The following is a 142,681-nucleotide window of genomic DNA, read 5'->3' on the forward strand; positions in this document are numbered from 1 at the left end:
AAGGGATTTTGGAAGGAGCCTCAATGAGATTTGAACTGGGTGACATGAAGAGAGAATTTGCCCCTATGGCTTTTTGGGAAGATTTTCAAAGACACATGTGGCAGTCAGGCTCCCAGACACTTTAAAGTATTTAGGTGCCTAACTCCCCTAGAAATCAATGGGAAGTAGCCACTCACATACCTTTGGGGATGTGGGCCACAGCTCCTACTGAATGTCCATGGGAATTGTGTCTATAAATTCCATCCCCCACTTAGTTCCTGCAGTGGGTCATTCCTTCACATGTTACCTAGATATTTATTGTCCCTCCACAGATGAAATATGCAGAAGAATCAAGAAAGGGGAACCTCACTGTGGTGACTGAATTCATTTTACAGGGATTGTCCAACCACCGCGAGCTGGAAGTGCCTCTGTTCTCCATCTATCTGTTAATTTACACCATTACCCTGACTGGGAACATCCTTCTCATCACAATCACCATGGACCCAGCCCTTCACAACCCCATGTATTTCTTTCTCCGGGTCTTGTCCTTCCTGGAGATCTGTTACACTTCAGTCACTGTCCCCAAGATGCTGGTGAACTTCCTCTCAGAGGACAAGAGCATTTCCTACATGGGCTGTGTTGTACAAATGTATTTCCTGCTCTTTCTTGGGGCCTCCGAGTGCTTCCTTCTGGCCGCCATGGCGTATGATCGCTATGTGGCCATATGCAACCCACTGAGGTACAGGCTCATCATGAACAGGATGGTGTGCCTTTCATTGGCGGTTCTCTCATGGTTCAGTGGGAATGTGGTGTCCCTAGTACAGACAGTCTGGGTTTTCACCTTGCCATTTTGTGGCTCCAATAAGATAAACTATTTTTTCTGCGATATTCCCCCATTGATTAAGCTTTCTTGCATTGACACCTCTCAGTATGAAATGCAGTTGTTTTCAGCTTCTATATTGGTCATCTTCACTCCATTTATTCTCATCCTTGTGTCCTACATCTTTATTATCTCCACCATCTTAAAGATGGCATCGGCTGAAGGCAGACACAAAGCCTTCTCCACCTGCTCCTCACACCTCATTGTGGTGACCTTGTATTATGGGTGCAGCAGTCTGATCTATTTAAGACCCAACTCCATTAACTTACCAGACAGCAACAAAGTGCTATCTCTGATATACACAACTGTCACCCCGACCTTGAACCCTTTTATCTACAGCCTGAGGAACAAGGAGGTAAAAGAGGCTCTGAGGAGAACATTGGGGGACATGGTGAAGAGAAAAATATTTTCTCATAGAAAGTAATTTGGGTACACATCTTTTTTCTGATGTCAGTTATACAACTGTGCAAATCTGGACTAGCTCCTTTGAAGTCAATGGCATTCAATGCTATGGTTGAACTAGTGTCCAAAAACTGCAAAAAAGAAACACATAAAATGTTAATGTTCTATCCAATTTTTATATGCATTGAAATTAGAAATTTTGGCCAAAAAGCATCATCAAAGTTTCAGAAATAATAATCATCTCCATAGCTGATTGAAACACCGAAAAAAATCACAAAAAATCATTTGCATTTAATATAAATCGGCTTTCATTATTTTCATTTCAACTCAAAATTGCAATGAAGAATGTTGTTGAAATATCTAATTTTGGAAAATAATGTCCTCTATGTAAAATCATTGTATTGGAGACCACATGGGTATATGATTGTCTTCTAGATATGAGTATTTATTGAGGAGATCTTGCATGGGAAGGGGATATGGATAGCATCACTTCTAGGTTCATTGCACCATTAAGGTTAATGTTGACCAAATGCAATTAATTTAATCATGAATGTTTGGTAGACTGTGGAATTTTTATCCACAGACCCTTTGGCCAACTCCTCAGTCTCTCAATCCTATTAGGGAATCATAGAATCATAGAATATCAGGGTTGGAAAGGACCTCAGGAGGTCATCGAGTCCAACCCCCTGCTCAAGCAGGACCAACCCCAACTAAATCATCCCATCAAGGGCTTTGTCAAGCCTGACCTTAAAAACCTCTAAGGAAGGAGATTCCACCACCTCCCTAGGTAACCCATTCCAGTGCTTCACCACCCTCCCAGTGAAATAGTGTTTCCTAATATCCAACCTAGACCACCCCCACTGCAACTTGAGACCATTGCTTCTTGTTCCGTCATCTGCCACCACTGAGAACAGCCGAGCTCCATCCTCTTTGGAACCCCCCATCAGGTAGTTGAAAGCAGCTATCAAATCCCCCCCTCATTCCTCTCTTCTGCAGACTAAATAATCCCAGTCCCCTCAGCCTCTCCTCATAAGTCATGTGCTCCACCTCCTAATCATTTTTTTGCCCTCCGTTGAACTCTTTCCAATTTTTCCACATTCTTCTTGTAGTGTGGGGCCCAAAACTGGACACAGAACTCCAGATGAGGCCTCACCAATGCCAAACAGAGGGGAACAATCACGTCCCTCGATCTGCTGACAATGTTCCTACTTATACAGCCCAAAATGCCATTAGCCGTCTTGGCAACAAGGACACACAGTTCACTCATATCCAGCTTCTCATCCACTGTATCCCCTAGGCCCTTTTCTGCAGAACTGCTGCCTAGCCATTTGGTCCCTAGTCTGTAGAAGTGCATGGGATTCTTCCATCCTAAGTGGAGGACTCTGTACTTGTCCTTAGTTGAACCTGATCAGATTTCTTTTGGCCCAATACTATAATTTGTCTAGGTCCCTCTGTACGCTCCAGCATATCTACCACTCCTTCCAGTTTAGTGTCATCTGCAAACTTGCTGAAGGTGTAATCCACACCATCCTTCAGATCATTAATGAAGATATTGAACAAAACTGGCCCCAGGACCGACCCTTGGGGCACTCTGCTTGATACCTGCTGCCAACTAGATATGGAGCCCAACACTACCTGTTGAGCCCAACAATCTAGCCAGCTTTCTAGCCATCTTACAGTCTATTCATCCAATCCATACTTTTTTAACTTGCTAGCAAGTATACTGTGGGAGACTGTATCAAAAGCTTTGCTAAAGTCAAGGAATAACACCTCCAAACTTTCCCCTCATCCACAGAGCCAGTTATTTTGTCATAGAAAAGCAATTAGGTTAGTCAGGCATGACTTTCCCTTGGTTAATCCATGCTGATTATTCCTGATCACTTTCCTCTCCTCTAAGTGCTTCAGAATAGATTGAGATTTGCTCCATGATTTTTCCAGGAACTGAGGTGAGGCTGACTGACCTGTCATTCCCCAGGTCCTCCTTCTTTTTTTAATGATGGGCACTACATTAGCTTTTTTCCAGTCATCTGGGACCTCCCCTGATCGCCATGAGTTTTCAAAGATAATGGCCAATGGCTCTGCAGTCACATCCAGCAACTCTTTTAGCACCCTTGGATGCAGCACATCCAGACCCATGGACTTGTGCTCATCCAGCTTTTCTAAACAGTCTTGAACCACTTCTTTCTCCACAGAGGGCTGGTCACCTCCTTCCCATACCGTGCTGCCCAGTGCAGTAGTCTGGGAGCTGACCTTGTTTGTGAAGACAGAGGCAAAAAAAGCATTGAGTATATTAGCTTTTTCCACATCCTCTGTCACTAGGCTGCCTTCCCCATTCAGTAAGGGGCCCACACTTTCCTTGACCATCTTGTTGCTAACATACCTGAAGAAACCCTTCTTGTTACTCTTAACATCTCTTCCGAGCTGCAACTCCAAGTGTGATTTAGCCTTCCTGATCTCACTCCTGCATGCCTGAGCAATATTTTTATACTCCTCCCTGGACATTTGTCCAATCTTCCACTTCTTGTATGCTTCTTTTTTGTGATTAAGATCAGCAAGGATTTCCCTGTTAAGCCAAGCTGGTTACCTGCCATATTTACTATTCTTTTTACACATTGGGATGGTTTATTCCTACAACCACAATAAGGATTATTTAAAATACAGCCAGCTCTCCTGGACTCCTTTCCCCTTCATGTTATTCTCCCAGGGGATTCTGCCCATCAGTTTCCTGAGAGAGCCAAAGTCTGCTTTTCTGAAGTCCAGGGTCCGTATTCTGCTGCTCTCCTTTCTTCCTTGTGTCATGATCCTGAACTCAACCATCTCATGGTCACTGCCTCCCAGGTTCTCATTCACTTTTGCTTCCCCTACGAATTCTTCCCTGTTCGTGAGCATCAGCTCAACAAGAGTTTTGCCCCTACTTGGTTCCTCCAGCACTTGCTCCAAGAAATTGTCCCTCACACAATCCAAAAACTTTCTGGATTGTCTGTGCACTGCTGTATTGCTCTCTCAGGAGGTATCGGGGTGAATGAAGTCCCCCATGAGAACTAGGGCCTGTGATCTAGTAACATGACATCACCTTTGTTGCTCACACTTCTAAACTTAATGCAGATACTCTCTGGTTTTTTCTGCAGTTTCATACCAGAGCTCTGAGCAGTCATACTGCACTCTTATATACAATGCAACTCCCCTACCTATCCTCCCTGAACAGTTTATATCCATCCATGACAGTACTCTAGTCATGTGAGCTATCCCAACAAGTCTCTGTTAGTCCAATCACATCATAATTCCTTGACTGTACCAGGACTTCCAGTTCTCACTGCTTGTTTCCCAGGCTTCTTGCATTGTGTATAGGCACTTAAGATAACCCGCTGATCGTCCTGCTTTCACAGTATGAGGCAGGAGTCCTCCCCTCTTGCACATTCCTGCTCATGCTTCCTACTGGTATCCCAATTACCTCAGGGCTTTGGTCTTCTTCTCCCAGTGAACCTAATTTAAAGCCCTCCTCACTAGGTTAGCCAGCCTGCTTGTGAAGATGCTCTTCCCTCTCTTCATTAGGTGAATCCCGTCTCTGCCTAGCAGTCCTTTTTCTTGAAACATCATCCCATTCTTTGGTTAAAGAATCCAAAGCCTTCTTTCTGACACCACCTGCATAGCCATTCATTGACTTCCATGATTCAATGGTCTCTATCAGGGCCTTTTCCTTCCACAGGGAAGATGGACGAGAGCACCACTTGCTCCTCAGACTCCTTTATCCTTCTTCCGAGATCCATATAGTCTTCAGTGATCTACTCAAGGTCATTCTTGGCAGTATCATTGGTGCCCACATGGAGAAGCAGGAAGGGGTAGCGATCCGAGGGCTTGATGAGTCTCGTCAGTCTCTCCTTCACATCATGAATCCTAGCTCCTGGCAAGCAGCACATTTCTTGGTTTTCCGGTCGGGAAGGAACCAAAGCCCAATGAAGTCAATGGAGAGACTTCCATTGAAGTCAGTGAGCTTTGGACAATGTCCAAATTCTTAAAGGGTGAAACTCACGACTGTTAAGAAGATCAATACACGACCTGTGAACTACTTGACTCCCAGTTAAAGCCTCAAAATACGGCTGATGTGTTGTGTAGGCCTAATGCTGGCACTCTAGGGAGGGTAATATTTCACCCCAAATGATGCATTCTGAACCTATCACAGAGAGCTTGGTGTAGAACACGTGGCTTACAAACAACTCTTTGATTATCACTGCATATGGGTCATGTTTAACTGACATGATGCAGATCAGTAGTGGGCGGAGCATGACTGAAGTGAACACTTGACCTGTTTTGTGAATGGATAGAGGCTCCCAGTTCTTTTTGGTGACAATGTGAAAACTCTTGATATTGAGTAGAGCTGGTGGGAAAATCAGGATTTTTCCTGTGAAAAATGTAATGGGAAATATCCCCATTAGAAAGATTGCTGTCTGGAAATTCCAATTTTCCTAAAAGAAATTTTGAAAACATAGGAAAGTATTATGGGAAAATATTGTTTTTTACATACTTTCTTACTGTTTCCAAACTATTTCCACCTAACACTGAATATTGTTAAGTGTTGAAAGCATTTTCATCAAAAGTGAAAGTATTGCTCTATCTCTGACAGTAATATTTTCAGCACTTAATTATTATTTTCCAAATGGCAAAAGTTAGAGGGTGGTCAAATAGTAGGGCCTTTTCCCCCAAATCTTTTTATCCTTTTCCAAATTTTGCCATTTGGAAAATATCCTACTGAGGGGCTCCTGGGATGGGAGTTTCCCAGGACACCAAGGGAGCTGGGTGCCCAATGGACACCGTGAGATGTGTGCCATTCAGTAGGTGACATTGAGACTGGGGGTCTATCTATATGTATGGCTGGCTGGTAATTTTACATATTGTCATGTTTTTAAACTACCATGGTGATTAAAACAAAATAAAATATTATTATATGAATTTAAAATAAAAAAACAACAACAGTAACAACAATAAAATAATCAATCATACAAAATCAGAGTAGTTAGCACAACATGATTTTGGGGCAAAACATTTTTTTCTTTGTTTGTATGTTAAATCCCCATGCAACCATCTGTGGTGTTCTAGAAAAGCTAAATAAGAATAATCTGCTGTTTGAGCTTCCTGATTACAAAATGGGGAAAATGATAACTATCTACCCAGGTGAAGACTAACACTTTGATATTCTGGCTGAACTTTCAACATACAAGCTGTGATTCAGCACTCTGCTTTATGTCAGCACAACAGCTTTGATTTCAGGAGTTTCTATCAACGTATAACAGGAGTAACACACAAATATCTCAGAGCCATTCTGTAAAGGTCTCAATCAATAGGTCTGGTAGCAACAGACCAGGTGAAAATGAGCTAAAATTCATAGAATATGAGTGGCTTCTGGCTTCAATGAATGAAGAAGACTCCGGTGATCTCTGGTTACCCAGACTCAGATCCACAAAGGGACTTAGGCACCTGAAGACTAGGTTTAGGCAGTTTCAGGCACCACAGCAATCCACAAACTCTCGCTCTGCTGCCACTTAACTCTGTAAGCATCTAAACTTACTTCTGGCCAGATTCTTAAAGATGTTTAGGTGCCTAGTGGGATTTAAGCACCTAACACTCATTGAAATCCCTACCTTTAAAAATACCTTTAAAAATCTCGCCCTAGGCCCCTATTTGCACTGTAAACATTCCCAAAGTGTCTTACTTTGTGACTCTGGGCATGTGCCTCTGGGCATGCATCTCTGGAAGCCCCAGCATGATCCACAAACCTGTGAGGATGAGTGTTGCCCAGCTTATCTCACCTGCAAAACCTTATCCAGTAGGCAGGCTCTGAACACACCTAACTCTACACAAAATGGCCAGAGGGACACAGGGGTGCTGGAATAGGGGGGGACCAGGGGACTCATCATTTTTTACGGGAGTTAAGGGCAAGTGAGAAGGGGGAGGGGCAGAGAAGAATGAGCAATGTGCAGGGCCTTCGGGGGAAGAGGTTGTGTGGGAGTGGGGCCTCGGGGGAAGGTGCGGCATGAGGGCGGGGCCTCGAGGGTAGGGGTGGTGTGGAGGCGGGGCCTTGGGGGAAGAGGCGATGTCGGGCCGGGGCCTCAGAGGAAGTGGCAGTGTGGGGGTGGGGACTCAGAGAAGAGGCAGTGTAGGGGCGGGGCCTCAGGAAAGAGGCAGTGTGGGGGTGGGGCCTTGGGCAGAAGGGGCAGGGCCATGGTTCCGGCAATGGTAGCCCCCCAGCTTCTAGGGAGCTTCTGGTGGTCTTTTAGGGACATGGGAGGAAAAGGAAGCAACAGCAGCATCTTCCCTTATAAAATTTAGCCCTGTGGTTAGGGCACCCACCTGGGCTCTTGGAGACCCCAGGTCAATTCCCTCCTCTGGTTGATCAGGAGAATGAATTTGAACAGGGATCTTCCATCTCTCACATGACTGACCTGACCACTGGGATACAGAGTCACTTTTGCTCACTATGGGCCCAGTGCATATTTAATTGTTTATAAACAGGGAAACAGCTTCAACGGGAGAGGCTGGAAGAGTACCATATTAAGATATCCTTTAGTTAGGCTTGGCAGAATTCAATTATGATTTTTTTAAATAATTTCAATGTATGATAGCAGTGTGTACTTTTAAGCATTTTTTATCAATTTTCATTTTCACAGTTGTGCAAAATTATGAGTTTTAAGGATTGTTTTTTTCTGATTTTTATTGATTTTAACAATCACAGGTGTGGGAAATTGTGAGGGTGAGTCACACAACAGAGTTGGTCAGACAAGAATTATTTAATGACAGGAGATGTTGATTTTTAAAAGTTAAAGCTTTATAACTGTTACAGCACACGCTGACAACATCACGTGTCAAAATACCACAAGGCAAATATACACAAATCAAACTCTAATAAATTCTCAAGCAGCATTTTTCTTACTTTGCCTATCTGTAAATTTCTATTCTTATCAATGGAAGTATTTTTTTCATTATTTTGTGTATTTTGATGTGTACGGGTAATTTACAGATAAAAATCTAATCCTTCAAGTCTATCTTTTGCACTGGGGTTAGAGCAGGTATCTAAAATGTAGAAAACCAATGTTCAAAATTAAACTGGGGGTCTCCAATATTCTTGGTGAGTGGCCTAAGCAGTGGGCTAAAGTTTATAAGAGAAGTCTTCTCGTCTCCCTGCCATTTGGTAGGGCTTGCTCTGAGAAAGCCTACCAGCTGCGCTATGCCACATGTTGTGATAGCCATGTGTAGGTCCCATGGATCCGGAAACATGTGTTGACCATCATGGCAGTGGAGACATGTCGGCAGGTTTCACATCTCTTGTTATGGCAGGGGCTGGTGCCTCTTTGAGTTGGTGGTTCCTGGTCTGTGGGGAACTTGCTTCTGATAATGAGGTTGGAGAGGTTGCAGGGGTATGTTTGAAGGCCAAAGGAAGGGGTTCGGAAAGATGTCATTCAGGATGTGGTCCCCAGTGAGTATGGGTTGTAATTGTTTAACGATACTTAAATTCATAAATCTGCTACACAGCAAAAATCATGGGGCCTTAATAAAGACACTGGATTTATGTAAAAGCAACAAAGAATCCTGTGGCACCTTATAGACTAACAGACGTTTTGCAGCATGAGCTTTCGTGGGTGAATACCCACTTCTTCGGACTTGCATCCTAAGAAGTGGGTATTCACCCACGAAAGCTCATGCTGCAAAACATCTGTTAGTCTATAAGGTGCCACAGGATTCTTTGTTGCTTTTACAGATCCAGACTAACACGGCTACCCCTCTGATACTGGATTTATGGCTCATTCCAGCAATCTGTAACTCACTAACCCTCTTTGTCTTGTGACTGGAGAGGTGTTAACTGCCCACTTCACCTTGAATAGCCTCTTGCAACATGTGTTAATGCCTTATCTGTTCCACATTTGTATGTAGCTGTGACATGCTGAGTACCTGTCCCCAGTCTGAAGAAGACCTTTGTGTAAACTCAGAAGCTTGTCTCTTTCACCAGCAGAAGCTGGACCAATAAAAGATATTACCTCATCCACCTTGTCTCTTTAATATCCTGGGGGAAAACACAGCTACAACAATAGTGCAAACATCGTATACCTCATGTAGACCCTCTGCACTGTAGGGAACTTCATCATGAATAAATCCCTTAAGTCCCCACAGACATTGGTGGAGTTCAGTTAAGGGTGGGCTGGACATGCTCTGTCCATCTCACAGTGCAGCTCGTTTAGCTCACATTAACCCAGGCAGATCCAGGATCCATCCAGAATGTGCCTGATGAGTCAGTGAATACCTGGCCCTGCAGTCATTACTTATAAACTAGCCCTTCTGCACACCAGGGGTCTCACTGTAGGTAACAGAACAGCTCAAATAATTCAGGGCTCCCACATGCGCTTTGGTTTGCTACATTACACCGCTTAATGAGCTCCTACTATATATATTTTATTGCTACTTACAATAAATGTCAAGAAAAAAGTTTGTGATTGGTTATAAAAGTCATAGTCTTACTCAGAGCTTTTCTCAGGGCTTCCTTGACCTCCTTGTTTCTCAGGCTGTAGATGAGAGGATTGACCATGGGAGTCAGGATGGTGTAGAAGGCAGAGGACACTTTGTTGAGGTCTTGCAGTGCAGCAGTATCTGGGAGCATGTAGACAACGAATAGAGTCCCATAGAAAATTGTCACCACGATGAGGTGAGAGGAGCAGGTGGAAAAAGCCTTTTGTCTCCCAGTGCTGGAAGAAATTCTCAGGATAGTGCTGATGATATACACGTAAGATGCCAGGGTTAATAGAAATGGGGCAAGAATGAATATGAAGCAGAGAGGGAAAATCACAAGAACCATCAAGCTGGTGTCACTGCAGGACAGTTTTATCAATGTGGTGTAATCACAAAGGAAATGGTCAATTTCATTGGGGCCACAGAAAATCCATTGTGATAGCCAACATGCTGTGATTGTGCTGGCTACAGACCCAGTTAGCCAACACCCGACTGCTAGCTGGAAGGAAAATCTACTATTCATGTGGGCTGCATATTGCAGTGGTTTGCATATAGTTAAATACCGATCGTAAGACATCACTGATAAGAGACAACATTCTGTAGCTAACAGAGAACCAAAGATATAAAATTGTACGATGCAGCCACTAACAGAAATGGATCTGTCCCCAGTCAGGAGACTGACCAGCATCCTGGGCAGGAGGGTGGAGGTGTAGCAGGTATCGAAGCAGGACAAGTTCCCCAGGAAGAAGTACATGGGGGTGTGAAGGTGCTGATCAGCCACAACTAGTGCAACAATGAGGATGTTCCCAGCCACTGTCACAATGTAGATCACTAGAAACAGTGGGAAGAGAAGAATTTTCAGTTCATGGAGATTCCCAAAGCCCAAGAGGATAAATCCTGCGATGGATGTTTGATTTCTCTCTTTTGTGTCTGCCATGGGTTCTATCAAGAAAAATAAAATTAAAAAAGTAGTAATAATAGCCTGTGAAATATGACATGAAACAGATACCTTTGTGGGGAGGGGTTACTTCATTTTTGTTGATGTTTAAATTTGGTTAGAGAGGGAGGGACAGGTTGTCTTGGATTTCTGCTCTTGAACCTTTGCCCTGCAAATATCATCAATGTCCCTGTACATGCTCTAACCTCAAACCCTTTTGCTGGCTTGGTACCTCAGTTATCCCCAGTAACACTGTGCACTTCAGCATTGTGCAGTGTAATGGGCAAGACTGGGAGTCAGGAGATCTGGGCTTCAATCATGATCCAGTGTGACCTCGAGCAAATCATATCATTCCGTGCCTCACTTTCTCCAGCTGTAAAAGTTCAGAATAATATTTTATGCCCTTTATAAACTGGCTCACCATCTGCTGAGAAACATAGTTACTGAATGTCTTCATGGTGCTATGAGACCACTCACAGCTTTCTGCACACACTAACAAGCAAAGCCAGAATCATCTGTTGTGGTGTATGTAAGACCCAGGAGGTAATTGTTCTGCTCTACTCATCACGAAGAAGGCCGCAGCTGGAGGACTATGTTCAGTTTTGGCCTTCACACAATAAGAAATACATGGACAAATTGGGGAGAATCTAGAAGTGAGCAACAAAACGATAAAAGGTTTAGAAAACCTGACCTATGAGGAAAGGTTATAAAAATTGGGCATGTTTAGTCTAGAGAAGAGAGAACTGAGGGGGAACCTGATGAGTCTTCAAACATGTAAAAGGTTGTTATAAAGAGGACAGTGATCAATTGTTCTTTATGTCCACTGAGGGTCGTATAAGAAGGAATCAGCTTTATCTGCAGCAAGGGAGATTTAGTTTAGACAGTAGAAAAGCTTTCTAACTATAAGGATAAGGAAGCCTCAGAACAGGTTACAAGGCAGTTTTTGGAATCCCCATTATCTGACTTTTTAAAAAGCAGCTTAGACAAACACCTGTCAGAGATGGTCTAGATGGTCAGCCCAGGAGGATGGACTAGGTGACCTCTCAAGATCCTTTCCAGCCCTTCAGTTCTATGATTTATTATTCTACCTCCTTGTCACACACATATCTGAATTTTTTATTGATGCTTTAGTTAGTGATCAATTTGTTTGTGAATTTTGAGTTAAGAAGTACAATAATTCTTGTTTGTTATTCTATGTCTTTGTTTAGGTAGTTTTAACAGAAGTACAAATACTAGCAATGCAAATATCAGATACAATACAATATTCATTTTAATACCTGCCTATTTCTTCTTCCTATCTGCTAGACATTGCATTTTTTGTAATCATACTGAACTATAAACTCATGTGTTTTAGGGTTGCTTTTATCTTCTGTAACTTAGAAATCACTCTGATGGCAAATTAATGAAGTTAGATAGATAGGTAGACAGATGAAGGGGAGACAGAGACACTGCCAGAGAGGCAGAAATAAAACTAGATTGTGGACTGAAGGATAGATAGCGACCAATGGTCAGACAGTTAGCTAGCTATATACCTCATTTAAGATTTCCTATTCTAAGGATTGTTCCTCCTACTGAATTTGTGTTACATTTATTTTTATCCAGATGCATTAAATATGTTACCCTCAGAACAAGTTTATATTCTCAGTTTCTACCTTCTCTCCCTGAGTCCACTGTCGCTGGGCTTTAACCAGCATTGATCGTGGAGGTTGGCTTTTATGCAGTGAACGACTGGGGAGGCACATATTCTCATAAATTCTCACAAATTCCTGCCATCTAGCTCTGGCTAGGGCTGACTCTGAGTAAACCCAGGGTGTTCTACATACATCTAAACTGGTCTGTTCAGGGGTGTCTCACAGAAACACAGTATCTCTGTTTCACATTATTCATGACAATATACATCATCCTTTACCTTCTGTGAATCTGATGAGAAAGGTTGTGCTTCCTCAAAAACAGGTATAATAAAAGCTGGAGTCTCTGATGGGACCTCTTCATACAGCGTTTCAGAGGCCAGGATCCAGAGTCTATCACCATGGACCTCAGCAAAGAGACCTAAGAGTTCTACAGACGATCCCCTGTTCTATTCTCCTGATTGGCACAGATGGCTTTTATCTGATCTCCAAAAGTGAATGCCTTTTCTGATTCATTATATAAGAGTGAAACAATTCCCTGGAAACTTATGCAATTGGGAATTTGCAACTGCCGCAAAGGCAGCATTAATGCTACATTTTGTTATTAGAACTTACAAACAAGTTTAATACATGAGCTCCTAACCTCAGTGAGAAAGTTGTGGAGATAGGACAACTTCTAGTTTCAAAGGAATAGTTATGGAGATAGGAAAACGTCTAACATCAAAGGAGGCATTTCTCTTTACTAGTTCTAAGGAACATAGGAATTGCCATTCTAGAGGAGGCCAGTCATCCATCTTGTCCACTATCCTGTCTCTGAATTATCTAGTACCAACTGCTTTAGAAGAGGGTTCATAGATTCACCGATCTTAGGACATCAGGGACATTAAATCATCTTCTCTGAGCTCCTGAACATAGCAGGACATTACATTTCACCTAGTTTACCCAATAACTTGTGCTTGGTTAAAGCAACTTTCAGAAAAGCGTCTGGTCTTGATCTGAAGATATCAAGAGATGGAGAATTCACCACTTCTCTTGGTAGCTTGTTCCAATGGTTAATCAACTTCTCAAGAAGTGTGTCTCCCTGGCTAGCGTGTCTCCTCATGGCTGGGCATGGCATAGCAAGGTCGTCTTCTTCTTTGGCACTCCATGCTGACTGTTACTGTGGCCATTCTGTGATCTACTTCTCATAACTCAGCCCTCCAGCCAAGTCACATATATTCCCACCCAATCTGAGGTAAACCCAATCTAGCTCCTCAGTAGTCCAGTGGCTTCATGCCAGGTCTTCATCCTTACTTGAGGCTTTATTGGCCTTCCAGCTCATCTCTGGGGGTCTTCGTGCCACCGTCCTCAAGGGGCTGGTAGGGGAACCCAGGAATACTATCTACTCTGGGTACATTGTAGTAAGCAGTTCAGGTCTGTCTATTCAGACCCATTGCCTCCTCCTTGGCTGCTTTCTAACTCAGCCTGTCATAGAATCATAGAAGATTAGGTTTGGAAGAGACCTCAGGAGGTCACAAATCCAACCCCCTGCTCAAAGCAGGACCAACACCAACTAAATCATCCCAGCCAGGGCTTTGTCAAGCAAAGCCTTAAAAACCTCTAAGAATGGAGATTCCACCACCTCCCTAGGTAACCCATTCCAGTGCTTCACCACCCTCCTAGTGAAATAGTGTTTCCTAATATCCAACCTAGACCTCCCACACTGCAACTTGAGACCATTGCTTCTTGTTCTGTCATCTGTCACCACTAAGAACAGCCTAACTCCATTCTCTTTGGAACCCCTCATCAAGTAGTTGAAGGCTGCTATCAAGTCCCCCCTCACTTTGATCTTCTGCAGACTAAATATCCCCAGTTCCCTCAGCCTCACCTCGTAAGTCATGTGCCCCAGCCCCCTAATCATTTCAGTTGCCCTCAGCTGGACTCTCTCCAATTTGTCCACATCCCTTCTGTAGTGTGGGGACCAAAACTGGACACAATACTCGAGGTGTGGCCTCAAAAGTGCCATAATCACTTCTCTTGATCTGCTGGCAATGCTCCTAGTCATACAGCACAATATGCCATTGGACTTCCTGGCAACGGGGGCACACTGCTGACTTATATCCAGCTTCTCATCCACTGTAATTCCCAGGGCCTTTTCTGCAAGAAAACTCAAGAGGGCTCATTTGGGATTTGAACTCAGCACCATTTGCACCCAAAGTGAGAACCATACTCCTAGACCAACAAGCCCATCTACAGGCTTCCTTACAGCCCCTTCTCAGGCTCACTCCTTCACAGATCCCAGAAGGAAAGAGGATTCATTATGGTGAACAAAGCAAATCTACAGGTCCCACACTGGGTCTATCTGCCCCAAAGAGGATCTGGCACCTAGCAGGCTCAGGACAGCCCCTGGCCCCAGACCAGCCTGCCTCCGCACAATCTATAGGTTTTCTCTGAGCCCAGTCAGGCCTTACTTCAAGGTGCTAGCACAAGAGGTCCACTCCTTCTCCTGCTGAGACGCGACTGTATTGGGCTTTCCCTTTTGCAATTGCTCCCTCCAGGCTTTGACCCCTCTCATAGGTGTAACAGGGTAGGGCTTACTGAGTGCCCAGGCCCTCATTAGCCTCTTTCCAGACAGTGTGGGGTCATTGTACCCCTTCAAACCCTCACTGTTAAACATTTGTGCCCTATTTCTAATTTGCATTTGTCTGGCTTCAGCTTCCAGTCATTGGTTCTTATCCTGTTAATTTGAAAGTGCCCTTTAGAACCAGGTGCTTTCTCCCCATGAAGGAGCATATACGCTTTAATCAAGTCACCTTGCAGTCTTCTTTGTGATAAGACTGAAAGGTGGAACACCATGGCCCCATGGAAAGTCCCCATGTATCCTAATCAGTTAGCAGTTGGCTTAATATGGGATAAGTCCTCTGGTAAATCTGAAGCAATAAATAATTTATCACTACAAGCAGTAAAGTCCTGGAGTCCTAACCCTGCTTTTCTTGTTTACCCAAATTTCCCATTGATCCTTGCTGGTAAGGAACTGGGCACTATAGGTTGGTATGCAACATTGCACCCAAAGTCTTACTCATAGAATGGGCTGAGCAGAGAAGTGCACGATCTCTGAATCGGAGTCCCATTTCTTCTCCTGAGTGGCCTTGCTAATAACTTGCACATCACCCCTGTCAGTGAGATAAATATGTTAAAATATAATGATTAGAGCTGGTAAAAAATTATCCTATTGAACAATTTTCCACTGGAACATGCTGTTTTGACAGAATCGGAAGTTTTCATTGGAATGTGTTGAATCCATTGAAACTTTTAGTGGAAATCAGGCAGGCTCTGGGTTGACTTCAGCTTGACTGCTGCCCAATTCTTCGGATGCCCAGATGCCCATGCTGTCTGGCTTCCCTGCTGCCCAGCTCCCAGCTGTCCAGCAAGAAATGCAAATTTTGATGAAATCACATTTTTCAAGGGAAAAATCTCTGATGTGAAAAATCCCAAACAGCTCTTGAAAGAAGTTAATGGAAAAACTAAAGGCAGATTTCCTCTAGCAACCTTAACTCTGCTCCTCTGGGAATGCCAGTCTTCTGTCTCCACCATGGATCAAACTGACCCCTCTCTGCATACAACTCTACTACATCAATATCCACAAATTATGTGGATAGGAGAGGAAAGGGTAGTTTGGTAAAGGGACGTGTAAATAGAGTGGCCACCCCTGGAATGCCACTTCATGACTTGGGGTGACTCCTCAGTGCCTGGCCTTCATTTCCTTCCTTGGAGCTCCTCAATTACTCCACAAAGGAGCATGTGTCCCTTCTTAGGGTCTGGCTTATTAACATAAAATTGAAAGTAAGTACAAAAGAGTCTTCCAGCCTGGGCTCAAGCTGGACCCAGCCCCTCCTCCCTGAGGTCTCTCTGTCTATCTTCAAGTTTCCAAGTTGGGAACAGCTTTTCATCCCTTCCCAGGGTCTGCTTCTGCTCTCCCCTCAGTCAAAGGTCTGTCTCCTGTAGGTGCCTCCTGAGCTCTGCAGCCTCTGCCACAGCTTCCTCCCCTATTTCCTCTTCCTCTCTGGCTCTTTAGAAAGACCAGCTGCTCTCTATCAGGCCCTATTGAGAAGCTGTTAATAAGGCACAGATGGGTTGGATCCATTCCTTCATAAAGGTCCAGCTCACCCAGTGACAGGGTGTGTGAAGAAAGGGAGGTTGAGAAGGTGCAGTTCAGGTTATGGTGTACAGTCTGAAGTTTATGGGAGCTGATGAAGTCAATGAGCTGTCTCCTTGGTTCTTGTAAATCAACCTAGCTCCATTGACTTCAACTACATTGCTTTGCATCAGCTGAGGACATAGCTTAATAGCAAATTTTTAATGGTGTGTTTGCTATTGTGTGAAGCAAGTTGAGGTCTCTGTACACCAAGTTCCAGACCTTCTTTAACACTGTTTAATGTTGGACAGTGACTGGATTATGTCAACACCTTTAGCCCATTTATTCCATCTAAATGAATACATGAGAGTGTGGCTGTATTAGGTTTAAAATGATGAAGACGCCTGTCCAAGGCTCGAGGTCCCCTAACATGTCATTACTAATACAATACAATTCCAGCATCATCAAAATAATCCTTTCAACAGGAACTCAGCTATCCAGAGAGCTACAGCAACACCTTTCCACCCCATGATCAACGTGGAAAGCAAACCTTAAGCTCACTCAGTAAACAACATCAAAGTGATGGCACGTTGGCTTCCCAAACACAAGACAGAATATTGCCGCCTCCCCACGCAATAAACATTTCCCTCCTCTCCCCAAAACAGAAAAAAGAACTAAAACCAAATTGGAAAACTGATAAAATAAAACAAAAGCCAGATAAGCAAAGTGTTACAACCTGGCCCATTATCCAACAGGACTGTCACCTGTCTCTTGCAAGGGAGCCCAATCAATGGGAGCCATGAACTTCAAACATAACTGCATCTGGGTAGAGTGTCATCTTTGTTTCTAGCTCTGGGGCTATAGGAAACACTCTCCAGCTCAGACTCCTTTTCTGACACCCTTCCTTTGTCTATGGGATGCCACTGTCCAGCTGCCTTAGAACTCGGCCAGAGCGTCACCTAGGCTGTGCTCACTCTGGGCTTCTAGCTGAATCCCTTTAAGAAGAATGTGGCAGGGAGGCAAGTAATACAGGTTTAGCAAAGGGTTTAGCAAAGGGAAACTTTATGTAGTAAGCCCTCGACAGATATCGATCTGCAAAACAAGACAGTTATGTCCTACAATGGATGGCAGGGGAAAGGCAATGGTCAATGTTAGATTGAGAGAGAAAATGACCTAATTCTCTCTCCATAATATCTCATGATGGGAATGTCAAGGGTGCACAGCTCTCATCACTTCCACTGACTAGGATTTGGGAGTGCTCCTCACCCCTGTCAGTCAGAGCACTAATGAAATGCATTATCACATCAGCGAATATTTGATTATCTCCTTTAAAGTTAAGGGAGCTGGGTCAGTTTACACCATCTGAGGATCTGGCCCAAGATGTGGCTTGATAAGATTCAGTACGAAGGCTGGAACAAAGTACAACCCAAATCCAACAATTCTAGCCAATATGGTACCCAATTATGACAAACAGCAGGTTCTAAATTTGGGCATGAAATTTAAATACTAACATGGCTAATACTATTGATAACGCTAAAATATTGATTCCCGCTTTCTGGAGAAATACAACATTGATTCACCCATCCTCCTACATGGCAGCTTGTCTGTAACGGTTCCATCCCAACACCACGTAAACGGCCAGCTACCTATTTACACATTGATTTGTGGCAAGACAAGCGTAAAAGAATAATTAGGCAGGCCAGAAAAGAATATGAAAAGCAACTAACAAAACACAAAAACTAAGAGCAATTTTTCTTAAGTACTTCAGAAGCAAGAAGCTTGCCAAACAACTAGTGGTGTCGCTAGATAGTCAAGATGCTAAAGGAGCACTCAGGGAAGGCAAGGCTGTTGCAGAGAAGCTAAATAAATTCTTTGCATCAGTCTTCTTTGCAGAGGATGGGAGGGAGATTCCCACACATGAGACTTTTATTTTTTTAGGTGACAAATCTTTTATTTTTTTAGGTGAGGAACTGTCCCAGATTGAGGCGCCGGTAGGGGAGGTTTTGAAACAAATTGATAAAGTCTTCAGGACCAACTAGTATTCACCCAAGAGTTCTGAAAGAACTCAAATATGAAATTGCAGAACAACTAACTCTGGTATGTGACCCATCACTTAAATTAGCAACTGGACAAATGACTGCAGGGTAGCTAATGTAATGCTGATTTTTAAAATGGGCTCTAGAGGCAATCCTGACAATTACAGTCTGATGAGCCTAAGCTCAATACCATGCAGATTGGCTGAAGCTATTTTAAAGAACAGAATTATCAGACACATAGATAAACAAGATATGTTGGGGAGGAGTCAGTATGGCTTTTGTAAAGGGAAATCACGCCTCACCAATCTATCAGAATTCTTTCAGGGAGTCAACAAGCATGTGGACAAGGGTGATCCAGTTGATATAGGGCATTTGGACTTTCAGAAAGCTTTTGACAAAGTCCCACACTAACAGCTCTTAAGTAAAGTAAGCAGTCATGGGATAAGAGGGAATGTTCTCTCGTGGATTAGTATCTTGTTAAAAGATAGGGAAGAAAAGGTAGGAATAAATAGTCAGCTTTCACAATGGAGAGAGGTAAATAGCTGCATTTCCCAAGGATCTGTACTGAGACCTGTGCTGTTCAACATATTAATAAATGATCTTGGAGCGAACAGTGAGGTGGCAAAATTTGCAGACAATACAAAATGACTCAGGACTGTTGAGTCCAAAGCTGACAGTGAAGAATCAAAAAGGAATCTCACAAAACTGGATGAATGGGCAACAAAATGGCAGATGGGTTTCAATTTTGATAAATGCATAGTAATGCACACTGGAAAACATAATCTCAACTATACATACAAAATGATGGGGTCTAAATTATCTATTACTACTCAGGAAAGAGATCTTGGTGTCATCGTGGATAGTTCTCTGAAAACATCTGTTGAATGTGCAGTAGCAGTGAAAAAAACTAGTAGAATGTTAGGAACCATTAGGAAAGTGATAGATAATAAAACAAAAAATATCATAATGCCACTATATAAATCCATGGTACGTGCACACCTTGAAAAATGTGTACTGTTCTGGTTGCCCCATCTCAAAAAAAGATATATTAGAATTGGAAAAAGTACAGAAAAGAGCAACAAAAATGATTAGGGGTATGGAACAGCTTCCATATGAGGATTAATAAAAAGACTGTTATTGTTCAACTTAGAAAAGAGATGACTAAAGCAGGATATGATAAACGTTTATAAAATCATGAAAGTTGTGGAGAGAGTGAACAGGGATGTTATATACCCCTTCATATAACAAAAGGACCAGGGATCACCCAATGAAATTAATAGGCAGCAGATTCAGAACAAACAAAATAATTGTTCCCACAATGCACAGTCAACTTGTTGAACTCATTGCCAGGGGATTTTGTGAAGGCCAAAAGTATAACTAGGTTAAAAAAGAATTAGATAAGTTCATGGAGGATAGGTCCATCAATGGCTATTAGCCAAGATGGTCAGGGACACAACCCCATGCTTTGGATGTTCCTAAACCTCTGATTGCTAGAAGCTGGGATTGGACAACAGGGGAAGGATCATTTGATAATTGCCTTATTCTGTTCATTCCCTCTGAAGCAGGATTCTGACTATTTTGTCATTATTTTGTAAGCAGAATGAGAATGAGCTCTCTCCTGACATCTGGCGGTGAGCTGTGGGAAAGGACTTCAGGGGCTGATCTCGTTTGCATGGGCACACCCATCCTGCCTAGCATGATGGGACTGCTTGCACAAATGGCCACTTTGTCTTTGTTATTGGGGCAGGAGTAATAAAGAGTTGCTATAGCAGTTATGTGCATCAAGGACAGTAGAACTGTACTTAGCATTTTATGACTGAGGGACTCACCCTCAACTGAGTAGCATTCACCAGGTAAGGGACATGGGTTCCAAAGCCCAGGGACTTGTGAGAGGGTGGAGACAGGTATTTGTATCTGGCGGTGAAGGTTTTAAACACCAATTTGATCATTCTGCTATGTAATAATAGAGTTAATTTAAACTCAATTAAGAGTCTTGTTACATGCTGCAGAAGTTATTGATGCCTAGGTCTTGGCATTAGACCTACTTTGGGCTAGTGGTACTGGTACAAGAAGACTATCCACATGCACCAGCAGTGAGGCTCCCCTACTAACAGCTGAAATCTCTGAGAGCTGTGTTAAGAGTTGGGGAGAGGGATGCAGACATATTGGTGAATGGCTAATGGAGAGATGTGGTGGCTGGTGGATAGGCCTGGGCAGCTGGTGGAGAGGTGTGGGCAGCTGGGCACCTAGGGGTGAAGACTGGAGCAGAACCCCACAGATAGGCATGGCAATCAGCTGTTGAGGGCCTGAGCAGTGAAGCGTGTAAGGCAGAGGTCTCAAAGTCCTGGCCCACGGGACATCTGTGGCCCGAGAACCTCCCCACTGCAGCCCATGGAAACTTTTAAAAAAGTTCTTTCATCTGGCCCTCATGGCTGCTGGGTGAGGGGAGGGTGGGGGCGGGAGGGGAGTGCACAGGAAAGATTCACATGCCCCTCCCCTGAACGTTGCTCCTTCTTGCTGCTCCTGGGATCCTCCAGGGGTTGCACTCAGTAACCTGTCATTGACCTCGGGCAGTTCCACTCCCTGCAAGTGGTTCCCTATCCCTGCTGTTACTGGCAGAGCTGCAGAGGAGAGACCCATGCAGCCATGCTGCCAGCTGTCTGCTACAAGGCGCTCCCCGCAGCTCCCATTAACTGTGGGACAGGGACAGAGATACCATCACTAGTTGCTGAGCAGAGTCAGCCATGGAGGCAGCATCACTAGTCACCAGGCAGAGGCAGCTGGGGCGGCATGAAGCCAAGGGAGAGAGGGAAAAGGGTGGGAAATGGGCTAGGAGGTGATGTGAACACAATCTTCAGTGACATTATTGGCCCACTGAGAGGATTTGAGGACTGGTGCTGGCCCTAAGGTAAATTGAGTTTGAGACCCCTGGTGTAAGGTGCCTCTGTACCTCCCTCCCTTCCACCCAGGCTGGAAGGTAAACTCTGCAGATGAACTTCTCAACTCTGGGGCTTCACTGACCAAGGACAGCAACTATGAGTGGGGTAACTGTTGTATTGCTGGACTCAAGAACCCAAAGGGAAAGGACACGGCCCAACCTACTTGAGGATGGGTCTTCTGGTTTATGCCTTGTGTTTATGAACCCTAGTTGTGGTGTTTTCCCAATTTGATGCTGAGTTGTTTACCTCCTGTTATTAAAGATTTTTTGCTACACCTAGACTCTGTGCTTGTGAGAGGGGAAGTATTGCCTCTTTGAGGCACCCAGGGGTGTGTGTGTAATTTTCCCAGATCACTGGGTGGGGGCTCGAGCCAGTTTTGCATTGTATTGTTGAAAGGGAACCTCTATGTACTGAACCCAAACCTTGTTGCTATCAACTCTGCCTGGCAGAAGGGTTACAATTTATCTGTCTGTCTCTCATGCCTCCATCGCTGTATTAGCCCACAGCCATTTCCATGCCCTTTCACTGGAGTTGCTGGGTCTCTGCAGTTCCTAGCAGACCAGGATCTATTCCACAGATGGGTGCTCCCTGCTCCCCTCCTAGGGCAGGCTTGGCTGAGAGGTGATGGACTAAGTGGGATCAGGGACTGAAAGCCCCTCCCAGTTCTAGAGATGATCCCAGCTTGTGCAGGCTTCAGACATGGTCACAGGCCAGGATGTCCCTGTTCTGGGGCTAAATAGCTGAATCTGGTCTCCAGAGCTGTGAGCCCAGCTCTGATCTCACCTCGGAGCAAACCAGCCAGACAACCTGTCCTAGCTGACCCTAAACCCACAGAGGGAGAACAGCAGCTGCCCAAATCGCACGCAATGGCAGCATCCCTGGAAGGACCCTTGGCTAAAAACAAGGCAGGGCTGAGGCACAAAGCGTTTCCCAAGGTGTTTGCAGAATAAAAAATATACTTATAGTACCAACATGTGACCTGGAATAGCTAAGAGCCTAGTGGTGCCAGAAACATATCTGTCCTGAAAAAGCCTGTTCCTCAATTACTTCCACATAATCTCTTCTGGATGAGCAGGGATTCCCCCCACACCCTCACACATCACATTAACCATTCTAGGGATTCAGCCATCAGAAGAACCCACAGCTCAGGCTGCCTTGGCTGGTTGAAGTAGGTCATTAAGTGGAACCCAAAAGCAAACACTAAAAGCTAAGGACCAGGTCCTCTGCTGATGTATATTGATAGAGTTCCACTGTCTTCATAGTATCTAGGCCTATTTTCACCAACTGAGGATCTGGCCCTTTTATATCAGCTGGGCATCTGCACCATTACACAGTTTTAAATCCATATTCTTGGCCTGTGAGTTTAAACCTAAGATGAGAAAAAAATTCTGAACCCATTTGCATGTTCTTAGCACTTTGTCCCATGGGATTAATTACAAGAGTGGAACTTTTAATGGTTACAGTGTGATGCATTCCCATTAGGGATAGAACTTTGGAGGAATTCAGTGTTACTAAGATTTTCTCTGTCTGATCTTCAATTTATATTGGGATGAATGGCCCAACTTCTTTCTTTCTTTCTTAGAAACGGAGTAAATGTGGAAAAATCAAAATGTGTATATTATGAATGAAAAGGAGAATTATTAAAAAAATCCATCAAAAATGTTTCCCATTCTACTCCCATTCTGTATCAGGATTAGCAGAAAAAGGAAGCAAAGAAAACTTCAGTTTAACCTGTGAAGTTAGGGTTAGAAATAGAAATAGCATGTAGAGAACTAAAACCACGTATTTTTTTTAAGTAAGTTGTGAAGATTATTAAAAGATTTTGATGAGACTTCACATGATAAATGCAGATAAGTGCTGTATATATATATAAGGGATAACAGAATTAGCCATAAAGTCAAAAATGACCTTATTCATTATTGGAACATTTGATAGTAATTTCTTCATCACAATCAGTGCATTAGTTATGATACAAAATTTATTCAACAGATTTTTTTTAGAAGATATTTATTTTCATGGATTCTTCATTAGTTGAAATCATTCTTAGAATAATTTTGACCAACAGTTCTCAGTGTTAAAGCCCTAGCCGGTGGAAGCCATTTAATGAGATGCACCCATTTCCTCCAGCTGGGGATCTGGACTATTTACCAATATGGAGCTACGTCTTATTTCCACTGACTGCTTTTCTTCCTTACATGGAGTTTCTGGCTCTCCATCTATTATGCATTTGTGAACTGAGATTCTCATGAGTGTGCAGGATTTGATCTTATTTGACCACACACACATTTCACGTGCCACATATGTCTGATCTCTGATATATGACTGAGATCAGGTTTTTAACACCAATGGACATTGAGAGATAAACTATGTCTGTCTTTCCTGCCGTGAGAACAGCATTCTGTTCAATAGTCTCCTGATGGCGTTCTTCATCTCAGCATTTCTCAGGGTGTAGACCATCGGGTTCAGCATTGGGGTGATTGTAGAGTAAATGACTGAGACCACCTTATGCAGGGCGAACTGCTTGATGGGCCAAGCATAGATGAAGATGCTGGGTATGAATTGAAAACACATCACAGTGATCTGGGTTCCACAGGTGGACAGAGCCTTGTGCTTCCCTTCCGTGACATGTGTCCTGATCTTGATTAAGATGACAGCGTAAGAAATAAGCAGAATGATGAATATTATTATGATCGCTAACCCACTGTTTAAGTTCATCTGCATTTCAGCCAAGTGAGTGTTGGTGCAGGCCAGTTTGATGACTTGTGGGACATCACAGTAAAAATTGTCCAGGATGTTTGGACCACAGAACGGTAACTGGAGGAGCAGTCCTGTCTGAACAGCAGAGTGAGCCAATCCAACCAGCCATGCCAGTGCCACTATCCTCACACATACATCCCGGTTCATGATAGTTAAGTACCGCAGTGGTTTATAGATGGCCACGTACCGATCGACCGCCATCCCCACAAGGCAAAACCCCATAGCGCCAGCAAAGAAGTGGAGGAAAAACATCTGAAGGATGCACTCATTGAATGAGATGGTTTTATGCTGTGAGAGGAGATCTGAGAGTAATTTTGGAGTATTGACTGATGAATCGCAGATATCTAGGAAAGCCAAGTTGGCCAGCAGGATATACATGGAGGTGTGGAGCTGGTAGTCAGAGATCACAGTGGTGATGATGATGACGTTTACCAGCCAAGTGTTTATGTAGACTATGAAGAAAGTCACAGAAAGGAATGGCTGCAGCTCAGGTCTCTGAGTGAGGCCCAAGAGGACAAATTCTGTCACTGGGGTGAAGTTCTTCTTCTCCATTTATTAACCTCAAAATATGCCTGAAGAAGGAACAGTGATGATAATAATTATGATGCAATCCCAGTACATTACTGTTATTAAAAGAATATTAACTCCATGTTAACTGATACACTTGCATGGAAATTTTCTTTGTTTACCAAATTCCAGACTGTGTTCTCAGCCCCAATGGTGAGTACCCCTACTTCAGCAGAACTTCTGAGCTCCACCAGTGGTCATCTCCAATTTGGGTTCTTTGGGAGTGAACAGGAGCATCCTACACACTCAAAATGCCCCCTGCTAACAACTGTCTCCATTCATCTTCCTGAAGCCCTGAGAGTGCACAACTCACATGGGCCACAGATTCCTCATGTGGCCTAGAGGCTCAGGGTTGGGAAGAAGGCATATTTGCAAAGTGGATGTACTCACAGACCAGGGCTTCTCATCAGGGGTGTCTGTCACATTCTGGGGTGCGATCCAGACCAGTGAGGTTTGTGTCACAGCCCGCTCCATAACCCTGGGTACCTTACAATGCTTTGCTGTTGTAGCTCCCAACCTGGGACTCTCACAACCAGCCTACCAGCTTGTAGGTGTCACCCCCTTGGTGTCTGTGTAGAGCTGCAGTGTTGGACCAGCAGCTCTGACCTCAGCAGCCTGTCAACAACCTACCAGTCACACCCTGGCTTCCACCAGCTTTGATTACTACTTGCAGGTAACCCCAGCATTCTCCCAGTCCTGAATTTTACCAAAAACCTGTGTTCTGCACTGTCCTGCCCCTCTTCTGCACAGTTCAGATATTAAAGGTTCATTGCTTCTGTACAGAGTCAATATAAAATAGTTTTGCTAGTTTAACTGGAGTTACCAAACAGTTCAATTGAAACACAGCATTGGATTGGTTTAGATTACAAAATGAAACCTATTTATAAAAAAAGAAGACAAGACTTTTAGTGAATTCAAATATAAGACACAAAGTTAGAAATGGTTACCAGCAAATAAAAGTGCGAACATGCAGGTAAAAGTCTAAAGATTTATTTAACAAGTTTTGCTTCAAAGCTTTGCTCAAGTTTGCCTTTCTCACACACTGTCTTCCAGCAAGATGGTGACTGACTCTTACCGTGGTCAGGATCTCTCCCAGAGGCCCAAAAGTGCAGGCGTTTTTAGGTGAAAGAAAGAGAGAGACAGCTAGCTTGGGGTTCTCTACCCCATCAGAGGTACTGAATTCCTCTATCCTTCCTTAACAAAACAATGGTCTTTGACCCCTTAGAGTGGCTACATAAAGAGAAGGAATTAAGTGTGATTGGCTTTAGCAGGAATAGCTTTTGCTCAAGATTTCTGAAAAAAATCACATTTCTGTATTTTGGTACACATACATTCTAGTGCTAAGCTTCAGACATCTCCATTGAAAAACTATGAACATGTAAAGATTTGCAGGTATTCATCTACAATGAAATATTCAAAGCTGCCATGGTATTATGGATGCTCAACTCATATTAGTATTTTTGAAAATCCCAAGAGCTGAAAATATCAACGAACCCTAAATAAATATCTCATTCTTAAATGACAATGCTCTGTGCTGGGAGGAGAGGGGGAGCATGGCTGTATGGGTAAATCACTGGCTGTGGATTCTAGGGAGTTGCGTTCAATTTCTGCCCTACCATGGACAACTTCTGGGACCTTCCATAACACATATCACTTCTCAGTGTAGGATCATCAAAGTGGAATAAGAGAGTTAGGTGCAGGGAATTTCATTTAGGTTTCATAAGCAGATATGGGCACTACCCTTGGCTTTTTCTGGTTTTAACTTCCAAGCTCCAGCCAGCCCCAGAGAAAATGGCTTTCAGATCACAGCAGCATAGAGGTGTTGCCTAAGGAGAAGCCTTGTCAGACAGAGTTAGTCTTACAAAGGTGTCAGATAGTTTTGATAGTGAAGGCTCAGTGGGCTGATGTACTCCTAAATCACTTAGACTTCTCTAATATTCAAGCCTATATTTGAAAAGCCTCCCACCCACCTCTTCCCCCCGTGCAGTAACAAAGCCTATGGCTAATTGTACTTTGTCAATTATTTGCAAAAACAGTCACTACCTCATGCAATCTGCTGTGCCGGTGGTATCAGATCCGGCTGCCTCTTAATGATTAAGGATGACCAAGGGAAGTCACATTTCAAAGCTGATCATAGCTCGCTGAATAGACAGGGGAAGGAAATCATATTCCAAAGAAGAGAAAGCCCCAGAAATCTTCCCCTTATACAATATCAGACCCATGCTCTAAGACTGGCACTAACATCAAAGACTCTCTGAAATTCCCCTGAGCTTGAGCCAGGTCTGATCAAGAAGATGCCAAGGGTTAATAACTCTCACAGTTAAAAATTTACACCTTATTTTCAGTCTGAATTTGTCTAGCTTCAACTTTTAGACACTTAATCATGGAAGACCTTTTTCAGCTACATTGAAGAGCCCATTATTAAATATTTGTTCCCTGTGTAGACACTTACGTAGCCTGTAATCAAGTCACCCCTTATCCTTTCTTTCTTAAATTGAATGGACTGAGCTTGTTGGGTTTATCACTAAGAGGTACGTTTTCTAATCCTTTAATCATTCTAGTGGCTCTTCTCTGAACCCTCTCCAAATTTTTTAACATCTTTCCTCAATTGCGGCACCAAAACTGGACTCTCTATTCCAGCAGTGGTTGCATAAGTGCTTTAGATTCCCCTGTTTATCCATCCCAGGATCATTTTTGTTTTGGCCAGAGTGTCACATTAGGCTTTTATGTTCTGCTCATTATACACCATGACCCCCTAATCCTTTTCAGAGTCCCTGCTTCCCAGGATAGACTCCCCCACCCTTTAAGTGCAGCCTGCGTACTTTATGTATACATTTACATTTTGCCTGTGTTAAAATGTATATTTGCTTGTGCACAGTTTACCAAACAATCCACGTTTAATAATTTGATGACATTAGGGCTGGATTCACAATGGGACTTTGGCTGTCAGACAATTAAAAAAGTCCCTGGGATTCACAATGCCTGAGTTCAGTGCCCAGGCTCCCTGACAAATGGGGAGAGGTCGGTGTCTAAGAATGGGATTCACAAAAGCCAGCAGGCTGAAGGGCTCGCTGCCTGTATTTTTCGATGGGAGATGGCACAGAAAGGGACGGGTGCTCTACCACACCCTTCTCACAGAGCCTGGAGCCTAACTCTGGGCTACAGGATCCATAGCCAGGGTCCCTCCACTGGAGCTAGGTGTCTACACCATTTTTTGGCAAGACATGCCAGAGGGGGAGGCAGCAGCAACCTCCAGCTTATAGTGTTTAGCCCACAGCTTAGGGCACTCACGTGGGCTGTGGGAGACCCCTGTTCAAATCCTTTCTCCCCTAGCACATTGCACCACACCACCTCCTCTGGCTTGATTTTGAATGGGCCCCTGTCCAGTAGGTGAGCTCTGAGCTCAGCTGCCGGGAGGAGAGCCGTTCCTCCACCCACCTTCCTCTGCTTTGTGGGACAAACTGGGGCTGAGGCATCAATCTGCCTGGAGGTGCCCAGTGGCATAAACTTAGGTACCTGGGGAACTTTTGCAGCAGAAATCTGGGTGTTGAGTGAGTTTAGGTGCCCACGGGGTAGCTAAGCAGGGTTTGTGAATATGAGTGGCAGCAAAATGATGGACATAGGCACAAAAAAAAGCCATGTGGCACCTCTGGTCCACTGTGAATCTCAGATGGGGGTTGTGAATGCCAGTGTCACTGAAATGTTGGACTTAGACTCTGAGAGTAGCAGTGAGGCACCTGTGTTTTTTCTTAGTCTAGCCCTTAGTGTGAATCTGGGCTGTTTTGGGGGCCCCAAGGCTGGGATTCTTAAAGGAACCTGGAAAAGTTAGGTGCCAAATTCCACCATCAGTCTGGGCACTTGCCTGGGGTCTGTTTCCCAGCTCTAACCTGCCCTGGAGATCTGAGCTCCACAGATTCTCTGCTGTGGGAGAACCTGGGGACACAGCTAGTCACAGTAAGGTTTCAGAGGATCATAGCTAGAATGACAGGGCTGCCGAGAGCGGGTTTAGGCCCCGGTGAAGAAGAATGGGTCTGTGGGCTATTATCCTCCAAACTCTTTTTATCTGACAGCCCCGCCAATAGCTGTAATAACCCTTTCAAACAGAAAACAGTACAAGTGCTCAGTGTGATGTCCCCAACCAGAGCTCTCCTTCCTTCTCACTATGGGCTCTGAGCATCCCCCTATCCAGCAATAACAATGCCTATCCCTAATATAACATTGCACAGTTTAGGAATCAAGAGTCAATACCTCGCATAACCTGCCGTGTGCATGGTGTCATAGCCAGCTGCCTCCAAATGGGCAAGAAAGGCCCGGGGAAGTCACATCTCAGAGCTGATCATTGCTGTGCTGAGAGGCTGGGAAAGTGGACCTGGTTCCAAAAGTGAGACAGCCCCAGAAATCTTCCTCTTATATAATAGCTGATACATGAGGTAAGGCTGGCTCTAGGATGAAAGAGTCTCTGAAATCTCCCTCTGCTTTCCTGTCAGGATGAGGGGACCTGACTCATTGGAGATTTAAGGAGTCTGCCACAAGCGGAATCATTAAGAAATCCCTGGAGTGGTTCGGTTCAGTTACATGTTTATTATAGCCACTCTAACTCAGCCTGCTCTGGAGTTCCCCTGCTGGGCAGGGAGAACACAAGTGAAGTATTTGGGATGCAAGGAAAGATCTGGACATTTGAGTGTCCTCAGTCTGAGGGAATTCCAGTGAGTTTTATTGCTGGCACTGGGAGAGAAATGTGATCCAGGGTTAGAGCAGGAGGAAAGGAATCAATCCTACTGGGTCCTAGGCTAGTTCCAGAAGGGCATGGAGTTGAGCTCCTCGGGGCTGAGAAGGTCCTTTTGTTCTGTGTTTGTATAACACCTTGCACAATGGAGTCCTGGTCCAGGACTGGGGCTCATAGGCACTAAAGCACCAACACAACAAAACAACAACAAAAATCATGAGTGGCTATTAAAGGGAAAATATTCAGATCCATCAGACTCCTTTGACATCCCACCCTCTGCTCACTGAGGACAGCTACTAGGCTCTATTGTGCAACTTTCTGAAATGTGCTTGTAAAATGACTTTATCCGGGCCATTTGGACACCTCATCAGTTTACAAATTAAAGTTTAATTCCCTTCCTTACAGAGACCACAATACTGGAATCCATCTTAAAACTTGTATTTTCCCGTTTAGAAGGAAAGGTGAGGACTTGCTTCCTCTTGAACTCTAAGTGAGGAAGGAAAGGTAGACTTTTGTTGAAGAGAGTAACTTCCTGACTGGGAATTGAACCCAGGCCGTGGCAATGAAAGCACCAAATCCTAACCACTAAACCACCAGGGAGATTGCATTTGGGTTGTTGGGCTTGACTTTCTAGACCTACTTGCTGTCCAACTGAGGCCATCCGTTCATCTTCAAAGGCGGATTAACACAAGCTCTGAGCTCTTCGTTTCCTTACGGTTCCCTTCCTATTTTTAGCACAGTCAACTGATATGAAAAAGAAACAGAAAACATATTAAAACAATTTCCAGTATTGTTATACATTGAGGCCATGTCTTTTTATTCTTTTTAAACAGTTTGATTGCTATCTCGTTTTACTGTCCATGGGCTTACAGAAATGTACGAGGGATGAATAAGATGTGGTTGGAATCATCAGCCTTAAGCAATCTCCATCCCAATGAAGAGGGCTGGTGGAGGATTTGAGAAAGAAGCAGTTATCTCAACTACTGAGTGCTGGCGAAGATCTAGAAAGAAGTAGAGAAGCTATAGATCACTACTGGGGGTGGGGTGAGGGGCAACCAGCTTCTGAAAGGTTATTTCTTCCCTCTCTTGCCTGGGCTAGAAGAGACTCAACTCTCTTAGGACCATGGAATTGTCAATTTGTTTTCTCTTCATGATGTACTGAAGGTCCAAGACAGGTTCAGAGGACAAAGAGTGGATTCCCTTGGGCCCTGCGACTCTAAGGGAAAGAGTAACGTCAAAGAGTGCAAGATCAAATGCCCAACGTGGGGCTTGAACCCACGACCCTGAGATTAAGAGTCTCATGCTCTACCGACTGAGCTAGTCGGGCTAGGCCTCAAGGTGCCGCAAAGGCACAGACAGTACAAAAGAAGAGTGAAGGAAGTTTCTTTGCGTGCTGAGATTCGTTTCCTGACATTTGCCTTCTTTCCTGGTTCCTTCGCTCTCCAGCTAGCAAACAGGGCCCGTTCCAAGGCGAGTTAGATGCTGGTGTCTAGACCAGAGAAGTGGGCTTCATCTAGCAGCTGCTCAGAGAAACCTGGGCGGGAATTTAGGATTCTCCCACCAGGAGGAGGTGCTGTTTCTCAGAAAAGGCTTCTCAGCGCCCAAAGTTGGGGCAGACAAGACAGTTCCCCGCCGGCCGCCAGACACATCTTTTCGCAGGGAATCAGAACCCCCTGGGGTAAAACTCCTCCAAGGATGCGCGGCTCCAGGAAGGTCAGAGAAGGGAAGGCCTGTTTGCTTTAGGAGGTGGGTGCGGAAACCTGCAGGTCCTTAGGTCCCTCCAGCCTGCAATGAAACCATTTGGGGGGAAGGGGCTGGGGTAGACAAAGGGAGGAAAGAAGGGCTTGCGGCTCCTGTGCAAACACCATGTTCCCAGTGGTCCAAGAGAAGCGGGTGGGGGTTCGAGCATTTTGGCTGCTTCCTGAGGGCACAGAACTCACAACCTGGCAATGCTCAGAGCCCCGTTCCTCGGGAGTTTTCTTTGTGTTGGTCTTGTGATGCTGAGGGAGGAAGCTGCAGCATCATTTGAGTTTGTTTCAGTGCCTTCGGTTGGGCTAAGGTTGTGACCCTGAGCACAGGGGTTCCAGCTCTTAACCCCTGAGGGGAATGGACAATGGACCAACTGAATCTGTTGGACAGAAAGTAGCCTGAAAAAAATCAAATGATGCTTCCGGTTCCTCCATCAGGATCACAAGAGAAACACAAAAAATCCCAAGAGGAACAATTCTTCTCTGCTTTAGTTACCTCCATCGCAATCCTCTCCACTTCTTCTTCTGCCTACCTAGCGGCTCTTCGATGGAGAAAGGTCCTGGAGCTGACAGAATTTCTGAGATACAAACTGAGAGAGAGGCTTTGAGACCTCCTGATAGGATGTTGACACAATCTGACAGGGCTCTTGGTTGTAGCTGCCTCCTATCCCTGCTCCCTATGTTGTCAATTCTGTGCCCTCCTGAAGCAGCCAAACCAGAGTACCTAGAGCACCCAGTTTAGGGCTCAAGCCCAAACCCTGAGACTAAGAGTCTTACCTTCCATTTATCAGCGTCTACTGTACTGCTCCCTTCTTCCTCCACCTGTATGTTTGACATCCATACCTGCCCAACACCAAGCAATGCCAACTTTCTGGTGGGGAATAAACTGGAGTTTACCCAACTAGGTGCCTTGAGCGCATGGATTCTGAAGATATTTACAATTCCCTCTAACTTCTCTTGCCGCTACTCTAAGAAAACTCCTAAACAAGCGCTCTTCCAATGTTACAAGGGCGATTGAAATCAGGCCACCTCTTGAGGTGGAATCAAGAGGTTGCGTCAGGAGTGGGATTTGAACCCACGCCTCCTGCGAGAGACCAGAAGCCCCAATTTTTTTTATTTTGCTTAGTGACTTTTCTTCAACAAAAAGTCTTTAAAAACAGACTCGAATTACTTTGAAAATTTGACTCTATCATATTAGGCCTGAATAAAGACTGGGAATGGATGGGTCACTACAAAAAATAAATTTCCCTAAACTAAACTAACTATTGTGGGTATTTTAATAGAAAAGAAAGTAGGCAGAAACTTTCTTAGACAATTTGCAAAGTGATTGGGCTGTATAAAATTTGCAAAGCAATTGGTCCTTACATAGAAGACGTATAGATCTTGGTAGCTAGGAAAGATGTCTATTAAGTGTATAGGGTTTGATATGAATTGGAATTGTTGTATCACTTAAGCCCCCTGGATCTGGGCCTGGCTAGCGTTTTGGGGAATAGAGTCATTGTGGCTGTGATATTGGCTGATCCCCGGCTTCACACCCCCATGTACTACTTCCTGGGAAATCTCTCCAGCCTAGACATCTTCTACTCCACAGTCACTGTGCCCAAGATGTTGGCCGGTTTCCTCTCAGGGCACCAGACCATCTCCTTCACCAGCTGCCTGGCACAGCTCCATTTCTTCCATTTCCTGGGCAGCAGTGAAGCCATGCTGCTGGCTGTCATGGCCTACGACCGCTACATGGCCATCTGCCACCCACTGCGCTACACTCTGGTCATGAGCCCATAGGCCTGCCTGCTGCTGGCAGGAGTCACCTGGGCCACTGGCTTCCTGCACGCCCTGATGCACACGGTCATGACCTTCCAGTTACACTTCTGTGGCCCCAATCATATCCACCACTTCTTCTGTGACATCAAGCCCCTGCTGAGCCTGGCCTGCAGCAGCACCTGCATCAATCTGAGCCTCCTCCACACCGTCACTGGGATTATAGGTGTGAGTCCATTCATCATCACGCTCCTCTCCTACCTCTACATCATCTCCTTCCTCTTCCTGAAGGTCGGGTCATGGGACAGCAGGAGAAAGGCCTTCTCCACTTGCACCTCCCACCTCATTGTGATAGCAATGTACTATGGGACAGTGATCTTCGCCTACACGCGTTCTTCTTCAGGAAGCTCCAAGGGAGAAGAGATGATCATCACCCTAGTGTACGGTGTCATCACGCCAGCTCTGAATCCCCTCATCTGCACCCTGCGGAACAGTGAGGTGAAATACGCCACCAGGAAATTCATCACTAGAAAACTCTTCCCTGAAAGGAACTAAATCAAGTGACTGCTTCTTGTTTTGAAGTGAAAAGGAGAGATGTTGACCAAAGGAATTATAATGTAGGGGATCTATCTTCAATATCCCCTGGAAAAATAGTCTATAGGTGACATTCTCGCAGTGACCAACATGGAGATGGAAAAATGTCCTCCCAGGATTTCTTCATCTCTAATTGTTATGGGGGAAAATGTTTGGAGATTAATTTAAATATTATTCTCAAACAAAATTTGTATAAAGGTTTATAATACATATGATTAATTGAAGTTAAACTACTTTACAGAGATATTGCATAGATTCCAAAACCAAGCACTACAAACCTTGGAAGTTGAAGGTTTAGATTTCACTTAAAAGAAATCCAACCCTGTTAAGGTCCACGAATGCACAGATCAAGCTTGCAAACCACCTTAACTCTGTCCTGTCACAGATTCTTCCAACTTCTCTTATTGTTAAAACGCTCTGAAATTTGGTACATAGGTCACATTTGAATATTTATTGATTTATTAGATGTAATTCTCGTTTCCTCCCATTATTAGTCATAAATGAAATTTCTTTCAATAGAAATCTTTACTCTGGCTTGTATTCACAGCTGGCAACTAATGCATACCATTGTGATCGAGGTATTTTAAGGTCTGTGCAGCCAGCTTAAATGAACCTAATTTTAAAGCTCCATTGATTTGTTTCTTTTCCCCACACCCCTCTTCTTGTCACAACAATGGAGAGTTAAGATTTTTTGGATGCCCCAACTGTGCATGTAATAAACCTTGTGTGATTATTTGTGGTATCTCTCTTGGTACACTTAAGAATTGGGGATGATCTTATGAAATGTCTATATCTGTACAAAATTTCTGACAGTGGCTCAGCCCCAACTTTCCACCCCAATGTCCTTTTTCCTGGGCAAAACATCTATTAGACAGTCACCATACCCAAGATGCTGGCCGGCTTCCTGTTGGGGCACCAGGCCATCTCCTTTACCAGCTGCCTCACCCAGTTCCATTTCTTCCACTTCCTGGGCAGCAGGAAGGCCCTTCTGCCGGTTGTCATGGCCTGTGACTGCTACATGGCCCTCTTTAACCCGCTGCACTACACGCTGGTCAGGAACCCAGAGGCCTGCCTGTGGCTGATAGCAGCCACCTGGGCCACTTCATCCCTGAACATGCTGATGCAACAGTCATGACCTCCTGGCTCTGTTTCTAGTGCCTCAGCTGCTTCTATGACTTCCTCTGTGACATCAAGCCTGGTCTGCTTGATGCCTGAGCCTGGTCTGCTGCAGCACCCGCCTCAACCTGAGCCTCCTCAAAACCATCACTAGGAGCTTCACACTGGGTTTTTTTGTCCCCAACTTCCTGCTGTACCTCTACTTAATTTCCTACCCCTGGACAATCATGGGAAATCAGGACCAATATGTTTTCTACCTAAACCTCCCACCCCATGATGGTGTCTCCATGCTATGTACCAACTCCCCTGGCGTCTCTTCTGAAAGGAACATTATAGTCATCCACATATACAATGTTGTCACCCCAATTCTGAACCCCATGATCTATCTCTCAGGAAGGAGGAGGTGAAATTTGCCGTGTAGAAATTGCTGAACTGAAAACTCTTCCATTAAAGAACATGAATAAAAAAATACACATAAAACCCTTTAAAATTATGATTAAAACCTTTTAGTCTTTTTAGACTCCAAGATTTTTAAGTACACATTAGATTCCCCCTCTCCTCTCATTTTTTCCTCCCTTCAAGGTGTCACTATAGGGCAGTTCTAAGTTTGTTTGGGTGCCCTAATATCATTTCTTGCTGTAACATGTATGCATATTGTTTAACTTTCATTTTGAATTTCCTGTGGGCTTTTGTGGGGAAATTACACCTTGTAATATATTCTATCCTAAATTAAGGAGATGTTCTCTAAACCTTGACTCCATCTTAATGACTGCTGATAGTGAAACTTTGAAGAATAATGGTAAAGAAATTGCCATGAACCACACAAAAAAGATTATTAATATATTTCCTATATGCAAAATTTCATTGTTTTAACTAGATGGGAAGTTGGAAAAAATATGATAGGGCAGAGTTAAGGTTATTTTGGTGGCTTAACTGCATTTTCATTCCTTAATATGTTTGGATTTAAGCTTAACCTTAACTTGGATGTTCTTGGGTTTTAGCATTTAATTTTGTATAATTACAACATCCCCGCAATGCATTATACCCAAATTTACTGATGTAAAACATTATCTCTGTTTTAACACAGATTTTGTGTGGTACTTGCAAAGGGAAGATGGCAATGGAATATATAGCGGCAACAGCCAGTCTGCACTGAACAATGAAAATCAGGTTGCAGGGGACAATCCTGGCCCTTGAACACAACAAAAAGTTGGCAATGAACTATGTAATGTGGGATTACAATCAGTGTTGGCCACTGAAAGATTGATTCTACAGGAGAACTCACAATGGCAAAAATGGGTGGAAGGAGCTGAAAAAATGTCATAGCAAGACTCTCTCATCTCTACCAATTGTGGGGCAACATTAGATGAATTATTAATTATTATTTATTATTATTACATTAACAACTTTAGGCATCAAATGAGATCAGAACTCCAATGACTTGGAAAAGATAAAAAAAAATAGTGAGAGCCAGTCCCTGTCCCCTAGAGACCTTCCAAAGTAAAGTGTTTCAAAGGGAAATATGAGATTTAGGCAACCATGGGCTAGATAAACTAAAGAACTTAGGTGCTATGTTAGGCACCTAAATCCCAGAATCAGGCCCCACTGGGAATCACAAAACCCTGCTCAGCTGCCTCCAAACTCTGCGAGTGCCTCAACTCTCTTGGAACCTAATTTTTTTCAGGAAAAAGTTCCCTAGGTACCTATGATTCTTCCTCTGAACATGAGCACTGCAGCCCCATGCCAGGTATCTGGACATCTGAGCCCCACAGTGATGCAGAAAATAGCGTCTGAGTCGCTGTCCCCTGCAATCCATGGCTGCCGGGCATCCTGGATCATTAGCTCCACAGGCCTCCTGGGGACAATGCCGTGATTGGGTCCATCAGCAGCACAGGTGGGCCTCAGGGATAAAAAATTGTGAATCCCTGCATTAAGCAGTGGTGTAGGGCTTCCCTGAACAGAGATACAGTGCTTTCTGTTAAAAATCTTATTTCAAACACTGAATATTACCACCAAAGCCTGAAAAGCTTTTGACCAACACATTTTCAGTTTTTGCAGAAAATAAAATTTTCCAGACATTGTTTTGATAAAAAGTCATTTTTTGTCCAAACTGTGTTAGATGGAAAACAGTGACCAGCTCTAGTGCTGAGGTTGAAACAGAGCCTGGCAGGAGCCAAAGAGCCTAAAGGAATTAGGCACCGAACTGCCAAAGTGTGGTAATGGGAGTTGGGCACTTGACTACCTTTGCCGCTTTTGAAAAGTCCAGCCTACATTTCCAGCATAGAAAATAAATCGGCCCTGCAAAAATTAGATTTAAATAGCAGGTTAGATGGTCAGGGATGGTCTAAGTATATTTACTCCTCCCTCAGCATGGGGGAATGGACAAAATGACCTCTTGGGGTCCCTTCCATCCCTACATTTCTATAACACTATGTAAACAAAACCTTTGGAACGTTGTCATGCAAACAGGTCTCATTCCCAAAGGGTTACAGCACAGAAATGATTAAAAATTGGGATCATAGGCAAATGAATTTCAATGGGATTTGGCCATTCGACTCCCTTGAGTTCCACTGAAAATCCCATACAGACAATTACTCTCAGCCTGTTTACAAATTAGATGCAAATATCTTCCAAGAAAATTATGAACAAACGTGGAAGAACTTTTGTGTTTTAATATGGCTAAATGTCAATGTATATATCTCAGAATAAACAATGTAGGCCATGCTTACAGGCTGGGGGCCTGGGAAGTATTGACTTTGAAATTTTTTTGGGAGAACAGGGGCAGGCGGGGGCGGAAGGGGCGTAATCAGCTGAACATTAGCTCCCAGTGCAATGCTGTAGGCAATAGGACTACTGTGATCCAGGGATGCACAAACAGGGAAATCTCAAGTAGAGAGGTTATTGTCATTGGTGCAACTGCTGCTGGAATACTGTGACCAGTTCAGGTGTCCACCATTCAAGAAGGATGGTGAGAAATGGGAGAGGGTTCAAAGAAGAGCCACAAGAATGGCTAAAGCATTAGAAAACCTGCCAAGAGCTCAATCTGGTTAGCTTAACAAAGGGAAGGTTAAGTGTGACGCAGAGAAAGGTACAATGTGATCCACTGAGTGGAAGTTGAAGCTAGACAAATTCAGACTGGAAATAAGATGCGATTTTTTAACAGTGAGAGTAATTAACCATTGGAACAATTTACCAAGGGTGATGGATTTTCCATCGCTGACAATTTTTAAATCAAGACTGGATGTTTTTCTAAAAGATCTACTCTAGGATTATTGTGGGGAAGTTCTGTGGCCTGTGTTATGCCAGAGATCAGACTAGATGATCACAATGTTCCTTTCTGGCCTTGGAATATAGGTTTCTGTGAACTGCACTCCCTTTAAGTTTATCACTGCTTGCCTTTGTGATGCACTGTATCTTAAAATAGCACCTTGTAACCCCCACACTCATAATTTGTATATGATTATGATATTTTGTACAAAGGATGCCATGTAAGATATCCAATGAAAGGTCATGATATGTTGAAACTCCTAGTTCTGTCAAAATATCTGTATCATCATTGTATATGGAATTATGATATTCTGCTATATGGTTGCTATGAAATATGTTGTGTGTCTGGGAGATGCCCACAGCTAGCTATCCGGTGGCAACAAAGGAGGTGACCCACATCCAAACAGGCATTAAGCGACCATCACAAGCCATTGACTGGAAGGGTAATTGTAAATAAGAGGTTTACAATTCTGTAAGAGACAGTTGCGCAAGCACCACACAATGGGGATTGCTCAACTCTATGACTCAGTTGCGCAACCGCCCACCAGGACATGCTTAGGCCAGTATCTTCTCTGGGACATTACATGAATTAAGAGTATAAAATAAGGGACAGTGGCATCCTGAGACCACCACTCTCCTCCTCCACCTATGCTGAAGGTAACAAGAATGCTGGGAAGACAAAGACTTTGAACTGAGGAGATTGGTCCCAGACTGAGAAGGAAATTCAATCTGTGTATTAAGAACTGTAGCCTGCCTGTGACATCCAGTGGGGTGAGAAAAGCTGTATAATCCAAATCTTGCTTAGTCTAATAGAGTTTAGGATTTAGAATGTGTGTTTACTTTTTATTTTCTTAGGTAACTATCTCTGACCTTTATGCCTTATGCCTTTCTGTAGTTCAACTTATTTGAATTTTATATCTTTACCAGTGAGTTTGTCTAAAGTGCTTGGGGAATTTGCTCAGATTACAAAGGCTGGTGCATGTCCACTATCCTTGGACAAAGTGGCAAACTAATTAATGAGTTTCAAGAGAAGGTCTTGAGCAGTGTAAGATGGTGCATTTCTGGGGTGCAAGACTGGGGCCTGGGGGTATTTGCTGGTGTCTCCCTCTATATAGTTCATGAGTGGCTTAGAGAGCATTCATGCAACTTACTTGGGTGAGTCTGTACATTGATGGATGAGTGATAACAGCAGCTGAGTGATAACAGCTGCTTGTCACTAGGAAAGCATCATGAGAGACATCCCAGGCTGAAGAGTTAAGGGGGATGAAAATTTTCAGTTTTCCAGTTTTCAGATGGAAAATAAAACATTTTTTGTAGGAAGGAGAATTTGGGGGGAAATGTTTGTTTTGTCGCAAACCCATTTTTTGGCCAGTAAGTTGTTCATCCTGAAACTTAATGGTGATGCTATAAATGTCAAAGACATTAACTATTTTCCTGCTGATCAAATGAGGCAAGCAAGAAGAGGGCAGTCTCTTGTGAGTGACATTTTAGTTTGAATTGTGAATGGGTGGAGCTTAGGTTGTGGTCAGAGCAAGGAAGATTAACACCACTTTCTCTTTTGCAATATGGACTGGGGATGTTCAAACAAAATAACTTTGCAAGCAGGGGTGGCTCCAGGTACCAGCGCAGCAAGCACGTGCCTGGGGTGTCAAGCCGCGGGGGGCAGCGTGCTGGTAGCCCTGAGGGTGGCAGTCAGGCAGTCAGGCTGCTTTTGGCGGCATGCCTGCCGGAGGTCCACCAGTCCCGCGGCTTTGGCGGAAATTCGGCTGGGATGCCGATGACGCGGCACCGGCAGACATCCCGCAGGCATGCCGCTGAATCCACATGACCAGCGGATCACACGCAGGTGCGCTGCCAAATCCGCATGACCAGCGGACTGCCAGCAGATGCGCTGCTGAATCCGCGTGACCAGCGGACCGCCAACAGGCGCACTGCCGAAAGGCACCTGCCTACTGTGCTTGGGGCGGCAAAAAACAGAGCCGCCCCTGTTTGCAAGGGGTGCCTAGATGTTCTTGAACCAGCCCTTCCAAAGCATCCCCACCATGCTCCTCTGCTAATATGGGAAGATGGGTAGAAAACACAATTCATCTCATAGTTCAATGATTTCCTCAGAGCTAAGGGTAACATTCAGAAATTCTCAAAACCACACTCTATATTGGCCTTCTTTATGAGTTTGTTGCCCTATAAAGTTCTCAAGTCAGACCCCCTGCTGGCATAAATCAATGTAGCTCTGTTGGAGTCAGTGGGACAGACCCCCAGCTGATATAAATCAGCATTGCTCTATCAGAGTCAATGGGGCCAGATCTCCAGCTGGTGTAAATCTGCACGTCTCTTTGGAATCAATGGGATCAAATGCCCAGCATTGCCCCACTGGAGTCAATGGGGACAGATCCCCATCTGGTGTAAATCAGCAATAGTGACATTGATGCCTTATTCTTGGAAGAGGCATTGCTTCTGCTTTGAAATGAAACTCTTCTTCCCCTGAATCATACTTGGTTGGACAAGCTGGTTTTTCATTTGTTGAGCTGGGGCCCTACTGAATTTCAGTGAAAGTCAGGTGCCCAACTCCTTTATGTTCCTTTGAGAGTCCCAGCCTGAGTAACTGAAAACACCATTATTGTATAGGACTTAATCCTACAAGGTGCTGGGAATTGCCTTTAAAGGCTCCCAACTCCCTCTGAGAACTCTTAAGTTACTGAGATTTAAGGAGATTTCCTATAGGAGTTAGGTGTCCAGTTCCCATTGAATTTCCAAGGGAATCAGGTGCCTAACTCCCTCAGCCTCCTTTGAGAATCCCAGCCTCACTACCATGCAGGATCAGGTCCTGGTGAGTGAAGATGGTACATCATGCAAGTCACATGGCTGTGATACATTATGGAAAATGAAGTCCAGTTGGGGACCTGCTCACAGAGGATAACTGGGATATGAGGCACCTAAACTATAACTCCCACAAGGCACAGCGGTGGCATTTCAGAATTAAAAGACCTCAATTTTTGGATGAAACATTTCACTTTTTGGCTGCAATATTTCACTTGTCAAGAGAAAATCAAAAAAATTATGTTTTCAGGTGTTCAGTTTTTTCAAGAGAAATTTTGTACAGAAAGGAAACACTTTGCTGAAAGTTTTTATTTACTTGAAAAATCCTATTTTCTCTTCAAAAGAAGTTTCAGCAGAAAATTTTTGACCATCCACACATATAACATAAGGAATTAGCCAGAGCCGGCCAACTTTCCCAAGCGCAAGAAATAGCAAAATAATAAAACAGAAAACAAGTTTAAACGGGGAATAAGTGAAATCCACTTCATCTCAGTACATCCTTAACTGAGAATGTTATACAAGTCAATGGCTTATCGAGATGGTAAGAAATATGTTGGTAGGTGGGAATAGCACCTGAACTGAACCAAACTAGTGTATTTAGGAGCTATATACCAACATGTTTTAGAGCACAAGGCGATTAGCAAATGATGGACAGAAATATTTTTTTCCTTTCTGATATATAGCAGAGATGGAAGGGACGCCTTAAAGCTTAAAGGTCACACCTTCAGCTGGTATACTAGACTGAACTCCCATCCATAGACCTGCTCTGCTCCAGAATAGGGTGGTGTGCACCCCCACTGTGAGCCTACTGGACTCTATTCAGTTAATTGAAAAAAAACCGCTTCTTCTTCCCCATCATACTCCAGAGAGCCTCTTTCACGTCCTTGTTCCTGAAGCTATAGATGAGAGGGTTTAGCATGGGGATCACCAGGGTATAGAATATGGACACCATTTTGCTCTGGTTGGGAACGGATATAATGACTGGCTGGGCATAGATGAAGAAGGTTGTCCCATAGAACAGACTCATGGCCATGTGGGAGGCACAGGTGAAGGTGGTTTTATACCTACCTACTGCAGAGCAGGTCTTGAGAATGGTGGAGGGGATGAAGGCATAGGAGGTGACACCACAGTGAAAGCTATGATGACATTGCAGAGGGCGAACACCATGACCTCATTGATGTGTGACATATCATCCCTTTTTGTGTCACAATGTAACATTTTGCTTTTCAGTTTTTTTAACTTTTCCTCCCCCTTTCTCCTTTCCTTTCTTTTGTTCAGTGGCAAAAATGGAAAATGAAGCAAAGGCGGGGGGAGAGGGGAAAGTAAGGAAAAAGAGAGGAAACCAAAAAATGAAGAACTGAAAATAAAATTTTCAACACACATTTTTTGTGAAAAATGGTGAATTAATGAAAAAAGTGCTTTCTGATACTTGTACAGTATTTCACATTCTCAGGAGTTTTCATGAAAAAAATATTTACCGGTTTTCGATTAGTTCAAATGAGCATGTGAGGCCTTATTTATCACTTAGTTTAAAGGGGGTTGGATTGAAATATAGAGTTGGCCAGTGGAGTTGCAGCCTAGATTTCCATAGAAGTTCTCAATTTACACCATCCGAGTATCGGGCCCCAAACTGGAACAAAACCAAAATCTCAAAATTTCCCACAAAGCAATTTTTTGAATAAAAACCTCTTTTTGGGTCAATAAAAATATTCCATTAGGATAAAAATCTGCATTTTTTAAATTTTATATTGTATTTGCTAAAATACAATAAATTTTGAAACACAACATCACATTCCAATAAGGTTGAAATGGAGCTTTTGTTGAAATGCTTAGCAAATCTTGTCACAAAAATTCATTTCCTTTTTTTCAAGAAAATTTTGAAGAAATAGACACTTTCCCATGGAAAGTTTCAATTTGAACAAAACAGCATTTTATTTGAAGAAAAAATTGTTCCATGCGTAAATTTTAGATCAGATCTACTCTAAGTGCTTATCTAGCTCTCATCACTGCAGTATCTGAGTGCTTCACAGTCCTCAATAGATTTGGGGACAGATTTTTAGACCAAGTGGGATTTACAAATGTGCCTCACTTCCACTGATTTCAATGGAAATAAGGCACCTAAGTGCTTGTAAAACCAGGATATGGGGCTTCCAGGCCCCCAGAATGTCCCATTTTGCTGCCTGGCAGGTTGCTGGGCCTTTGAGCAGTTTGTGAAGAGGTGGAAACATTTTGAAAAGTCAAAAACAAATATTCTAAACAAAATTTGGGAATTTCTGGTCTGTGGGAAATTAATTTTTTTTCTTCAATATAATTTTTTTGTTTTTGAAATTTCAGAATTTCCCACAGAACGGGAATTTGAGTTTCCAGCCAGTTCCACTACTGACAGAACAAATTCAGCAGTGTGCATTCATACTTGGCCAGTTGTGCTGGTGCATTGTGTCCACATAGGATCAGGTATTATTGGCCAAAGATGTGTTCCCATCTGGGTAGGGTTAGGTATCCCTGTAGACGTGCGGACTCACCCCTGCAGCACCTCCTGCTGGTCTGTTCTAGGAATTAGCTCGTTCCAGCTCCAGAGCGCCCTCTGCAGGCCACTGATCCGCCTGTCCTCTGGCCCCCAGGTCCCTCCCTGGACGCGGTGCCCTTTTACATGGGGTGCTGCCCCCTGGCAGTAACCACTTTCTCTTTGGGTTTCCCCCTCCCAGGGGAACCTCCACCCTCTATCCCCACCTCGCCTCAGTATATGGCTACTGCCAGTCATATTGTCTAGCCCCCGTGCCCTGGGGCAGACTGCATTATCAGCCTACTCATCACTGGCAAGGTTGGGTTTGGACCTGCTGCCTTGTCCTATCCCTGGGATTCTCTCTGCACCCCAGCACCTGTTGGCCTTATGCTAGGCCGCAGCCTGGGGCTTTCCAGGCTGGAGCTCCCCGGCTCCTCTGCCTTTCCCCAGCCCTGCTCCACTCAGGTACCTTGTCTCTAGCTCCCTGCAGCCAGGCCCTTCTCCCTCTACAGGCAGAGGGAGATTGTTTGGGCTTCTGGCTCACAGCCTCTTATATGTACCAGCTGTGGCCTGATTGGGGCGTGGCCCAGCTGTGGCTGCTTCCCCAGTCAGCCCAGCTTTTAGAGCTGCAGCTGTCTCCAGGGCTGCTTTAAGCACCGAAGGGCAGGTGTGGGTAACCACCCCACTACAATCCCATTGTCTTTTTCCCCACCTTCTAGCATGCTATCTTGGGGGACATTTTCACTATGCATTGTGGGATACACTCACACCTCTCAGGGAAATGTTAAACTGATAAGTACAGGTAGTCACACCCAACATCCGACTCTCAGGCCTGGTCTACACTAGGCGTTTAAATCGGTTTTAGGAGCGTAAAACCGATTTAACGCCACACCCGTCCACACTGAGAGGCCCTTTATATCGGTATAAAGGGCTCTTTAAACCGGTTTCTGTACTCCTCCCTAACGAGAGGAGTAGCACTAATATCGGTATTACCATATCAGATTAGGGTTAGTGTGGCCGCAGATCGACGGTATTGGCCTCCGGGCAGTATCCCACAGTGCACCACTGACCGCTCTGGACAGCAATCTGAACTCGGATGCAGTGGCCAGGTAGACAGGAAAAGCCCCGCGAACTTTTGAATATTTCCTGTTTGCCCAGCGTGCAGCTCCGATCAGCACGTGTGGTGATGCAGTTAAAAATCAAAATAAAGAAAGAGCTCCCGCATGGACCATGCAGATGTGATCGCTGTAAGGGCAGGCAAATATGTTCTATCAGCGCTCCGTTACAGAAGACGAAATTCAAAATCATATTTAAAAAATCTCCAGACAGACGCCATAGCAGGGGCTCAGCGCACTGCTGCGTGACAAGCATAATGGAAAGCCAAAGAAACAAATGGACGATCATGGACTGGAGGACTCAAGCTATCTCACAGTTCCTGCAGTCTCCGAAAAGTATTTGCATTCTTGGCTGAGCTCCAAATGCTTCTAGGGTCAAACACAATGTTCGCGGTGGGTCAGGGCATAGCTTGGCAATTTATGCACCCCCCCATCCACCCCCAGAAGTGAAAGGGAAAACAATCCTCTCTTGACTCTTTAACATGTCACCCTATCTTTACTGAATGCTGCAGATAGATGCGATGCTGCAGCACTCAACACCAACATCCTTGCTCCCCCCCCCGCCATGGGTGGCTGATGGTGCAATATGACTGGTACCCATCCTCATCATCAGCCTATTGGCACATGGGGCAGTGCAAAAGGACTGGTAACCATGATCATCTTATTACCAATTTATGGTATGGTAGATGGTGCAGTATGGCTAGTAACCATCTCTGCTGTCATGCAAAAGCAAAAGCATGCTTCTGTGTAGCACTGCTGAATCGCCTCTGTGAGCGGCATCTAGTACACATATGGTGATAGTAACAAAAGGCAAAACAGGCTCCATGATTGCTATGCTATGGCATCTGCCAGGGCAATCCAGGAAAAAAAGGCGCGAAATGCTTGTCTGCCGTTGCTTTCCCAGAGGAAGGAGTGACTGACGACATTTACCCAGAACCACCCGCGACAATGATTTTTGCCCCATCAGGCACTGGGATCTCAACCCGGAAATTCCAAGGGGCGGGGGAGGCTGTGGAACTATGGGATAGCTATGGAATAGCTACCCACAGTGCAACGCTCCAGAAATCGATGCTAGCCTCGGACCGTGGACACACACCACCGATTTAATGTGTTTAGTGTGGCCGCGCACACTCGATTTTATACAATCTGTTTTGCTAAACCGGTTTATATAAATTCAGAATAATCCCGTAGTGTAGACGTACTCCCAGAGTTAAATTAATCATTTCAGGGAGTAGACAAAAATAGCATTTGACTGCTAGCCCAATCAGATCTAATCAGTCTAATTTCAAACACACTCAGAGAACTTTCCAGGGTCTGGCTACAGACTGAGGGTCTGATCTGCCTCTCACTTACCCTGATGTAAATCAGGAGTAACTCCACTGGAGTCAATGGAGCTGATTCTAACCATTATGTCAATCAGAAAACCACCCCCTTCCACTCCCAATATAGGTTACAATGCCTTATCTGTTCCATATATAAAAGAAAGACATATGTTTAAAGTATAACTCCTTACTTTAAGAAATCCTGTTGGATTTCTTAGGGGGAAAATAAGAGCCACTTCTAATACATATCTCCTTATTTGGAAATATACACTCAGCAATGTTCAATTATACAGTGCTGAGGCTGCTGGGTTTTCAGATGACTTCTCCAAAATGGAGATATCTTCCCCCACTATCCTGATTTTGATTACAATGTCTGAATCTCTCTCTGTTGGTTGAAATGCCAAGTAATTCTAGGGGGAGTGCTCTATTCTGATTTGTCTTGAGGCCCCTGGGTGGAGTTATGGGAGGGAGAGAAAAAGCCATGGAACTTTAAGAAGCCTTGTCAGAGACGAGTCATCAGTTTATGCTATTGTATCTTTATCTCCAGAAGTCACGGGACTGGATGAAAAGGCATTTCTTCATCTCCTGTGCTGGGGTGAAGGAACCCAACGGCATCCTCAACTTCAAATAATTTTCACAGACTGGTGAGTCACCATTCTCCTGCCGGCTAGTGAAAGAGGCAGCAGAGCCAAGACAATCACCATCAAGGGCAAATAATATTGAAGAAGTGCCATAAGAGACACAAAGTTCAAAGGACTTTCTTAAGTATGCAGTCTTTATCCTTTTAGTTTTCCATTTTTGCCAGCAGGGATATATGCAATTAAGCACGCTAATAAGCATTTTGTAACAGCAAAGTATTGGGCGGAAGCAGTATGTGTGTGAATGTGTTTCAGTGTGTCTGGTTGAATCTCCTACACAAGTAATTTATCAGATTTTAAAATCAGAATTAAGTTAAATAATGTTATGCCTTAAGGAGACCACACAGATTTGTAGATTCATAGATTTGTTCTGCTGTCCAGAAGAAGGTGAGAGGCAGATCAGTTGAAAGTCCCTGGGTGAAGATAAAAGGGTGAAAATACAGGGGTGATGTCATGGTAGGGGTCTGCTATAGATCATGAAATCAGGAAGAGGAGATGGATGTGGACTCTCTAGAACAAATAACAAAAATATCCAAAACATAAGACCTGATAATAATCTTTATTGGAGACTTTAACTACCAAGACATCCTTTGGAAAAGTAACATGACAAAACACAAAATAGTCAACATGTTCTTGGAATGTTTGGATAGCGGCAAAACTGTAGAAATTATATTTCTTGAATGTTCCATTGTCCTAAGCAAAGTATGGAAATGTGGTCTAGATGAAATTACTATAAGTTGGGTACAATACTGAAAGACTGTACTCAAAGAGTAGCTACCGGTGGTTTGCTGTCAAAATGGGGAAACATATCTAGTGGGATCCTGAAGAGGTCTGTCCTCGGTTTGGTATTATTCAGTAAAGAAAAGTACAAAGTACTATACTACAGAGGAAAAAAATCAATTGCACAATTACAAAATTGATCAAAGGTTTAGAAAACCTGGCCTATGAGGAAAGGTTAAAAAACCCAGGCATGTTCAGTCTTGAGAAAAGAAGCCTGAGGGTGGGGGACCTAATAACCATCTTCAAATATATTAAGGGCTATTATAAAGAAGACAGAGATAAATTGTTCTCCATGTCCATTGAGGACAGGAAAAGAAGAAATGAGCTTAATCTGCAGTAAGGGAGATTTAGGTTAGATATTAGGAAAAACTTCTAATTATAAGGCTAGTTAAGCACTGGAATAGGCTTTGAAGGGAGCTTGTGGAATCTCTGTCATTGGAGGTTTTTTGAAGAACAGGTTAGGCAAATACCTCTCAGGTATGGTCTACGTATACTTGGTCCTTTCTCTGTGTAGGGGAATGGACTAAATGATCTTTTGAGGTCCCTTCCAGCCCTACATTTCAATGCTTCTATGATCATCTCCTGATCTCTGTTTTGAAACGCTAAACTGATTGAGCTCTTTAATTCTCTCACTGTAAGGTATTTTCTCTGCCACTCAAATAATTTGTGGTTATTTTCTGCACCGACTCCAATTTTTGTACATAAATTGAGGGCAACTGTATATTCATGAGCTCCAATTGTGGTGATGTGTCTAAAAAAGCTAATATCTTCTACTATCAGGCATTTATAGACCATGATCAAATCATGTCTAAACCATCTCTTGAATAATTTAAATAGATTGATCTCCTTTGTTATTTCACTGTAAAACCTCAACTCATTTCTGTATCTCTTCTCTGCACCCTTTTCATTTTCTCAATGTCATTTTAGAAGTGTGCACACCAAAATTGGACAGTTCGTCTCTACCATGCAATATACAAAGGTAATCAACCTCTTGATTCAGAGATAGGTCACCTCAAATGGCTATCTACTGCTCTCCCAACAGTGAATGCATTAATACAACAAACCTCTTTCGGGAGTGGAAGAGCAGGCTGGGCTGGGAGGGCTTAAGATAGTGCTGAAATGGAGGAATGAGAGAATTCAAGAAGACCATTGAAAGATTTCCCTCCAAAAATTAACCTGCAGTACTCAGCAGAGTCTGATAATTGCTAATTGAGTCAGTTCAATAGGAGATGCATATCACTGAAAATCCCAACTTCAATAATCTAACATGAGGCAGAACTAACACTTCACTGGAATCAGAGAAACACAGACATCTCTGCATCTTCAGAGGATTCCCTGAACATCTTCAGGTGTTGCCCTAGAGTCCAGTCATGAGATCTCAGCTGTCTTTCATCTGACAGAAGAGAAGGGGGGATAGCTCAGTGGTTTGAGCATTGGCCTGCTAAACCCAGGATTGTAAATTCAATACTTGAGGAGGCTACTTAGGGATCTGGGGCAAAAACTGGTCCTGCTAGTGAAGGCAGGGGGCTGGACTCAATGACTTTTCAAGGTCCCTTCCAGTTCTAGAAGATTGGTATAACTTCAATTATTACCTATCACATCTATAGTGATAGTTTGTGAATTCCCTTACAACAACTTTGACCAACTTGTTTTAAAAAACTTCCAATGACAGGAATTCCACAGAGGAGAGGTTGGATGGGGCAGCAGGGGGTAGACAGGGATCAGGGAAGGGGGGTGGGTGGGGCAGAGGTCCCAGGGGGGCATCGAAGAACGCGGGGGGTTGGATTGGGTAGGAGGCCCGGCGGGTGGGGGGGGGCGGCTACAACCCCCTCTTGGGGTGAGGAGGAGGGAACCTGTTGTTAATATTTTGGCAGCTCATCACTGGCCACATAATATTGATGGGTCATAGTTATCCTGTGACTGACAAGTACACCCAGGTCTTTCTCCTACTCTGTCACTTCCAAGTGATATGTCCACAGTTTATAGCAAAAATCCTGTTGTTAGTCCCTAAGTGCATGACTGTGCACTTTATGCTATTAAATTTCATCCCCATTTCTATTACGCCAGTTTTCAAGGTCATCCAATCTTCTTATATGATATTGATGTCAAAGTCTCATTCTCCCACCCTTTTATAAATCAATGGGATCACACATGAATGCATAGAGTCTGCAATTGTCCAACTTGGCCAAAGAGATGTGCTTTGTATTACAACTGTAAGGAATAGCGGGTTAATTTAGCTGCTAGTCTAGAAAAGATGCCTTCCAAAAGAACAACTCAAATTTTATGAGGAATTTGTTTAACTTGGATTACGAGGGCCTTATCTGCTTACAGTCAAGTCAAAGGCAGCTTTGCCATCAAATTCAATCTAGTATGAGATTTTCAATAGAACTTCAGTGAATTAAGGACACAAATATTATAAAAAGTCAATGGGGAGTTGGGTGGCTCATTTTGAAAATCACTTTAGGTACTTTATCCCTTGCCATGGTAGCATTTGAGCAATTCCAAAATATTAGTGATTTTATTATCACAACATCCTCTGAGTTCTGGAAATAATATTATCTTCATTTTCAGAACTGGGAACTAAGGGACAGGAATATCAAAGCTGAGAGTTTTCACAAGAGCTTAATGGTTAGACCCCTGATTTTTAAAGATATTTAGGATCAATTTACAGTATTTAGGCATTTAGGATTAAAGGTATTGATCAGAATGGCCCCTTCTGGTCTTGGAATCTAGGAGCCTAGTGAGATTGTGCAAAAGCAACTAGATGTCTAACACTCATTGAAATCAATGAGATTTTGGTGCCTTGGTGCTTTTGAAAATTCCACTAGGCACAGAAATACCTTCAAAAATCTGGTCCTAGGTGACTAAATCCTACTGAAATGTAATGGAGTTGAGTGCCCAATTCCCTTTGGCTGCTTTGGAAATCCCAGCCCAAGTGACTGGGCCAAGGCCTCACAGGGAGTCTGTGGCAGAGCTGGAAAATGAACATTGATCTGCTGAGTCTCAGACCAGGGTCTAGTCCACATGACCATTCTCCCTATTTTCATGAAGCCCGTCATTGTATCTTCTTCATTTGCCTCTTCTTTAATCCTTATCTCACACCTTTTCCAAAGGATTTAACAGCCATGGCGCCAGTGAGAGAGTGGAACCGCACAGCAGTCATGGAATTCATCCTGCTAGGGTTTGGAAACGGTCCAGGATGCCAGATGATCCCCTCCGTCTTGTTTGTGGTGATTTACACAGTAACCGTGCTGGGAAACACCATCCTGGTCTTCATCATTAGAGTCAGCTCTCGCCTTCACACCCCCATGTACTTCTTCCTCATGAACTTGTCACTCTTAGACCTCTGCTTCACTTCCACCATCGCCCCCAAAGCCATGGCAAGCTTCCTATCAGGGAGCAAAGCCATTTCCTATAACGGATGTGCCACCCAATTCTTCCTCTTCGGTCTCTTCCTCACCACCGAAGGGTTCCTCCTGGCAGCGATGGCATATGATCGATACATCGCTATCTGCAACCCGCTCCTGTATCCCATCACCATGTCCAAGTGGGTTTGCATTCAGATGGTGGTAGGGTCATATATCTGTGGCTGTGTGAATGCCATGGTGCAAACAGGCTTCACCTTTACGCTGCACTATTGTGGGCATAACGAGATTGATCATTTCTTCTGTGATGGCCCTCCCTTGATCAGTCTCTCCTGCAGTGATACGTACCTTAATAATCTTGTGATGTTTACCTTAAGTGGCCTCATCATAGCGAGCACTGCCCTGATTGTGCTCATCTCCTACATCTACATCATCTCCACCGTCCTCCGGATTCGCTCTGCTGAGGGCAGACACAGAGCCTTCTCCACCTGCACCTCCCACATGTTGGTTGTGACTTTATTTTATGGGACCACTGCTTTCATGTACACCCAGCCCACTTGGTTATCTTCTCTTTACCCAAGGAAAGCAGTATCTGTGTTTTACACCTTTGTCATCCCCATGTTGAATCCCTTCATCTACAGCCTTAGGAACAAGGACGTTAAAGAAGCTTTGAGAAGGACTATGGGCCACAAATCCTTGACAAAATGAACCTTGCATTTCGACAGAGAGACAGAACACAGCGTGTCAGCATTCTTTTTAATTTGCACAAAAAACTGGAGCAACAAGAAAAAACTACAAAATTATGCCACACCGTTTGATTGTGTTTTTTTCTTATTTCTTATCAGGCTATAAACCAATGAGTTTTTGAGACATGTGGGTGGACATCTAGTACAACTCATCTGTATGTCCATCTCTTTCTCTCTGACTGTCACTATCACTTCTCTCTCTAGTTAACACTCTAATCACACTTGTGCATGTCGGTGGCTCAGGAGATCATTCAGACATGGAGACTAACAGAATTCTAAAATGTCTTTATCATTTGTAGAGACCTTCGTGCTTCAGGACATGAGCCAAGCACTGACTGCCTGGGCTAGGATGAAATTTTCTTCATGGTTTAGCCTATAATTTTCCTTTCTCTGAAGCAGCTGATACTGGATACCACTGGAGAAGGGTGCCTGGACTAGAAGAAGCACAGGGCTGATGCTGCATGGCAATTTCTCTGTCAAGTGACAATATAGCATGTTAAAAACAATAAAGTATTTCCATAGACTTCACATCTTTGTGTATGTTTTTGCATTCCTATATCTGTAGAATAGGTAAGAGCCATCTCCAAATCCTGGGGGAGCTGAAATTAGTGTGCTCTACAAAAGGATTTAGGAATCTAACTGCTATTTTAGGTGCCTAAATCCAACATTTCGGCACCATTGAGCTCCACAAAACCCCTGTCGCTTAACCCTGTAGGCCTTTAAAATCCCTAGGTGCCTGACTTTCCAACATCCAAGTCCTCAAGACACTTTAGTTTCTGCCAGTCAGCATGTGCACAGACACATTAGTCTAAGTGTCTGGGTGCCTATCTGATCCCTAAGCCCCAATGGGGTCCTCAGAGCAGGTGTTGCACCACCTGCCTAGCCCGTCGTGATTGATCTGGTAGGTGGTCTCAGAGCACACCTAAACAGACACAAAATGATGGGGGTGGGGGCAGGTGAGGCCTCCCTTATCACTTTTATCTCATGGGTTGACACACTCACTTGGGATGTAGGAAACCTGAGTTTAGTTCCTCTCCCTGTGTGATGTGCGGTTGGTATTTGGACTTGGATTTCTAGCCTCCTAGGTGAGTGCCCTAACTCTGGGCTATGCGATATCATAGGCTGAATGTCTCTCAATCTCTCCTGTAGAAGCTGTTTTATTTTGTATGAAATAATTAAGTATACACTGAGCAACAAAGGGAGTGAGAATGAGTTTATTGTGCAGTGGTTTGGGCATCCAAGAGAAAGACGCTGTTGGGCAAACCCTTCCCCTCATCAGGCAGAAGGAGGAACTGAACTGGATTCATCCACATCCTTGGTCACTACACTAACCACTTGACTGAAGGTTGAAAGGGAGGCCTCCCCAACCCACCCCCTGGTATTCATAAAACCCCCACTCAGCTGATGAATCCTTTAGGACCCTAAACTCTCCCAGTGCCTAAATTCTCAGTGTAAATATTCCCTAGATGTCTATGTTTCTGCCTCTGGGCATGCGCACTGCAGCCTCACTTGGTGATCCGGACCCCTATTGTCCACTTGAGCAATTCCCATACTGGGAGAATGTGGGTGTTCCTCTGCCTATCTCACTTGCAGGGCCTGATCTGGTAGGATGTGCTCAGAGCAGGCCTAGATCCACATAAAAAAGCAGGGGAGGGGTAGGACATCCGTGTAAATGTCCGCTGTTGGGGTTCGCCCCTCTCTGGGGTGGCTGGGAACCAGGTCGCCTCACTACATGAGTCCAGTGCACTGGTGAATTAGCCTGGTTGGGGAGCAAACCACAGTTCAGGGCTCAGACCCTCAGGAAGGGGCTGAGCAAACAGTTCAGTAGTTTAAGCCCAGGCCCTAGGTCAGGGCGGGGCAGCAAACAAGAGTTCAGGGCTCAGACCCTCAGGCAGGGGCTGAGCAAACAGTTCCGTAATTTAAGCCCAGGCTCCTGGGCCTGAGCGTCGGGGTGAGGGGGAGACTGCCATCCGTGAGTGGGGTGACAAGGGGGACGCAGGCCTGCCCACTCCTCTGCGTCCCAGCCCGGGGCCCTAACAGCAGCAGGCAGCCTGCTGCTGTGTCAGTGGGGATCCTGGCCACAACACACTGACATTGGCTCTGGGTGTGCTGCAGACAGACTAGGGTCGTCTGCCTCCGGGCTACTTCCGACCTCCCCCTCTACCGGTACCTCTGTCTTGGCGGCGTCTTCCACAGTGTCCCACACCACGGTCTCCTCAGGATGCTGAGCGAGAGGTAAACTGGGCAGCTCCTTGGGGTCCCTTTGTACCGGCCGGCCTAGGGGCTCTTCCAGCGCCTGGTCAGCGTCCAGGCTCCGCAGGTACGACCAGGCCTCGGGTCGGTCGCAGGCGGCGGGAGCCCCCCAGCGGGAGCTAGGGCACCAGCGTCTGGCCACTCCGGAGGCCAGGCCGCTTCTGAGTCCTGGGGCTGGGCTTTTAAACTTCCTGCCCTGCGCTTTGACCTCTGGGGGGCGGGCACAGGCTTCTGCGGCTCTGCCCACTTTGGTGACCATAAGGGCTTGTCCCTCTCTGGGGCGGCTGGGAGCCAGGCCGCCTCACTACACTCCCTTATAACCTTTAGCCTAGTGGTTAGGACACCTTTGTTCTAGCCCCATGTCCCCCTGAGGGGGAGAAAGAAGCTGAACAGGAATCTACTCTCTCTCAGGTGAGGGCCCAAACCACTGAGCTGTCAAGTATTCAGATGTGGAACTCCCTCAATTTCTCCTGTTGAAGCCATTCAACTTTGGAGGAATAGAAAGAATTATAGGCAGTGAGGCGGGGGGCACAGAGAAAGACTGCATGAGACTTACTCTATGTCATGGTGGTTAGAGCCCTTGCCCTGAATGTAGAAGACCTTGGATCTGGTCCCCCACCTCCAGTGATACTTTAATTAGTGGGACTACACCAATGGGAAAGATTGAGGGGGCCCAACATGAGAATATCCTATAGCCCAGTAGTTAGAGCCTTAAATTGGAGGTGGCAGAGCCCTGTTCAGATCACTTCGCCCCCTTCAGCAGATGGGGGATTTGAACCAATGGTCTCTTGGGTGAGCACCCGGATCGCTGGGCTAAAAGCAGTGAGGGAGGGAATTCTTCCCCACTGCTTGCAAGAAATGCCTTAGGCACCAAACACCAGGCAAAGGCTCACTGCTGAGAATCACAAGCAGAGGTAGGTGCAGAACTCCCTGAAAGGGGTGGGGCTTAACACACAGCACTCTGCTTGGCATCTCCCATTGGCTAGCTTAGGCAAGGAGCCACCCAGCATGCTGGCTTTGTGCATCCCATTCTCAGGCACTTGACTCCCTGCATTCATTGTATGGGAAGCCTGAGCACCGAACTAAGGTTTTGTGAATCCCAGTGATTTTCAAGGCACCTAAAAGTTAGTACTTGTGACTCTGATCATCACAACACCTACATCCCTTGGTGAATGTAGACTTAGGTACCTAAATACCTTGATAAATCAGGGCCAAAATGCCTAAAAGTTAGATGTTGCAATACCTAAGTCCCTTCATGGATTGATCCCCAAATGACTTCCATGGAGCTACATTGATTTACACCAGCTGAGGATCTGGTTTTTGCAGTCTCTCAGATGCCATGGTAACTGCTGCAAAATGGTCAATAATGTGACACCTGTGTCAAGTCGTGGTCACTGCGGGCTAGATCCACAAAAGGAACTTAGTCTTAGGCTGGGCCAGAGGGAGGTCTCCCTCTGCTCTGCTGTGAATCAACAGTAACTCCACTGAAGTCAATGTAGTTGTACTTTTGTAAAGCTTGTGTCAATGAAAGAAGAACAAGGCACATTCTCTGCATTTGCAAGACGCCATGAATTTAGTGACTGGAGCTTATGAAAACACATGTGTTTTTTGATCTGGCCATGAAATGAAAATATTTTGGGCCCCATTCTGTACATTTCACTGAAGCAAAAATCCACTTACCTTCAATGGGGATTTTGGTGGTATATGACTGTAGTGGTGCCTTCTCCCGGCCCCTCCACAAATGCAGTCAGAGAGCAACTGAAGTGCTGCACCTGTGTCCTTTTATTGTTTGTGTCTGTTCCCACCACCTCTTATTTACAGATATCTACAGAGACCAACATTCTGGGAAACTACTACCTTCCCAGCCAGCAGGGATCTAGAGCCCACACTCCTCCCTTTCCTGTCTCTCCTGTTTCCTGTCTCTTAGCCAGCTTTAGAGGGCAGGCTGGCTACCCAGCCCTGCAGGTGGATCCACTCTAGTAATTAGGGTGTGGCCCCTCAGCCAGCCCAACTACTAACCCTCTTCCTCTGGAACAGAGGTAACAGGGGCCTGGCTTGTTTCTCCTAGCCAGCACCTTGTTACAATGACTCATAGGTTTGGGTGCGCTCTCAGTATTTAACGGGAGGTCCCAGGACAGCGATTACTGAGTTTCTCTCCCTTGCAAACCTGGGTAATGAAAATCTGAATGCATCACCTATTTAAATAAAGTTCTAATTATGAAGGGAGATACAGTCTCTCTGTTTTAATAATGTGAATATTTAGGGCTAAAGCCTGGAACTCGTACCCATATTCAGAAGCAGTAAGGCCCAGCTCCTCAAAAGTACGGAGGCATCAAACTCCCACTGATTTCAATGAGAGGTAGGCATGTAAATATGTTTGGAGATCTGAGTCTTTCTCCCATGATTAACTTTATTGGCTGCAGTGAAGCTACTCATTTAATTGCCTGCTGTCCATTCACCATCTGGCCTTTAGTTTAGTGGGCTCTTTTTATATTTCCGTGGTTTTAATTTTCTGATCAGATTGAGAACAATCATGCTGCTGTTACAGTCACTGTGAGGTTTACCTTTGATTTCAATGGGAGAACATCTAGTGCCTATTGAAAACAATATGTCGACATCCATGTATCTTCCACTTCCAGAACTTCATTCTCTCAGCCAAGATAATCATCATTGAATGGGTGTGATTCTAGTAGGGTCCTGCAGGAATTGGTTCTTGGTCCTGCGCTATTTAACATTTTTATTAGTGACCTGGAAGAAAACATCAAACCATCACTGATAAAGTTTGCAGATAACACAGAAATTGGAGGAATGGTAAATAATGAAGAGGACAGGTCCATAGGCGGCAGGTTTGTATAATTTTTGGTGGGGCCCAAAATGGTGGTGCCCCCCCGCTCCCGCCCTGTAAGCCGATATAAAATGAAGCTACAACGCCTCAGCGCCACAAGATTACAAGGGTCAATTAAAAGTGGAAAGTCAGAAGCAGCACTTGCCTACTTCAATATACAGTATTATATTTTGTTGCACCTGTTGTGATGAAGTGGGAATGTTCTTAATATTTTCTCTGAATACTGTGTGGGTGCCTCAGTTTCCCCTGCAAGATGCCAACTGAAGGTGTTGGGGACAAAGAGATCAGGTGGCCTCCTTGTCCGGAAGAGACACAGAGGCCAGAGGAGGGAGTGTCAGTTTGGAGCTGGCTGGGGAAATGGGGAGAGACTCAGAACTTGGTTCTGGGCTCCCCACCCCGCAAGATGGACCTGACAGAAGGGTTCTGTTTTCTGTACCAACAAGCTCTGTTTAAACTGTGTTCCCATCATCTAATAGCCAGACTGTAAAACAGAAGGTTTGAGAGTCACATCTGACTGCGGAGTTGGGGTGCAGGGACCTCTGGCTGCCCCAGGACCCCGCCTGGGCGGACTCACTGCGGAAAGTGCATGGTGTGGAAGGGCATGCTGAATGCTCTGAGGTCAGACCCAGGAAGGTGTAAGCTTCTTGCCCTGGAGACAGTCTGCTCAGAGAGGAGGCTCCCCCAGAGTCCTGACTGGCTTTGAAGGAGTGGTTCCAGAGCATCCCAGCATCCCCTTCCACCCCATGCACTTCCCAGAAGTCCGCAAAGGCACTAACACTCCCTCCTCTGGCCTTTGTCAAGAAGGCTAACAGCATTTTGGGCTGTATAAGTAGGGGCATTGCCAGCAGATCGAGGGACATGATCATTCTCCTCTATTCAACATTGTTGAGGCCTCATCTAGAGTACTACGTGCAGGTTTGGGCCCCACATTGCAAGAAGGATGTGGAAAAATTGGAAAATCCAGTGGAGGGCAACAAAAATGATTAGGGGGCTGGAGCACATGACTTCTGAGGAGAGGCTGAGGGAACTGGGATGGTTTAGTCTGCAGAAGAGAAGAATGAGGGAGGATTTGATAGCTGCTTTCAACTACCTGATAGGGGGTTACAAAGAGGATGGATCTAGACTGTTCTCAGTGGTAGCAGAGGACAAAACAAGGAGTAATGGTCTGAAGTTGCAGAGGGGGAGGTTTAGGTTGGATATTAAGAAAAACTTTTTCACTAGGAGGGTGGTGAAACACTGGAATGGGTTACCTAGGGAGGTGGTGGAATCTCCTTCCTTAGAGGTTTTTAAGGCCCGGCTTGACAAAGCCATGGCTGGGATGATTTAGTTGAGTTTGGTCCTGCTTTGAGCATGAGGTTGGACTAGATGACCTCCTGAGGCCCCTTCCAACCCTGATATTCTATGATACTCTAAACTGACCACCAAATTTAAGTTGTGTGTTTTTCCCGTCAGGTGAGGACTCTGGGGCAGGGCTGGGTATAAGGAACTTGGGGTGCAGACAGGCTGCCCCAGGGCTAGGGCCAAAGAGGACTCCCCTCCACCCTCCCTGGCAGCAGCAAGCTCCAGGGGAGGGACCCCTCCTCTCCCCCGCAGTTCACTGCACATGCTCCTAGGTCCCTCTCAGGTCCAGAAAGCCCACTCGCCTCCCCTATGGTGGGTACCGAGGGGGGAGGTTGCCATCACGTGTGGCCTCCCCTGCTGCCACTGGGGATGGGGCTGCCCCTTGCCCAGCATGGTGCAGGATTGGGGACTGCAGGGTGGTAGCTGGGGAGGGGCACAGTATCACAAAATTCACCTAAGCCCCAGCTTCACAGGTCTAGGAAGCTCCCCTCCCCAGTGGTGTAGCCAGGTTCTAACGTCAGGGGGAGCAAACACGTAAAAAAAGATGCCAGCCAACATATCCAATTACTAATCAGGTAGTTCTATAACAGGCTGCCCTGGACCCCATCACCCCCTGAAGCACAAGGTAGGGGTAGGCACCACCATGTTGTGCAACAAACACTTGACAAAATTACTGGACTTAGTGACGGACAATGCGGGCAGGTGGTTATTATGTCATTCAATCATTCAACCCATAAAATTGCACACATTTTGCCTTAGTGAAATTAAATATCCAGAGAATTACTGGGCCTGTGAGATGACCAGGGCTTGCTCACCTGTGGCTCCCGCTCCCCATGCTGTGGAGGCACAGCCAGGCAGGTCTGCATCTGCAGGTAGGCACCCTGCCTCAGGTGCAGCTCCCGTGGGCCCTGATAGCCACTAGACTGGGAGCCTCCCGGACAATGGAATGGGCTGGGCTGGGGGGCGGAAGGCAAAGGGGGAGATTGTAGGGAGCTTTGGAGGAGGGGTGGCAGTGGAGGAGGGGAGTGGTCTGGCACAAAGGGGAGGGCTCTCTGGAGAGGAGTGACAGGGGCACAGGGGTCATTGGGAGTCTCTCGAGGGGGCAGAGGGTTGTGTGGGTCTCTGTGGGGCAGGGGGCTGTGATGGGCAGAGCCAGCTGCAACCTGGGTCTGCTCTGCGGGGGGTGTTGCTATAGTCCCCTCAGGAAGCTCCCCCCATCCTGTGTATTTTATACCAGCCCCGGGGTGCCCATTGCTGCTCCTTTCCCCGCCCACGGCTCCATCTGTCTGTCCCCACAACCTCCCAGCTGTGTCCATCTGTCTGTCCTCACTACCCCCCTGGCTGTGTCCTTGTGTCTGTCTGTCCCACAACCCCCCGGCTGTGTCTGGCTGGCTGTCCCCACCACCCCCGACTGTGTCTGTCTGTCCCCACCCCCCCCAGCTGGGTCTGGCTGTCCCCACCAACGCCCCCCCAGCTGTGTCTTTGTGTCTATCTGTCCCCACCCCCAGCTGTGTCTGTCTGTCCCCACCCACGCCCCCCCAGCTGGTTCTTTGTGTCTGTCTGTCCCCACCGCCCCCAGCTGTGTCTGTCTGTCCCCACCAACGCCCCCCCAGCTGTGTCTTTGTGTCTGTCTGTCCCCCCCAGCGGTGTCTGTCTGTCCCCACCAACGCCCCCCAGCTGTGTCTTTGTGTCTGGCTGTCCCCGGCTGTGTCTGTTTGTCCCCACCAAACCCCCCTCCCCGGTTGTGTCTGTGTGTCTGGCTGCCCCCACAGCTCACCGGCTGAGTCTGTCCGATAGGGACAGACCCTGCTGCTGCTTGGCTCAGGGCTCAGACGCTGCCGGTGGCTCGCTCCCCCTCCCTGCTGTGGAGGCGTGGCCAGGCAGCTCCAGCACCGCCCCCGGCAGCTCCCATTGGCTGGGGTTCCCGGCCAATGGCTGTGAGCCCTGTCGCTGCTGGGGCCTCTGCCGGGAGCTGCTGCTGCAGTGAGAGCACCCGGCATGGCAGCGCGGGGACCCCTGAAAGTATAGGGCCTGGGGCCCAAACATTGCTGGAGCTGGGCCCACCTTTAGGATTATTGGTGGGGCCTGGGCTCCACGGGCCCATAGAACTCGCCGCCCATGGACAGGTCACAGATACAAAGTGATCTGGATCGCTTGGTAAGGTGGGTGCAAGCACATTATGCATTTTAATATGGCTAAATGTAAATGTATATGTCTAGGAACAAAGAATGTAGACCACTGTGACGCTGGCAGACCAGCCAACCTGTGTATGACCCATAACAATTTAACCAGAGGCATTACAATCGCATCAGGATAATGCACTTGTGTGTGAATTTCAAACAGATGTACTAGACCAGTGGTCACTAACCCATTCATTTGTAGTAATAGAAATCAGGGGTAGATGCTAAGTGTATTTGTTTGTGTTTATCTGTATCCCATCAGACGTTTTACAATGTAACCAAATTAGCTTGTAGATGCTAATTCCCTTTCATGTCTTAAACATCTTACATTATGTATAAAACTGCATTCAGTTAACCTTAAGATCAAAGATGTGAGATAATGCAGGAAACTAATATTATCTGCATTGTCTTCAGCTTATCTATCTCTGTTATAATGAAGGACCAGCAAATTGTTTCATGCAAATGAGTGTAACTAGATTTGCTGTGTATGCATATGAAATTGAATGTTAACTTCAAAGTGGCAAAGGGTCCTGTGGCACCTTATAGACTAACAGACGTTTTGGAACATGAGCTTTCGTGGGTGAATACCCACTTCGTCGGATACTTGACAACTTCAAAGTGGTGGGTCAGTTTGTGCTCAACAGAGAAGGATCCTCAGTCACATGCCGTGCTCAAAACACTTTGCAGCCTTTTTCAGCTATAAAAATGAAACCTCGGGCCAGTTATAACTCGCTTCTTTTCTTTATAAAATTTTAATTAGCTTACTAAGGATAGGCTGAGGTAAGATCTGAAATATATATTGACCTGAGGGTAAGTTTCTGATCCTTTGGGATTGGTAGAACCTTAAGTATGGTGCACAGGGTTTTCAATAACCTCTCACTATATTAGGCCTGTTTGCCTAGGTAGGAGCCAAGGACTGGAATGCTTAAAGGAGATTGTCTTTGGCTTCCTGTTAACCAGTATAGTACTATAGAAGCTCTTTTGATACTGGTTTGGTGACTTTAATTATAGGATTTATCACCAGTTTTGGGGGACTACTTCTTGCAGTCTGCCCCGAGCGTGGCGTTCTCAGTGTGGTCCATCCAGGCAACCAGTCACAGCCACACTGACACGATGGGGGACTGTATCCTGGGAAGCAGTGATTGAAAAAGATTTGGGGTTCATGGTGGATAATTAGCTGAACATGAATTCCTGGTGTGACACTGTGTAATGCAATCCTTGGATGCATAAACAGGGGAATCTTGATTAGGATAAGTCAACCTCTTATCATGATGTTTATTCTCATTAGGTTCAAATTTCAAACATGGAAATGATTCATTATCTATACTACTTGACACTGATCTAGGGAATCTCTGCCATTTACTCCATTGGAGGGATTACCCATAGTTTATTTCTCCATTCCACTAACGTCGGTGGAGCTCTCCTCCAAATATGAGCTATCACGGATCTGGCTACTAGCAATAATTGAGTTATCAATGAGTCCTTCCTTGGATCAGTACCAACTTTAGGCTGCAACTATGGGTTCCATAAGTGACCTAACTTTAGTAATCTTGAAAATATATTTATTTTCCTCCAAAATATTGGCTTCTTACTGTCCTAATATCTTAGGGCTTTCCCAGCATAAATGCAGGAAGGCTGCTATATCTCAGATATAGATGTGTTTTTAGCCTTCCTCCACAGGTTTTCCCATTGTTCCAAGTGATATCTGGTTTTAGACTCTTTCCCCCATTTTCCCATAAATGCGCTCTTGTCTTCTAGATATATGGGTAGTAATTCATTGTAATAGGGGGGTCGCACATTTCATGACTTCTCTAGGCCTACCTCATTGCATACAATAGGGGCTCCTTGCATGCCTTCATTTCCCCTACTGGCTTCTTGTTTCCCCCAATCCTCCTCCAACAGGTGTTTTTCCCCCGCCATCCTCCTTCCCCCATTATAGCGTCCCCCTTTTTCTCCCCCATTCCCTCCATGTGTGCAACCCCATTCCCACCTTTCCCCCACATTGCGCCTTAGCACTCCTCCTAGTTATTTGTCTTCTTTCTGTCTTTGTAGCAAGTCATGCCGGGTGTCAGGATGTTAAACTATAGTGGGAAGATGGGCAGAGATGAGATGGAGTATTGTCATGATGAAAGGCTTTAATGGCACCATGTATGACCTTTGGAGAATTGCAGAGGTGGTTGTCCCTATGGCAGTGCTAATCAGATGGCTGGAACTCTATGTGTCCCACATTTTTCCCCTTTTGGTTTTCTGATTTCCCCTAAAATCATCAGGGGATGCCTAAAAATTTTCCCTGAAGATTTGGAATTGATCCGATGTGGCATTCCAAAATTTTTGCGTTGCAGACAGACAGAGAAATGCTGTTGAGTTGAGTGTGAGACCTTCAAAAACTCAGCCAACCATTGGGAAATAAGTCTCTTTGAGATGTCCTTTCCCTTAATTAATGGATCTGTCATTGTAAACATTCTGCTAAAACTTGGGCTTCTGCCAATGGATTATGTAGGAATCCATGGCAACTTCCTTGCCTATGAAGTGAAAAGACTTGGGTTGTGCTGGGCAAAATGGTGAGCAATTCTAAATGAAGGGATGTTTGCTGGAATTGACCTGCCCCCAACCCAGTGGAGCAGAATTCTTCTCTAGTCTATAATATTCTATTCTAAACTAGTACAGCTGGGTCCACTCTATTCTATTGTTGTACGAGTGGGTTTATTCTATTCTATTCTAGGACTAAAAGTAAGATTTTTAAAGATATTTAGGGGGCTAGTGGCATTTTCCAAAGAATCAAGCTGCCCTAACCACTTTGTAATCAATGAGTTTTAGTCACCCAGGGCTTTTGAAAATCTTACTTGGTGCATAAACTTCTTTAAAAATCTGCCCCTAATTCACTGACACTGCCTACTGCTGCCTACGTACATTCAGGTGTCAGTTCAGTGCACTGCTCTCTGTCGTTGGGTGATCAGCTCAGCCTACACACGCAAAAAGGTGTAGAGACCTCTGGTAGCTATCCCATTACTGTTGCTCCTGACCTGGCTGGCAAAATCAGGGAGAAAATCATACAAATGGCGATGCTTATGCCAGGCCCCTCACTGACACCATAAGTTCCCATCTTCCTGTTGAGCTGGAATGGAGAAATTTGTCGACTCTGATTGTACATTGGCTGTGGAGTGTAAAATGAGACCAAAATTGAACTTTGACCTTTAAGTCAGAGCTCACCAAAAGAATATCAGATTATTCAGCTATGCTCTTGTCTCAAATACATTAAAGTGAATGTGAGCGACTTGGCATGACCGTGCCTGCTTGTTCCAACCACTACACCTCACTCCCCTCCTCAAACTGCATAAGCCCAACAAGTCCCGACTCCTATGTCCAGCGATAACCACTTGATCAGACTGATCTCTCAGTGCTAGGAAGAGCACCCAGGAGTCCTGGGATTTACAGTGTTTCTGAGGCCAGATGAATACCCAGTTCATCCTCTGTGTCCTGGATATCCCCCCTTGTGTCAGCACCAGTCAACACGGCAAACGTTCCCAGCCTGTTGAGTTTGAGTGGCTAAAAACAAACATGAACCAAATGAAATATGCTGTAAACTTGTTAAGGATTCCCCTTGAGACGGGAACCCCAAAGCTCTGGGGAACCGACTTCTTGATCAGACCCAGTAAAGCTCAGGGGGATTTCAGAGATTTTTTCATCTCAGCACCTGTTCAGATATGATACATGGGAAAGATTTCTGGGAAAGTGTCATTTCTGGAACTAGGGCCACTTCACCTTCCAGTCAGAAGGGCAATGCACATCTCTAAGATGTGACTTCCCCACACCATCCTTAGTCATAAGGACGCAACCAGCTCTGAGATCACAGGCACAGCAGTTTTGTGAGGTAATGACTGTTATTGCAGAAAATCTGCAACATTCTATTAGCGATATGCATTGTAATCGCAGGGGGAGGAGGTGGGTGGGTGGATCTTTGGATATAGGCTTTTATTTTTAGAGGAGCATAAGTGAGTGAGGAGAACAGCAAACAGACACTTCCCCGTCTGTGCCCCGTTTCCCAATTCTAAACCAGGGATAATTAAAGTGACCTCCTTTGTAAAGTGCTTTGAGATCTACATATGAAAAACACTAAAAGGAGGTAAGAATTATTAAAATTGAAAAATATTATTTGTTTCCCAAAAAAGCAATCAAAATAAAAATTCCATGCAGAATCTGAAATTTGGAAAAAAAAACATGTTTAAAATTGAAATGAAAACTTGGATTTCAATATCAGGGAAATACAATTTCTTTGATTATTTAACCACATTTTTTTTTCAAAAAACCAAATATTTCATTGACGTGTTTTTTTGGGACTATCTAGTGAGGATCTAGCTCTCTCATTTAGCATCTGAGACCCCCATGAGGAACCGCTTTCCTTGTGATCCACAATCTTCCCTACACTGAACCCCTAGGACCCATAAGGAATCTGTGGCCTGTCAGAGGTGTGCCCCATCAGGGCTGCAGGAAGATGAATGGAGACAGTGGTTAGCAGAGGGCTTGCCTCAATGTGTAGACTGCTCCTCTTGACTCCCAAGGACCCCAGGACTGGAGATGACCACTGGTGGAGCTCACATGTTCTGCTGAAACAGGGTTACTCACAAATGGGCCTGAGGAGAGTGTGGAATTCAGTAAACAAAGGAAATTACCAAGCTAGTGGTTTTTTTTGTTAAGGTGGAGTTAATATTCATTTAATATCAGTAACACAATGGGATTACATCATAATCATTATCATCATTGTTCCTTCTGCAGGCACATTTTGCAAGTAATAAATGGAGAAGAATCTCACCACCCCAGTAATAGAATTTGTCCTCTTGGGTCTCACTCAGAATCCTGATCTTCAGCGATTCCTCTTTGTGGTTTTCTTCATCATCTATGTGAACACGTGGCTGGGAAACTTCACCATCATCACCACCGTGATCACCGACCACCAGCTCCACACCCCCATGTACTTCCTGCTGGCCAACTTGGCTTTCTTGGATGTCAGTGAATCATCAGTAAATGCTCCAAAATTGCTCTCAGGTCTCCTCACCCAGAGTAAAACCATCTCATTCAATGAGTGCATCCTCCAGATGTTCTTCTTCCACTTGGAGGCGCTATGGGGCTTTGTCTTTTGGCAATGGCAATTGATAGATATGTAGCCATCTATAAACCACTGAGATCCTTGACTATCATGAACCGGGATTTGTTAGTGTTAGTGTTAAATGCATGGCTGGGTGGATTGATTCATTCTGCTGTTCAGCTTGGACTGCTCCTCCAGTTGCCGTTCTGTGGTCCAAATGTCCTGGACAATTTCTACTGTGATATCCCACAAGTCATCAAACTGGCCTGCACCGACACTCACTTGGTTGAATGGCAGATGGTCTTCAATGCTGGAGTGCTGCTCTTAATAGTATTCATCATTCTGCTGATTTCCTACACTGTCATTTTAGTCATGATCAGGACACGTATCATGGAAGGGAAGCGCAAGGCTCTGTCCACTTGTGGAACCCAGATTACTGTCGTGTGTTTACAATTCATTCCCAGCATCTTCATTTATGCTCGGCCCTTCAAGGAATTCATGCTGGACAAGGTGATATCCCTCATTTACACTGTAATCACCCCGATGCTGAACTTGATGATCTACACGTTGAGAAATGCCGAGATGAAGAAGGCCATCAGGAGACTGATGAGGAGAATGCTCTTCTCGGGGAGGGAAAGAGAGACATAATTGATCTTCCAATCTTACATTTGTGTTAAAAATCTAATTTGTGCACTGTATCAGACAGCAGATATATGTGGCACGTGAAAAGTGTGTGGAGTAAAAAGAGATCAAATACTGCACACTCAAGAGAATCTGTGCTCACAAACACATTATAGACTGAGGGCAAGAACCTCCATGTAAGTAAAAAAAGCAGTGGGTATAAATAAGACATAGCTCCATGAGGGTAAATGGGTCAGTTCCCAGCGGGAGGAATCGTGCCCCCTAATTGACTTCCACCAGTTGGGCTTTTGACACTGAGAATTGCTGTCTGAAATCCGTCTAAGAATGATTTGAACTAATGAGGAACTCATGAAAATCAGTTACTTCCCCGAAAAAAGATCTGTCCATTAAATTGTGTATCAGAACTAATGTACTGATTGTGGTGAGGAAAGAAGCAGTTATGAGATTTTTACAATATGAGGAAAAAAATAAAAATAGTTGTGTTAACTTTTCCAAGAAAATTTTGCTTTTTTTCCTTTCCCAAGCAGTTCTATATTTTCAAATTTGATGTACTAAAGAAAGTTCTATAGTGAAAAATTGTTAAAACGAGTCTCTCTTTCCTAAAAAGATGGACCCTCTATGTGTGTCAAAATTGGCTTTTCAGATCCAAAATGAATTTTGACTATTTATAGTCCCATAAGATCTCCTAACCAATGTGGCTCAAAGAGAATAGCTACTTCTGGCATCTTAAAAAAACACTGTTAATGAATTTCAAATCAAGTACACCTGTATATAATGAATGAAGACAACAGGAATGTAAAAAAATAAAGGAATGGTTTTCAGCAGAGCTGAGTGGGGGCAGAGAATGAGGAGGATGGCGCTACAAAGGAGCACTGAGACAGGGTGTGAAGGGGAGAAAAACATTTTTAAAGATGGTGAAAACATTATGTATCATAAATATTTTTTAATGGCATGAGGATTTTAAAATAAGGTGGCTCTTTACTGAAATTAGAAAATAAAGTGAAAATATTCTAATACGTTTTTGACGATTTTTGAGATATAAAAATAAAAAGCATAAAATCAAAATATAATTAATTCACTCTTTTGGTTTATTATTCTTCCCCTTTTTCTCTTCCTCTCTTTCATTTCTCGTTAGAAAAAGGGGAGAAAGTAAAAAAAAAGATTCAAAGGGGGCAGTAGTAAAAAACAAACAAAAGAAAACAAAACTGAAAAATCCAAACCTAATCATTTTAGTCAAATATGTCACAAATATTTATTTTTAAAAGAGTAAGTTATTTTTGAAACCTTTGAAATGCAAATGTTGTTGAAAATTTTTGTGAAATATTTTGTCTATAACTAGGTAAATAAAGAATTAGATAAATTCATAGAGGATATGTCCATCAATGTCTATTAGCTAAGATGGTCAGGGATGCAACCTCATGCTCTTGGTGTCTCTAAGCTACGGACAGCCAGATGCTGGGAGTGAACAACAGGGAATGGATCACTTGATAATTGCCATGTCCTGTTCATTTCCTTTGGGGCATCTGGCATTTGCCACTACTGAGGGACAGGATACTAGGCTAAATCGACCATTGGTCTGACCTAGTATGGTAGTTCTTATATTTATAACTTTTAAGGAGTTAGATTGTTGTATGATTGTGAAAATTAATGAAGCAAAGAAAGGCCTCTTCTTATTCAACCGATCTGCAATCCAGGTGTATCATTGATTTTCAGTGGGACTTGTGATCTTAGAATCTAGAATCTTAGAATCATAGAATGATAGAATATCAGGGTTGGAAGGGACCTCAGGAGATCATCTAGTCCAACCCCCTGCTGAAAACAGGGACAATTCCCAACTAAATCATCCCAGCCAGGGCTCTCTCAAGCCTGACCTTAAAAACCTCTGAGGAAGGAGATTCCACTACCTCCCTAGGTAACCAAGTCCAGTACTTCACCACCCTCCTAATGAAAAAGGTTTTTTCGCTAATATCCAAAATAAACCTCCCCCACTGCAACTTGAGACCATTACTCCTTGTTTTGTTACTTGGTGCCACTGCGTAAATTGGCTGTAGCTCCTTTGGAGTCTGTGTCCATGATGCCCTGTGAGTCCGATGTTGTTTTAGTCTCCCTGCTGATTTATTAGGAGAATAAAAGATGGACACCAGAACTGAGGCAGACTACAGACACCGCATTCTGAGAAAACAATGGTGAACCTCCAACTCCAGCAGTGTGGGCCACATAGACAAGTAACCAGCACCCACAATCTTCACAAGGTTTTTTTCCAAAATAACTCATTTTTTGGAAAAATAGGTTGAGCCTTTTTGACAATCTGGCTAAAGATTTTAGTGCCTAACTGGGAGCCTAGTTCTTCTGAAAATCTGGCCCTAGCGGTGGGTGTGAGACCTTCTGAAAATTCTGGCCAATGTGTCTGGAAGCTCCAAGAACCATCGCAACTTTGAGCATTTACTAGAACAGGATGAAGAAAACCTTCCTTCCTTGACCTACAATCACCTTGACTCCAGGTTGAGGTTTCTAGAGAATTGATTTGATTCTTAGATGCAATGCGAAACAAACACCCGCCTGTAGACATTGGAAGAGGGAGGCCGAAATGGATCTGCCACTAAACCACGTTGCCTTTCATCAGTAGCCACCTGAGCAAGAGGGTAACCATTGGCCTAGAGGTGAAAGGCCCATAGCCCATGCTCAGAAGCCTTCAGCAGCTAGATCTTAGGAATGGAAAAGCTTAATGATCTTTCTCCGGGGTGGTTACTTCCAAGACTTGTATATAGCGCTGGGTGAAAGGTTTTTGAATGAATATTATATTTAGTGAAATATTTTGGTGGACCCAAAATGATTGTTTGGTTTGGTTTGGTTTCACCAAGAAAAATGAAAAAAAAAAAAGCTCTTGGGTCAAAGTGCAATGTTGTTCTAATTTAGGTTAGGCTAGGTAAGAACGAAAAACTAAATTGTTTGCACAAGAAAGTGTATTTGTGTAAAAGGGTGCAGAGGCTGGGCGTTAAGGGGCAAATAGGAATATTGTAATAGTTGGAAGCTTTGCTTTCCCCATGGCCTCCAAAGAGTCTACAAGCATTCTGAATGAGGGCAGGAAGTTGCATTCTTCCAGTTGAACTCCAAACGAGGAAGGAAAGGCAGACTTTTGTTGATGAGGGTAACTCCCTGACCAGGGATCAAACGCGCGCCATGGCGGTGAAAGTGCCAAATCCTAACCACTAGACCACCAGGGAGACTATATTTGAAGGCTTGGGCTTGACTTTCTAGGCCTACTTTCTGTCCAACTGAGGCCATTCGTTCGTCTTCAAAGGAGGTAAACACAAGCTCTGAGCTCTTCATTTCCTTACGGTTCCCTTCCTATTTTTAGCACTGATATGAAAAAGAAACAGAAAACATATTAAAACAATTTCCAGTATTGTTATACATTGAGGCCACATCTTTTTTTTTTTTAAACAGTTTGATTGCTATCTTGTTTTACTCTCCATGGGCTTACAGAAATGTACGAGGGATGAATAAGATGTGGTTGGAATCGTCAGCCTTAAGCAATCTCCTTCCCAATGAAGAGGGCTGGTGGAGGATTTGAGAAAGAAGCAGTTATCTCAACTACTGAGCGCTGGCGAAGATATAGAAATAAGTAGAGAAGCTCTAGATGGCTGCTCAGGGGGTGGGGGGCAAGGGGCAATCAGCTTCTGAAAGGTTATTTTTTCCCTCTCTTGCCTGGGCTAGAAGAGATTCTACTCTCTTAGGAACATGGAATTGTCAATGTGTATTGTTGTCTTCATGATGTACTAAAGGTCCAAGACTAAGGTTGTGACTCAGAGCACAGGGGTTCCAGCTCTTAACCCCTGTGGGGAATGGACAATGGACCAACTTAATCTGTTGGACAGAAAGTAGCCTGAAAGAAAATCAAATGATGCTTCCGGTTCCTCCGTCAGGATCACAAGAGAAACACAAAAAATCCCAAGAGGAACAATTCTTCTCTGCTTTAGTTACCTCCATCGCAATCCTCTCCACCTCTTCTTCTGCCTACCTAGCGGCTCTTCGATGGAGAAAGATCCTGGAGCTGACAGAATTTCTGAGATACAAACTGAGAGAGAGGCTTTGAGACCTCCTGATAGGATGTTGACACAATCTAACAGGGCTCTTGGTTGTAGCTGCCTCCTATCTCTGCTCCCTATGTTGTCAATTCTGTGCCCTCATGAAGCAGCCAAACCAGAGTACATAGAGCACCCAGTTTAGGGCTGAAGCCCAAACCCTGAGACCAAGAGTCTTACCTTCCCTTTATCAGTGTCTACTGTACTGCTCCCTTCTTTCTCCACCTGTATGTTTGACATCCATACCTGCCCAACACCAAGCAATGCCAACTTTCTGGTGGGGAATAAACTGGAATTTACCCAACTAGGTGCCTTGAGCGCATGGATTCTGAAGGTATTTACAATTCCCTCTAACTTCTCTTGCCGCTACTCTAAGAAAACTCCTAAACAAGGGCCATTGAAACCAGGCCACCTCTTGAGGTGGAATCAAGAGGCTGTGTCAGGAGTGGGATTTGAACCCACGCCTCCTGCGGGAGACCAGAAGCCCCAACTGTGGGAAAGACAGAGCCTTGAGTCTGGCGCCTTAGACCACTCGGCCATCCTGACACTGGCACAAAAGCATCTCTCTCAACCCTCCTTTTCTTCAATATTGTATGAGCTGCTCAAGGAGGCCAAGACAGCATCTCTCTTTCAACACCTACATCACATCTGTTTTTTAGACACCATCACCCTCATCTAAAGTTGCAGGTTTCCTACAACCCTGTGCGTTCTGAGGTGTTCTAATCTCCCCCCTCACTTATTAGGGGAATAAAAGATGGCCACTAGGATAGAGGCAGAATAGAGATACTTAGCTTAATGAGAACCTCAAACTCCCGCACGGTGGGCCACACAGTCAAGCAGCCAGCACTCACAATCGGTACCGGCCTTGTTTTTTTGTTTTTTTTCCAAAATAGCTCAGCACTCAGGGTGTTGAGCCCTTCTGGAAATCTTGCAAAAGAGTTTGGAGCCTGAACGGGAGTTGAGTTCTTAAGAAAACGATGTTTTTGTTTTGTTTCCCCAAGAAAATTGGGGAAAAAAGATTAATCTAGGGTGAACCTGGATGTTTATTGCTGTTTTCGTTCAGCTCCACTAGGCTGTTTCGAAAGCTGGCCCGTTCCCCATTACAGAGGGTCCAAGCAGAGAGAGTGAAGGAACGCCTGTGCTCAGTGTCACAACCTGAGCCCGAGGAAAAGCCCTGAAGCACGCTCAAATGACGCTTTAGGTTCATCCATCAGAATCACAAGAGCAAGACGAACTCTCAAGAGGAAGAGTCCTCGGCTTTCATTTACCCCATCGCAACCCTCTTCACTTCTTCTTCTGCCTACCTAGAGGCTCGTCCAGGAAGATCACTCAACTGATTCTAATTTGGGCAGAGAAACCCAGGGAGGGCTTGTGCTCCCCCTCCATGTGAGCGGATAGCATTCTGACCTCGTCTACGGGGTCGCTCAGCTTTGGCTTCCCCAGTTTGTCAACTCGGTGCAGGCAGGAAGCAGGCTCTCCTCGGCTTTGGCAAGCCACTTTCTGTCCAAATTGGGAAACCCGTCCAGTCCCCATTCCCCTGTGAGAACAAGAGCAGAGAATTCACCAGCTGAACCCAATCCGAGGCATTGAAGCAGGTGGAATTATGCTTCCCGTTCCTCCGTCAGGATCACCAGGGAAACACACCAAAATCCCAAGAGGAACAACTCTTCTCTGTTTTATTTACCCCCAACGCAATCCTCTCCGCTTCTTCTGCCTCCCTCGAGGCTCCTCCAGGGACAAAAATCATTGAGCTGATAGGATTTGGGGGATAGAAACGGAGAGAGGGGGTTTGATACCTCCTGAGAGGATGTGGCCACGATAGAACAGCTCTCTCGGTTTTAGAAGCCTCCTAGCCTGGCTCTTTTGTTGTCAATTCTGTGCCATCAGGAAGCAGCGAAAGCAGGGTAGGTAGGGCACCCGGTGACGTTGCACTCCATACGTTTTATGAAAGGATGCTTATAAGTGTGAGTATGATGTAACTGGAATATGCTTGATGCAAAAGGTCTCTTGTAAGGTATCATAACAAAGGTTCTAACCTACTGAATATATGCCTCCTATTTGTATGCATGTCTCATTCTTGTATCTGAAGCTGGAAATATGAAGTCTAACTCTGAGGTCCTATTGTAATTATGCAAAGCGTGGGCCACTAATGGTGGTTTAAAACGATCTTGGGTGAAAGTGCAATGTTGTTATAATTTGGGTAAGGCTAGGTAAGAAGGAAAAACTAAATTGTTTGCACAAGTAAGTGTATTTGTGTAAAAGGGTGCAGAGGCTGGGCTTTAAGGGGCAGCTAGCCATATTGTAGCAGTTGGAAGCTTTGCTCTCTCCATGGCCGCCAAAGAGTTTTCAAGCCTTCTGAAGGAGGCCAGAAAGTTGCCTTCTTCCCGTTGAATTCCAAGTGAGGAAGGAAAGGTAGACTTTTGTTGAAGAGAGTAACTTAACTCCCTGACCGGGAATCGAGCCTGGGCAATAGCAGTGAAAGCACCAAATCTTAACCACTAGACCACGAGGGAGAGTACATTTGGTTTGTTGGGCGTGACTTTCTAGACCTACTTTCTGTCCAACTGAGGCCATTCGTTCGTCTTCAAAGGAGGTTAACACAAGCTCTGAGCTCTTCGTTTCCTTACGGTTCCCTTCCTATTTTTATCACAGTCAACTGATATGAAAAAGAAACAGAAAACATATTAAAACAATTTCCAGTATTGTTATACATTGAGGAGATGTCTTTTTTTTTTAAACAGTTTGATTGCTATCTTGTTTTACTCTCCATGGGCTTACAGAAATGTACGAGGGATGAATAAGATGTGGTTGGAATCTTCAGCCTTAAGCAATCTCCATCCCAGTGAAGAGGGCTGGTGGAGGATTTGAGAAAGAAGCAGTTATCTCAACTACTGAGTGCTGGCGAAGATATAGAAAGAAGTAGAGAAGCTATAGATCACTGCTGGGGGGGCAATGAGCTTCTGAAAGGTTATTTTTTCCCTCTCTTGCTTGGGCTAGAAGAGACTCAACTCTCTTAGGACCATGGAATTGTCAATTTGTCTTCTCTTCATGATGTACTGAAGGTCCCAGACAGCCTCAGATGGTTGAGTGGACAAAGAGTGGATTCCCTTGGGTCCTGAGACTCTAAGGGAAAGAGTGATGTCGAAGAGTGCAAGATCAAACGCCCAACGTGGGGCTCGAACCCACGACCCTGAGATTAAGAGTCTCATGCTCTACCGACTGAGCTAGTCGGGCTAGGCTTGAAGGTGTTGCAAAGGCACAGACAGTACAAAAGAAGAGTGAAGGAAGTTTCTTTGCGTGTTGAGATTCGTTTCCTGACATTTGCCTTCTTTCCTGGTTCCTTCGCTCTCCAGCTAGCAAACAGGACCCGTTTCAAGGCTAGTTAGATGCTGGTGTCTAGACCAGAGAAGTGGGGTTCATCTAGCAGCTGCTTAGAGAAACCTGGGCGGGAGGGTGGAATTTAGGATTCTCCCACCAGGAGGAGGTGCTGTTTCTCAGAAAAAGCTTCTCAGCGCCCAAAGAGGGGCAGACAAGACAGTTCCCGCCGCCGCCAGACACATCTTTCGCAGGGAATCAGAACCCCCTGGGGTAAAACTCCTCCAAGCATGCGCGGCTCCAGGAATGTCAGAGAAGGGAAGGACTGTTTGCTTTAGGAGGTGGGTGCGGAAACCTGCAGGTCCTTAGGTCCCTCCAGCGTGCGATGAAACCATTTGGGGGGAAGGGGCCGGGGTAGACAAAGAGAGGAAAGAAGGGCTTGCAGCTCCTGTGCAAACACCATGTTCCCAGCGGTCCAAGAGAAGCGGGTGGGGGTTCGAGCATTTTGGCTGCTTCCTGAGGACACAGAACTCACAACCTGGCAATGCTCAGAGCCCCGTTCCTCGGAAGTTTTCTTTGTGTTGGTCTTGTGATGCTGAGGAGGAAGCTGAAGCATCATTTGAGTTTGTTTCAGTGCCTTCGGTTGGCCTAAGGTTGTGACCCTGAGCACAGGGGTTCCAGCTCTTAACCCCTGAGGGGAATGGACAATGGCCCAACTTAATCTGTTGGACAGAAAGTAGCCTGAAAGAAAATCAAATGATGCTTCCGGTTCCTCCGTCAGGATCACAAGAGAAACACAAAAAATCCCAAGAGGAACAATTCTTCTCTGCTTTAGTTACCTCCATCGCAATCCTCTCCACCTCTTCTTCTGCCTACCTAGCGGCTCTTCGATGGAGAAAGATCCTGGAGCTGACAGAATTTCTGAGATACAAACTGAGAGAGAGGCTTTGAGACCTCCTGATAGGATGTTGACACAATCTAACAGGGCTCTTGGTTGTAGCTGCCTCCTATCTCTGCTCCCTACGTTGTCAATTCTGTGCCCTCCTGAAGCAGCCAAACCAGAGTACCTAGAGCACCCAGTTTAGGGCTCAAGCCCAAACCCGGAGACTAAGAGTCTTACCTTCCCTTTATCAGTGTCTACTGCACTGCTCCCTTCTTCCTCCACCTGTATGTTTGACATCCATACCTGCCCAAGATCCAGCAATGTCAACTTTCTGGTGGGGAATAAACTGAAATTTACCCAACTAGGTGCCTTGAGCGCATGGATTCTGAAGGTATTTACAATTCCCTCTAACTTCTCTTGCTGCTACTCTAAGAAAGCTCCTAAACAAGGGCTCTTTCAATGTTTTAAGGGCAATTGAAACCAGACCACCTCTTGAGGTGGAATCAAGAAGCTGTGTCAGGAATGGGAATTGAACCCACGCCACCTGCAGGCGACCGGAAGACAGAGCCTTGAGTCTGTCACCTTAGACCACTCAGCCATCCTGACGCTAGGACAAAAACAGCTCTCTCAACCCTCCTTTTCTTCAATATTATATGAGCCGCTCAAGGAGGCCAAGACAGCATCTCTCGTTCAACACCTACATCACATCTGGTTTTTAGACACCATCACCCTCATCTAAAGTTGCAGATTTCCTACAACCCTGTGCGTTCTGAGGTGTTCTAATCTCCCCCCTCACTTATTAGATGGACACTAGGACAGAAACAGAATAGAGACACTTCGCTTAATGAGAACCTCAAACTCCCACACGGTGGGCCACAGAGTCAAGCAGCCAGCACTCACAATCGGTACCGGCCTTGTTTGGTTTTTTCCCCCAAACTAGCTCAGCACTCAGGGTGTTGAGCCCTTCTGGAAATCTTGCAAAAGAGTTTGGAGCCTGAATGGAAGTTGAGTTCTTAAGAAAACGATGTTTTTGTTTTGTTTCCCCAAGAAAATTGGGGAAAAAAGATTAATCTAGGGTGAACCTAGTGTCCAATAGTTTCCCTTCCTCCCCAGCCCACTGGCTTGAGGTCTGGGGTAGCTGGAAGGATCCCAGGTGCAATCTGGGGAATGGGCTAGCTTTCCATATCTTTGCTTCGAGAACCTGTTGGTGTGCAATTTTAACAATTTTTTTCACTTAACAAATTTTGTTTTACCGTACTGGAGACATACTGCATCCAGTTATATTGATAGGTATTAAACAATTATCTTTTTTTTTTTGCTTTAACAGATGTATTTTTTGTTACAGATGTAATTAACCTTAATTTTTTTTATTACCCAAAACATCTTATGTTCTAAATATCTGCATTTCAGTACATTTCATAGCTATTGCAGTATGTTTTTTTAACTTTTATTTGTTTTTGTAATAGGTTGTTCTGTAGCTCCTATTAGCTTTTTCTGATTTTCTGAAAGACAAAAATAACATTTTTCTACCCCTTTCAGGGTGGCATTGATTATCGCTTAAAAGATTCCTTTCTTTTACAAATACCCTTGCTGATTGCAGGCAAAACAGAGGAATTACCCCCATATTTTCTTGTGTTTTTTTGTTCTATAGGCAGGCCAGGTTTTAGTGGCTTCTACTTTGAGGATTATGGGGAAATTATTCCACTGTTTAGTTATTAAATTCATGAGGTGGTGTACCTCAGGTTTTTCTTCTTATATAGCAGACCAAGTTTGTAATGTTTTTCCTGCTGTGTTAAGCTTTAAGTTCATTCACAGGTAATAGCTGAGAAGCATCATTACCATATTACCTTAAAGAATTTTTCCAAAATCATACACACTATACGTTGTTACATGGGTACTTACTAACATTACATTTATTTCAATGTTTAATATTAACAATAACATTAGCATCAAATCTATTAAAGATATCTTGTTATACCATGTCTTTTATTTAGGCAATTTCTTTTGTGCTGGCCGTTCTCAGCTTCCTTTATCAGTTAGGTAATTTGCATCAACACAGGCATGGCTTTTGGATTCAAAGCCATCAGCAGAGCTCAGAGACTCTGTCTTAAAAGGAACACAATCAACTTCCACCAGAGTTTTGATTTCTTTCCACTTTCAACTTCTGCTTGCAAAACACACAGAGATCTGAAAAAGAAAACAGTCTGTTGCGGCTCTTTTTGGAGCCCTAATAGTATTTTAATTCAGTAGCACGTTTCATTTGCATTTCTTTTACCCCTTTCTACAATATACGTTGCATATGTCCTAGGGAAAAAGCGCATTCCTTCTATACTACAACTTTTTTTTTTGTAAACATTAGCCATATCAATTTTTACATAAGGTGTAACTGTTTCTTTTGTTTTTACAGAGTTTTCATGTACCCATATCAAAGTGACAGTCTGATTACACAGAGCCATTTTAAGGCTCAGTGTTTTTAACATTGCTTCTTTTTGTTTTGTGCACCTCACCTCTGCTGTTGCTTCAGAGGGTCACTGTTAATTTCTTATTCTTCAACTACAGCTCTTATCTGCTATTGTTACAAAAAACCCCCAACCAACCAAATAAAAAGACTCCAGAATCTCTCCCTATTCTCCTGATTTTGACTGCCCTATTGCAGCCATGACTTGGTCTTTATTTAAAAACATTTAAAATTTTATAAAGAATCAAGTTACCCCTTAAGGGTTAAATGCTAAATCTCAAAGCCAAACAACACTAATTACCTGTGTCTTGCAAAAAGGTTTATCAGTTTTGAAACTTTAAATTAAAGAATCAAATGATTTTTTAGTGGCATTAAAAACAAAAACAAAACCAATTTATCTTACACCTGCAAAACAGGAGTTTTACAAACCAGATGTGCTGGTTTAGATTCTTAAAACTTTACATATTTTCACAGACAAATAGATACATACACATTTTCTTTTCCTTAACATTCCTTTACACTGCTTTGTTTTTACATAGCTGTATGTATATTTGGATAATTTACAGGCACTCTTCTGGAAAAGGGCCCATTTTCCCTTCAGAATGGCTGCAAAGAAACAAGAATTCTCTCTCTTTAACATGGTCCTTTTTAACATTTTCACAAAGTTTAACTGCGTAATTCTCTCCAGCCTCTGTAGAGTTAACTTTTCACTCTCTTTGCTTAAATCACTTGTTTATATATTCTAATACGTTTTTGACGATTTTTGAGATATAAAAATAAAAAGCATAAAATCAAAATATAATTAATTCACTCTTTTGGTTTATTATTCTTCCCCTTTTTCTCTTCCTCTCTTTCATTTCTCGTTAGAAAAAGGGGAGAAAGTAAAAAAAAAGATTCAAAGGGGGCAGTAGTAAAAAACAAACAAAAGAAAACAAAACTGAAAAATCCAAACCTAATCATTTTAGTCAAATATGTCACAAATATTTATTTTTAAAAGAGTAAGTTATTTTTGAAACCTTTGAAATGCAAATGTTGTTGAAAATTTTTGTGAAATATTTTGTCTATAACTAGGTAAATAAAGAATTAGATAAATTCATAGAGGATATGTCCATCAATGTCTATTAGCTAAGATGGTCAGGGATGCAACCTCATGCTCTTGGTGTCTCTAAGCTACGGACAGCCAGATGCTGGGAGTGAACAACAGGGAATGGATCACTTGATAATTGCCATGTCCTGTTCATTTCCTTTGGGGCATCTGGCATTTGCCACTACTGAGGGACAGGATACTAGGCTAAATCGACCATTGGTCTGACCTAGTATGGTAGTTCTTATATTTATAACTTTTAAGGAGTTAGATTGTTGTATGATTGTGAAAATTAATGAAGCAAAGAAAGGCCTCTTCTTATTCAACCGATCTGCAATCCAGGTGTATCATTGATTTTCAGTGGGACTTGTGATCTTAGAATCTAGAATCTTAGAATCATAGAATGATAGAATATCAGGGTTGGAAGGGACCTCAGGAGATCATCTAGTCCAACCCCCTGCTGAAAACAGGGACAATTCCCAACTAAATCATCCCAACCAGGGCTCTCTCAAGCCTGACCTTAAAAACCTCTGAGGAAGGAGATTCCACTACCTCCTAGGTAACCAAGTCCAGTACTTCACCACCCTCCTAATGAAAAGGTTTTTCGCTAATATCCAACATAAACCTCCCCCACTGCAACTTGAGACCATTACTCCTTGTTTTGTTACTTGGTGCCACTGCGTAAATTGGCTGTAGCTCCTTTGGAGTCTGTGTCCATGATGCCCTGTGAGTCCGATGTTGTTTTAGTCTCCTGCTGATTTATTAGGAGAATAAAAGATGGACACCAGAACTGAGGCAGACTACAGACACCGCATTCTGAGAAAACAATGGTGAACCTCCAACTCCAGCAGTGTGGGCCACATAGACAAGTAACCAGCACCCACAATCTTCACAAGGTTTTTTTCCAAAATAACTCATTTTTTGGAAAAATAGGTTGAAACCTTTTGACAATCTGGCTAAAGATTTTAGTGCCTAACTGGGAGCCTAGTTCTTCTGAAAATCTGGCCCTAGCGGTGGGTGTGAGACCTTCTGAAAATTCTGGCCAATGTGTCTGGAAGCTCCAAGAACCATCGCAACTTTGAGCATTTACTAGAACAGGATGAAGAAAACCTTCCTTCCTTGACCTACAATCACCTTGACTCCAGGTTGAGGTTTCTAGAGAATTGATTTGATTCTTAGATGCAATGCGAAACAAACACCCGCCTGTAGACATTGGAAGAGGGAGGCCGAAATGGATCTGCCACTAAACCACGTTGCCTTTCATCAGTAGCCACCTGAGCAAGAGGGTAACCATTGGCCTAGAGGTGAAAGGCCCATAGCCCATGCTCAGAAGCCTTCAGCAGCTAGATCTTAGGAATGGAAAAGCTTAATGATCTTTCTCCGGGGTGGTTACTTCCAAGACTTGTATATAGCGCTGGGTGAAAGGTTTTTGAATGAATATTATATTTAGTGAAATATTTTGGTGGACCCAAAATGATTGTTTGGTTTGGTTTGGTTTCACCAAGAAAAATGAAAAAAAAAAAAGCTCTTGGGTCAAAGTGCAATGTTGTTCTAATTTAGGTTAGGCTAGGTAAGAACGAAAAACTAAATTGTTTGCACAAGAAAGTGTATTTGTGTAAAAGGGTGCAGAGGCTGGGCGTTAAGGGGCAAATAGGAATATTGTAATAGTTGGAAGCTTTGCTTTCCCCATGGCCTCCAAAGAGTCTACAAGCATTCTGAATGAGGGCAGGAAGTTGCATTCTTCCAGTTGAACTCCAAACGAGGAAGGAAAGGCAGACTTTTGTTGATGAGGGTAACTCCCTGACCAGGGATCAAACGCGCGCCATGGCGGTGAAAGTGCCAAATCCTAACCACTAGACCACCAGGGAGACTATATTTGAAGGCTTGGGCTTGACTTTCTAGGCCTACTTTCTGTCCAACTGAGGCCATTCGTTCGTCTTCAAAGGAGGTAAACACAAGCTCTGAGCTCTTCATTTCCTTACGGTTCCCTTCCTATTTTTAGCACTGATATGAAAAAGAAACAGAAAACATATTAAAACAATTTCCAGTATTGTTATACATTGAGGCCACATCTTTTTTTTTTTTAAACAGTTTGATTGCTATCTTGTTTTACTCTCCATGGGCTTACAGAAATGTACGAGGGATGAATAAGATGTGGTTGGAATCGTCAGCCTTAAGCAATCTCCTTCCCAATGAAGAGGGCTGGTGGAGGATTTGAGAAAGAAGCAGTTATCTCAACTACTGAGCGCTGGCGAAGATATAGAAATAAGTAGAGAAGCTCTAGATGGCTGCTCAGGGGGTGGGGGGCAAGGGGCAATCAGCTTCTGAAAGGTTATTTTTTCCCTCTCTTGCCTGGGCTAGAAGAGATTCTACTCTCTTAGGACCATGGAATTGTCAATGTGTATTGTTGTCTTCATGATGTACTAAAGGTCCAAGACTAAGGTTGTGACTCAGAGCACAGGGGTTCCAGCTCTTTCCCCCTGTGGGGAATGGACAATGGACCAACTTAATCTGTTGGACAGAAAGTAGCCTGAAAAAAATCAAATGATGCTTCCGGTTCCTCCGTCAGGATCACAAGAGAAACACAAAAAATCCCAAGAGGAACAATTCTTCTCTGCTTTAGTTACCTCCATCGCAATCCTCTCCACCTCTTCTTCTGCCTACCTAGCGGCTCTTCGATGGAGAAAGATCCTGGAGCTGACAGAATTTCTGAGATACAAACTGAGAGAGAGGCTTTGAGACCTCCTGATAGGATGTTGACACAATCTAACAGGGCTCTTGGTTGTAGCTGCCTCCTATCTCTGCTCCCTATGTTGTCAATTCTGTGCCCTCATGAAGCAGCCAAACCAGAGTACATAGAGCACCCAGTTTAGGGCTGAAGCCCAAACCCTGAGACCAAGAGTCTTACCTTCCCTTTATCAGTGTCTACTGTACTGCTCCCTTCTTTCTCCACCTGTATGTTTGACATCCATACCTGCCCAACACCAAGCAATGCCAACTTTCTGGTGGGGAATAAACTGGAATTTACCCAACTAGGTGCCTTGAGCGCATGGATTCTGAAGGTATTTACAATTCCTCTAACTTCTCTTGCCGCTACTCTAAGAAAACTCCTAAACAAGGGCCATTGAAACCAGGCCACCTCTTGAGGTGGAATCAAGAGGCTGTGTCAGGAGTGGGATTTGAACCCACGCCTCCTGCGGGAGACCAGAAGCCCCAACTGTGGGAAAGACAGAGCCTTGAGTCTGGCGCCTTAGACCACTCGGCCATCCTGACACTGGCACAAAAGCATCTCTCTCAACCCTCCTTTTCTTCAATATTGTATGAGCTGCTCAAGGAGGCCAAGACAGCATCTCTCTTTCAACACCTACATCACATCTGTTTTTTAGACACCATCACCCTCATCTAAAGTTGCAGGTTTCCTACAACCCTGTGCGTTCTGAGGTGTTCTAATCTCCCCCCTCACTTATTAGGGGAATAAAAGATGGCCACTAGGATAGAGGCAGAATAGAGATACTTAGCTTAATGAGAACCTCAAACTCCCGCACGGTGGGCCACACAGTCAAGCAGCCAGCACTCACAATCGGTACCGGCCTTGTTTTTGTTTTTTCAAAATAGCTCAGCACTCAGGGTGTTGAGCCCTTCTGAAATCTTGCAAAAGAGTTTGGAGCCTGAACGGGAGTTGAGTTCTTAAGAAAACGATGTTTTTGTTTTGTTTCCCCAAGAAAATTGGGGAAAAAAGATTAATCTAGGGTGAACCTGGATGTTTATTGCTGTTTTCGTTCAGCTCCACTAGGCTGTTTCGAAAGCTGGCCCGTTCCCCATTACAGAGGGTCCAAGCAGAGAGAGTGAAGGAACGCCTGTGCTCAGTGTCACAACCTGAGCCCGAGGAAAAGCCCTGAAGCACGCTCAAATGACGCTTTAGGTTCATCCATCAGAATCACAAGAGCAAGACAAAGAACTCTCAAGAGGAAGAGTCCTCGGCTTTCATTTACCCCATCGCAACCCTCTTCACTTCTTCTTCTGCCTACCTAGAGGCTCGTCCAGGAAGATCACTCAACTGATTCTAATTTGGGCAGAGAAACCCAGGGAGGGCTTGTGCTCCCCCTCCATGTGAGCGGATAGCATTCTGACCTCGTCTACGGGGTCGCTCAGCTTTGGCTTCCCCAGTTTGTCAACTCGGTGCAGGCAGGAAGCAGGCTCTCCTCGGCTTTGGCAAGCCACTTTCTGTCCAAATTGGGAAACCCGTCCAGTCCCCATTCCCCTGTGAGAACAAGAGCAGAGAATTCACCAGCTGAACCCAATCCGAGGCATTGAAGCAGGTGGAATTATGCTTCCCGTTCCTCCGTCAGGATCACCAGGGAAACACACCAAAATCCCAAGAGGAACAACTCTTCTCTGTTTTATTTACCCCCAACGCAATCCTCTCCGCTTCTTCTGCCTCCCTCGAGGCTCCTCCAGGGACAAAAATCATTGAGCTGATAGGATTTGGGGGATAGAAACGGAGAGAGGGGGTTTGATACCTCCTGAGAGGATGTGGCCACGATAGAACAGCTCTCTCGGTTTTAGAAGCCTCCTAGCCTGGCTCTTTTGTTGTCAATTCTGTGCCATCAGGAAGCAGCGAAAGCAGGGTAGGTAGGGCACCCGGTGACGTTGCACTCCATACGTTTTATGAAAGGATGCTTATAAGTGTGAGTATGATGTAACTGGAATATGCTTGATGCAAAAGGTCTCTTGTAAGGTATCATAACAAAGGTTCTAACCTACTGAATATATGCCTCCTATTTGTATGCATGTCTCATTCTTGTATCTGAAGCTGGAAATATGAAGTCTAACTCTGAGGTCCTATTGTAATTATGCAAAGCGTGGGCCACTAATGGTGGTTTAAAACGATCTTGGGTGAAAGTGCAATGTTGTTATAATTTGGGTAAGGCTAGGTAAGAAGGAAAAACTAAATTGTTTGCACAAGTAAGTGTATTTGTGTAAAAGGGTGCAGAGGCTGGGCTTTAAGGGGCAGCTAGCCATATTGTAGCAGTTGGAAGCTTTGCTCTCTCCATGGCCGCCAAAGAGTTTTCAAGCCTTCTGAAGGAGGCCAGAAAGTTGCCTTCTTCCCGTTGAATTCCAAGTGAGGAAGGAAAGGTAGACTTTTGTTGAAGAGAGTAACTTAACTCCCTGACCGGGAATCGAGCCTGGGCAATGGCAGTGAAAGCACCAAATCTTAACCACTAGACCACGAGGGAGAGTACATTTGGGTTGTTGGGCGTGACTTTCTAGACCTACTTTCTGTCCAACTGAGGCCATTCGTTCGTCTTCAAAGGAGGTTAACACAAGCTCTGAGCTCTTCGTTTCCTTACGGTTCCCTTCCTATTTTTATCACAGTCAACTGATATGAAAAAGAAACAGAAAACATATTAAAACAATTTCCAGTATTGTTATACATTGAGGAGATGTCTTTTTTTTTTAAACAGTTTGATTGCTATCTTGTTTTACTCTCCATGGGCTTACAGAAATGTACGAGGGATGAATAAGATGTGGTTGGAATCTTCAGCCTTAAGCAATCTCCATCCCAGTGAAGAGGGCTGGTGGAGGATTTGAGAAAGAAGCAGTTATCTCAACTACTGAGTGCTGGCGAAGATATAGAAAGAAGTAGAGAAGCTATAGATCACTGCTGGGGGGGCAATGAGCTTCTGAAAGGTTATTTTCCCTCTCTTGCTTGGGCTAGAAGAGACTCAACTCTCTTAGGACCATGGAATTGTCAATTTGTCTTCTCTTCATGATGTACTGAAGGTCCCAGACAGCCTCAGATGGTTGAGTGGACAAAGAGTGGATTCCTTGGGTCCTGAGACTCTAAGGGAAAGAGTGATGTCGAAGAGTGCAAGATCAAACGCCCAACGTGGGGCTCGAACCCACGACCCTGAGATTAAGAGTCTCATGCTCTACCGACTGAGCTAGTCGGGCTAGGCTTGAAGGTGTTGCAAAGGCACAGACAGTACAAAAGAAGAGTGAAGGAAGTTTCTTTGCGTGTTGAGATTCGTTTCCTGACATTTGCCTTCTTTCCTGGTTCCTTCGCTCTCCAGCTAGCAAACAGGACCCGTTTCAAGGCTAGTTAGATGCTGGTGTCTAGACCAGAGAAGTGGGGTTCATCTAGCAGCTGCTTAGAGAAACCTGGGCGGAGGGTGGAATTTAGGATTCTCCCACCAGGAGGAGGTGCTGTTTCTCAGAAAAAGCTTCTCAGCGCCCAAAGAGGGGCAGACAAGACAGTTCCCGCCGGCCGCCAGACACATCTTTCGCAGGGAATCAGAACCCCTGGGGTAAAACTCCTCCAAGCATGCGCGGCTCCAGGAATGTCAGAGAAGGGAAGGACTGTTTGCTTTAGGAGGTGGGTGCGGAAACCTGCAGGTCCTTAGGTCCCTCCAGCGTGCGATGAAACCATTTGGGGAAGGGGCCGGGTAGACAAAGAGAGGAAAGAAGGGCTTGCAGCTCCTGTGCAAACACCATGTTCCCAGCGGTCCAAGAGAAGCGGGTGGGGTTCGAGCATTTTGGCTGCTTCCTGAGGACACAGAACTCACAACCTGGCAATGCTCAGAGCCCCGTTCCTCGGAAGTTTTCTTTGTGTTGGTCTTGTGATGCTGAGGGAGGAAGCTGAAGCATCATTTGAGTTTGTTTCAGTGCCTTCGGTTGGCCTAAGGTTGTGACCCTGAGCACAGGGGTTCCAGCTCTTAACCCCTGAGGGGAATGGACAATGGCCCAACTTAATCTGTTGGACAGAAAGTAGCCTGAAAGAAAATCAAATGATGCTTCCGGTTCCTCCGTCAGGATCACAAGAGAAACACAAAAAATCCCAAGAGGAACAATTCTTCTCTGCTTTAGTTACCTCCATCGCAATCCTCTCCACCTCTTCTTCTGCCTACCTAGCGGCTCTTCGATGGAGAAAGATCCTGGAGCTGACAGAATTTCTGAGATACAAACTGAGAGAGAGGCTTTGAGACCTCCTGATAGGATGTTGACACAATCTAACAGGGCTCTTGGTTGTAGCTGCCTCCTATCTCTGCTCCCTACGTTGTCAATTCTGTGCCCTCCTGAAGCAGCCAAACCAGAGTACCTAGAGCACCCAGTTTAGGGCTCAAGCCCAAACCCGGAGACTAAGAGTCTTACCTTCCCTTTATCAGTGTCTACTGCACTGCTCCCTTCTTCCTCCACCTGTATGTTTGACATCCATACCTGCCCAAGATCCAGCAATGTCAACTTTCTGGTGGGGAATAAACTGAAATTTACCCAACTAGGTGCCTTGAGCGCATGGATTCTGAAGGTATTTACAATTCCCTCTAACTTCTCTTGCTGCTACTCTAAGAAAGCTCCTAAACAAGGGCTCTTTCAATGTTTTAAGGGCAATTGAAACCAGACCACCTCTTGAGGTGGAATCAAGAAGCTGTGTCAGGAATGGGAATTGAACCCACGCCACCTGCAGGCGACCGGAAGACAGAGCCTTGAGTCTGTCACCTTAGACCACTCAGCCATCCTGACGCTAGGACAAAAACAGCTCTCTCAACCCTCCTTTTCTTCAATATTATATGAGCCGCTCAAGGAGGCCAAGACAGCATCTCTCGTTCAACACCTACATCACATCTGGTTTTTAGACACCATCACCCTCATCTAAAGTTGCAGATTTCCTACAACCCTGTGCGTTCTGAGGTGTTCTAATCTCCCCCCTCACTTATTAGATGGACACTAGGACAGAAACAGAATAGAGACACTTCGCTTAATGAGAACCTCAAACTCCCACACGGTGGGCCACAGAGTCAAGCAGCCAGCACTCACAATCGGTACCGGCCTTGTTTGGTTTTTTCCCCCAAACTAGCTCAGCACTCAGGGTGTTGAGCCCTTCTGGAAATCTTGCAAAAGAGTTTGGAGCCTGAATGGAAGTTGAGTTCTTAAGAAAACGATGTTTTTGTTTTGTTTCCCCAAGAAAATTGGGGAAAAAAGATTAATCTAGGGTGAACCTAGTGTCCAATAGTTTCCCTTCCTCCCCAGCCCACTGGCTTGAGGTCTGGGGTAGCTGGAAGGATCCCAGGTGCAATCTGGGGACTGGGCTAGCTTTCCATATCTTTGCTTCGAGAACCTGTTGGTGTGCAATTTTAACAATTTTTTTCACTTAACAAATTTTGTTTTACCGTACTGGGGACATACTGCATCCAGTTATATTGATAGGTATTAAACAATTATCTTTTTTTTTTGCTTTAACAGATGTATTTTTTGTTACAGATGTAATTAACCTTAATTTTTTTTATTACCCAAAACATCTTATGTTCTAAATATCTGCATTTCAGTACATTTCATAGCTATTGCAGTATGTTTTTTTAACTTTTATTTGTTTTTGTAATAGGTTGTTCTGTAGCTCCTATTAGCTTTTTCTGATTTTCTGAAAGACAAAAATAACATTTTTCTACCCCTTTCAGGGTGGCATTGATTATCGCTTAAAAGATTCCTTTCTTTTACAAATACCCTTGCTGATTGCAGGCAAAACAGAGGAATTACCCCCATATTTTCTTGTGTTTTTTTGTTCTATAGGCAGGCCAGGTTTTAGTGGCTTCTACTTTGAGGATTATGGGGAAATTATTCCACTGTTTAGTTATTAAATTCATGAGGTGGTGTACCTCAGGTTTTTCTTCTTATATAGCAGACCAAGTTTGTAATGTTTTTCCTGCTGTGTTAAGCTTTAAGTTCATTCACAGGTAATAGCTGAGAAGCATCATTACCATATTACCTTAAAGAATTTTTCCAAAAATCATACACACTATACGTTGTTACATGGGTACTTACTAACATTACATTTATTTCAATGTTTAATATTAACAATAACATTAGCATCAAATCTATTAAAGATATCTTGTTATACCATGTCTTTTATTTAGGCAATTTCTTTTGTGCTGGCCGTTCTCAGCTTCCTTTATCAGTTAGGTAATTTGCATCAACACAGGCATGGCTTTTGGATTCAAAGCCATCAGCAGAGCTCAGAGACTCTGTCTTAAAAGGAACACAATCAACTTCCACCAGAGTTTTGATTTCTTTCCACTTTCAACTTCTGCTTGCAAAACACACAGAGATCTGAAAAAGAAAACAGTCTGTTGCGGCTCTTTTTGGAGCCCTAATAGTATTTTAATTCAGTAGCACGTTTCATTTGCATTTCTTTTACCCCTTTCTACAATATACGTTGCATATGTCCTAGGGAAAAAGCGCATTCCTTCTATACTACAACTTTTTTTTTGTAAACATTAGCCATATCAATTTTTACATAAGGTGTAACTGTTTCTTTTGTTTTTACAGAGTTTTCATGTACCCATATCAAAGTGACAGTCTGATTACACAGAGCCATTTTAAGGCTCAGTGTTTTTAACATTGCTTCTTTTTGTTTTGTGCACCTCACCTCTGCTGTTGCTTCAGAGGGTCACTGTTAATTTCTTATTCTTCAACTACAGCTCTTATCTGCTATTGTTACAAAAAAACCCCAACCAACCAAATAAAAAGACTCCAGAATCTCTCCCTATTCTCCTGATTTTGACTGCCCTATTGCAGCCATGACTTGGTCTTTATTTAAAAACATTTAAAATTTTATAAAGAATCAAGTTACCCCTTAAGGGTTAAATGCTAAATCTCAAAGCCAAACAACACTAATTACCTGTGTCTTGCAAAAAGGTTTATCAGTTTTGAAACTTTAAATTAAAGAATCAAATGATTTTTTAGTGGCATTAAAAACAAAAACAAAACCAATTTATCTTACACCTGCAAAACAGGAGTTTTACAAACCAGATGTGCTGGTTTAGATTCTTAAAACTTTACATATTTTCACAGACAAATAGATACATACACATTTTCTTTTCCTTAACATTCCTTTACACTGCTTTGTTTTTACATAGCTGTATGTATATTTGGATAATTTACAGGCACTCTTCTGGAAAAGGGCCAATTTTCCCTTCAGAATGGATGCAAATAAAAAAGAATTCTATCTCTATAACATGGTCCTTTTTAACATTTTCACAAAGTTTAAATGCGTAATTCTCTCCAGCCTCTGTAGAGTTAACTTTTCACTCTCTTTGCTTAAATCACTTGTTTATATATTCTAATACGTTTTTGACGATTTTTGAGATATAAAAATAAAAAGCATAAAATCAAAATATAATTAATTCACTCTTTTGGTTTATTATTCTTCCCCTTTTTCTCTTCCTCTCTTTCATTTCTCGTTAGAAAAAGGGGAGAAAGTAAAAAAAAAGATTCAAAGGGGGCAGTAGTAAAAAACAAACAAAAGAAAACAAAACTGAAAAATCCAAACCTAATCATTTTAGTCAAATATGTCACAAATATTTATTTTTAAAAGAGTAAGTTATTTTTGAAACCTTTGAAATGCAAATGTTGTTGAAAATTTTTGTGAAATATTTTGTCTATAACTAGGTAAATAAAGAATTAGATAAATTCATAGAGGATATGTCCATCAATGTCTATTAGCTAAGATGGTCAGGGATGCAACCTCATGCTCTTGGTGTCTCTAAGCTACGGACAGCCAGATGCTGGGAGTGAACAACAGGGAATGGATCACTTGATAATTGCCATGTCCTGTTCATTTCCTTTGGGGCATCTGGCATTTGCCACTACTGAGGGACAGGATACTAGGCTAAATCGACCATTGGTCTGACCTAGTATGGTAGTTCTTATATTTATAACTTTTAAGGAGTTAGATTGTTGTATGATTGTGAAAATTAATGAAGCAAAGAAAGGCCTCTTCTTATTCAACCGATCTGCAATCCAGGTGTATCATTGATTTTCAGTGGGACTTGTGATCTTAGAATCTAGAATCTTAGAATCATAGAATGATAGAATATCAGGGTTGGAAGGGACCTCAGGAGATCATCTAGTCCAACCCCCTGCTGAAAACAGGGACAATTCCCAACTAAATCATCCCAGCCAGGGCTCTCTCAAGCCTGACCTTACAAACCTCTGAGGAAGGAGATTCCACTACCTCCCTAGGTAACCAAGTCCAGTACTTCACCACCCTCCTAATGAAAAAGGTTTTTTCGCTAATATCCAAAATAAACCTCCCCCACTGCAACTTGAGACCATTACTCCTTGTTTTGTTACTTGGTGCCACTGCGTAAATTGGCTGTAGCTCCTTTGGAGTCTGTGTCCATGATGCCCTGTGAGTCCGATGTTGTTTTAGTCTCCCTGCTGATTTATTAGGAGAATAAAAGATGGACACCAGAACTGAGGCAGACTACAGACACCGCATTCTGAGAAAACAATGGTGAACCTCCAACTCCAGCAGTGTGGGCCACATAGACAAGTAACCAGCACCCACAATCTTCACAAGGTTTTTTTCCAAAATAACTCATTTTTTGGAAAAATAGGTTGAGCCTTTTTGACAATCTGGCTAAAGATTTTAGTGCCTAACTGGGAGCCTAGTTCTTCTGAAAATCTGGCCCTAGCGGTGGGTGTGAGACCTTCTGAAAATTCTGGCCAATGTGTCTGGAAGCTCCAAGAACCATCGCAACTTTGAGCATTTACTAGAACAGGATGAAGAAAACCTTCCTTCCTTGACCTACAATCACCTTGACTCCAGGTTGAGGTTTCTAGAGAATTGATTTGATTCTTAGATGCAATGCGAAACAAACACCCGCCTGTAGACATTGGAAGAGGGAGGCCGAAATGGATCTGCCACTAAACCACGTTGCCTTTCATCAGTAGCCACCTGAGCAAGAGGGTAACCATTGGCCTAGAGGTGAAAGGCCCATAGCCCATGCTCAGAAGCCTTCAGCAGCTAGATCTTAGGAATGGAAAAGCTTAATGATCTTTCTCCGGGGTGGTTACTTCCAAGACTTGTATATAGCGCTGGGTGAAAGGTTTTTGAATGAATATTATATTTAGTGAAATATTTTGGTGGACCCAAAATGATTGTTTGGTTTGGTTTGGTTTCACCAAGAAAAATGAAAAAAAAAGCTCTTGGGTCAAAGTGCAATGTTGTTCTAATTTAGGTTAGGCTAGGTAAGAACGAAAAACTAAATTGTTTGCACAAGAAAGTGTATTTGTGTAAAAGGGTGCAGAGGCTGGGCGTTAAGGGGCAAATAGGAATATTGTAATAGTTGGAAGCTTTGCTTTCCCCATGGCCTCAAAGAGTCTACAAGCATTCTGAATGAGGGCAGGAAGTTGCATTCTTCCAGTTGAACTCCAAACGAGGAAGGAAAGGCAGACTTTTGTTGATGAGGGTAACTCCTGACCAGGATCAAACGCGCCATGGCGGTGAAAGTGCCAAATCCTAACCACTAGACCACCAGGGAGACTATATTTGAAGGCTTGGGCTTGACTTTCTAGGCCTACTTTCTGTCCAACTGAGGCCATTCGTTCGTCTTCAAAGGAGGTAAACACAAGCTCTGAGCTCTTCATTTCCTTACGGTTCCCTTCCTATTTTTAGCACTGATATGAAAAGAAACAGAAAACATATTAAAACAATTTCCAGTATTGTTATACATTGAGGCCACATCTTTTTTTTTTTTAAACAGTTTGATTGCTATCTTGTTTTACTCTCCATGGGCTTACAGAAATGTACGAGGGATGAATAAGATGTGGTTGGAATCGTCAGCCTTAAGCAATCTCCTTCCCAATGAAGAGGGCTGGTGGAGGATTTGAGAAAGAAGCAGTTATCTCAACTACTGAGCGCTGGCGAAGATATAGAAATAAGTAGAGAAGCTCTAGATGGCTGCTCAGGGGGTGGGGGGCAAGGGGCAATCAGCTTCTGAAAGGTTATTTTTTCCCTCTCTTGCCTGGGCTAGAAGAGATTCTACTCTCTTAGGACCATGGAATTGTCAATGTGTATTGTTGTCTTCATGATGTACTAAAGGTCCAAGACTAAGGTTGTGACTCAGAGCACAGGGGTTCCAGCTCTTAACCCCTGTGGGGAATGGACAATGGACCAACTTAATCTGTTGGACAGAAAGTAGCCTGAAAAAAATCAAATGATGCTTCCGGTTCCTCCGTCAGGATCACAAGAGAAACACAAAAAATCCCAAGAGGAACAATTCTTCTCTGCTTTAGTTACCTCCATCGCAATCCTCTCCACCTCTTCTTCTGCCTACCTAGCGGCTCTTCGATGGAGAAAGATCCTGGAGCTGACAGAATTTCTGAGATACAAACTGAGAGAGAGGCTTTGAGACCTCCTGATAGGATGTTGACACAATCTAACAGGGCTCTTGGTTGTAGCTGCCTCCTATCTCTGCTCCCTATGTTGTCAATTCTGTGCCCTCATGAAGCAGCCAAACCAGAGTACATAGAGCACCCAGTTTAGGGCTGAAGCCCAAACCCTGAGACCAAGAGTCTTACCTTCCCTTTATCAGTGTCTACTGTACTGCTCCCTTCTTTCTCCACCTGTATGTTTGACATCCATACCTGCCCAACACCAAGCAATGCCAACTTTCTGGTGGGGAATAAACTGGAATTTACCCAACTAGGTGCCTTGAGCGCATGGATTCTGAAGGTATTTACAATTCCCTCTAACTTCTCTTGCCGCTACTCTAAGAAAACTCCTAAACAAGGGCCATTGAAACCAGGCCACCTCTTGAGGTGGAATCAAGAGGCTGTGTCAGGAGTGGGATTTGAACCCACGCCTCCTGCGGGAGACCAGAAGCCCCAACTGTGGGAAAGACAGAGCCTTGAGTCTGGCGCCTTAGACCACTCGGCCATCCTGACACTGGCACAAAAGCATCTCTCTCAACCCTCCTTTTCTTCAATATTGTATGAGCTGCTCAAGGAGGCCAAGACAGCATCTCTCTTTCAACACCTACATCACATCTGTTTTTTAGACACCATCACCCTCATCTAAAGTTGCAGGTTTCCTACAACCCTGTGCGTTCTGAGGTGTTCTAATCTCCCCCCTCACTTATTAGGGAATAAAAGATGGCCACTAGGATAGAGGCATAATAGAGATACTTAGCTTAATGAGAACCTCAAACTCCCGCACGGTGGGCCACAAAGTCAAGCAGCCAGCACTCACAATCTGTACCGGCCTTGTTTTTTTGTTTTTTTTCAAAAATATCTCAGCACTCAGTGTGTTGAGCCCTTCTGAAATCTTGCAAAAGAGTTTGGAGCCTGAACAGGAGTTGAGTTCTTAAGAAAACGATGTTTTGTTTTGTTTCCCCAAGAAAATTGGGGAAAAAGATTAATCTAGGGTGAACCTGGATGTTTATTGCTGTTTTCGTTCAGCTCCACTAGGCTGTTTCAAAGCTGGCCCGTTCCCCATTACAGAGGGTCCAAGCAGAGAGTGAAGGAACGCCTGTGCTCAGTGTCACAACCTGAGCCCGAGGAAAAGCCCTGAAGCACGCTCAAATGACGCTTTAGGTTCATCCATCAGAATCACAAGAGCAAGACAAAGAACTCTCAAGAGGAAGAGTCCTCGGCTTTCATTTACCCCATCGCAACCCTCTTCACTTCTTCTTCTGCCTACCTAGAGGCTCGTCCAGGAAGATCACTCAACTGATTCTAATTTGGGCAGAGAAACCCAGGGAGGGCTTGTGCTCCCCTCCATGTGAGCGGATAGCATTCTGACCTCGTCTCACGGGGTCGCTCAGCTTTGGCTTCCCCAGTTTGTCAACTCGGTGCAGGCAGGAAGCAGGCTCTCCTCGGCTTTGGCAAGCCACTTTCTGTCCAAATTGGGAAACCCGTCCAGTCCCCATTCCCCTGTGAGAACAAGAGCAGAGAATTCACCAGCTGAACCCAATCCGAGGCATTGAAGCAGGTGGAATTATGCTTCCGTTCCTCCGTCATGATCACCAGGTAAACACACCAAAATCCCAAGAGGAACAACTCTTCTCTGTTTTATTTACCCCCAACGCAATCCTCTCCGCTTCTTCTGCCTCCCTCGAGGCTCCTCCAGGGACAAAAATCATTGAGCTGATAGGATTTGGGGGATAGAAACGGAGAGAGGGGGTTTGGTACCTCCTGAGAGGATGTGGCCACGATAGAACAGCTCTCTCGGTTTTAGAAGCCTCCTAGCCTGGCTCTTTTGTTGTCAATTCTGTGCCATCAGGAAGCAGCGAAAGCAGGGTAGGTAGGGCACCAGTGACGTTGCACTCCATACGTTTTATGAAAGGATGCTTATAAGTGTGAGTATGATGTAACTGGAATATGCTTGATGCAAAGGTCTCTTGTAAGGTATCATAACAAAGGTTCTAACCTACTGAATATATGCCTCCTATTTGTATGCATGTCTCATTCTTGTATCTGAAGCTGGAAATATGAAGTCTAACTCTGAGGTCCTATTGTAATTATGCAAAGCGTGGGCCACTAATGGTGGTTTAAAACGATCTTGGGTGAAAGTGCAATGTTGTTATAATTTGGGTAAGGCTAGGTAAGAAGGAAAAACTAAATTGTTTGCACAAGTAAGTGTATTTGTGTAAAAGGGTGCAGAGGCTGGGCTTTAAGGGGCAGCTAGCCATATTGTAGCAGTTGGAAGCTTTGCTCTCTCCATGGCCGCCAAAGAGTTTTCAAGCCTTCTGAAGGAGGCCAGAAAGTTGCCTTCTTCCCGTTGAATTCCAAGTGAGGAAGGAAAGGTAGACTTTTGTTGAAGAGAGTAACTTAACTCCCTGACCGGGAATCGAGCCTGGGCAATGGCAGTGAAAGCACCAAATCTTAACCACTAGACCACGAGGGAGAGTACATTTGGGTTGTTGGGCGTGACTTTCTAGACCTACTTTCTGTCCAACTGAGGCCATTCGTTCGTCTTCAAAGGAGGTTAACACAAGCTCTGAGCTCTTCGTTTCCTTACGGTTCCCTTCCTATTTTTATCACAGTCAACTGATATGAAAAAGAAACAGAAAACATATTAAAACAATTTCCAGTATTGTTATACATTGAGGAGATGTCTTTTTTTTTAAACAGTTTGATTGCTATCTTGTTTTACTCTCCATGGGCTTACAGAAATGTACGAGGGATGAATAAGATGTGGTTGGAATCTTCAGCCTTAAGCAATCTCCATCCCAGTGAAGAGGGCTGGTGGAGGATTTGAGAAAGAAGCAGTTATCTCAACTACTGAGTGCTGGCGAAGATATAGAAAGAAGTAGAGAAGCTATAGATCACTGCTGGGGGGGCAATGAGCTTCTGAAAGGTTATTTTTTCCCTCTCTTGCTTGGGCTAGAAGAGACTCAACTCTCTTAGGACCATGGAATTGTCAATTTGTCTTCTCTTCATGATGTACTGAAGGTCCCAGACAGCCTCAGATGGTTGAGTGGACAAAGAGTGGATTCCCTTGGGTCCTGAGACTCTAAGGGAAAGAGTGATGTCGAAGAGTGCAAGATCAAACGCCCAACGTGGGGCTCGAACCCACGACCCTGAGATTAAGAGTCTCATGCTCTACCGACTGAGCTAGTCGGGCTAGGCTTGAAGGTGTTGCAAAGGCACAGACAGTACAAAAGAAGAGTGAAGGAAGTTTCTTTGCGTGTTGAGATTCGTTTCCTGACATTTGCCTTCTTTCCTGGTTCCTTCGCTCTCCAGCTAGCAAACAGGACCCGTTTCAAGGCTAGTTAGATGCTGGTGTCTAGACCAGAGAAGTGGGGTTCATCTAGCAGCTGCTTAGAGAAACCTGGGCGGGAGGGTGGAATTTAGGATTCTCCCACCAGGAGGAGGTGCTGTTTCTCAGAAAAAGCTTCTCAGCGCCCAAAGAGGGGGCAGACAAGACAGTTCCCCGCCGGCCGCCAGACACATCTTTTCGCAGGGAATCAGAACCCCCTGGGGTAAAACTCCTCCAAGCATGCGCGGCTCCAGGAATGTCAGAGAAGGGAAGGACTGTTTGCTTTAGGAGGTGGGTGCGGAAACCTGCAGGTCCTTAGGTCCCTCCAGCGTGCGATGAAACCATTTGGGGGGAAGGGGCCGGGGTAGACAAAGAGAGGAAAGAAGGGCTTGCAGCTCCTGTGCAAACACCATGTTCCCAGCGGTCCAAGAGAAGCGGGTGGGGGTTCGAGCATTTTGGCTGCTTCCTGAGGACACAGAACTCACAACCTGGCAATGCTCAGAGCCCCGTTCCTCGGAAGTTTTCTTTGTGTTGGTCTTGTGATGCTGAGGGAGGAAGCTGAAGCATCATTTGAGTTTGTTTCAGTGCCTTCGGTTGGCCTAAGGTTGTGACCCTGAGCACAGGGGTTCCAGCTCTTAACCCCTGAGGGGAATGGACAATGGCCCAACTTAATCTGTTGGACAGAAAGTAGCCTGAAAGAAAATCAAATGATGCTTCCGGTTCCTCCGTCAGGATCACAAGAGAAACACAAAAAATCCCAAGAGGAACAATTCTTCTCTGCTTTAGTTACCTCCATCGCAATCCTCTCCACCTCTTCTTCTGCCTACCTAGCGGCTCTTCGATGGAGAAAGATCCTGGAGCTGACAGAATTTCTGAGATACAAACTGAGAGAGAGGCTTTGAGACCTCCTGATAGGATGTTGACACAATCTAACAGGGCTCTTGGTTGTAGCTGCCTCCTATCTCTGCTCCCTACGTTGTCAATTCTGTGCCCTCCTGAAGCAGCCAAACCAGAGTACCTAGAGCACCCAGTTTAGGGCTCAAGCCCAAACCCGGAGACTAAGAGTCTTACCTTCCCTTTATCAGTGTCTACTGCACTGCTCCCTTCTTCCTCCACCTGTATGTTTGACATCCATACCTGCCCAAGATCCAGCAATGTCAACTTTCTGGTGGGAATAAACTGAAATTTACCCAACTAGGTGCCTTGAGCGCATGGATTCTGAAGGTATTTACAATTCCCTCTAACTTCTCTTGCTGCTACTCTAAGAAAGCTCCTAAACAAGGGCTCTTTCAATGTTTTAAGGGCAATTGAAACCAGACCACCTCTTGAGGTGGAATCAAGAAGCTGTGTCAGGAATGGGAATTGAACCCACGCCACCTGCAGGCGACCGGAAGACAGAGCCTTGAGTCTGTCACCTTAGACCACTCAGCCATCCTGACGCTAGGACAAAACAGCTCTCTCAACCCTCCTTTTCTTCAATATTATATGAGCCGCTCAAGGAGGCCAAGACAGCATCTCTCGTTCAACACCTACATCACATCTGGTTTTTAGACACCATCACCCTCATCTAAAGTTGCAGATTTCCTACAACCCTGTGCGTTCTGAGGTGTTCTAATCTCCCCCCTCACTTATTAGATGGACACTAGGACAGAAACAGAATAGAGACACTTCGCTTAATGAGAACCTCAAACTCCCACACGGTGGGCCACAGAGTCAAGCAGCCAGCACTCACAATCGGTACCGGCCTTGTTTGGTTTTTTCCCCCAAACTAGCTCAGCACTCAGGGTGTTGAGCCCTTCTGGAAATCTTGCAAAAGAGTTTGGAGCCTGAATGGAAGTTGAGTTCTTAAGAAAACGATGTTTTTGTTTTGTTTCCCCAAGAAAATTGGGGAAAAAAGATTAATCTAGGGTGAACCTAGTGTCCAATAGTTTCCCTTCCTCCCCAGCCCACTGGCTTGAGGTCTGGGGTAGCTGGAAGGATCCCAGGTGCAATCTGGGGAATGGGCTAGCTTTCCATATCTTTGCTTCGAGAACCTGTTGGTGTGCAATTTTAACAATTTTTTTCACTTAACAAATTTTGTTTTACCGTACTGGAGACATACTGCATCCAGTTATATTGATAGGTATTAAACAATTATCTTTTTTTTTTTGCTTTAACAGATGTATTTTTTGTTACAGATGTAATTAACCTTAATTTTTTTTATTACCCAAAACATCTTATGTTCTAAATATCTGCATTTCAGTACATTTCATAGCTATTGCAGTATGTTTTTTTAACTTTTATTTGTTTTTGTAATAGGTTGTTCTGTAGCTCCTATTAGCTTTTTCTGATTTTCTGAAAGACAAAAATAACATTTTTCTACCCCTTTCAGGGTGGCATTGATTATCGCTTAAAAGATTCCTTTCTTTTACAAATACCCTTGCTGATTGCAGGCAAAACAGAGGAATTACCCCCATATTTTCTTGTGTTTTTTTGTTCTATAGGCAGGCCAGGTTTTAGTGGCTTCTACTTTGAGGATTATGGGGAAATTATTCCACTGTTTAGTTATTAAATTCATGAGGTGGTGTACCTCAGGTTTTTCTTCTTATATAGCAGACCAAGTTTGTAATGTTTTTCCTGCTGTGTTAAGCTTTAAGTTCATTCACAGGTAATAGCTGAGAAGCATCATTACCATATTACCTTAAAGAATTTTTCCAAAAATCATACACACTATACGTTGTTACATGGGTACTTACTAACATTACATTTATTTCAATGTTTAATATTAACAATAACATTAGCATCAAATCTATTAAAGATATCTTGTTATACCATGTCTTTTATTTAGGCAATTTCTTTTGTGCTGGCCGTTCTCAGCTTCCTTTATCAGTTAGGTAATTTGCATCAACACAGGCATGGCTTTTGGATTCAAAGCCATCAGCAGAGCTCAGAGACTCTGTCTTAAAAGGAACACAATCAACTTCCACCAGAGTTTTGATTTCTTTCCACTTTCAACTTCTGCTTGCAAAACACACAGAGATCTGAAAAAGAAAACAGTCTGTTGCGGCTCTTTTTGGAGCCCTAATAGTATTTTAATTCAGTAGCACGTTTCATTTGCATTTCTTTTACCTTTCTACAATATACGTTGCATATGTCCTAGGAAAAAGCGCATTCCTTCTATACTACAACTTTTTTTTTGTAAACATTAGCCATATCAATTTTTACATAAGGTGTAACTGTTTCTTTTGTTTTTACAGAGTTTTCATGTACCCATATCAAAGTGACAGTCTGATTACACAGAGCCATTTTAAGGCTCAGTGTTTTTAACATTGCTTCTTTTTGTTTTGTGCACCTCACCTCTGCTGTTACTTCAGAGGGTCACTGTTAATTTCTTATTCTTCAACTACAGCTCTTATCTGCTATTGTTACAAAAAACCCCCAACCAACCAAATAAAAAGACTCCAGAATCTCTCCCTATTCTCCTGATTTTGACTGCCCTATTGCAGCCATGACTTGGTCTTTATTTAAAAACATTTAAAATTTTATAAAGAATCAAGTTACCCCTTAAGGGTTAAATGCTAAATCTCAAAGCCAAACAACACTAATTACCTGTGTCTTGCAAAAAGGTTTATCAGTTTTGAAACTTTAAATTAAAGAATCAAATGATTTTTTAGTGGCATTAAAAACAAAAACAAAACCAATTTATCTTACACCTGCAAAACAGGAGTTTTACAAACCAGATGTGCTGGTTTAGATTCTTAAAACTTTACATATTTTCACAGACAAATAGATACATACACATTTTCTTTTCCTTAACATTCCTTTACACTGCTTTGTTTTTACATAGCTGTATGTATATTTGGATAATTTACAGGCACTCTTCTGGAAAAGGGCCCATTTTCCCTTCAGAATGGCTGCAAAGAAACAAGAATTCTCTCTCTTTAACATGGTCCTTTTTAACATTTTCACAAAGTTTAACTGCGTAATTCTCTCCAGCCTCTGTAGAGTTAACTTTTCACTCTCTTTGCTTAAATCACTTGTTTATATATTCTAATACGTTTTTGACGATTTTTGAGATATAAAAATAAAAAGCATAAAATCAAAATATAATTAATTCACTCTTTTGGTTTATTATTCTTCCCCTTTTTCTCTTCCTCTCTTTCATTTCTCGTTAGAAAAAGGGGAGAAAGTAAAAAAAAAGATTCAAAGGGGGCAGTAGTAAAAAACAAACAAAAGAAAACAAAACTGAAAAATCCAAACCTAATCATTTTAGTCAAATATGTCACAAATATTTATTTTTAAAAGAGTAAGTTATTTTTGAAACCTTTGAAATGCAAATGTTGTTGAAAATTTTTGTGAAATATTTTGTCTATAACTAGGTAAATAAAGAATTAGATAAATTCATAGAGGATATGTCCATCAATGTCTATTAGCTAAGATGGTCAGGATGCAACCTCATGCTCTTGGTGTCTCTAAGCTACGGACAGCCAGATGCTGGGAGTGAACAACAGGGAATGGATCACTTGATAATTGCCATGTCCTGTTCATTTCCTTTGGGGCATCTGGCATTTGCCACTACTGAGGACAGGATACTAGGCTAAATCGACCATTGGTCTGACCTAGTATGGTAGTTCTCATATTTATAACTTTTAAGGAGTTAGATTGTTGTATGATTGTGAAAATTAATGAAGCAAAGAAAGGCCTCTTCTTATTCAACCGATCTGCAATCCAGGTGTATCATTGATTTTCAGTGGGACTTGTGATCTTAGAATCTAGAATCTTAGAATCATAGAATGATAGAATATCAGGGTTGGAAGGGACCTCAGGAGATCATCTAGTCCAACCCCCTGCTGAAAACAGGGACAATTCCCAACTAAATCATCCCAGCCAGGGCTCTCTCAAGCCTGACCTTAAAACCTCTGAGGAAGGAGATTCCACTACCTCCTAGGTAACCAAGTCCAGTACTTCACCACCCTCCTAATGAAAAGGTTTTTCGCTAATATCCAAAATAAACCTCCCCCACTGCAACTTGAGACCATTACTCCTTGTTTTGTTACTTGGTGCCACTGCGTAAATTGGCTGTAGCTCCTTTGGAGTCTGTGTCCATGATGCCCTGTGAGTCCGATGTTGTTTTAGTCTCCCTGCTGATTTATTAGGAGAATAAAAGATGGACACCAGAACTTAGGCAGACTACGGACACCGCATTCTGAGAAAACAATGGTGAACCTCCAACTCCAGCAGTGTGGGCCACATAGACAAGTAAGCAGCACCCACAATCTTGACAAGCTTTTTTCCAAAATAACTCATCTTTTGGAAAAATAGGTTGAGCCTTTTTGACAATCTGGCTAAAGATTTTTGTGCCTAACTGGGAGACTAGTTCTTGTGAAAATCTGGCCCTAGTGGTGGGTGTGAGACCTTCTGAAAATTCTGGCCAATGTGTCTGGAAGCTCCAAGAACCATCACAACTTTGAGCATTGACTAGACCAGGATGAAGAAAACCTTCCTTCCTTGACCTACAATCACCTTGATTCCAGGTTGAGGTTTCAAGAGAATTGATTTGCTTCTTAGATGCAATGCGAAACAAACACCCCCCTGTAGACATTGGAAGAGGGAGGCCGAAATGGATCTGCCATTAAACCACGTTGCCTTTCATCAGTAGCCACCTGAGCAAGAGGGTAACCATTGGCCTAGAGGTGAAAGTCCCATAGCCCATGCTCAGAAGCCTTCAGCGGCTAGATCTTAGGAATGGAAAAGCTTAATGATCTTTCTCCGGGGTGGTTACTTCCAAAGAATTGTATATAGCGCTGGGTGAAAGGTTTTTGGATGAATAGTATATTTAGTGAAATATTTTGGTGGACCCAAAAGGATTGTTTGGTTTGGTTTGGTTTCACCAAGAAAAGTGAAAAAGAAAAGAAAAAAAAGATGTTGGGTCAAAGTGCAATGTTGTTCTAATTGAGGTTAGGCTAGGTAAGAAGGAAAAACTAAATTGTTTGCACAAGTAAGTGTATTTGTCTAAAAGGGTGCAGAGGCTGGGCTTTAAGGGGCAGAGAGCCATATTGTAGTAGTTAGAAGCTTTGCTTTCCCCATGGCCTCAAAGAGTCTACAAGCATTCTGAATGAGGGCAGGAAGTTGCATTCTTCCAGTTGAACTCCAAACGAGGAAGGAAAGGCAGACTTTTGTTGATGAGGGTAACTCCTGACCAGGATCAAACGCGCGCCATGGCGGTGAAAGTGCCAAATCCTAACCAATAGACCACCAGGGAGACTATATTTGAAGGCTTGGGCTTGACTTTCTAGGCCTACTTTCTGTCCAACTGAGGCCATTCGTTCATCTTCAAAGGCGGTTAACACAAGCTCTGAGCTCTTCGTTTCCTTACGGTTCCCTTCCTATTTTTAGCACAGTCAACTGATATGAAAAAGAAACCGAAAACATATTAAAACAATTTCCAGTATTGTTATACATTGAGGCCACATCTTTTTAGTTTTTTTAAACAGTTTGATTGCTATCTTGTTTTACTCTCCATGGGCTTACAGAAATGTACGAGGGATGAATAAGATGTGGTTGGAATCTTCAGCCTGAAGCAATCTCCATCCCAATGAAGAGGGCTGGTGGAGGATTTGAGAAAGAAACAATTATCTCAACTACTGAGTGCTAGCGAAGATATAGAAAGAAGTAGAGAAGCTATAGATCACTGCTGGGGGTGGGGTGGCGGGCAATCAGCTTCTGAAAGGTTATTTTTTCCCTCTCTTGCCTGGGGTAGAAGAGATTCTACTCTCTTAGGACCATGGAATTGTCAATGTGTATTGTTGTCTTCATGATGTACTGAAGGTCCAAGACTAAGGTTGTGACTCAGAGCACAGGGGTTCCAGCTCTTAACCCCTGTGGGAATGGACAATGGACCAACTTAATCTGTTGGACAGAAAGTAGCCTGAAAAATCAAATGATGCTTCCGGTTCCTCCGTCAGGATCACAAGAGAAACACAAAAATCCCAAGAGGAACAATTCTTCTCTGCTTTAGTTACCGCCATCGCAATCCTCTCCACCTCTTCTTCTGCCTACCTAGCGGCTCTTCGATGGAGAAAGATCCTGGAGCTGACAGAATTTCTGAGATACAAACTGAGAGAGAGGCTTTGAGACCTCCTGATAGGATGTTGACACAATCTAACAGGGCTCTTGGTTGTAGCTGCCTCCTATCTCTGCTCCCTATGTTGTCAATTCTGTGCCCTCATGAAGCAGCCAAACCAGAGTACATAGAGCACCCAGTTTAGGGCTGAAGCCCAAACCCTGAGACCAAGAGTCTTACCTTCCCTTTATCAGTGTCTACTGTACTGCTCCTTCTTTCTCCACCTGTATGTTTGACATCCATACCTGCCCAACACCAAGCAATGCCAACTTTCTGGTGGGGAATAAACTGGAATTTACCCAACTAGGTGCCTTGAGCGCATGGATTCTGAAGGTATTTACAATTCCCTCTAACTTCTCTTGCCGCTACTCTAAGAAAACTCCTAAACAAGGGCCATTGAAACCAGGCCACCTCTTGAGGTGGAATCAAGAGGCTGTGTCAGGAGTGGGATTTGAACCCACGCCTCCTGCGGGAGACCAGAAGCCCCAACTGTGGGAAAGACAGAGGCTTGAGTCTGGCGCCTTAGACCACTCGGCCATCCTGACACTGGCACAAAAGCATCTCTCTCAACCCTCCTTTTCTTCAATATTGTATGAGCTGCTCAAGGAGGCCAAGACAGCATCTCTCTTTCAACACCTACATCACATCTGTTTTTTAGACACCATCACCCTCATCTAAAGTTGCAGGTTTCCTACAACCCTGTGCGTTCTGAGGTGTTCTAATCTCCCCCCTCACTTATTAGGGGAATAAAAGATGGCCACTAGGATAGAGGCAGAATAGAGATACTTAGCTTAATGAGAACCTCAAACTCCCGCACGGTGGGCCACACAGTCAAGCAGCCAGCACTCACAATCGGTACCGGCCTTGTTTTTTTGTTTTTTTTCCAAAATAGCTCAGCACTCAGGGTGTTGAGCCCTTCTGAAATCTTGCAAAAGAGTTTGGAGCCTGAACGGGAGTTGAGTTCTTAAGAAAACGATGTTTTGTTTTGTTTCCCCAAGAAAATTGGGGAAAAAGATTAATCTAGGGTGAACCTGGATGTTTATTGCTGTTTTCGTTCAGCTCCACTAGGCTGTTTCAAAGCTGGCCCGTTCCCCATTACAGAGGGTCCAAGCAGAGAGTGAAGGAACGCCTGTGCTCAGTGTCACAACCTGAGCCGGAAAAGCCCTGAAGCACGCTCAAATGACGCTTTAGGTTCATCCATCAGAATCACAAGAGCAAGACAAAGAACTCTCAAGAGGAAGAGTCCTCGGCTTTCATTTACCCCATCGCAACCCTCTTCACTTCTTCTTCTGCCTACCTAGAGGCTCGTCCAGGAAGATCACTCAACTGATTCTAATTTGGGCAGAGAAACCCAGGGAGGGCTTGTGCTCCCCCTCCATGTGAGCGGATAGCATTCTGACCTCGTCTCACGGGGTCGCTCAGCTTTGGCTTCCCCAGTTTGTCAACTCGGTGCAGGCAGGAAGCAGGCTCTCCTCGGCTTTGGCAAGCCACTTTCTGTCCAAATTGGGAAACCCGTCCAGTCCCCATTCCCTGTGAGAACAAGAGCAGAGAATTCACCAGCTGAACCCAATCCGAGGCATTGAAGCAGGTGGAATTATGCTTCCCGTTCCTCCGTCAGGATCACCAGGAAACACACCAAAATCCCAAGAGGAACAACTCTTCTCTGTTTTATTTACCCCAACGCAATCCTCTCCGCTTCTTCTGCCTCCTCGAGGCTCCTCCAGGGACAAAAATCATTGAGCTGATAGGATTTGGGGATAGAAACAGAGAGGGGGTTTGATACCTCCTGAGAGGATGTGGCCACGATAGAACAGCTCTCTCGGTTTTAGAAGCCTCCTAGCCTGGCTCTTTTGTTGTCAATTCTGTGCCATCAGGAAGCAGCGAAAGCAGGGTAGGTAGGGCACCAGTGACGTTGCACTCCATACGTTTTATGAAAGGATGCTTATAAGTGTGAGTATGATGTAACTGGAATATGCTTGATGCAAAAGGTCTCTTGTAAGGTATCATAACAAAGGTTCTAACCTACTGAATATATGCCTCCTATTTGTATGCATGTCTCATTCTTGTATCTGAAGCTGGAAATATGAAGTCTAACTCTGAGGTCCTATTGTAATTATGCAAAGCGTGGGCCACTAATGGTGGTTTAAAACGATCTTGGGTGAAAGTGCAATGTTGTTATAATTTGGGTAAGGCTAGGTAAGAAGGAAAAACTAAATTGTTTGCACAAGTAAGTGTATTTGTGTAAAAGGGTGCAGAGGCTGGGCTTTAAGGGGCAGCTAGCCATATTGTAGCAGTTGGAAGCTTTGCTTTCCCCATGGCCGCCAAAGAGTTTTCAAGCCTTCTGAAGGAGGCCAGAAAGTTGCCTTCTTCCTGTTGAATTCCAAGTGAGGAAGGAAAGGTAGACTTTTGTTGAAGAGAGTAACTTAACTCCCTGACCGGGAATCGAGCCTGGGCAATGGCAGTGAAAGCACCAAATCTTAACCACTAGACCACATTTGGGTTGTTGGGCGTGACTTTCTAGACCTACTTTCTGTCCAACTGAGGCCATTCGTTCGTCTTCAAAGGAGGTTAACACAAGCTCTGAGCTCTTCGTTTCCTTACGGTTCCCTTCCTATTTTTATCACAGTCAACTGATATGAAAAAGAAACAGAAAACATATTAAAACAATTTCCAGTATTGTTATACATTGAGGAGATGTCTTTTTTTTTAAACAGTTTGATTGCTATCTTGTTTTACTCTCCATGGGCTTACAGAAATGTACGAGGGATGAATAAGATGTGGTTGGAATCTTCAGCCTTAAGCAATCTCCATCCCAGTGAAGAGGGCTGGTGGAGGATTTGAGAAAGAAGCAGTTATCTCAACTACTGAGTGCTGGCGAAGATATAGAAAGAAGTAGAGAAGCTATAGATCACTGCTGGGGGGGCAATGAGCTTCTGAAAGGTTATTTTTCCCTCTCTTGCTTGGGCTAGAAGAGACTCAACTCTCTTAGGACCATGGAATTGTCAATTTGTCTTCTCTTCATGATGTACTGAAGGTCCCAGACAGCCTCAGATGGTTGAGTGGACAAAGAGTGGATTCCCTTGGGTCCTGAGACTCTAAGGGAAAGAGTGATGTCGAAGAGTGCAAGATCAAACGCCCAACGTGGGGCTCGAACCCACGACCCTGAGATTAAGAGTCTCATGCTCTACCGACTGAGCTAGTCGGGCTAGGCTTGAAGGTGTTGCAAAGGCACAGACAGTACAAAAGAAGAGTGAAGGAAGTTTCTTTGCGTGTTGAGATTCGTTTCCTGACATTTGCCTTCTTTCCTGGTTCCTTCGCTCTCCAGCTAGCAAACAGGACCCGTTTCAAGGCTAGTTAGATGCTGGTGTCTAGACCAGAGAAGTGGGGTTCATCTAGCAGCTGCTTAGAGAAACCTGGGCGGGAGGGTGGAATTTAGGATTCTCCCACCAGGAGGAGGTGCTGTTTCTCAGAAAAAGCTTCTCAGCGCCCAAAGAGGGGGCAGACAAGACAGTTCCCCGCCGGCCGCCAGACACATCTTTTCGCAGGGAATCAGAACCCCCTGGGGTAAAACTCCTCCAAGCATGCGCGGCTCCAGGAATGTCAGAGAAGGGAAGGACTGTTTGCTTTAGGAGGTGGGTGCGGAAACCTGCAGGTCCTTAGGTCCCTCCAGCGTGCGATGAAACCATTTGGGGGGAAGGGGCCGGGGTAGACAAAGAGAGGAAAGAAGGGCTTGCAGCTCCTGTGCAAACACCATGTTCCCAGCGGTCCAAGAGAAGCGGGTGGGGGTTCGAGCATTTTGGCTGCTTCCTGAGGACACAGAACTCACAACCTGGCAATGCTCAGAGCCCCGTTCCTCGGAAGTTTTCTTTGTGTTGGTCTTGTGATGCTGAGGGAGGAAGCTGAAGCATCATTTGAGTTTGTTTCAGTGCCTTCGGTTGGCCTAAGGTTGTGACCCTGAGCACAGGGGTTCCAGCTCTTAACCCCTGAGGGGAATGGACAATGGCCCAACTTAATCTGTTGGACAGAAAGTAGCCTGAAAGAAAATCAAATGATGCTTCCGGTTCCTCCGTCAGGATCACAAGAGAAACACAAAAAATCCCAAGAGGAACAATTCTTCTCTGCTTTAGTTACCTCCATCGCAATCCTCTCCACCTCTTCTTCTGCCTACCTAGCGGCTCTTCGATGGAGAAAGATCCTGGAGCTGACAGAATTTCTGAGATACAAACTGAGAGAGAGGCTTTGAGACCTCCTGATAGGATGTTGACACAATCTAACAGGGCTCTTGGTTGTAGCTGCCTCCTATCTCTGCTCCCTATGTTGTCAATTCTGTGCCCTCATGAAGCAGCCAAACCAGAGTACATAGAGCACCCAGTTTAGGGCTGAAGCCCAAACCCTGAGACCAAGAGTCTTACCTTCCCTTTATCAGTGTCTACTGTACTGCTCCCTTCTTTCTCCACCTGTATGTTTGACATCCATACCTGCCCAACACCAAGCAATGCCAACTTTCTGGTGGGGAATAAACTGGAATTTACCCAACTAGGTGCCTTGAGCGCATGGATTCTGACGGTATTTACAATTCCCTCTAACTTCTCTTGCCGCTACTCTAAGAAAACTCCTAAACAAGGGCCATTGAAACCAGGCCACCTCTTGAGGTGGAATCAAGAGGCTGTGTCAGGAGTGGGATTTGAACCACGCCTCCTGCGGGAGACCAGAAGCCCCAACTGTGGGAAAGACAGAGCCTTGAGTCTGGCGCCTTAGACCACTCGGCCATCCTGACACTGGCACAAAAGCATCTCTCTCAACCCTCCTTTTCTTCAATATTGTATGAGCTGCTCAAGGAGGCCAAGACAGCATCTCTCTTTCAACACCTACATCACATCTGTTTTTTAGACACCATCACCCTCATCTAAAGTTGCAGGTTTCCTACAACCCTGTGCGTTCTGAGGTGTTCTAATCTCCCCCCTCACTTATTAGGGGAATAAAAGATGGCCACTAGGATAGAGGCAGAATAGAGATACTTAGCTTAATGAGAACCTCAAACTCCCGCACGGTGGGCCACACAGTCAAGCAGCCAGCACTCACAATCGGTACCGGCCTTGTTTTTTTGTTTTTTTCCCAAAATAGCTCAGCACTCAGGGTGTTGAGCCCTTCTGGAAATCTTGCAAAAGAGTTTGGAGCCTGAACGGGAGTTGAGTTCTTAAGAAAATGATGTTTTTGTTTTGTTTCCCCAAGAAAATTGGGGAAAAAAGATTAATCTAGGGTGAACCTGGATGTTTATTGCTGTTTTCGTTCAGCTCCACTAGGCTGTTTCGAAAGCTGGCCCGTTCCCCATTACAGAGGGTCCAAGCAGAGAGAGTGAAGGAACGCCTGTGCTCAGTGTCACAACCTGAGCCCGAGGAAAAGCCCTGAAGCACGCTCAAATGACGCTTTAGGTTCATCCATCAGAATCACAAGAGCAAGACAAAGAACTCTCAAGAGGAAGAGTCCTCGGCTTTCATTTACCCCATCGCAACCCTCTTCACTTCTTCTTCTGCCTACCTAGAGGCTCGTCCAGGAAGATCACTCAACTGATTCTAATTTGGGCAGAGAAACCCAGGGAGGGCTTGTGCTCCCCCTCCATGTGAGCGGATAGCATTCTGACCTCGTCTCACGGGTCGCTCAGCTTTGGCTTCCCCAGTTTGTCAACTCGGTGCAGGCAGGAAGCAGGCTCTCCTCGGCTTTGGCAAGCCACTTTCTGTCCAAATTGGGAAACCCGTCCAGTCCCCATTCCCTGTGAGAACAAGAGCAGAGAATTCACCAGCTGAACCCAATCCGAGGCATTGAAGCAGGTGGAATTATGCTTCCCATTCCTCCGTCAGGATCACCAGGAAACACACCAAAATCCCAAGAGGAACAACTCTTCTCTGTTTTATTTACCCCAACGCAATCCTCTCCGCTTCTTCTGCCTCCTCGAGGCTCCTCCAGGGACAAAAATCATTGAGCTGATAGGATTTGGGGATAGAAACGGAGAGAGGGGGTTTGATACCTCCTGAGAGGATGTGGCCACGATAGAACAGCTCTCTCGGTTTTAGAAGCCTCCTAGCCTGGCTCTTTTGTTGTCAATTCTGTGCCATCAGGAAGCAGCGAAAGCAGGGTAGGTAGGGCACCAGTGACGTTGCACTCCATACGTTTTATGAAAGGATGCTTATAAGTGTGAGTATGATGTAACTGGAATATGCTTGATGCAAAAGGTCTCTTGTAAGGTATCATAACAAAGGTTCTAACCTACTGAATATATGCCTCCTATTTGTATGCATGTCTCATTCTTGTATCTGAAGCTGGAAATATGAAGTCTAACTCTGAGGTCCTATTGTAATTATGCAAAGCGTGGGCCACTAATGGTGGTTTAAAACGATCTTGGGTGAAAGTGCAATGTTGTTATAATTTGGGTAAGGCTAGGTAAGAAGGAAAAACTAAATTGTTTGCACAAGTAAGTGTATTTGTCTAAAAGGGTGCAGAGGCTGGGCTTTAAGGGGCAGAGAGCCATATTGTAGTAGTTAGAAGCTTTGCTTTCCCCATGGCCTCCAAAGAGTTTTCAAGCATTCTGAAGGGGGCCAGGAAGTTGCATTCTTCCTGTTGAATTCCAAGTGAGGAAGGAAAGGTAAACTTCTGTTGAAGAGAGTAACTTAACTCCCTGACCGGGAATCGAGCCTGGGCAATGGCAGTGAAAGCACCAAATCTTAACCACTAGACCACATTTGGGTTGTTGAGCTTGACTTTCTAGACCTCCTTGCTGTCCAACTGAGGCCATTCGTTCATCTTCAAAGGCGGTTAACACAAGCTCTGAGCTCTTCGTTTCCTTACGGTTCCCTTCCTATTTTTAGCACAGTCAACTGATATGAAAAAGAAACCGAAAACATATTAAAACAATTTCCAGTATTGTTATACATTGAGGAGATGTCTTTTTTTAAACAGTTTGATTGCTATCTTGTTTTACTCTCCATGGGCTTACAGAAATGTACGAGGGATGAATAAGATGTGGTTGGAATCTTCAGCCTTAAGCAATCTCCATCCCAGTGAAGAGGGCTGGTGGAGGATTTGAGAAAGAAGCAGTTATCTCAACTACTGAGTGCTGGCGAAGATATAGAAAGAAGTAGAGAAGCTATAGATCACTGCTGGGGGGGCAATGAGCTTCTGAAAGGTTATTTTTTCCCTCTCTTGCCTGGGCTAGAAGAGACTCAACTCTCTTAGGACCATGGAATTGTCAATTTGTCTTCTCTTCATGATGTACTGAAGGTCCCAGACAGCCTCAGATGGTTGAGTGGACAAAGAGTGGATTCCCTTGGGTCCTGAGACTCTAAGGGAAAGAGTGATGTCGAAGAGTGCAAGATCAAACACCCAACGTGGGGCTCGAACCCACGACCCTGAGATTAAGAGTCTCATGCTCTACCGACTGAGCTAGTCGGGCTAGGCTTGAAGGTGTTGCAAAGGCACAGACAGTACAAAAGGAGAGCGAAGGAAGTTTCTTTGCGTGCTGAGATTCGTTTCCTGACATTTGCCTTCTTTCCTGGTTCCTTCGCTCTCCAGCTAGCAAACAGGACCCGTTTCAAGGCTAGTTAGATGCTGGTGTCTAGACCAGAGAAGTGGGGTTCATCTAGCAGCTGCTTAGAGAAACCTGGGCGGGAGGGTGGAATTTAGGATTCTCCCACCAGGAGGAGGTGCTGTTTCTCAGAAAAAGCTTCTCAGCGCCCAAAGAGGGGGCAGACAAGACAGTTCCCGCCGGCCGCCAGACACATCTTTCGCAGGGAATCAGAACCCCTGGGGTAAAACCTCCAAGCATGCGCGGCTCCAGGAATGTCAGAGAAGGGAAGGACTGTTTGCTTTAGGAGGTGGGTGCGGAAACCTGCAGGTCCTTAGGTCCCTCCAGCGTGCGATGAAACCATTTGGGGGGAAGGGGCCGGGGTAGACAAAGAGAGGAAAGAAGGGCTTGCAGCTCCTGTGCAAACACCATGTTCCCAGCGGTCCAAGAGAAGCGGGTGGGGGTTCGAGCATTTTGGCTGCTTCCTGAGGACACAGAACTCACAACCTGGCAATGCTCAGAGCCCCGTTCCTCGGAAGTTTTCTTTGTGTTGGTCTTGTGATGCTGAGGGAGGAAGCTGAAGCATCATTTGAGTTTGTTTCAGTGCCTTCGGTTGGCCTAAGGTTGTGACCCTGAGCACAGGGGTTCCAGCTCTTAACCCCTGAGGGGAATGGACAATGGCCCAACTTAATCTGTTGGACAGAAAGTAGCCTGAAAGAAAATCAAATGATGCTTCCGGTTCCTCCGTCAGGATCACAAGAGAAACACAAAAAATCCCAAGAGGAACAATTCTTCTCTGCTTTAGTTACCTCCATCGCAATCCTCTCCACCTCTTCTTCTGCCTACCTAGCGGCTCTTCGATGGAGAAAGATCCTGGAGCTGACAGAATTTCTGAGATACAAACTGAGAGAGAGGCTTTGAGACCTCCTGATAGGATGTTGACACAATCTAACAGGGCTCTTGGTTGTAGCTGCCTCCTATCTCTGCTCCCTACGTTGTCAATTCTGTGCCCTCCTGAAGCAGCCAAACCAGAGTACCTAGAGCACCCAGTTTAGGGCTCAAGCCCAAACCCGGAGACTAAGAGTCTTACCTTCCCTTTATCAGTGTCTACTGCACTGCTCCCTTCTTCCTCCACCTGTATGTTTGACATCCATACCTGCCCAAGATCCAGCAATGTCAACTTTCTGGTGGGGAATAAACTGAAATTTACCCAACTAGGTGCCTTGAGCGCATGGATTCTGAAGGTATTTACAATTCCCTCTAACTTCTCTTGCTGCTACTCTAAGAAAGCTCCTAAACAAGGGCTCTTTCAATGTTTTAAGGGCAATTGAAACCAGACCACCTCTTGAGGTGGAATCAAGAAGCTGTGTCAGGAATGGGAATTGAACCCACGCCTCCTGCAGGCGACCGGAAGACAGAGCCTTGAGTCTGTCACCTTAGACCACTCAGCCATCCTGACGCTAGGACAAAAACAGCTCTCTCAACCCTCCTTTTCTTCAATATTATATGAGCCGCTCAAGGAGGCCAAGACAGCATCTCTCGTTCAACACCTACATCACATCTGGTTTTTAGACACCATCACCCTCATCTAAAGTTGCAGATTTCCTACAACCCTGTGCGTTCTGAGGTGTTCTAATCTCCCCCCTCACTTATTAGATGGACACTAGGACAGAAACAGAATAGAGACACTTCGCTTAATGAGAACCTCAAACTCCCACACGGTGGGCCACAGAGTCAAGCAGCCAGCACTCACAATCGGTACCGGCCTTGTTTGGTTTTTTCCCCCAAACTAGCTCAGCACTCAGGGTGTTGAGCCCTTCTGGAAATCTTGCAAAAGAGTTTGGAGCCTGAATGGAAGTTGAGTTCTTAAGAAAACGATGTTTTTGTTTTGTTTCCCCAAGAAAATTGGGGAAAAAAGATTAATCTAGGGTGAACCTAGTGTCCAATAGTTTCCCTTCCTCCCCAGCCCACTGGCTTGAGGTCTGGGGTAGCTGGAAGGATCCCAGGTGCAATCTGGGGAATGGGCTAGCTTTCCATATCTTTGCTTCGAGAACCTGTTGGTGTGCAATTTTAACAATTTTTTTCACTTAACAAATTTTGTTTTACCGTACTGGAGACATACTGCATCCAGTTATATTGATAGGTATTAAACAATTATCTTTTTTTTTTTGCTTTAACAGATGTATTTTTTGTTACAGATGTAATTAACCTTAATTTTTTTTATTACCCAAAACATCTTATGTTCTAAATATCTGCATTTCAGTACATTTCATAGCTATTGCAGTATGTTTTTTTAACTTTTATTTGTTTTTGTAATAGGTTGTTCTGTAGCTCCTATTAGCTTTTTCTGATTTTCTGAAAGACAAAAATAACATTTTTCTACCCCTTTCAGGGTGGCATTGATTATCGCTTAAAAGATTCCTTTCTTTTACAAATACCCTTGCTGATTGCAGGCAAAACAGAGGAATTACCCCCATATTTTCTTGTGTTTTTTTGTTCTATAGGCAGGCCAGGTTTTAGTGGCTTCTACTTTGAGGATTATGGGGAAATTATTCCACTGTTTAGTTATTAAATTCATGAGGTGGTGTACCTCAGGTTTTTCTTCTTATATAGCAGACCAAGTTTGTAATGTTTTTCCTGCTGTGTTAAGCTTTAAGTTCATTCACAGGTAATAGCTGAGAAGCATCATTACCATATTACCTTAAAGAATTTTTCCAAAAATCATACACACTATACGTTGTTACATGGGTACTTACTAACATTACATTTATTTCAATGTTTAATATTAACAATAACATTAGCATCAAATCTATTAAAGATATCTTGTTATACCATGTCTTTTATTTAGGCAATTTCTTTTGTGCTGGCCGTTCTCAGCTTCCTTTATCAGTTAGGTAATTTGCATCAACACAGGCATGGCTTTTGGATTCAAAGCCATCAGCAGAGCTCAGAGACTCTGTCTTAAAAGGAACACAATCAACTTCCACCAGAGTTTTGATTTCTTTCCACTTTCAACTTCTGCTTGCAAAACACACAGAGATCTGAAAAAGAAAACAGTCTGTTGCGGCTCTTTTTGGAGCCCTAATAGTATTTTAATTCAGTAGCACGTTTCATTTGCATTTCTTTTACCCCTTTCTACAATATACGTTGCATATGTCCTAGGGAAAAAGCGCATTCCTTCTATACTACAACTTTTTTTTTTGTAAACATTAGCCATATCAATTTTTACATAAGGTGTAACTGTTTCTTTTGTTTTTACAGAGTTTTCATGTACCCATATCAAAGTGACAGTCTGATTACACAGAGCCATTTTAAGGCTCAGTGTTTTTAACATTGCTTCTTTTTGTTTTGTGCACCTCACCTCTGCTGTTGCTTCAGAGGGTCACTGTTAATTTCTTATTCTTCAACTACAGCTCTTATCTGCTATTGTTACAAAAAACCCCCAACCAACCAAATAAAAAGACTCCAGAATCTCTCCCTATTCTCCTGATTTTGACTGCCCTATTGCAGCCATGACTTGGTCTTTATTTAAAAACATTTAAAATTTTATAAAGAATCAAGTTACCCCTTAAGGGTTAAATGCTAAATCTCAAAGCCAAACAACACTAATTACCTGTGTCTTGCAAAAAGGTTTATCAGTTTTGAAACTTTAAATTAAAGAATCAAATGATTTTTTAGTGGCATTAAAAACAAAAACAAAACCAATTTATCTTACACCTGCAAAACAGGAGTTTTACAAACCAGATGTGCTGGTTTAGATTCTTAAAACTTTACATATTTTCACAGACAAATAGATACATACACATTTTCTTTTCCTTAACATTCCTTTACACTGCTTTGTTTTTACATAGCTGTATGTATATTTGGATAATTTACAGGCACTCTTCTGGAAAAGGGCCCATTTTCCCTTCAGAATGGCTGCAAAGAAACAAGAATTCTCTCTCTTTAACATGGTCCTTTTTAACATTTTCACAAAGTTTAACTGCGTAATTCTCTCCAGCCTCTGTAGAGTTAACTTTTCACTCTCTTTGCTTAAATCACTTGTTTATCTCCCAGAATGACACCTTTATCACCTCAGATTTCACCATTTTAAGTATTGTTCCAGGGGTTCATGCCTGCACTTACTGCTTTTCTTACTCCTGACACTATGCCCTTAGGGCTTCCAACCTGTTTTTCAGTTTCTTTATCTGTTGCTTGCCTGCTTTTCTGGGCCCGATCCTGCTTTTTTTTCCCAATGAACCATTTGTGAGTGATATTGTGGTCACTTCACAATTTTGAAAGAAATGTTTAAGGAAAGGGACCAGGAAGGGTGGGGGCTAGTTGAGGAGCCCACCCTCCTTGCAGAATTGGTATTGGAACACTAAAGAATCAGTTTTTTGAGGCAGACAACAAAGGGGAACAGAACAAGGGGCTTTTTGTCCTTTTTACAATGAGATGGGAGTATTAAGGGGGTTGGATCGATCCGGGGTGGAGGGAGAACGGGGTAAAGGGGAGCGCTCGGTCTGGTGGTGGGAAAACGGGGTAAAGGGGAGCGCTCGGTCTGGTGGTGGGAGAGGAGGCTTTTAATAAAGCTTTTAACTTATTATTTGAATATTTGAGGAAGGCGAGTTTTGATTTTGTCCAGCTACGATTTGCCTCTTCCCACCGCCGAATGAAACAATTAACCTCTTCTTTAGCCAATTTAGTTTTAGGTTGGCCGAGTTTGTCCTTTAAGATGTCCACTCAGTCTTTGTTCCAAGATTTTAACAGCGGCCACTGAGTTTTGGGATCCCCCTGAGTTAGCCTAGACCATTTTTCCAGAAATTTACAGGAGTCCGGACCCTTCTTACAGGAGTCGGGACCCATCCTAAATATATAAAATGAGCCGGCATTCGTTTAGGGAACTGTCCCTACTTAGACATCTGGTTACCCATACAGGAGGACTTCACACACCAATCGCACAAGAAGAAAATTCGGGTTTGTCAGAGCGATGCACGGTGCAACATACAAAAGGAGCCCACAGGCTACTGCCTCAATCGCCCTTGCTTTCACACCAGGGGTTTTACCCACAGTGCGGTACGGCTGCAATTGTGCGGATTCCACTCACTCAGACCGCGGGGACAGGAACCCCTTGGTTGGCCGATCCCCAGATGGAGATGGCACCCAGATTCAAACACTCCACAGGAGGACGGATAGACACAGAGACAGGACAGTCCTCAGTCCGGACAAAACACAGGAATAATTACCTGACCAGATTCCTGATGTCAGATCCCGGGATCCCTACCAGAACAGAGTGGGAACCACCAGGTTCAATGGCGTAGACTTCACTGTGGTTGTGCGCCTTTCCGTTCTGGTGGAGGACCGCTCGGGCCAAATGCCCAGGTGCCGGCTGCCACGGTCGTCCTACAAAAACGATCAGGAATCACACAGCCCCAGTGAAGACGGTTGCCATCTCGGTGGAACCTCCAAATTGTCAAAGTTAGACTTAGGACTCACAGTTTGTCAGACCACTCTGTTTTATTAGCACAGCGCTCTGCTAATGACACCCAGATAATGTGAGCACCATGCAAGACACAAACTATCTTATTTATACAGATAAAAGGGTGAGAACTTAACAAGATAACAAAGGAAGCAGAATCAGATAAGTTTATCTGGGCTAGGCATGCATATCTTTTTTCCTTACTAACTATTACCCATCTTCTGTTAATGTTTTGCCATTAGCACCATTGTTTATGCCTAATGTTTCTTTTCCTGGCACCTGTATTTCAACATTTCTTATTTCTGCTTAAAGGTACATACAACATTTCTTTAATCCATTCTTATTTTTACAATATAATTCATTCTACTTTCACAGGATCTATCTTCAGTATCCCCTGGAAAAATAGACTATAGGTGACATTCTTGCAGTGACCAAGATGGAGATGGAAAAATGTCCTCCCAAGTTTTCTTCATCTCTAATTGTTAGAAATTTGGTACATAGGTTACATTTGAATATTTATTAGTTGTAATTCTCATTTCCTCCCATTATTCATCATAAATGAAATTTCTTTTAGTAGAAATCTCTACTCTGGCTTGTATTCACAGCTGGTAACTAAACATACAATTGTGATAGAGGTATTTTAAGGTCTGTGCAGCCAGCTTAAATTAACCAATTTTTTAAAGCCCCATTGATTTGTTTCTTTTCCCCACACCCCTCTTCTTGTCACAACAATGGAGAGTTAAGATTTCTTGGATGCCCCAACTGTGCATGTAATAAACCTTGTGTGATTATTTGTGGTATCTGTCTTGGTTCACTTAAGAATTGGGGATGATCTTATGAAATGTCTAAATCTGTATGAAATTTCTGACAGTGGCTCAGCCCCAACTTTCCACCCCAATGTCCTTCTTCCTGGGCAAAACATCTTCTATTCCACAGTCACCATACCCAAGATGCTGGCCGGCTTCCTCTGGGGGCACCAGGCCATCTCCTTTACCAGCTGCCTCACCCAGTTCCATTTCTTCCACTTCCTGGGCAGCAGGAAGGCCCTTCCGCCGGTTGTCATGGCCTGTGACTGCTACATGGCCCTCTTTAACCCACTGCACTACACACTGGTCAGGAACCCACAGGCCTGCCTGTGGCTGATAGCAGCCACCTGGGCCACTTCATCCCTGAACATGCTGATGCAACAGTCATGACCTCCTGGCTGTGTTTCTAGTGCCTCAGCTGCTTCTAAGACTTCCTATGTGACATCAAGTCCCTGCTGAGCCTGGCCTGCTGCAGCACCTTCCTCAACCTGAGCCTTCTCAAAATCATCACTAGGAGCTTCACACTGGGTTTTTTTGTCCCCAACTTCCTGCAGTACTTCTACTTAATTTCCTACCTCTGGACAATCATGGGAAATCAGGACCAATATCTTTTCTACCTGCACCTCCCACTCCATGATGTCGTTTCCATGCTATGTACCAACTCCCCTGGGGTCTCCTCTGAACGGAATATTATAGTCATCCACATATACAATGTTGTCATCCCAATTCTGAACCCCAAGATCTATCTGTCAGGAAGGAGGAGGTGAAATTTGCCCTGTAGAAATTGCTGAACTGAAAACTCTTCCATGAAAGAACATGAATAAAAAAAGACACATAAAACCCTTTAAAACTATGATTAAAACCTTTTAGTCTTTTTGGACTCCAAGATTTTTAAGTACACATTAGATTCCCCCTCTCCCCTCATTTTTTCCCCCTTCAAGGTGTCATTACAGGGCAGTGCTAAGTTTGTTTGGGTGCCCTAATATCATTTCTTGCTCTAACATGTATGCATATTGTTTAACTTTAATTTTGAATTTCCTGTGGGCTTTTATGGGGAAATTACACCTTGTAATATATTCTACCCTAAATTAAGGAGATGTTCTCTAAACCTTGACTCCATCTTAATGACTGCTGGTAGTGAAACTTTGAAGAATAATGGTGAGGAAATTGCCATGAACCATACAAAAAAGATTATGAATTTATTTCCTATTTGCAAAATTTCATTGTTTTAACTAGATGGAAAGTTGGAAAAAAATATGATAGGGCAGAGTTAAGGTTATTTTGGTGTCTTAACTGTGCATTTTCATTCCTTAATATGTTTGGATTTAAGTTTAACCTTAACTTGGAAGTTCTTGGGTTTTAACACTTAATTTTGTATAATTACAACATCCCTGCAATGCATTTCACCCATATTTCCTGATGTAAAACATTGTCTCTGTTTTAACACAGATTTTCTGTGGTACTTGCAAAGGGAAGATGGCAATGGAATATATAATGGCAGCAGGCAGTCTGCACTGGACAATGAAAAACAGGTTGTAGGGGACAATCCTGGCCCTTGAACATAATGAAAAGTTGGCAATGAACTATGTAATGTGGGAGAACAATCTGTGTTATCCACTGAAAGATTGATTCTACAGGAGAAATCACAATGGCAAAAAGGGGTGGAAGGAGCTGAACAAATGTCATAACAGGACTCTCTCATCTCTACTAATTGTGGGGCAACATTAGATGAATTATTAATTATTATTTATTTTTATTACATTAACCCTTTAGGCATCAAATGAGATCAGAACCCCAATGACTTGGAAAAGTAAAAAAAAAAAAAATTAGTGAGAGCCAGTCCCTGCCCCCTAGAGACCTTCCAAAGTAAAGTGTTTCAAAGGGAAATATGAGAATTAGGCAACCATGGGCTAGATACACTAAAGAACTTAGGTGCTAATCTGCTATGTTAGGTGCCTAAATCCCCAGGTGATGCAGTTGCACAAATCCCACTGACTTTGAATGGGATTTTGCTCCTAAGTCACTTAAGATCTTTTGAAAAGCTTGTCCCTAGTTACTGAAGAAAACAAGAAATCAGGACACAGGTTCTATTCTTGGGTCTCCCACTGACCTGCTGTGTGACCTTGGACAAGTCACATCACCTATCCGTGCCTCAGTTTCCTTTTAGAAGAATTAAGGTAACGGTGCTGTCTCATCTTTCTAAAGTGCTTTATAAGACGTGCATGCAGCTGTGCAGATTCCCTTGCTAGCAGAGCTGTTATTCCATTAATCCAGGAGTTTCCAAACTGTGAGCTGCAGCCGAAAGATGGGCTGTGCCATAGTCTTGAGTGGTTTGCTGACGCAGACATGGGGAGGATGGGGGGCATTGAGAAGTGGACAGCAACTGTGTGGTGGCCAGAAATGGACTCTGCCCAGAGCCGGAGGAGATCAGCACCCTCGGCGGGCAGGTGAGGGTGAAGCGGTGACGCTAGGCAATTGGTGGAGGGCGAGGAGAAGGGGCCATTCCCAAGAGGTGGCGACTCCCAGGGCAGCTGGAGGAGGCTGGAGGGTTCACGGCCATTCCGACTCTGAGTCACCATCCCCCGCAATCCATGGCTGCCGGGCCTCCTGGATCATCAGCCTCCCAGGCCTCCCAGGGACAATGCCGTGATTGGGTCCATCAGCAGCACAGGTGGGCCTCAGGGATAAAAAAAATTGTGAACCCCTGCATTAAGCAGTGGTGTAGGGCTGCTCTGAACAGAGATTCAGCGCTTTCTGTTAAAAATCCTATTTCAAACACTGAATAGTATTACCAAAGCCTGAAAAGCTTTTGACCAACACATTTTCAGTTTAGGCAGAAAATAATTTTTTTCTGACATTTTATCAAAAACAAAGTCATTTTTTGTCCAAACTGTGTTAGATGGAGAACAGTGACCAGCTCTAGTTCTGAGGTTGAAACAGAGCCTGGCAGGAGCCAAAGAGACTAAAGGAATTAGGCACCAAACTCCCAAAGTGTGGTAATGGGACTTGGGCACTTGACTCCCTTTGCCGCTTTTGAAAAGTCCAGCCTACATTTTCAGCATAGAAAATAAATCTGCCCTGCAAAAATTAGATTTAAATAGCAGGTTATATGGTCAGGGATGGTCTAAGTACATTTACTCCCCCCTCAGCATGGGAGCATGGACAAAATGACCTCTTGGGGTCCCTTTCATCCCTTCCACCCATTTCTATAATGCTACATAAACAAAGCCTTTGGAACATTTTCATGAAAACAGGTCTCACTCCCAAAGGGTTACAGCCCAGAGATTATTAAAAATTGGGATCATAGGCAAATGAATTCCAACGGGATTTGGCCACTCAACTCCCTTGGGCTCCACTGAAAATCGCAGATATAGACAATTACTCTCAGCCTGTTTACAAATTGGATGCAAATATCTTCCAAGAAAATGATGAACAAATGTGGAAGAACTTTTGTGTTTTAATATGGCTAAATGTCAATGTGTACATCTCAGAAGAAACAATGTAGGCTGGGGGCTCTGTCTTAGGAAGCATTGACTTTGAAAAAGATTTTGGGGGCACTGGGGGCAGGCAGGGGGGTAATCAGCTGAACATTAGCTCCCAGTGCAATGCTGTAGGCAAAATACTAATGTAAGCCAGGGATGCACAAGCAGGGGAATCTCAAGTAGGAGTAGAGAGGTTACTTTACCTCTGTATATGGCATTGGTGCAACTGCTGCTGGAATACTGTGACAAGTTCTGGTGTCCACCATTGAAGAAGGATGGTGAGAAATGGGAGAGGGTTCAAAGAAGAGCCACAAGAATGGCTAAAGGATTAGAAAACCTGCCTTACAATGATAAGCTAAATAGATTGAGCTCTTGGAGTCTAACAAAGAGAAGGTTAAGATGTGACGCAGAGAAAGGTACGATGTGATCCACTGAGTGGAAGTTGAAGCTAGACAAATTCAGACTAGAAATAAGACGCACATTTTTAACAGTGAGAATAATTGACAATTGGAACAATTTACCTAGGGTGATGGATTTTCCATTGCTGACAATGTTTAAATCAAGACTGGATGTTTTTCCAAAAGATCTACTCTAGGATTATTATGGGAAAGTTCTATGGTCTGTGTTATACCAGAGATCAGACTAGATGATCACAATGGTCCCTTCTGGCCTTGGAAGATAGGTATCTATGAACTCCCATCCCTTTAAGTTTATCACTGCTTGCCTTTGTGATGCACTGTACCTTAAAATAGCACCCATGTAACCCCCACACGGATAATTGTATATGATTATGATATTTTGTACAAAGGATGCCATGTAAGATATCTAATGAAAGGTTATATGTTGAAACTCATTGTTCTGTCAAAATATCTGTATCATCATTGTATATGGAATTATGATATTCTGTCATATGGTTGATATGAAATATGTTGTGTGTCTGGGAGATGCCCACAGCTAGCTATCCGGTGGCAACAAAGGAGGTGACTCACATCCGAACAGGCATTAAGCGACCATCACAAGCCATTGACTAGAAGGGTAATTGTAAACAAGAGGTTTACAATTCTGTAAGAGACGGTTGCGCAAGCATCACACAATGGGGATTGCTCAACTCTATGACTCAGTTGTGCAACCGCCCATCAGGTCATGCCAAGGCCCGTATCTTCTCAGGGACATGAGATGAATTGAGAGTATAAAATAAGGGACAGTGGCATCCTGAGACCACCACTCTCCTCCCTCACCAATGCTGAAGTAACAAGAATGCTGGGAAGACAAAGACTTTGAACTGAGGAGATTGGTCCCAGGCTGAGAAGGAAATTCAATCTGTGTATTAAGAACTGTAGCTTGACTGTGACATCCAGTGGGGTGAGAAAAGCTGTATAATCCAAATCTTGCTTAGTCTAATAGAGTTTAGGATTTAGAATGTGTGTTTACTTTTTATTTTCTTAGGTAACTATCTCTGACCTTTATGCCTTATGTGTTTCTGTAGTTCAACTTATTTGAATGTTTTATCTTTACCAGTGAGTTTGTCTAACGTGCTTGGGCAATTTGCTCAGATTACAAAGGCTGGTGCATGTCCACTATCCTTGGACAAAGTGGCAAACTAATTAATGAGCTTCAAGAGAAGGTCTTGAGCAGTGTAAGATGGTGCATTTCTGGGGTGCAAGACTGGGGCCTGGGGGTATTTGCTGGTGTCTCCCTCTATATTGTTCATGAGTGGCTTAGAGAACATTCATGCAACTTACTTGGGTGAGTCTCTGTACGTTGGTGGCTGAATGATAACAGCAGCTGGAGTGATAACAGCTGCTTGTCACTAGGAAAGCATCATGAGAGACAGCCCAGGCTGGAGAGTTAAGGGGGATGAAAATGTTCAGTTTTCCAGTTTTCAGATGGAAACTAAAACATTTTTTGTAGGAAGGAGATTTTGGGGGGGAATTTTTGTTTTGTTGCAAACCCAGTTTTTGGCCAGTAAGTTGTTCATCCTGAAACTTAATGGTGATGCTATAAATGTCAAAGATATCAACTATTTTCCTGCTGATCAAATCAAGCAAGCAAGAAGAGGGCAGTCTCTTGTGAGTGACATTTTAGTTTGAATTGTGAATGGGTGGAGCTTAGGTTGTGGTCAGAGCAGGGAAGATTAACACCACTCTTTCTTTTGCAATCTGGACTGGGGATGTTCAAACAAAATAACTTTGAAAGCAGGGGTGGCTCCAGGTACCAGTGCAGCAAGCACATGCCTAGGGCTGCAAGCCATGGGGGGCAGCGTGCCGGTCGCCGTGAGGATGGCAGTCAGGCTGCTTTTGGCAGCATGCCTGCCAGAGGTCCAGCAGTCCCGCGGCTTTGGCAGAAATTCAGGGGGGACGCTGATGTCACGGCACCGGCAGACCTCCTGCAGGCATGCCGCCAAATCCATGTGACCAGCGGACCGCCCGCAGGCGCGCTGCCGAAAGCTGCCTGCCTGCCGTGCTTCGGGCGGAAAAAAACAGAGCCACCCCTGTTTGCAAGGGGTGCCTAGATGTTCCTGAACCAGCCCTTCCAAAACGTCCCCACCATGCTCCTCTGCTAATATGGGAAGGTGGGTAGAAAACACAATTTATCTCATAGTTCAATTTCCTCAGAGCTAAGGGTAACATTCAGAAGTTCTCAAAACCACACTCTGTGTTGGCCTTCTTTATGAGTTTGTTGCCCTATAAAGTTCTCAAGTCAGACTCCCAGCTGGCATAAATCAATGTAGCTCTGTTGGAGTCAGTGGGACAGACCCCCAGCTGATATAAATCAGCATTGCTCTATCAGAGTCAGTGGGGCCAGATCCCCAGGTGGTGTAAATCAGCATTGCTCTATCAGACTTAATGGGGCCATATCCCCATCTGTTGTAAATCTCCACGTCTCTGTTGGAATCAATGGGATCAAATGCCCAGCATTGCCCCACTGGAGCCAATGGGGACAGATCCCCATCTGGTGTAAATCAGCAATAGTGACATTGATGCCTTATTCTTGGAAGAGGCATTGCTTCTGCTTTGAAATGAAACTCTTCTTCCCCTGAATCATACTTGGTTGGACAAGCTGGTTTTTCATTTGTTGAGCTGGGGCCCTACTTAATTTCAGTGAAGGTCAGGGGCCCAACTCCATTAGGTTCCTTTGAGAGTCCCAGCCTGAGTAACTGAAAACACCATGACTGTATAGGACTTAATCCTACAAGATGCTGGGAATTGCCTTTAAAGGCTCCCAACTCCCTCTGAGAATTCTTAAGTTACTGAGATTTAAGGAGATTTCCTATAGGAGTTAGGTGTCCAGTTCCCATTGAATTTTCAAGGGAACCAGGTGCCTAACTACCTCAGCCTCCTTTGAGAATCCCAGCCTCACTACCATGCAGGATCAGGTCCTGGTGAGTGAAGGTAGTACATCATGCAAGTCACGTGGCTGTGATACATCATGGAAAATGAAGTCCAGTTGGGGATCTGCTCACAGAGGATAACTGGGACATGAGGCACCTGAACCATAACTCCCACAAGGCACAGCGGTGGCATTTCAGAATTAAAAGACCTCAATTTTTGGATGAAACATTTCACTTTTTGGCTGCAATATTTCACTTGTCAACAGAAAATAAAAAAAAAATGTTTTCATGTGTTCAGTTTTTTCAAGAGAAATTTTGTACAGAAAGGAGACATTTTACTGAAAAATTTTATTTCCTTGAAAAATCGTATTTTCTCTTCAAAAGAAGTTTCAGCAGAAAATTTTGGACCATCCACACATATAAACATAAGGAATTAGCCAGAGCTGGCCAACTTTGCCAAGCACAAGAAATAGCAAAATAATAAAACAGAAAACAAGTTTAAATGGGGAGTAAGTGAAATCCACTTCATCTCAGTACATCCTTAACTGAGGATGTAATAAATGTCAATGGCTTATCGAGATGGTAAGAAATATGTTGGGAGGTGGGAAGAGCACCTGAACTGAACCAAACTAGTGTATTTAGGAGCTCAAGGCGATTAGCAAATGATGGACAGAAATATGTTTTTCCTTTCTGATATATATAGCAGAGATGAAAGGGATGCCTTAAAGCCTAAGGGTCACACCTTCAGCTGGTATACTAGACTGAACTGCCATCCTTAGACCTGCTCTGCTCCAGAACAGGGAGGTGTGCACCCCCACTGTGAGCCCACTGGACAATGGACTCTATTCATTTAATTGAAAATAATCTTCTTCTTCCCCATCATACTCCCATGAACCTTGTTCTTGAAGCTGTAGATGAGAGGGTTTAGCACGGGGATCACCAGGGTATAGAACATGGACACCATTTTGCTCTGGTTGGGAACAGATATAGTGACTGGCTGGGCAGAGATGAAGAAGGTTGTCCCATAGAACAGACTCATGGCCATCATGTGGGAGGCACAGGTGAAGGAGGTTTTATACCTACCTACCTACTGCAGAGCAGGTCTTGAGAACAGTGGAGGGGATGAAGGCATAGGAGGTGACACCACAGTGACAGCTATGATGACATTGCAGAGGGCAAACACCATGACCTCATTGATGTGTGACATATAGCATCCCTTTTTGTGTCACAATGTAACATTTTGTTTTCCAGTTTTTTTAACTTTTCCTCCCCCTTTCTCCTTTCCTTTCTTTTTTTCAATGGCAAAAATGGAAAATGAAGCAAAGGCGGGGGGAGAGGGGAAAGTAAAGAAAAAGAGAGGAAACCAAAAAATGAAAAACTGAAAATAAAATTTTCAATACACATTTTTTGTGAAAAATGGTGAATTAATGAAAAAAGTGTACAGTATTTCACATTCTCAGGAGTTTTCATGAAAAAAATATTTACCAGTTTTCGATTAGTTCAAATGAGCATGTGAGGCCTTAGTTATCACTTAGTTTAAAGTGGGTTAGATTGAAATATAGAGTTGGCCAGTGGAGTTGCAGCCTAGATTTCCATTGAAGTTCTCAATTTACACCATCCGAGTATCGGGCCCCAAACTGGAACAAAACCAAACTCTCAGAAATTCCCACAAAGCAATTTCTTGGATAAAAACCTCATTTTGGGTCAATAAAAATATTCCATTCGGATAAAAATCTGCATTTTTAAAATTTTATATTGTATTTGCTAAAATACAATAAATTTTGAAACAAAAAGTTTCTTTTGAAATGAAAAATAGCAACATCACATTCCAATAAGGTTGAAATGGAGCTTTTGTTGAAATGCTTAGCAAATCTTGTCACAAAAATTCATTTCCTTTTTTTCAAGGAAATTTTGAAGAAATGTACACTTTCCCATGGAAAGTTTCAATTTCAACAAAACAGCATTTTATTTGAAGAAAAAACTGTTCCATGCGTAAATTTTAGATCAGATCTACTCTAAGTGCTTATCTAGCTCTCATCACTGCAGTATCTGAGTGCTTCACAGTCCTCAATAGATTTGGGGACAGATTTTTAGACCAAGTGGGATTTACAAATGTGCCTCACTTCCACTGATTTCAATGGAAATAAGTCGCCTAAGTGCTTGTAAAACCAGGATATGGGGCTTCCAGGCCCCCAGAATGTCCCATTTTGCTGCCTGGCAGGTTGCTGGGCCTTTGAGCAGTTTATGAAGAGGTGGAAACATTTTGAAAAGTCAAAACAAAATATTCTAAACAAAATTTGGGAATTCCTGCTCTGTGGGAAATTATTTTTTTTTCTTCAATATAACTTTTTTCTTTTTGAAATTTCAGAATTTCCCACAGAATGGGAATTTGAGTTTCCAGCCAGTTCCACTACTGACAGAACAAATTCAGCAGTGTGCATTCACACTTGGCCAGTTGTGCTGGTGCATTGTGTCCACATAGCATCAGGTATTATTGGCAAAAGATGTGCGCCCATCTGGGTAGGGTTAGGTATCCCTGTAGACGTGTGGACTCACCCCTGCAGCACCTCCTGCTGGTCTCTTCTGGGATTTAGCTTGTTCCAGCTCCAGAGCGCCCTCTGCAGGCCAGTGATCCGCCTGTCCTCTGGCCCCCAGGTCCCTCCCTGGACGCGCTGCCCTTTTACATGGGGTGCTGCACCCTGGCAGTAAACCCTTTCTCTTTGGGTTTCCCACTCCCAGGGGAACCTCCACCCTCTATCCCCACCTCGCCTCAGTATATGGCTACTGCCAGTCATATTGTCTATCCCCCACGCTCTGGGGCAGACTGAATTATCAGCCTACTCATCACTGGCAAGGTTGGGTTTGGACCTGCTGCCTTGGCCTATCCCTGGGCTGCCCTCTGCACCCCAGCACCTATTGGCCTTATGCTAGGCTGCAGCCTGGGGTTTTCCAGGCAGGAGCTCCCTGGCTCCTCTGCCTTTCCCCAGCCCTGCTCCACTCAGGTACCTTGTCTCTAGCTCCCTGCAGCCAGACCTTTCTCCCCCTACAGGCAGAGGGAGATTGTTTGGGCTTCTGGCTAACAGCCTCTTGTAGGGACCAGCTGTGGCCTGATTGGGGTGTGGCCCAGCTGTGGCTGCTCCCCCAGTCAGCCCAGCTTTTAGAGCTGCAGCTCTCTCTAGGGCTGCTTTAAGCACCCAAGGGCAGGAGTGGGTAACCACCCCACTACAATCCCATTGTCCTTTTCCCCACCTTCTAGCATGCTATCTTGGGGGACATTTTCACTATGCTTTGTGGGCTACACTCACACCTCTCAGGGAAATGTTAAACTGATAAATACAGGTAGTCACACCCAACATCCGACTCTCAGAGTTAAATTAATCATTTCAGGGAGTAGACAAAAATACCATTTGACCTGCTAGCCCAATCAAATCTAATCAGTCTAATTTCAAACACACTCAGAGAACTTTCCAGGGTCTGGCTACAGACTGAGAGTCTGATCTGTCTCTCTCTTACCCTGATGTAAATCAGGAGTAACTCCACTGGAGTCAATGGAGCTGATTCTAACCATTATATCAATCAGAAAACCACCCCCTTCCACTCCCTATATAGACAAGAAAGACATATGTTTAAAGTATAACTCCTTACTTTAAGATACTTTAAGAAATCCTGTTGGATTTCATAGGGGGAAAATAAGAGCCACTTCTAATACATATCTCCTTATTTGGAAATATACACTCAGCAATGTTCAATTATACAGTGCTGAGGCTGCTGGGTTTTCAGATGACTTCTCCAAATGGAGATATCTTCCCCCACCATCCTGATTTTGATTACAATGTCTGAATCTCTCTCTGTTGGTTGAAATGCCAAGTAATTCTAGGGGGAGTGCTCTATTCTGATTTGTCCTGAGGCCCCTGGGTGGAGTTATGGGAGGGAGAGAAAAAGCCATGCAACTTTAAGAAGCCTTGTCAGAGACGAGTCATCAGTTTATGCTATTGTATCTTTATCTCCAGAAGTCACAGGACTGGATGAAAAGGCATTTCTTCATCTCCTGTGCTGGGGTGAAGGAACCCAACAGCATCCTCAACTTCAAATAATTTTCACAGACTGGTGAGTCACCATTCTCCTGCCGGCTAGCGAAAGAGACAGCAGAGCCGAGACAATCACCATCAATGGCAAATAATATTGAACAAGTGCCATAAGAGACACAAAGTTCAAAGGACTTTCTTAAGTATGCAGTCTTTATGCTTTTAGTTTTCCATTTTTGCCAGCAGGGATACATACTAATATGCAAACATGCTAATAAGCATTTTGTAACAGCAAAGTATTGGGCGGAAGCAGTATGTGTGTGAATGTGTTTCAGTGTGTCTGGTTGAATCTCCTACACAAGTAATTTATCAGATTTTAAAATCAGAATTAAGTTAAATAATGTTATGCCTTAAGGAGACCACACAGATTTGTAGATTCATAGATTTGTTCTGCTGTCCAGAAGAAGGTGAGAGGCAGATCAGTTGAAAGTCCCTGGGTGAAGATAAAAGGGTGAAAATACAGGGGTGATGTCATGGTAGGGGTCTGCTATAGATCATGAAATCAGGAAGAGGAGATGGATGTGGACTCTCTAGAACAAATAACAAAAATATCCAAAACATAAGACCTGATAATAATCTTTATTGGAGACTTTAACTACCAAGACATCCTTTGGAAAAGTAACATGACAAAACACAAAATAGTCAACATGTTCTTGGAATGTTTGGGGGACCGTTTCAAAAGGTAGAGGAAGTAACCAGGGGAAAAGCCATTTCAGACTTGATTAGGACTAACAAGAAGGAATTGGTTGAGAATCTGAAGGCTGAAGGTAATTTGAGTGAAAGTGATCATGAAATGATAAATGTAATAATTGTAAGGAAAGGAAGGAGTGAGAGCAGCAGAATAAGGGCAATGTACTTCAAAACTCAAAGAAATGGGTAGGTAAGGTCCCATGAGAAGAAAATGTAAGGGAAAAAGGAGTTCATGAGAGTTGTCAGTTTCTCAAAGATACAGTCTTAAAGGTGCTACAGCAAACTATCCCGATGTGGAAGAAAGGTGGGAAGAATAGTCAGAGGCCAATATGGCTCCATCAGGAGTTTTTAATGTTGTGAAAATGAAAAAGGAATAAAAAAAAAGTGGAAACATAGATTTCTAAGGATGAGTACAAAAGGACAGCACAAGCATGAGGGACAAAATCAGAAAGGCTAAGGCACAAAATGTGTTACACCTAGTAAGGGACATAAAAGGCACTAAGAAGAGGTTCTCTAATACTATGTTAGGAGTAAGAGAAGGACCAAGGAAAGTGTAGGTCCTCTACTTAATAGGAAAGGAGAGCCAATAACTGATAATATTAAGAAGGCTGAGGTATTTAATGGCCATTTTGCTTCAGTCTTCACTAAAAAGCTTCATGGTGACCAGATGTTTAACACAATTCATACTAACTGCAAGGGGGAAGGAACACAAGCCAAAATAAGGAAAGAACAGGTCAAAGAATATTTAGATAAGTTAAATGTATTCAACTCAACAGGGCCTGATGAAATTCATCCTAGGGTACTTAAGGAACTAAATGAAGCACTCTTAGAACCATTAGTGATTATCTTTGAGAACTCATGGAGGATGGTTGAGGTCCCAGAGGACTGGAGAAGGGAACACATAGTTCCTGTCTTTCAAAAAAAGAGGATGAAAGAGGACCCAGGGAATTTTAGATCAGTCAGAACTTTGGTACCTGGTAAGCTACTGGAACAAATTATTAAACAATCAATGTGTAAGCCGCTGTAGGATAACAGGGTAACAAGTTATTGCCAACATGGATTTGTGAAGAACAAATCATGCCAATTCAAACTCATTTCCTTCTTTGACAGGATCATTGACCTAGTGGATAGCGGCAAATCTGTAGAAATTATATTTCTTGAATGTTCCATTGTCTTAAGCATACTATGGAAATGTGGTCTAGATGAAATACTATAAGTTGGGTACAATACTGAAAGACTGTACTCAAAGAGTAGCTATCGGTGGTTTGCTGTCAAAATGGGGGAACATATCTAGTGGGATCCTGAAGAGGTCTGTCCTGGGTTTGGTATTATTCAGTAAAGAAAAGTACAAAGTACTATACTTCAGAGGAAAAAAATCAATTGCACAATTACAAAATTGGAAGCAACTGGCTAGGTGGTAGTACTGCTGAAAAGGATCTGGGGGTTATACTGGATCACAAATTGAATATGAGCCAACAATGAGATACAGCTGTGAAAAAGGCTAATATCATTCTGGGGTGTATTGACAGGAATGTTGTATGTAAGACACAAGAGATAAATGTCCCGCTCTACGAGGCATTGTTGAGGACTCAGATGAAGTACTAGGTCAGTTCCGGGTGCAACACTTTAAGAGAGACGTGGACAAATTGGAGAGAGTACAGAAGAGACCACAAAATTGATCAAAGGTTTAGAAAACCTGGCTTATGAGGAAAGGTTAAAAAACCCAGGCATGTTCAATCTTGAGAAAAGAAACCTGAGGGTGGGGGACGTGATAACCATCTTCAAATATATTAAGGGCTATTATAAAGGAGACAGAGATCAATTGTTCTCCATGTCCATTGAGGACAGGAAAAGAAGAAATGGGCTTAATCTGCAGTAAGGGAGATTTAGGTTAGATATTAGGAAAAATTTCTAACTATAAGGCTAGTTAAGCACTCGAACAGGCTTTGAAGGGAGGTTGTGGAATCTCTGTCATTGGAGGTTTTTTGAAGAACAGGTTAGGCAAATACCTCTCAGGTATATGGTCTACATATACTTGGTCCTTTCTCTATGCAGGGGAATGGACTAAATGACCTTTTGAGGTCCCTTCCAGCCCTACATTTCAATGCTTCTATGATCATCTCCTGATCTCTGTTTTGAGACGCTAAACTGATTGAGCTCTTTAATTCTCTCACTGTAATGTATTTTCTCCGCCACTCAAATAATTTGTGGTTATTTTCTGCACCGACTCCAATTTTTGTACATACATTGAGGGCAACTGTATGTTCATGAGCTCCAATTGTGGTGATGTGTCTAAAAAAGCTAATATCTTCTACCATCAGGCATTTATAGACCATGATCAAATCATGTCTAAACCATCTCTTGAATAATTTAAATAGATTGATCTCCTTTGTTAGTTCATTGTAAAACCTCAACTCATTTCTGTATCTCTTCTCTGCACCCTTTTCATTTTCTCAATGTCCTTTTAGAAGTGTGCACACCAAAAGTGGACAGTTCGTCTCTACCATGCAATATACAAAGGTAATTAACCTCTTGATTCAGAGATAGGTCACCTCAAATGGCTATCTACTGCTCTCACAACAGTGAATGCATTAATACAACAAACCTCTTTCGGGAGTGGAAGAGCAGGCTGGGCTGGGAGGGCTTAGCATAGTGCTGAAATGGAGGAATGAGAGAATTCAAGAAGACCATTGAAAGATTTCCCTACAAAAATTAACCTGCAGTACTCAGCAGAGTCTGATAATTGCTAATTCAGTTAGTTAAATAGGAGATGCATATCACTGAAAATCCCAACTTCAATAATCTAACATGAGGCAGAATTAACACTTCACTGGAATCAGAGAAACACAAACATCTCTGCATCTTTAGAGGACTCCCTGAACATCTTCAGGTGTTGCCCTAGATTCCAGTCATGAGATCTCAGCTGTCTTTCATCTGACAGAAGAGAAGGAGGGATAGCTCAGTGGTTTGAGCATTGGCCTGCTAAACCCAGGGTTGTAAATTCAATCCTTTAGGCGGCTACTTAGGCATCTGGGGCAAAAACTGGTCCTCCTAGTGAAGGTAGGGGGCTGGACTCAATGACTTTTCAAGGTCCCTTCCAGTTCTAAAAGAGTGGTATATCTCCAATTACCACCTATCACTTCAATAGTGACAGTTTGTGAATTCCCTTACAACTTTGACCAACTTTTTAAAAAAAACTTCCAATGACAGGAATTCCACAGCCTCCCCTGGAAGCCTATTCCAGAGCTCAGCTACCTTTACAGTTAGTTTAGATATCAGGAAATTTTTTCTAAGTCTCCTTTGCTGTGGATTGAACACTTTACTTCTTGTCCTACCTTCAGTGAACATGGAGAACAATCGCTCACAATTCTCTTTATAGCAGTCCTTAACATATTTGAAGACTCTCATCAGGTGCCCCCTCAGTCTTCTTTTCTCAAGACTAAACATGCCTAGTTTTTTTTTAACCTTTCCTCAAAGGTCAGATTTTCTAAATCTCTCATTGTTTTTGTTGTTCTCATCTGGACTCTCTCCAATTTGTCCACAAATTTCCTAAAGTGTGGCACCCAGAACTGGACACAGTAGTCCAGCTGAGGCCTCACCAGTGTCAAGTAGAGTGGGATAATTACCTCCCATGTCTTACATATGACACTCCCGTTAATGCACCCCAGAATGATATTAGCCTTTTCGTAACTGCATCACATTGTTGATTCATATTCAATTTGTGATCCACTATAACTCCCAGATCCTTTCCATCAGTACCATCACCTAGCCAACTGTTTCTCATTTTGTAGTTGTACAATTCATGTTTTTCTTCCTAAGTATAGTACTTTGCAGTTTTCTTTACTGAATTTCAGTTTGTTCATTTCAGACCATTTCTCCAATTTGTTAAGATCCTTTGGATTTCTAGTCCGGTCCTCCAAAGTGCTTGTGAACTCCAAGATAGGTGGCTATCAAGCTTGATGTTATCCAAGCTGGATAGACATCTTTCTTGCATGGTGTAGAAGCAACAAATCCTGCCTCTTTGCCTATAACACTTTTGAATCATAGAATCATAGGTTTAAAAAGGACCGCAAAGGTCATCGAGTCTAACCCCCTGCATACTCCCCACTCTATTATCCAAGTCTTTAATCAAAATATTGAATAATACTGGACGCAGGCCGACCCAGACTCACAGATTTTAAGGCCAGAAGGAAACATTGTGATCATCTAGTCTGACCTCCTGCACGTCGCAGTCCACAGAACCTTGCCTACCCACTCCTGTAATAGACCTGTAACCTTGAGTTGAGTTACTGAAGTCCTGAAATCATGATTTAAAGACTTCAAGTTACAGAGAATCCACCATTTACTCTAGTTCAACCCTGCTATTAATTCACACCTCATGCTCTAGAAGAAGGCGAAAACTCTCACGGTCTGCCAATCTGGCCAGGGGAAAATTCCTTCCTGATGCCAAATATGGAGATCAGTTAGACCTTGAGCAAGTGGAGAAATGCACCAGCCAGACACCTGGGAAAGAATTCTCCATAGTAACTTAGAGCCTTCCCCATTTAGTGTCCCATTTCTGGCTATTGGAGAACACTTGCTACTAGCAGTTGCATATGGGCCACGTGCCATCATAGGCAGTCTCATCATACAATCCCCTTCATAAGTTAGGTTTTTTGTCCCCACTGCTCCCCGTGGAAGGCTGTTCCAGAACGTCACTCCTCTGATGGTTAGAAACCTTCATCTAATTTCATGCCTGAACTTGTTGATGGTTAGTTTATATCCATTTGTTCTAAGGCCAATATTGGCCATTAAAGACCTCCTCTCCCTCCATGATGTTTATCCCCCTGATGTATTTATAAAGAGTAATCATATTTCTCCTCAGCCTTCATTTGGTTAGGCTAAGAAAGTCAAGCTTAAAGGTAATAATTGGAGATATACTAATCTCCTAGAAGCGGAAGCGACCTCAAAAGGTTGTTGAAACCAGCCCCCTGCCTTCACTAGCAGGACCAATTTTTGCCCCATATTCCTAAGTGGCCTTTTCAAGGGTTGAACTCACAACCCTGGGTTTCGTAGGCCAATGCTCAAACCACTGAGCTATCCCTCCCCTTCTTAAAACTTCTTTTGTAAGGAAGGGTCTGCATTCTTCTGATCATACTAGTAGCCCTTCTCTGTACCTGTTCCAGTCTGAATTCATCTTTCTTAAACATGGGTGACCAGAATTGCACACAGTATTCCAGATGAGGTCTCATCTGTGCCTTGTATAATGGTAATTACACTTCCTTGTCTCTCCTGGAAATACTTCTCCTGATGCATCCTAGGATTGCATTAGCCTTTTTCATGGCCACATCATATTGATGGGTCATAGTTATCCTGTGACTGACAAGTACACCCGGGTCTTTCTCCTAATCTGTCACTTCCAACTGATATGTCCACAGTTTATAGCAAAAATCCTGTTAGTCCGTAAGTGCATGACTTGGCCAAAGAGATGTGCTTTGTATTACATCTGTAAGGAATAGCGGGTTAATTTAGCTGCTAGTCTAGAAAAGATGCCTTCCAAAAGAACAACTCAAATTTTATGAGGAATTTGTTTAACTTGGATAACGAGGGCCTTATCTGCTTACAGTCAAGTCAAAGGCAGCTTTGCCATCAAATCTATGATGAAATTTTAAATAGAACTGTGAATTAAGGATGCAAATATTATAAAAAGTAAATAGGGAGTTGGGTGTCTCATTTTGAAAATCACTTACAAGGTACTTTTTTTTATCCCTTGCCATGGTAGCATTTGAGCAATTCCAAAATATTAGTGATTTTATTAGCACACATCCTCTATTATCTTCATTTTCAGGACTGGGAACTAAGGAGCAGAAATATCAAATCTCAGAGTTTTCAGAAGAGCTTAATGGTTAGACCCCTTATTTTTAATGATATTTAGGACAAAATTTACGGATTTTGGGCATTTAGGATTAAAGATATTGATCAGAATGGCCCCTTCTGGTCTTGGAATCTAGGAATCTAGGAGCCTAGTGAGATTTTACAAAAGCATCGAGATGTCTAACACTCATTGAAATCAATGAGATTTTGGTTCCTTGATGCTTTTGAAAATTCTACTAGGCACAGAAATATCTTCAAAAATCTGGTCCTAGGTGACTAAATCCTATTGAAATATAATGGAGTTGAGTGCCCAATTCCCTTTGGCTGCTTTGGAAATCCCAGCCCAAGTGACTGGGCCAAGGCCTCACAGGGAGTCTGTGGCAGAGCTGGAAAACGAACATTGATCCGCTGAGTCTCAGACCAGGGTCTATTCCACATGACCATCCTCCCTCTTTTCATGAAGCCCGTCATTGCATCTTCTTCATTTGCCTCTTCTTTAATCCTTATCTCACGCCTTTTCCAAAGGATTTAACAGCCATGGCGCCAGTGAGAGAGTGGAACCGCACAGCAGTCATGGAATTCATCCTGCTAGGGTTTGGAAACGGTCCAGGATGCCAGATGATCCCCTCTGTCTTGTTTCTGGTGATTTACACAGTAACCGTGCTGGGAAACACCATCCTGGTCCTCATCATTGCAGTCAACTCTCGCCTTCACACCCCCATGTACTTCTTCCTCATGAACCTGTCACTCTTAGACCTCTGCTTCACCTCCACCATTGCCCCCAAAGCCATGGCAAGCTTCCTATCAGGTAGCAAAATCATTTCTTATAACGGATGTGCCACCCAATTCTTCCTCTTCTGTCTCTTCCTCGCCACCGAAGGGTTCCTCCTGGCAGCGATGGCATATGATCGATACACTGCCATCTGCAACCCGCTCCTGTATCCCGTCATCATGTCCAAGAGGGTTTGCATTCAGATGGTGGTAGGGTCATATATCTGTGGCTGTGTGAACGCCATGGTGCAAACAGGCTTCACCTTCACCCTGCACTATTGTGGGCGTAATGAGATCGATCATTTCTTCTGTGATGGCCCTCCCTTGTTCAGTCTCTCCTGCAGTGACACGTACATCAATAATCTTGTGATGTTTACCTTATGTGGCCTCATCATAGCGAGCACTTCCCTGATTGTGCTCATCTCCTACATCTACATAATCTCCACCGTCCTCAGGATTCGTTCTGCTGAGAGCAGGCACAGAGCCTTCTCCACCTGCACCTCTCACATGTTGGTTGTTACTTTATTTTATGGGACCACTGCTTTCATGTACGCCCAGCCCACTTGGTTATCTTCTCTTTACCCAAGGAAAGCAGTATCTGTGTTTTACACCTTTGTCATCCCCATGTTGAATCCCTTCATCTACAGCCTTAGGAACAAGGACGTTAAAGAAGCTTTGAGAAGGACTATGGGCCACAAATCCTTGACAAAATGAACCTTGCATTTCAACACAGAGAAAGAACACAGCTATGAACCAATGAGTTTTTGAGACATGTAGGTGGACATCTAGTACAACTCATCTGTCTGTCTATGTCTTTCTACTTGTCTGTCACTATCACCTCTCTCTCTAGTTAACACTCTAATCATGTGCATGTTGGTGGCTCAGGAGATCATTCAGACATGGAGACTAACAGAATTCTAAAATGTCTTTATCATTTATAGAGACCTTCATGCTTCAGGACATGAGCCAACCACTGACTGCCTGTGCTAGGATGAATTTTTCCTCACAATTTAGCCTATAATTTTCCTTTTTCTGAAGCAGCTGATACTGTCTACCCCTGGAGAAGGGTGCCTGGACTAGAAGAACCACAGGGCTGATGCTGCATGGCAATTTCTCTGTCAAGTGACAATATAGCATGTCAAAAACAATAAAGTATTTCCATAGACTTCAAATCTTTGTGTACATTTTTACATTCCTATATCTGTAGAATAGGTAAGAGCCATATCCAGATCCTGGGGGAGCTGAAATTAGTGTGCGCTACAAAAGGATTTAGGCATCTAACTGCTACTGTAGGTGCCTAAATCCAACATTTCAGCGCCACTGAGCTCCACAAAACCCCTGTTGCTTAACCCTGTAGGCCTTTAAAATCCCTAGATGCCTGACTTTCCAACATCCAAGTCCCCAAGGCTCTTTAGTTTCTGCCAGTCAGCAGGTGCATGGCCACCTTGGTCTAAGTGCCTGGGTGCCTGTCTGATCCCTAAGCCCCAATGGGGTCCTCAGAGCAGGCGTGGCACCACCTGCCTATCCTGTGGGGATTGATCTGGTAGGTGGTATCAGAGCACACCTAAACAGACACAAAATGATGGGGGTGGGGGCAGGTGAGGCCTCCTATATCACTTTTATCTCATGGGTTGAAGCACTCACTTGGGATGTAGAAAACCTGAGTTCAGTTCCCCTCCCTGTGTGATGTGCGGTTGGTATTTGGACTTGGATTTCTAGCCTCCTAGGTGAGTGCCCTAACCCTGGGCTATGGGATATTGTAAGATGAATGTCTCTATCTCTCCCGTAGAAGCTGTTCCACTTTGTATGAAATAATTAAATATACACTGAGCAACAAAGGGAGTGGGAATGGGTCTATTGTGCAGCAGCTTGGGCATCCAACAGAGAGATTCTATTGGGCAAACCCTTCCTTTTTTCAGGCAGAAGGGGGAAACTGAACTGGATTCATCCACAGCCAGGCTTGCTACACTAACCACTGGACTGAAGGGGAGGCCTCCCAGGCCCACCCCCTTGTAGTAATAAAACCCCTGCTCAGCTGCTGAATCCTTAAGGCCCCTAAACTCATGCAGTGCCTAAATTCTCAGTGTAAATGTTCCCTAGATGTCTATGTTTCTGTCTCTGGGCATGTGCGCTGCAGCATCACTTGGGGATCTGGAGCCCTATCATCCGCTTGAGCCCCAGCGCAAATTTCCAGACTGGGAGAAGGTGGGTGTTCCTCTGTCTACCTAGTGTTCAGGGCCTGATCTGGTAGGATGTGCTCAAAAATCCAAATAAAAAGCAGGAGAGGGGCTGGGCCTTCCTTATAACCTTAGCCTAGTGCTTACCTTTAGTTCTAGCCCCACATACCCTGAGGGGGAGAAGGAAGCTGAATAGGAATCTGATACCTCTCAGATGAGGGACTGAACCACTGAGCTATAAAGTCTTCAGATTTGGAGCTCCCTCAGTCTGTCCTGTTGAAGCCATTCAGCTTTGGAGGAATAGAAAAAATCATATCGCTTGGGGGGCAGGAGAGAGAGATTGCATGAGAATGACTCTGTATCATGGGGGTTAGAGGCCTTACCTCAAATGTAGAAGACTTTGGATCTGTCCCCCCATACAGTGATGCTTTAATTATTTATTTTTGAAGTGGGACTACACGAATGGGAGAGATTGAGAGGGCCCCACATGAGAACATCCCATAGACCAGTGGTTAGAGACTTACATGGGAGGTGGCAGAGCCCTGTTCAGCCCACTTCTGCCCCTGCAGAATGGGGATTTGAACCCATGGTTTCCTAGGTGAGCACACGGACCACTACTGGGCTAAGAGCAATGAGGGAGGGATTTTTTCCCCACCGCTTGCAAGAAACATCTTAGGTGCCAATCTCTAGGTGAGGGCTCACAGCTGAGGTGGGTGCAGAACTCCCTGAAAGGGGTGGGGCTTAACACCCGCCCCCTGCTTGGCACCTCTCATTGGCTAGCTTAGGCAAGGAGCCATGCAGCATGCGGACTTTGTGAATCCCATTCTCAGCCACCTGTCTCCCTGCATTCATTGTACGGGAAGCCTGAGCACCAAACTAAGGCTTCGTGAATCCCAGTGATTTTGAAGGCAACTAAAAGATGACTCTGATCATCACAACACCTAAATCCCTTGGTGAATCAAGGCCTAGGTACCTAAATACCTTGATAAATCAGGAACAAAGTGCCTAAAAGTTAGACATTGCAATACCTAAGTCCCTTCGTGGTTTGAGCCCCAAATGACTTCCATAGAGCCACCTTGTATTACAACAGCAGAGGATCTTGTTTTTGCAGTATCTCAAATGCCATGGTAACTGCTGCAAAATGGTCAACAATGTGACACCTGTATCAGGTCGTGGTCACTGCAGGCTAGATCCACAAAGGGAACTTAGTCTTAGACTGGGCCAGAGGGAGGTCTCCCTGTGCTCTGCTGTGAATCAAGAGTAACACCACTGAAGTCAATGTAGTTGTACTTTTGTAAAGCTTTTGTTAATGAAAGAAGAACAAGGCACATCCTCTGCATTTGCAAGAGGCCATGAATTTAGTGACAGGAGCTTATGAAAATACATGTGTTTTTTGATCTGGCCATGAAACAAAAACATTTTGGGCCCCATTCTATACATTTCAATGAAGCAAAAATCCACTTACCTTCAATGGGGATTTTGGTGATATATGACGGTAGCGGTGCCTTCTCCCAGCCCCTCCACATATGCAGTCAGAGAGCAACTGAAGTGCAGCACCTGTGTCCTTTTCTTGTTTGTATCTGTTCCCACCACCTTTTATTTACAGATATCTTCAGAGACCAACACTCTGGGAGACTACTACTCCCATGGAAGTACTACTACTCCCAGGACCGGCAAATTGTTTTATGGAAATGAGTGTAACTAAATTAGCTGTGTGCGCATAGGAAATGGAATGTTAACTTCAAAGTGGTGGGTCAGTGTGTGCTCAACAGAGAAGGATCCCCAGTCACATGCTCTGCTCAAAACACTTGGCAGCCCGTTTCAGCTATAAAAAATGAAACCTTAGGCCAGTTATAACTCTCTTCTTTTCTTTTCTTTATAAATTTTAATTAGTTTCCTAAGGATTGGCTGACAGCATGATATTTGGGTAAGATCTGAAATGTCTCACACTCAACTCAACAGCATTTCTCTGTCTGTCTGTAACGCAAAAACTTTGGAATGCCACAACTGATCAATTCCAAATCTTCAGGGAATGTTTTAGGCATCAGTGGCCAGAGCCCTGTTGATTTTAGGGGAAATCAGAAAACCAAAAGGGGAAAAATGTGGGACACATAGAGCTCCAGCCATCTGATTAGCACTGCCATAGTGACAACCACCTCTGCAATTCTCCATAGATCATACATGGTGCCATTAAAGCCTTTCATCATGACAATACTCCATCGCAAAAAATCTGCAACATTCTATTAGCGATATGCATTGTAATTGCAGGGAGAGGGGTGGGTACGTGGATCTTTGGATATAGGTTTTTATTTTTAGAGGAGCATAAGTGAGTGAGGAGAACAGCAAACAGACATTTCCCCTGTCTGGGCCTTGTTTCCCAATTCTAAAACAGGGATAATGAAAGTGACTTCCTTTGTAAAGTGCTTTGAGAGCTACATATGAAAAACACTAAAAAGAGGTAAGAATTATTAAAATTGAAAAATATTATTTGTTTCCCAAAAAAGGAATCAAAATGAAAATTCCATGCAGAATTTGAAATTTGGAAAAAAAATCATGTTTAAAATTGAAATGAAAACTTTGATTTCAATGTCAGGGAAATACAATTTCTTTGCTTATTTAATCACATTTTTTTTCAAAAAACCAAATATTTCATTGATGTGTTTTTTTGGGACTATCTAGTGAAGATCTAGCTCTCTCCCATTTTGCATCTGAGACCCCCATGAAGAAGCACTTTCCTTGTGATCCACAATCTTCCCTACACTGAACCCCTAGGACCCATCAGGAATCTGTGGAACGTCAGAGGTGTGCCCCATCAGGGCTGCAGGAAGATGAATGGAGACAGTGGTTAGCAGAGGGCTTGTCTCAATGTGTAGACTGCTCCTCTTCACTCCCAAGGACCCCAGGACTGGAGATGACCACTGGTGGAGCTCACAAATTCTGCTGAAACAGAGGGTACGTCTACACTACGGGATTATTCCGAATTTACATAAACTGGTTTTGCAAAACAGATTGTATAAAATCGAGTGTGCGCGGCCACACTAAACACATTAAATCGGTGGTGTGCGTCCATGGTCCGAGACTAACGTCGATTTCTGGAGCGTTGCACTGTGGGTAGCTACCCCATAGCTATCCCATAGTTCCCCCAGCCTCCTCCGCCCCTTGGCATTTCCGGGTTGAGATCCCAGTGCCTGATGGGGCAAAAATCATTGTCGCCGGTGGTTCTGGGTACAGCCTCACCCCTCCCTCCCTGAAAGCAGCAGACAACCGTTTCGCGCCTTTTTTGCTTGGTGAACTGTGCAGACGCCATAGCACAGCAAGCATGGACCCTGCTCAGCTCAATATCGCAATCGTGGATGTTTTAAACACCTCACGCATTCTCGTGCAGTCTATGCTGAACCAGGACCTTCAAACCGAGGCTAGGAGGAGGCGGATACAGCAGCGCAGCGATGACAGTGATGAGGACGTAGACACAGAATTCTCTCAAACCGCGGGCCCCGGAGCGTTGGAGATCCTGATGGTAATGGGGCAGATTCTATCCATTGAACACCGATTTTGGGCCCGGGAAACAAGCACTGACTGGTGGGACCGCATTGTGTTGCAGGTGTGGGACGATTCCCAGTGGCTGCGAAACTTTCGCATGCGTAAGGGCACTTTCATGGAACTTTGTGACTTGCTTGCCCCTGCCCTGAAACGCCATAATACCAAGATGAGAGCAGCCCTCGCAGTGGAGAAGCGAGTGGCGATAGCCCTGTGGAAGCTTGCAACGCCAGACAGCTACCGGTCAGTCGGGAATCAATTTGGAGTTGGAAAATCTACTGTGGGAGCTGCTGTGATGCAAGTAGCCAAAGCAATCACTAAGCTGCTGCTACGAAAGGTTGTGACTCTGGGAAACGTGCAGGCCATAGTGGATGGCTTTGCTGCACTGGGATTCCCTAACTGTGGGGGGGCGATAGATGGAACCCATATCCCTATCTTGGCACCGCAGCGCCAGGGCACCCAGTACGTAAACCGGAAGGGGTACTTTTCAATGGTGCTGCAAGCACTGGTGGATCACAAGGGACGTTTCACAAACATCCACGTGGGATGGCCAGGGAGGGTTCATGACGCTCGCGTATTCAGAAGCACTACTCTGTTTAAACGGCTGCAGCAAGGGAATTACTTCCCAGACCAGAAAATAACAGTTGGGGATGTTGAAATGCCTGTCGTTATCCTGGGGGACCCAGCCTACCCCTTGATGCCATGGCTCATGAAGCCATACACAGGCAGCCTGGACAGTGGTCAGGATCTGTTCAATTACAGGCTGAGCAAGTGCAGAATGGTGGTGGAATGTGCATTTGGCCGTTTAAAGGCGCACATGCGCACATTACTGACTCGCTCAGACCTCAGCCAAACCAATGTCCCCTATGTTATTGCTGCTTGCTGTATTCTCCACAATCTCTGTGAGAGTAAGGGAGACCTTTATGGCGGGGTGGGAGGCTGAGGCAAATCACCTGGCCGCTGATTACGCAGCCAGACACCAGGAGATTAGAAGAGCACACCAGGAAGCGGTGCGCATCAGAGAAGCTTTGAAAACGAGCTTCATCAATGGCCAGGGTACAGTGTGACTGCTGTGTTTGTTGATGAACACCCACCCCCCTTGATTGACTCATTCCCTGTAAGCAACTCCCCCTCCCCCTTCGAGTACAGCTTACTTATGCAAATAAAGTCACTCTCGTTTAAAAATCATGAATTCTTTATTAATTCATTATAAAAAGAGGGAGAGAAGTAAGGGTGTGGTTTGGGAGGAGGATAGGAAGGATGGAGAAGGCCATTAAAAAAATTTCACATTAACGACAGCCTTCTGGTTGGGCTGTCCACGGGGGTGGAGTGGGCGGGTGCACGGAGCCTCCCCCCACGCGTTCTTACACGTCTGGGTGAGGAGGATATGGAACATGGTGAGGGTTGAGGGTGGTTATACAGGGGCTGCAGCGGCACTCTGTGATCCTGCTGCCGTTCCTGAAGCTCCACCAGACGCCGGAGCATGTCAGTTTGATCATGCAGCAGCCCCAGAGTTGCATCCCGCCACCACTGATCTTCCTGCCGCCACCTCTGATTTTCCTGCCAGTCTTCCTGCCGCCACCTCTCATCTCGGGTGTCTCTCCTGTCCTCACGTTCACTGGCATCTTTCCTGTAATTTGATACCACGTCCTTCCACTCATTCAGATGAGCTCTTTCATTGCGTGTAACTTCCATAATATCCGAGAACATTTCATCTCTCGTCTTCTTTTTCCTCCGCCTTATCTGTGCTAGCCTTTGGGATGGAGGAGGGACGCTTGAAATATTTGCAACTGCATGAGGGAGAGAAATATTTAAAAAGATACATTTTACAGAACAATGGTTATACTCTTTCACAGTGAACAGCACTATTCACCTTACATAGCACATGTGATTTCCCTACAAGGTCGCATTTTTCATCTTAATAATGAGCGCCTGCAGCTCTGGAGTTACAGATCTCACAGACACAGGTCCAGGCATCAGAATTCAACTTGCATGCAGCCATGGTAAGCCACTGTCTTTCGGCTTCTGCAGTGATTTACCCCTCCCCCCAATGCATGGCTAATACCACGCTAGCTCCCTGCTAATCAACACCCTTCCCACCCCCCCACCCACTGCGTGGCTGGTAGCTTGGGGAAGATCGCCGGTGACCAAACACAAAAAAGATCATCGGCATTTCACTCCTCCCCTCCCCCCGCTTGGCTACGTGCAGGAAAGGTTTTTTTTTTAAGCTGCTGCAGTCCACGAACCCAGTAGGAAAATAGCCATCCCTCTTACTTAAATTCCTGATTTTTAACCAGGTTATCCTGAACGATATCACTTTGCTGAGGATCACACAGCGAGATAAAGAACGGATGCTTCTTGAATGCCAGCAATCACCGGGACCATACGCTGCTATGCTTTGCCATGCAATGATACCTGATTACTTGCTACATGCATGGCGTGGTAAAGTGTCCTACCATGGTGGGCAGAACAAGGCTGCCTTGCCCAGAAACCTTCTGCAAAGGCTTCTGGAGTACCTACAGGAGCGCTTCATCGAGATGTCCCTGGAGGATTTCCTCTCAATCCCCGGACATGTTAACAAACTTTTCTAAGTAACTATACTGTCTGCGAATGCATCCCAAGTCCTCAGGGCAAATCAATCATTAAAAAACGCTTGCTTAAAAAACAATGTTTGCTATTTGCAAAGGTACACTCACCAGAGGTCCCTTCCATGGCGTCATTGTCTGGGCTAGTTGCTTGGGAGGGCTGGGAGGAGGGTAATTCCGTCAGGGTGAGAAAAAGCTCCTGGTTGCTGGGGCTCACGGAGTGCTGTGTGCTCTCTGCTAGGTCCTCCTCCTCTTCTTCATCTTCATCTTCCCCGTCTGCATAATCCTCAGACATGGCAGAGATTACAACCCCCACCTCGGAATCCACGGTCAGGGGTGGGGTAGTTGTGGCGCAGCCCCCTAAAATTGCATGCAGCTCAGCATAGAAGCGGCATGTTTTTCGACCTGCCCCGGACCTTCCGTTTGCTTCTTTGGTTTTCTGGTAGGCTTGTCTGAGCTCCTTAACTTTCACTCTGCACTGCACTGAGTCCCTGCTGTTGCCTTTATCCGTCATAGCCTTAGAAATTCTTTCAAATACTTTTTCATTTCGTCTTTTGGAACGCAGTTCAGTTAGCACTGAATCCTCTCCCCATATAGCGATCAGATCCAGTACCTCCCGTGCAGTCCATGCCGGGGCTCTTTTTCGATTCTCAGGAGACTGCATTGTTACCTATGCAGATGAGCTGTGCGTGGTCACCTGTGCTGATGAGCTCTCCACACTGGGGAAGCAGGAAATGAATTTCAAAAGTTCGCAGGGCTTTTCCTGTCTACCTGGCCAGTGCATCCGAGTTCAGAATGCTGTCCAGAGCGGTCAGTGGTGCACTGTGGGATACTGCCGTCGATTTGCGGCCACACTAACCCTATTCCGATATGTTAATCCCGATATTAGCGCTACTCCTCTCGTCGGGGAGGAGTACAGAAACCGATTTAAAGAGCCATTAAAATTGATATAAGGTGCCTCCTAGTGTGGACGGGTGTGGCATTAAATCGGTTTTACGCTCCTAAAACCGGTTTAAACGCCTAGTGTAGACCAGGCTAGAGTTACTCACAAACGGGCCTGAGGGGAGAGTGGAATTTAATAAACAAAGGGAATTACCAAGCAAGTGTTTTTTTTTGTTAAGATGGAGTTAATATTCATTTGATATCAGTAATGCAGTGGGATTATATCATAATCATTATCATCATTGTTCCTTCTGCAGGCACATTTTGCAAGTAATAAATGGAGAAGAATCTCACCACCCCAGTAACAGAATTTGTCCTCTTGGGTCTCACTCAGAATCCTAAGCTGCAGCGAATCCTCGTTGTCGTTT

At 44.1% G+C, this 142,681-nt stretch overlaps 4 protein-coding genes, 1 long non-coding RNA gene, 12 other non-coding genes and 3 pseudogenes across 22 annotated transcripts; 6 read left to right on the forward strand and 14 right to left on the reverse strand.

Moving 5' to 3' along the window:
• The first annotated feature begins 311 nt into the window (after positions 1–311).
• On the forward strand, positions 312–1,283 carry LOC120383479 (olfactory receptor 10A7-like). The gene has a single exon (XM_039501638.1). The coding sequence runs from the start codon at positions 312–314 to the stop codon at positions 1,281–1,283; it is 972 nt and encodes a 323-aa protein (XP_039357572.1).
• A 22,157-nt stretch (positions 1,284–23,440) lies between these two features.
• Positions 23,441–34,660, reverse strand: LOC120383503 (olfactory receptor 4D1-like). Of its 6 annotated transcripts, none has more exons than XM_039501674.1 (4): positions 34,504–34,660; positions 33,837–33,975; positions 30,099–30,202; positions 23,442–24,737 (listed from the first exon to the last, which is right to left on the reverse strand). In XM_039501674.1, exon 4 carries the CDS (start codon positions 24,715–24,717, stop codon positions 23,773–23,775), a length of 945 nt encoding a protein of 314 aa, XP_039357608.1. In that variant the 5' UTR covers positions 24,718–24,737; positions 30,099–30,202; positions 33,837–33,975; positions 34,504–34,660; the 3' UTR covers positions 23,442–23,772. The 6 variants fall into 6 exon arrangements, with proteins under 6 accessions (XP_039357607.1, XP_039357609.1, XP_039357608.1 ...); XM_039501672.1 differs by having other exon boundaries at positions 34,443–34,660; XM_039501673.1 differs by lacking the exons at positions 30,099–30,202; positions 33,837–33,975 and adding an exon at positions 33,226–33,447 and having other exon boundaries at positions 23,441–24,737; positions 34,443–34,660.
• Positions 29,158–33,519, forward strand: LOC120383533 (annotated as a pseudogene).
• On the reverse strand, positions 29,987–30,058 carry TRNAE-UUC. Its single transcript has one exon. It is a non-coding gene; the product is annotated as a tRNA-Glu (tRNA).
• On the reverse strand, positions 30,713–30,785 carry TRNAK-CUU. The gene has a single exon. It is a non-coding gene; the product is annotated as a tRNA-Lys (tRNA).
• A 15,581-nt stretch (positions 34,661–50,241) lies between the features above and the next one.
• LOC120383534 (olfactory receptor 12-like) lies at positions 50,242–51,189 on the forward strand. Its single transcript, XM_039501698.1, has one exon. The coding sequence runs from the start codon at positions 50,242–50,244 to the stop codon at positions 51,187–51,189; it is 948 nt and encodes a 315-aa protein (XP_039357632.1).
• Positions 51,190–51,223: 34 nt separating this feature from the next.
• Positions 51,224–53,455, reverse strand: LOC120383149. The gene is made up of 2 exons (XR_005588349.1): positions 53,398–53,455; positions 51,224–51,700 (listed from the first exon to the last, which is right to left on the reverse strand). It is a non-coding gene; the product is annotated as an uncharacterized LOC120383149 (long non-coding RNA).
• Positions 53,456–59,792: 6,337 nt separating this feature from the next.
• LOC120383441 lies at positions 59,793–66,417 on the forward strand (annotated as a pseudogene).
• Positions 66,418–70,093: 3,676 nt separating this feature from the next.
• Positions 70,094–70,202, reverse strand: TRNAL-CAA. The gene is made up of 2 exons: positions 70,165–70,202; positions 70,094–70,139 (listed from the first exon to the last, which is right to left on the reverse strand). It is a non-coding gene; the product is annotated as a tRNA-Leu (tRNA).
• A 2,615-nt stretch (positions 70,203–72,817) lies between these two features.
• TRNAK-CUU lies at positions 72,818–72,890 on the reverse strand. The gene has a single exon. It is a non-coding gene; the product is annotated as a tRNA-Lys (tRNA).
• A 7,670-nt stretch (positions 72,891–80,560) lies between these two features.
• On the reverse strand, positions 80,561–80,669 carry TRNAL-CAA. The gene is made up of 2 exons: positions 80,632–80,669; positions 80,561–80,606 (listed from the first exon to the last, which is right to left on the reverse strand). It is a non-coding gene; the product is annotated as a tRNA-Leu (tRNA).
• A 2,609-nt stretch (positions 80,670–83,278) lies between these two features.
• TRNAK-CUU lies at positions 83,279–83,351 on the reverse strand. Its single transcript has one exon. It is a non-coding gene; the product is annotated as a tRNA-Lys (tRNA).
• A 7,661-nt stretch (positions 83,352–91,012) lies between these two features.
• Positions 91,013–91,121, reverse strand: TRNAL-CAA. The gene is made up of 2 exons: positions 91,084–91,121; positions 91,013–91,058 (listed from the first exon to the last, which is right to left on the reverse strand). It is a non-coding gene; the product is annotated as a tRNA-Leu (tRNA).
• Positions 91,122–93,728: 2,607 nt separating this feature from the next.
• On the reverse strand, positions 93,729–93,801 carry TRNAK-CUU. Its single transcript has one exon. It is a non-coding gene; the product is annotated as a tRNA-Lys (tRNA).
• Positions 93,802–101,474: 7,673 nt separating this feature from the next.
• Positions 101,475–101,583, reverse strand: TRNAL-CAA. Its single transcript has 2 exons — positions 101,546–101,583; positions 101,475–101,520 (listed from the first exon to the last, which is right to left on the reverse strand). It is a non-coding gene; the product is annotated as a tRNA-Leu (tRNA).
• Positions 101,584–104,171: 2,588 nt separating this feature from the next.
• TRNAK-CUU lies at positions 104,172–104,244 on the reverse strand. Its single transcript has one exon. It is a non-coding gene; the product is annotated as a tRNA-Lys (tRNA).
• Positions 104,245–105,707: 1,463 nt separating this feature from the next.
• Positions 105,708–105,815, reverse strand: TRNAL-CAA. The gene is made up of 2 exons: positions 105,778–105,815; positions 105,708–105,752 (listed from the first exon to the last, which is right to left on the reverse strand). It is a non-coding gene; the product is annotated as a tRNA-Leu (tRNA).
• A 2,597-nt stretch (positions 105,816–108,412) lies between these two features.
• TRNAK-CUU lies at positions 108,413–108,485 on the reverse strand. The gene has a single exon. It is a non-coding gene; the product is annotated as a tRNA-Lys (tRNA).
• Positions 108,486–132,838: 24,353 nt separating this feature from the next.
• LOC120383536 (olfactory receptor 12-like) lies at positions 132,839–133,786 on the forward strand. Its single transcript, XM_039501699.1, has one exon. The coding sequence runs from the start codon at positions 132,839–132,841 to the stop codon at positions 133,784–133,786; it is 948 nt and encodes a 315-aa protein (XP_039357633.1).
• An 8,804-nt stretch (positions 133,787–142,590) lies between these two features.
• Positions 142,591–142,681, forward strand: part of LOC120383834 — a 931-nt pseudogene continuing 840 nt past the window's right edge.

This window comes from Mauremys reevesii, linkage group 15 (assembly GCF_016161935.1).
Source record: "Mauremys reevesii isolate NIE-2019 linkage group 15, ASM1616193v1, whole genome shotgun sequence".
NCBI classification, from domain to species: domain Eukaryota; kingdom Metazoa; phylum Chordata; order Testudines; family Geoemydidae; genus Mauremys; species Mauremys reevesii.

What these genes read in the sequence shown, in the direction of transcription:
- LOC120383536 (XM_039501699.1), top strand. Translation starts at nt 132,839, where the DNA reads ATGGCGCCAGTGAGAGAGTGGAACCGCACAGCAGTCATGGAATTCATC.
- LOC120383479 (XM_039501638.1), top strand. Translation starts at nt 312, where the DNA reads ATGAAATATGCAGAAGAATCAAGAAAGGGGAACCTCACTGTGGTGACT.
- LOC120383534 (XM_039501698.1), top strand. Translation starts at nt 50,242, where the DNA reads ATGGCGCCAGTGAGAGAGTGGAACCGCACAGCAGTCATGGAATTCATC.
- LOC120383503 (XM_039501675.1), bottom strand. Translation starts at nt 24,717, where the DNA reads ATGGAGAAGAAGAACTTCACCCCAGTGACAGAATTTGTCCTCTTGGGC.